This window comes from Plectropomus leopardus, chromosome 3 (assembly GCF_008729295.1).
Source record: "Plectropomus leopardus isolate mb chromosome 3, YSFRI_Pleo_2.0, whole genome shotgun sequence".
Classification (NCBI taxonomy): Eukaryota; Metazoa; Chordata; class Actinopteri; order Perciformes; family Serranidae; genus Plectropomus; species Plectropomus leopardus.
Window position 1 is genome coordinate 29,552,842 of NC_056465.1, and position 132,660 is coordinate 29,685,501.

At 38.3% G+C, this 132,660-nt stretch overlaps 7 protein-coding genes across 10 annotated transcripts in view; 5 read left to right on the forward strand and 2 right to left on the reverse strand.

The window, feature by feature from the left end:
* The window catches only part of scamp4 (secretory carrier membrane protein 4), an 8,711-nt gene extending 4,913 nt beyond the window's left edge, over positions 1 to 3,798 (reverse strand). Inside the window, exons 1-4 of the mRNA XM_042484027.1 lie at positions 3,717 to 3,798; positions 2,200 to 2,226; positions 1,863 to 1,991; positions 1,555 to 1,711 (exon numbers count right to left, since the gene is read on the reverse strand). Of these exons, the coding sequence (XP_042339961.1) occupies positions 1,555 to 1,711; positions 1,863 to 1,991; positions 2,200 to 2,206 (293 nt within the window). The 5' untranslated portion in view covers positions 2,207 to 2,226; positions 3,717 to 3,798. The remainder of the gene's footprint in view (positions 1 to 1,554; positions 1,712 to 1,862; positions 1,992 to 2,199; positions 2,227 to 3,716) is intronic.
* Positions 3,799 to 5,629: 1,831 nt separating this feature from the next.
* chaf1a (chromatin assembly factor 1, subunit A (p150)) lies at positions 5,630 to 18,224 on the forward strand. Its single transcript, XM_042484221.1, is given in 17 exon segments — positions 5,630 to 5,893; positions 7,266 to 7,313; positions 8,762 to 8,934; positions 8,937 to 9,376; positions 10,320 to 10,382; positions 10,524 to 10,753; positions 10,890 to 10,971; positions 11,072 to 11,140; positions 11,366 to 11,583; positions 12,966 to 13,134; positions 13,418 to 13,498; positions 14,239 to 14,337; positions 14,448 to 14,697; positions 15,504 to 15,669; positions 15,951 to 16,272; positions 16,439 to 16,523; positions 17,349 to 18,224. Coding segments are annotated over 15 exon segments (2,541 nt in total). The 5' UTR covers positions 5,630 to 5,893; positions 7,266 to 7,313; positions 8,762 to 8,780; the 3' UTR covers positions 17,462 to 18,224.
* Positions 18,225 to 22,856: 4,632 nt separating this feature from the next.
* On the reverse strand, positions 22,857 to 31,412 carry ubxn6 (UBX domain protein 6). The gene is made up of 11 exons (XM_042483679.1): positions 31,259 to 31,412; positions 29,733 to 29,890; positions 28,839 to 28,903; positions 28,598 to 28,726; positions 28,387 to 28,484; positions 28,205 to 28,280; positions 28,028 to 28,112; positions 27,669 to 27,888; positions 25,517 to 25,647; positions 25,274 to 25,422; positions 22,857 to 23,845 (listed from the first exon to the last, which is right to left on the reverse strand). Exons 1-11 carry the CDS (start codon positions 31,339 to 31,341, stop codon positions 23,720 to 23,722), a joined length of 1,320 nt encoding a protein of 439 aa, XP_042339613.1. The 5' UTR covers positions 31,342 to 31,412; the 3' UTR covers positions 22,857 to 23,719.
* A 1,617-nt stretch (positions 31,413 to 33,029) lies between these two features.
* Positions 33,030 to 52,511, forward strand: uap1 (UDP-N-acetylglucosamine pyrophosphorylase 1). The gene is given in 12 exon segments (XM_042483864.1): positions 33,030 to 33,117; positions 34,932 to 35,246; positions 38,034 to 38,238; positions 39,452 to 39,524; positions 39,527 to 39,629; positions 40,735 to 40,907; positions 45,951 to 46,144; positions 46,690 to 46,830; positions 48,748 to 48,936; positions 49,204 to 49,245; positions 51,656 to 51,722; positions 51,815 to 52,511. Coding segments are annotated over 11 exon segments (1,563 nt in total). The 5' UTR covers positions 33,030 to 33,117; positions 34,932 to 34,963; the 3' UTR covers positions 51,908 to 52,511.
* A 1,969-nt stretch (positions 52,512 to 54,480) lies between these two features.
* ddr2a (discoidin domain receptor tyrosine kinase 2a) lies at positions 54,481 to 106,121 on the forward strand. 3 transcript variants are annotated; one of them, XM_042482525.1, is made up of 18 exons: positions 54,481 to 54,520; positions 56,801 to 56,963; positions 76,055 to 76,163; positions 90,667 to 90,769; positions 91,311 to 91,542; positions 92,659 to 92,806; positions 94,715 to 94,817; positions 96,173 to 96,356; positions 96,445 to 96,685; positions 96,917 to 96,982; positions 99,392 to 99,528; positions 99,624 to 99,834; positions 99,932 to 100,164; positions 101,157 to 101,284; positions 101,429 to 101,626; positions 101,710 to 101,944; positions 102,926 to 103,075; positions 103,151 to 106,121. In XM_042482525.1, exons 3-18 carry the CDS (start codon positions 76,082 to 76,084, stop codon positions 103,280 to 103,282), a joined length of 2,583 nt encoding a protein of 860 aa, XP_042338459.1. In that variant the 5' UTR covers positions 54,481 to 54,520; positions 56,801 to 56,963; positions 76,055 to 76,081; the 3' UTR covers positions 103,283 to 106,121. The 3 variants fall into 3 exon arrangements, with proteins under 3 accessions (XP_042338459.1, XP_042338466.1, XP_042338471.1); XM_042482532.1 differs by having other exon boundaries at positions 99,675 to 99,834; XM_042482537.1 differs by lacking the exons at positions 54,481 to 54,520; positions 56,801 to 56,963; positions 76,055 to 76,163 and adding an exon at positions 78,311 to 78,363.
* A 278-nt stretch (positions 106,122 to 106,399) lies between these two features.
* On the forward strand, positions 106,400 to 114,454 carry hsd17b7 (hydroxysteroid (17-beta) dehydrogenase 7). The gene is made up of 9 exons (XM_042483548.1): positions 106,400 to 106,513; positions 107,629 to 107,835; positions 107,934 to 108,026; positions 109,848 to 109,962; positions 110,753 to 110,947; positions 111,060 to 111,173; positions 111,260 to 111,316; positions 111,394 to 111,492; positions 113,645 to 114,454. Exons 1-9 carry the CDS (start codon positions 106,479 to 106,481, stop codon positions 113,774 to 113,776), a joined length of 1,047 nt encoding a protein of 348 aa, XP_042339482.1. The 5' UTR covers positions 106,400 to 106,478; the 3' UTR covers positions 113,777 to 114,454.
* Positions 114,455 to 117,967: 3,513 nt separating this feature from the next.
* On the forward strand, positions 117,968 to 127,532 carry serbp1a (SERPINE1 mRNA binding protein 1a). 2 transcript variants are annotated; one of them, XM_042482551.1, is made up of 9 exons: positions 117,968 to 118,331; positions 120,191 to 120,374; positions 121,535 to 121,675; positions 121,813 to 121,884; positions 123,951 to 124,025; positions 124,237 to 124,405; positions 125,154 to 125,195; positions 125,316 to 125,522; positions 126,154 to 127,532. In XM_042482551.1, exons 1-9 carry the CDS (start codon positions 118,076 to 118,078, stop codon positions 126,208 to 126,210), a joined length of 1,203 nt encoding a protein of 400 aa, XP_042338485.1. In that variant the 5' UTR covers positions 117,968 to 118,075; the 3' UTR covers positions 126,211 to 127,532. The 2 variants fall into 2 exon arrangements, with proteins under 2 accessions (XP_042338485.1, XP_042338491.1); XM_042482557.1 differs by having other exon boundaries at positions 121,816 to 121,884.
* The last annotated feature ends 5,128 nt before the right edge of the window (positions 127,533 to 132,660 follow it).

The following is a 132,660-nucleotide window of genomic DNA, read 5'->3' on the forward strand; positions in this document are numbered from 1 at the left end:
TTCCAGCAGGTAAATGTAAAGTGGGAATAAAATGTACTTCCCGTTTCATGGTGAAACATGGAAATCTGACGCCTCACCAAGGCCACACCATTAATTAAAAATGCAAGATTTTATCAGCTTTGGCCTTTTTTTTAATGGATAGGACAGCTTGTGAAAGGAGGCGAGAGGGGGGATGACATAGCCTCTGTACATGGGGCACCCACTCTACCAAATAAGCTACTTCATGCCCTAAATAGCAAACATTCTGACAGGATCTGATGTTTGTGCAAGGTTTTGTGGATTTTGGTCCATATCTAGCCCCTCAAAAAACTATTTTTTTTTCATAAACGATGATAATTCCTCACTGTTCCGAGCTTGGACCATGATATAAGTGAAAATATTAACATAGCATGAACCCAGAAAGGCCGCAAGTTTTTACCAAAACTTCTGCAGCCCCCAGTAGTGACGGTGCTTTCAGTACCTAACGGTGCAGACTGAAACACTGTAAAGGATCCCCCTCTTTTAGATCACAGGTTTGTGATGCTTCCCGACAGCTCACAATCAGATACAAACACATTCTCTCTCCGGTCGGCAGGAAAAAATATTCAAGACTTTTGCAAAACAAATTCCAGACTTTTTAACAGCTCGAAAGGCCTTTTTGAAGAAACTAAATTCAATGATATCTAAGACTTTTCAAGACCTGCAGATTACCTTGACAATGTAAAAAAAAACTGAGTTAAAATGTTGGGTGAATAATAATTATCTGACAGAAATTCATGCTCATGACGTTACAGATCGCAAAAATGTTTAATTTTAAACAAGCAAAGCTCACAGTTATTTCATAACAGATCTTATGACTGGAGCCGTCTGCAGCGTCATTAATGGTGATGTTCTTTTCAAAGACACAGCTAATGCATTAAATAGAGCGTTCACATCAATCACTGAAGGATTTTCCCAGGCTGTCGCTGAAACCACACTACCTTTAATGAACTTCTGAGTAATTTCTTATCAGTGTCATCTACCACCTACTCTTATGATCTTTCCTCTCACTCACCCATGACAGCAAGAGTCCCTACTGAAACTACACCTACACCCTACATTTTCATAGAAGAATGAATTATTGGTTTTGGCGGAGGTCTGCGCTGTCCGTGTAACCTTCTAGTTGCTAATGAACATTTTTGAAAATGCAAAACCTCAATCCTGTTGTTATATTTCTGTTGTGTTTGGGGTTCTGCCTGGATGTATGTGTGTGTGTATTTCTACACCTGACGACTCATACTTGTGTGTCTGATGTTATATTTTTACATGAAAACTATACTATCCTTCATCTTCATCCTGCATGTTTTTTGTACTTATTTATTAATACAGTTTATTTTGCACAGTTATCTTGCTATTTTGCTATCCCTTTGCTGCTGCAATGTTGGAAATTTCCCCACTGTGGGACTAATAAAGGATTATCTTATCTTATCTTATCTTATCTTACAGAGGCTCTTCTGGTGATGTGAACTCTTAATAAACTTCAGTGCGCGTTCAGAAATGATTCTGTTTCATGATATTAACCAAATGGTGACTAACCTGAAGGCTTTGTAGAGCGGTCTGAACCAGCAGGTGTAACTGCACGGGCTGAAGAGGATGAGCCAGAGCAGGGAAAAGCCAAAGTTTTGCGCACTTCCACCCCCAGCCCACCAAGCAATACATGAAATCACATTGAAGCACAGCGTGCCTGAATACACTGCAGGGGAGAAAGGACAGTAAAGACATGGACAGATGTAAAAAGGAGAACTGTAGTGAATGATTTTGCAACATGACTGCAGAGGAGAGAATGCGTACTCTTCAAATGAAAAATGACTAACACAGTGAAAGGAAATGTGTGAAAAACGTACTCATCCACAGTGTGTAGACTCTGCGCACGAGCTGCTGGTGCGGCGCAGGGATTTCCTCCTCAATATTTTGGTAAAAGCACGGCTTTATTCTCATGAACTGAGGCAGGGGAGGAAAGTTATTTACACGCTCTGAAACAAAAAACAAAGTGTTGTCCTGATATAACCATCTTACTATTTTATATTCCAGTTATGTCACAACATGCCTGATTACAAGGCAGAGGAGAGAGGAATGTGGAAGAATAGAGAAAGGAATGTGACTTTACAGAAGATAGACCCCATATAGATAGATAGATAGATGGATAGATAGATAGATAGATCAAAGTTTTAAGTTATATACCTCCCATTTTGAAATCCCAATTCTTCCCTGGAAAATAAGAATAAACAGAAATACAAATAAGCACTTGACCTTCATTCTTCGATCCCATTTCATTCAGAAAGCCTCTTTTCAAAAAACAATTTTCCTGTCATATTACAAGAACGTGCATAATGTAATGCTGTGTATTTCCTGTTTTTTTGTTGTTGTTTTTTTTAAAAAATATTGTATCTTTTGTATATTTGTACCTAAACAACTGTCTGTTTTATGTAGTACACGATGGGCCTTTATCTGTGTCCTAATTAGAGTAATTTGGGAAATTTGACACACTTTTTGGTAGTTTATCAAGAAATCCAGCTAAAATTTTGAACACTACCTATGTGTTTCTTTTAGACCTTGTTATGTATGTCTGCTATATTTCTATACAGAAAATATGTTGCCAAGTTTAATATTTCAACACATCAGCAACTGGTAAACTAAGACAGCTAATAAGGTAACATGCAACGGTCATGTTTGTTTTTAAAATGGTCAAATCAATTTATCAGCTCAGTCACTGATTCCTTAAATAATTAATGTAACATAACTCTTCATTTTGCTTTCTGTTTCTTTGGTGCCAAAAGTGACAAAAAATATTTTAAAATATCTTTAATATGATAGGGTAGCACACAATAGCACAAGTCATAATTTTATAGCACCTCGAACCCTAAAAATATCATTACCCTTCAGAAAACTATCCCATTTGAGCTGATTTTTTTGTCCCATTTTACCTGAATACATTACTAATTAGTAATGGGAAGCTAAGTGTATTGTTGAAATATTTTTATTATAAATAATTAACAAATCAAACAGTTAATTAAAGCAACGCCCTTAACCCCTTTTTGCTATTATACTCTTTATATTGTAGCTGCAGTGCTTGCTAAAATGAGGAAATTGACATAGCACATGGCTTGCAAGTTCTGGGGCCAGTTATTTTTTTAATCTTTGCAAATTCTCGTTATGTCAGATCAATCAAGAAACACTGCAATAACATATTAGAGCCCAATATGTATTTCTACCATGCAACCTGATGTCCCACATTACCTGACTTGACCCTTTATGTATATAATACTCCTTACTGCTTTTTTTATTCCCCTTATTGTTGTTTTTTTAAGTGCTTGATGGCTAAAAAACCTAGCTAACAATCATCACAATTTACAAGTTACTGACACCAGTTAAAGTGACGTTAAACCGGTCAAACTTTAGTCAAACAGTTAGCTTAATTAGTTGTAACACAAAAACGTGAAAATCTCTAGTTTTGTCTTTTAACCATACTTTGGTTAATTTATCATTTGTTTACTTAACGTGTGATAGTATACAGTTAGATAGCAGCTACAGCGACAGCTAAGTAACATTACAGAAGCAGAGGGGAGCTAAGTGTCTCTTCATCTACCGTCATCGTTTCTGTTTCATTTTGTTGAGTAGCTCACGGTTAACACGGAGAAATAAATGCTGTTGCAGCTAACAAGACAGCGTAAAGAGTAATATAGATTTGTCAGTATTACCGGGATAGCGTTTATCTCCTCACGTTTCCGTCGACAACTGCAGGGGTCCAGAAATCACTCGGGATGCGCTTATTCGACCCCATCGGACTCACTGCGGCTGCGCGACACTGTGGCGTATGTAGTTCTGAACTGTTTGAACTCAACGCGCTCGGTTGCCCGAAGAACTACAAGTCCCAGGGTTCCTGTGAGCGGTAAACGTTGAACGCGTGATTCCAACATGACGCCCGTTTGGTGGATCCCACCCATGTAAATCAAATACAGACGGTCTGTAAACAGTTTAGGGCAGGGTAATTATCATATTGGAGCAGAGCAGTTATTGATCAACATCTTACTTTATCACTGACACCAAGTAAACTGTGAGTGGTGAAAGTGAGTAACTACACTTTCAATTGTAGTCAGTTAACTTTATTGGTCAAGTTAGGGTCTGAAGGCTTATGGGGGGGGGGGGGGGGGGGGGGGGCAACATTACCAATGTACTACACACATAAGATGAGAAAATAAAAAAATATCTGAATGAGATTTACCAAAAAAACAAAGTTAACAAATGGAAACTTACTGGAAACTTTAAAAAAAAAAATCTTGACCTTCCCCAAAGCTGCAAATATTTTTCCTTGAGCCACCCAAAAGTGACTGAGAAAATGCACGACCCTCCATCCACCATATCTGAACATGCATTTATTTTTTTTTGTATATTCACACCAAATGTAGGTATTGGAAGCAATGCAATGGGCTGCTATCGGTGCAGGACTGAGAGTTACCACTAAAACAACCTGCTAATTTCTTAAGCAAAATGCAGATTCTCCCTACAAATCACATAATTACACAAGCTGTGTGTGCAATATTACAGTGCAGTTTTAAAGTTTCTGGCCATGATAAACAGTGTAATTTTGGAGATTTTCTAAAGAAAACACACCTTTCAAACTCATTGGCTGGATTTGGGGTTGAGAATGTAATTAAATAAATACAAAAATACAACTATTTAACCTTTCCTGTCCATCCCCTGAGCCGATAAAAACACAAATCCCTCCTTCGTGATTTAAAAAATATTATTTAATATGCCTCCTCGTTTTGCAACACTCCCTCCCCCACATAAATAACAGTCCCTAAGTGTTGTACAGATACATGGAATAGTGAACTTCCACAGACATAGACACAACAGCAAAATACTATGACAACAAAGCTTAACAAGGTAAACAAAAAATGATTGCTATGTACAGATTTAAATGTATACATAAACATATCTATCTTTGGAGTGCAGAGGTTGCTGGAATAAATACGGAATTATTTGTTACATGTAACAGCAAGTAAATGGAAACATCTAGGAGCTAAAATGAAATGTGTAAAAGCAGCCTGATCCACACACGTGTTGGGGAAATCATGTGATACGCGGAATTCATGATAGGTACTGTTTAATATAAACAGTCGCCCGGGGAGCGCCATCCTCCTTATAGGATTTATTTCCGACTCCTTTCTTTCATTTTATTGCCCCACAACATGGCAACCCTGACTTCTGAGAGTCAAACTCCGCGGCCAATCACAAATCTCGACACATCAGACCCTGTGAGGTAAACGTGTCACCTTTCGATTTCTAGCACAGGGTGTCCCGAACAACACGGACGCTATGTTGACTAAAACAAAAATTAAACAGATTCAGACTACTGAATGAAATGAGCTCACACTTTCTGTTTTTCTGTGGAATAATTCAAGTGTAACGCCACATTTTAAACTGTACCAGCGTTTTTAAAAACGCTCCAAAACGCTTTTTTTTAAACGAAACGGGTCACAAACGTGCAACGCCGTTATACAAAACAAGCGCCTCCATCGGTGACGGTAACTCGGCTTTGACCAATCAGCGACAGTTATTGACGCAAGTGACACACTTCCCGCCAATTCCGACTGGGGGAGCGCGAGGCAGGCAGCGGGGAGTATGTGGGAGCTGCTGGAGGAGAAAGCGTTATGTTTTATGTGAAATAAATTAGAAATACATGTCGTTTAAATAGCATAATACTATTTGGTTTGTTATCGGGGTCGATTCTTGGGTGTTTTCGTCAAGTGCACGGCTGTTTAACCGGACAGTATCGCAAGCGAGAGGAGCCCCGGCTTAGTAGTTGGGATGTTGGCGGCGGAAAACCCATCAGTGGACGGCCATTTGGCAGCATCGACTCCCCGCAGAAGAGGTAACGGTTAAAGACATTTCTAGCAACCAACATATGGTTTTATCAATTTGTTCAAACGTTTATTACTATTATGTGGACGCAATAAAGTTACGACTACAATTTCGCGTCCATAAAAGGATGACAAAGATAAATATGTCGGCTGCTTGACGTTTAGTTAACGCTACCAACCAGTCTTTACTAACGGTTATCAACATCAGTTAATATTAGCTAGTGTCATTGTTAGGAAGTGGACGTTTACTGATAATTATCAATATTTACGTGAATATTTCTAACACTACAGCTAGCTATGTACTGCTATCTTGCTAATGTTATCGTGTTACCTAACGAGAACTCGGTAACTTTCGCGTCAAAAGAGACACAATAACATCACGCTAAAGTTAGTCAGACCTCTAACTAAACGTGTTTTAGTCGCAGGACTGTAACTTTACCCACTTTAGCTTGGTAAACTAGTGGCAAACTTTGCTACACGGCTTGCTGTGTTGCTTAGCTATGCGGTAGCACTTTCCGAGGTGCCTAGCAGAGGCTAGTCTGTCAGGTTAGCAGACAGGCTAGTCTCATTAGCATCTGTGAGTTGGTTAACCTTTAAGTAAAAGTTGTTAAGGGTGGTGAATCACCCGAGCTGCTTCGTTGCATCGGTCGATTTACACACCCACGTTTTTCGCGGCTTAAGACACATATAAGGAGTTTCTGAAGGGGTGAAGTTTTCAGCTTTGTTGTCGGGCATGCATCCGTTGCCTGACAGGCGAATGAAGAGGCTGCTCTGCGGACACAGAGGGGCCTGCAGGCTGCTGCAGCACAGACTAATAATACGCCGGTTGGCGGGAGAGCAAACCAAACACAACCATTACACTCATTGTCACAGTGTTACGTTAGCACATCGACTTTGTAAACTAATGCAATGCATGTAATGCAACACTTTAAATACAATACTTTCCCGACATTTGTACTAGTCGATAAACTTTAACGGTGTGATCAGGATTTTGGAGAGCCGGAGTACAGAAACTACGTTGGCATGTGGTGATTACAGTCGTAAAATAATGTGAGGCTGCTGAAAGCGGAGACTGAACAATAAAACGGTGGCTGAATGGAGTTCTTAATGCGTTAAATGTTTGATCCCGGCCAAGGTAGATCTTAATTCAAGGATATTAATTAAAACGAGTTTTATACTAAGGCTTTATATTTGTCATGGTTGTCAACATCAGTTAGTGTTGTTTTTTCATGTTCTGCCAAAAAACCTAACAGATGTTCAAAGTTTCATTGTTGTCAAAGCTCGTTTTTGATGTGACCAGACAATGGATCATTATTCCAAGAAATAAATATTTTGAAGTGTGAAGTATTATTTCTGATGTGCCTGTGTTTTCCATTCTTTCAGGCATGGATTGTAAGTCAAGTAACAATGCCAACAAGAAACTTATCCAAGGTAAATATGTTTAATATATGACACAATTTCAGTATTTCATGTGTGATTTATATATTTATTTGTTTAGTAATAAGAAACAATAAACTTTTTGTGTAGCACTTAATGAGCAAATGCACAAAGGGCTGTCTAAAAACCAAAAGCAATAATAATGAAACATATGCATATACATACACTTACATATACTCATAAAGACATACATATATGTATACACACGCACACACCAGTGCATACACACGCACAAAGTAACTGAATTAGAAGAAATAATAATAAGAGAAATAAAAAAGTGTAATAATGTAAGTCTATTAATTATTAGGAGAAGCCTTACTATAAGATAAAGTTTTCAGATGTGATTTAAAAGCATGAACAGAGTCAGCGGATCTGTTGCTCAGTGGGAGGTTGTTCCACAGCCGAGGAGCCAGTACTGCAAAATTTATTATTTTATTTTTTCAGGGACCTTGCACCCTAATAAAGATTGCTGTAAATGTGCTAGTGTTAGCCAGACTAATTTTCAGCTTTTGACCTGGGCCAAGTGTTTAGATAGCCACTAAAACAGAAGGACATCAGGGCATGCAAACAATTAAAAACATGACTGAAAACATTATTATATAAAATAAATGACAATTTGCCTCAGAAGGCTTTGCAGCATACAACATCCCTCTGTCCCCCACAGTGATTAAGGAACCCCCACCCATGAAATAAATAAATAAATAGGTAAAAAAGGGTTGAAATCTCAGGAGGAGGAGGAGAGAGAAAGGGAGAGATCCACAGAAACAATAATAATAACAACATTCAATCAACCCATTTAGTATCACAATTTAAAACAATAGATTTTAAAAACATTTTATCTTGAATACTAATCTAAAATTAAAAGAATTTCATCAAGTTTTCTGTCTTCACATGAATTCACGGATGCTAAGAGGTAGGCCTACTTTTTATATATATATATATATATATATATATATATATATATATAAAGAAGGCACATATTTTTTAAAATTAACCTTTAAAATCAAGAAGAAGACCCCTGGTTAAGTTTTGCTGACCCATAGGATTCCCAAGTTAGGAACCAGTGCCATACACTGATTTACATTTTATGTATTGCTTCTTTTTACTTGATTATTCCCAATTTGCATATTTTTATGATCATGTTCTCTTTTGGTACTATAATCAGTATTTTGTAATTAGTTGCACAAGCTCAGATGATGGAACAATCAACCCTGCTTAAAATGTATGTGGTTATAATTTCCCTCTGCAGATATGAGACCTAAATTTGCTACATCTCTTAAATCTATGTTGTCTCTCTATTTAGTCTATGAGGATATTGATGATTATAAATATTAATTTAACTTTTTATTTTTTTGTTGTTGCTCTCAGACTCTATTTTGATGAACAACACAAACGGCAATTAAAGTGACATTTTTATTTATTTTTTTAAACTCTGCCTGCAGCTCGTCTCCATTCAAGCGCATGAACCCTGAACCTAAAGAGAACCAGCCTCCTAAACGCCCCTGTACACATGCCTGCCCCAAACCAGGAGTTCAAGACGGGGACAATGAAAACGAGAATGAGTCCTCCGCTCTTCCCATACACAGCGGACCACCACTGGTTAATGGTCGCGGGCCCTTGATGGCTTCCTGAGCCGTAGGCGCCCAGCACCTTCAGATGAGAACATGGTTATAGATCTAACTGAGGACAGCGCTTTGTCTCCTGTAAAATCCCTCCTTTCACCTGCAAAAGACAAGCATCAGGGAAAAGACAAAACTGCATCTTCTGGAAAATCCAGCAACGTTGATCACATTCCTAAAACACACACGTCAGACTGCACAGTGGACAGCGAAGATAAAGAAGATGGTAATCAGACAGCGTCGACTTCGCAGCTTGACACAACGCAGGATTCGGAAAGTGAGCGAGAGGAGCAGGATGAGTCAGGAAACGTTTCCAGTTTAGGAAACAGGTCCATGCTGTCAGCTTCATCTGTCAGCCCTGAATCTGACAGCTCACCAGAGAAGTCTAAGACTGATGATCCTACACCCACGAGTACCCCTACTACTAGAAAATCTTCAGTATGTATCTATCTAACTTTTTTTTTATTGAATCCCTCTATGTCTAGTATTAACTGATGCAAAATCCCACAATATGCATTTATCAGTATTCCTTCAGTTCATTTGGTAGTGTAGCTGCATACATCAGACCAAAAAGCAAATAGTTTATCAGAAAGTACAGCAGTGAAATACCAAATGTAGTGATGTTCCTAACAACTAATTTTTCTGACATTTAAATGAAAAAAGAAACAGAACAACATAAACTGTCAAAATTAAGATAAAAAATATTCTGAAAATTGTTGTGTGTATTATGAGAGCCATTTAAAACATCATGTTTTTTGGCCTACCAAATTACGTTTTAAATGTGTGGTACTGAAACATGTCTGATGAACAGCATTTTCATTTGATTTAATTCAATTCTGCTCAAAATAATAATTTTTATAAGTTTAAGCGTTTTGTTTTGTCTGCTGGCGACTACGTAGCTACGCTTAATCGACTAATCTTGCACATCCTAAATTCAAGCAATAATTGTTGGTGGTTCAGTGTTTAAAATAATTTTCATTAGCATCTGCTTTCTTCTTGTATTATTGGAAGAAAGCATGTTTTAATATTTACGTATAAGAAATGCATTACGACTTACCAGTAATTCATGATGTAGATTATTTTTTACGGGTCTTACCACATTAGAAATTGACAATACTGACAAGTCAAATATCTGTTAATATTAATTCAGATACCTCTATTAATATTGTAACAGCCTTTTGAGGACATCTGAGTGCTTTCAGATAGTGGATGTATTGACACACAAGAAGATTTTAGAAACATCTACAGTACGGTGGTTCAAGGTTTTAAATATAGTGCAATATCAATTTTACTGCAGTAATTTGTAAACTATGAAGTAGGGCTTGGTGAAATGGAGAAAATTAGAAAATCTCAATATTTAATTTTTCCCCTTTCTTCCTAGGAGCCAAAGACGACGCCCAAGATACCGTCGGATCAGAAAACCATCAAAAGACGCTCACTAAAGGTGGGACTTTTGATGTATACAGTCAAGTGGGGTTTGAATTCTGTGTCTAATGCCTGAGTTGTCTGTTTAATAACATGGCTTCAGAAACAACCTACAATTGTTATGCGTTATTTTAATGTCACTGAACTTTTGCATTTGTAGAACGAACAAGAGGAGAGGCTGCGGCTGCGGCAGGAGAAAGAACGCCAGAGGGAAGAAGCTAAAGCAGCGAAAGAGAAGAAGAGAGAAGAGGCTCGTAGGCTAAAGGATGAGCGAGAACGGGAAAAACGAGAGAAAAAAGAAAAAGATAAACGGGAGAAAAAGGAGAAGGAGGAGAGGGAAAAAGCAGAGAGGTTAAAAGCAAAAGAGGAACTACGGAAATCAAAGCAAGAGTGAGTAATGCAAGGTTCCTTTAAAGTTAAGACTCGTGTATTTTACAGGTTCTCATTTGTGCAAGTCAGTGTTGGTTAAAAATGCAATCACACTGATTTTTGTGTGCTTCGTTTTTTTGCTTTACACTTCCTTCAGGGCAAAGCTTGAAGAAAAACGGAAGAAGGAAGAGGAGAAGCAAATGAAGGAAGAAGAAAAACGGTTGAAAGAAGAGAAGGATGTAAGTTTATGTAATTAAGTGTTATTTTGAGATAGACAGTACAATGTTTTGTGTTCAAGATTTGTAATGGATCAGTTAACCAATGTGTATGTTTTCACAGCGCCTCAAAGCTGAGAAAGCAGAAATTACACGTTTTCTGCAGAAACCCAAGGTTCAACAGGCTCCAAAGGTAAGCAGGTATCACACTTACTTACACAAAATAACTTTATTAATCGGGTGTATTTAGCATATCACTACAGTGCTTACTGCAGCACTAAGTTGCCTAAAAAACCCAGTGATCATCTTGAAATCTTTAGCACATAATCAAAATTAGCTTCAAGGACGTAGTGTTTTGTTTGAGTTGCAACACATGCTGTAAATAAATTTAAATATGACTCAAACTTTGCCATTTCAGACACTTGCAGCCGCGTGTGGGAAGTTTGCTCCTTTTGAGATTAAAGAACACATGGCTCTGGCGCCACTCTGCCGGGTCCAGTGTGAGGACTCTGTTCTGGAGGAACTGGACCGATGTTTGAGGAACCCTGCTGATAACCTGAATGGACTGAAAGACTGGATCGGACAGCAACCGCGCAGCTCAGGACCCACCAAACCCAGACAGACAGACCCTCTCAGGTAAGACTGAAAATAGTGATCATCCTAATTTGTGCACTCCGTTGTCCCCATGATCACCCCATGTCCACCGACCTCTATATTTATCGCCAAAAACTAGGATTGTTTTTTGTTTTTTTTTTTGTTTTGCTAGACTCAATAAATATGTCAGCACTAAGCGGTACAGTGTGCGGGAGTTTCTCTCTTTGTTCTTTAGATTGCTCCGTCCTCCGACGCACCTGTCACACATTCAAGTGTGCAAAGGTTTTCTTCAACAGTCTAAGGATAAAAAATGCTATATGGTGGGATTATAATGATGAGGATCTTACCAGTATAAGATGAATGAAATCACCATTGAAATGATGGGTTAACAGATGGTTTGCTGCACCCATCCAATTTTTTCTCCCATGACTGCGACACCCGCTTTTTGTGTATTGGCTAATATCTAGGTCTCTGTGAGGAACTAATAAACATCATTCTGCTACGTGTAAGGTATTGTGATGCAGTTACAAATATGCAAAGTTTTAGTATTGTAGATTAACTTTTTTGAAATTGTTTGTAAGCGAGGCAAATTCATTTAAATAGCACGTTTTATCAACCGCGCAATTCAGAAAACGTTCTGTTTTTGTGTGTGTGTCCCTTTGTATCAGTCTGTGTCCCCTCGTGGATCCATTAACGCAGTGCAAGATAACTCTTAATGAGTTTTTTTTCCCTCTGCACCAGTTTGTGGAGTTTGAGTTGTGGGATAGATCACTGATCAGAAGAGCAGAGCAGATTGATAAATTAGAGAAGCAGCTGCTACAGAGAAGTGACTGCAGACTTTTAAGACACGGTGCAACAAACGGTTAAAATTGACTTAATTCACTGTTCCTAGCATTCTGCTTCTCCATTTGTGCCCAAAATACAGTCTGCGCTCCTACAGAGTGGAGCCGTGAATAACCTAATGGTATACATTTTGCACTTGTCATTTTCCCCCTTTTTTTAATTCATATGTTTTTCACAGCTGTTTTTGTTGTGTTTTTTACCTGCTCGAAATAAAGACATCAGTCAGTTGATCAACATATATTCTGTCAGCGCTCCTAATGAACGGTCTTTCTGGACATATTCTACATATTCACCAAATTAACTTTCTATAGCAACCAGCTGGTTTCCATACTATCACTTTGCTGAAGGGATATCTTTGTCATCTTCAGTTTTTTATGCCATGGTTCCCACATTGTTTTAGTGATCTCAGCCAGAACAGACAGTGCTGTTTTTTGATCAAGTTATTTAGTGTTTTTTGTACTTCAGATACTGCATCATGTGTGCCTACATATAGATTTTGAAAAACAAATACACTTAAATAAAACGTAACTGTGGCTTTATGGTTCTAACATTCTTTCTCTCTGTGTGTAATGTTTTTTCAGCGACTGTATAACAGTAGAGGGGCCTAAACCAGATGGTGTACCAGATCGTAAACGTTATGGACCCATGAAGCTGCTGCAGTTTCATGAGAACTACCGTCCAGCGTACTGGGGAACCTGGAGTAAGAAGAGTTCACACATCTCGCCCCGCTGCCCCTTAAAACTAGACAAGGTAAAACTTTTTGGCAAAAAGATCAAACTTTTTAGTTTAGACTCTACAAGTCAGAGATCCTAACTGCACTAAACATGACTGACTTTTCTAGTCATAGATAAAAATAATAATTATTTTGGTGTATATTTAAATGTAATGCAGTACAGAAGAAAACTGAGAACCCAAACTTATTTAGCCATGCTTCTGAATTGCTTTTCACATTTTAGCTTTTATTCAGTATTTTGACTTTATCCAAGAATTGTTTGTGTACCTGTGACACTAATCGTGTTTTCTGTCACCACAGGATTTGTTGGACTATGAGGTGGACAGTGATGAAGAATGGGAGGAAGAGGAACCAGGAGAATCCCTGTCACACAGTGAAGGGGTGAGTTTATTGGAGGGTGAAAAAGCATGCACATTTACACATCTACATCATTGTCCAGTATTATAGTTTAATACACATGTAATACTGTCTCGCTGTTCCCTGGCAAATAGTATACTATCAGCACTATAACCAACCAAAGCACACATTTTTTGATTTACCAGCTCTCAGGTACTATTAGTTTCCATTTATGTCAATACATCACAAAAATCGGCTTGTAAGGCCTTGAAACAGGCAGAGTAGTTGTGAGCAGTGACTTTTTCTTCAGATGTGTTTTGTTGAGTTTTCCAGAAGAGAGACAAAAAAGGTAACATTTTAAATTGTAAAGCAAAATGAAATGAAAATTAAGAAATTGACTTTGGCAAGTAAATTTCCAATCCACTGCCTGATGGGGCAAGTGAAAAAAAAAACCAAAACCTTAATGTTGAACCTGAAAAGCTTCCAATAAATGGTTTTTTTTTTTGTTTGTTTTGTTTTGTTTTGTTTTTTTTGAGATGAAATGGTACCTTAAAATACTTTTACTGGAATACTAGCATACCTTTGTATCTCACCAAATGAAAATATCTGAATAATTTAAGCATTGAGTAGGGTAGAATTGGATTTTTTGCATGAAACAGCATAGAAAGAAATATGCTTTTGTTTATTATGCAGGCAATAAAGCACACACTGTTATAAAAAAATCACCTCAAGAAGATGATGGTAACATTTATTTAAAACAACTTTGACCCGTTGATCATTTTCAGGAAGATGAGGAGGAAGGAGGTGAAGATGACGATGATGATGACGGCTTCTTTGTTCCTCACGGCTACCTTTCAGATGATGAGGGAGCTCCAGAGGAAGAGGTATGAAGGGAGCTGCAATATCAGTTGTTTTTTTGCAAATTTAGTTCTTGTTTCAAAAATATTTTCTGTTGAGATATCGAGTCACCAATAACACACATGCAACCTTCCAGGAGGGCGGCGATCCAGAGAAGCAGAAACTACGTCAGCGAGTGAAGGCGAAGGAGTGGGATGAGCTGATGTCCAACAAGAAGAAGATGAAGGTGCTGGATCCGGTGGTGAGGGGCTGCGTCTGGGAGGGAGAAGGACCTGCGATGACACTCTTCCAGCCTTATGAGATGTGTCTGGTCGAGCCTTTACCCAAGGCAGACAGCAGCCCGAGCCCAGACGAGCTCTCAGAGAAGCGTCAGAGAGAAGCACAGTGTAAGAGTGTGACGTGATTCACTTAATCATCTTACATCCACAGTTCTCGGTAAATTACTGCGAGAACTTTTCAGGCATCACTTGTGTTGGATTTACACTACACTACATTCAGGAACATTTCCATCATGCGCTTTTTCACACGTGGCGATGCTGGAATAGATGGAGCAAGGGTCGGTCCAGCAGGTGGCACTAATGCAGCATTTATTGATGCCAACCGCCATAAAATTCTAAAGAAACTTGATAGTTATAAAATCACCTGTGAAAGTATTGGCCTTGATGCTTAATCAAAAACAAATTGCAAATAAAATATGTCAAATGTGGAGTCCAGCGGCTGGTTTTCACACGCTCTTACTGAGAGCGTCTTTCGTCAGATGGACATAAGTCTTTATGTGCTTGTCCCTGCAATGTTACGGCTTCATTCAACACAGCCATACCAGCCTTTTCCCTGAAGTGTTACCAGGTCTTTAGGTGGGAAATTTGCAGAAAAGATCGCATGGAAGATTATTTCCTGCTCCCATGCATATGATCTGTGGCCTAAAAATAAAATCTCTGATTTCTTAGGGGCAAGTTCAGCAAAATACTTATGGCTTGGTAGCACGTACCAGGGGTTGATAGTTTTCAGCATGTGGATAAACTCAGGCTTTTCCTCCATATAAATGTATAAATGGGCACCGTATCTTTAGTGATATGCAGCATGACTATATCAGTAACAGCTTTTTTCACCGTGTCGCTTTCATTCCATACAGGACACAATGGAAAGTGATTCCACTATCACACAATAAAAAAAAATCTCTTTTCTCCCACAGTACTCGGTCAGCTGCTGCCTCTGTTGCATGGCAACATCAACAGCTGCAAAGTGATCATCAATGAATTTCTGGAGTTTTGTCGTCAGCAGACCTCTTCCTCCTCCTCGTCATCGCCACCTCCTGAACTGTCCAGCCCTCAGAGCCCCGCAGAAAATATCCCCACCAGGTGAAACAACAGTATTTGCTGATAACATGTGAACTACAAAAATATACAATAAAGATATCGAAGTAGTTGTCTTAGCTAAAAGTAAAACAATATTCACTATACTGGGAAATACATTTCTGTAGTACTGTTTACACAATAATAACGAATACAATGAAAGACGTAAAACAAGTCTGAATGTAAAGTGTATTATCCAAAAATTTCTTTCACTGTACATGTTATTTAGAAATAAATTCTCTAGTTTTACGTCAGTTAAAATGGCATTTTCCCCTCCCTCTTATCAGAATACAGTTAAGGCGCCTCATCAAGAGCAATGCTGTTTATGAGAAGCGCTCCACCTACAGACGCTGCTGCTGGTACGTGCACACAGACGTCCTGTCCCGCTTTGCGCAGGAGGCTCTTCCTGTGCCGTGCCAGTGGACCTACCTCACTACAGGAGCTCGAGAAGAGTCCCGTGAAGAACCCCAGGCAGCCACCGGCTCTCAGGGAAACTCTCCCACTACACCACAAACCTCCTCCACCACGTCTTCGTCCTCCAACAAAAGAAAGAGCACAGGCAGCATGTCAATCACAAAGTTCATGAAGAGGTGTACTGACCCCGGGCAGGTAGAGAATTTTAATCACCATGCAGACTTTGCTGCAACATTTAGTTCTTTGTGCTCCCTTTTTCGTATATCTTTCAAAAGATGATCATCTCATGGAAACGCGCTATTCACCTGCTGATTGTAGCATGTCACAGTCTCAAATGGTCTTTCATCACTGCATTTTCCAGACGGAAGCAATGGAGGCCGACGGTTTTCAAGCTGACACCGAGGATGACGACGAGGATGACTGTGTCCTCATCTCCACACAGACTGGTGAGTTACACAGGAAAAATAAAAAGATGTCTGTCAACTTTTAATGTTTACTCTGAGATTCAGACCATTTAAAAAAATATTAAGATACCAGAGATTCTGAGCACGTGTAGTGAGATTATTTTCCTTTGGATATATTACCAATTCAAATAATGGTAGCTGATAAATTCTGTATTTTTTACAAGTGTAATGCTTATGTATTTAACATCTTTCTGGTGCAGAATTGAAATGTGACTCATACATGGATGGATGGCGAGGTGGAGCGGCTGCTCAGTGTAACCTCACAGTAGCGGTACTCCACTGTTGTCATTTGTGATGCACACTCATGACACAAATTAACAGTGTGCATGCACAATTTGAGGAGATGCAGTCAAAGTTTTCCAAATTCACAGTTTTGAAAAACCTTCACGGGTGTTTTTTTTTTTTTTTTTTAATTATTTTAAATCTTAGTTATTGTGACCTAAAACTCTTCTTACATGTCAATGACAGGCCAGAATACAGAGGAAAATATTGATTTTCAAAAATATCTCTGTACTTGTAAACAGGGCCTAAGTTTAGCTCTGGGAAACATGTTATAGTCATTAGAAGAGAGGATTGATACCAAATTCATGTCTTTGTCAGGAGGCAGTTATCCTTACTTGGAAACAGCTAGCCTGGCTTTATGCAAGATCAGGCAGACTCCAATGAAGAAACACATTTTGTAAAGTGTGTTTTAGGCATCTGTCTCGTTGAGTAACACCTGCAAATTCTTGATAGTATCCAGTTTTACATGCATTTGTATGTTGTTTTTCATGATCTAAATGAGACCTTTTAAATGTTTCTCTTTAGCTCCAACCAGCAAGAACTCCTCCAGCGAGGGAGACTGTCTGATGGAAGTCACTCCCTCCGACACAGCTGCTCTCCCCGTGGCCAGCGCTGCTCCTACACTCGCCACTGCCTGAGGACAGGAGAGGCCGGCTCCTCTAACCAAGCTACCCCGCTTCCCTCATAAATGTCTCCCTCCTGGTTATAAACTGCATCTGGGACAGAATCAAGTCTTCAAGCAAGATGAGGCAGCACACAGGTACAAGCAGGTGGCTTCTGCTCATAATTATGAGTTTGTTTTCACTTTTTTTTTTTTTTAAGGAGTCAGGAGTCATCTGGTCTGTGAAATGTGCATAAAATCAGGAGTGTCTGACTTGATTTTGGGGGGGCAGTTTTGTCCAATGCTCATTAACTGTGTGTCTGATTGATTTTTGCATTGACGTTTCAGTCAGACAGGGTTGGCACGGGCCTCTTTAAAGTCTCTCTGGCACTGCTTTAGCTACAGCAGATTGGGTTGAACAGAGAGAGGAAAAGCAGAACAGATATGTCCAATTTTTGTGAGAAGAAGCTTCCAAAACATCAAAAACAGCATTATTTACAGTTTTTGAAATATTGACTTCATGATGTTATTGGACATCTTCTAGTCTGTGTGTGTGTGTGTGTGTGTATATATATAGTTTACCAGAAATAAGGGTTGGGAAATGAGAGGCTGAAAGTCCATCTGTCATTTCCCTTCAATTCAATGGGGTGCATTTATTCTGCAATTTCTAACTCTGACAGCTCACTGGAGTAGTTGCTAGATCTGTACTTGTACAGTTAGGTCCAATGTCACAGTGTTTTATAAATATGTATTTTCTGTATTTTTTCAAGAATACTTGAACAAGATAAATTCATTAAACATGAATAAAAGTACTGCACTTTTATACTCCATTCATTCCTTGACACTTATTCAAGGTGCCTGATAGTAGCGTGACGCTGACAGCGTTGCTATTCTGACAGCTTTTGTTTCTTATCAGAAACTGTGTTGAGACTAGAACATTTAAGAGTACTGGAGATGCTGTAGAGCCCGACACTCGGGCCAAACTGCCTGCATTAGCAACACCTGTGTTGCCGAATATCTAGTTTTTCTACTTCCGCACACGTTAACAGGCTGGAACATTACACACAGCCTGCACGAGCAGCTCAGCTGCTAACCTAAAGATTCAGAGCCACGCCTGTTTTGTCCATGTGACACAGTTGTCAATATCTTTAGAATATGTCACAGACATGAACATTTTTTAAACTATTTTTAAATCAACACATCTTGTTTTGGTTTTAACTTGAAAGCCCTGTGGACTAAATCCATTCATTTGTTAATGAAAGGATTTTATTGTGAAATATTTAATCAAAGGCCAATTCAGTCTTGGTACAAAGAGTGAGCAGGCAGCAGCATCACTTTATGTGCAAACACCACGCGTTAAAGGGCAGCAGTTCAATGGCTGTCAAACACAAGAAGACACGGGCATGAACCTGCTCAACTGTGATACACACTGGGGATGTAATGGGACTTTTTTTGCTTATTTTTACACCAACAAATGACTTGAAACATAAACATTAAGCCCTTGAAGTCAATAGTAGAGGCATCTCCGTCAGCAGTTACAAGTTGAACACTAAATGGAGGGAAATGTGCTTTGTTTTTTCCCGGCATGAACTGCTCAGATGCCTACAGATCTTGAGTCTTGGTGCAAATCTTGATTGGATTGATTTGAGTATGACTGGGTGCTCCAGGACAGTAAAATAACTTCAAATCTCACTAAAGTTATAGTTCATCTAGAGATTGCAAAAGGTTTTCCTCCAGTATTTCTGTATTAAGCGGCAGTGTCTTTTGGCAGCTACACAGAAGCATATACATAGTGAACCTGCTGCTACCGGCATTCATTGTCGGAGATGTTGTGTTTCTGCTGATATGTAGAGTAATAACAAACAGCGTTAAGCTTAAAAAAGCTAAAATTTGGTCCAGTCAGACTGTAGAACCATCTACCACTCCAGAGGAAGTGGAAACTAAATGTTACATCATCAGCTGTGGTCTTTTCACCTAAACTGGCTATTTGTTTTCACATTGACTGTTTTTTTTTTTTAATTCACTGGTAAACAAGTCACTCTTGATTCACTAACTCAGAACAAAAAAGTAACTTCCTTTTAAAATGCACTATGTATTAACCACTTTGTAATTTACATTTGTTTTATGTTTGAGGTTGAATACAAAAAAAGCCACCCACTACTCAAATAATTTAGGTTATGAGACATGCACTGACACAAGCACTGCTTCATCTGCAGGTGGAAAGGTCTTTGATTTCATTAAAGCATTATTTTTAAATACTTCCACATATCCAACACTAGAAATACAAAACATTTCTGACTTGATGGAGCCTTTTTATAGTTAAGTCAGCATTGTAATGGTTCGGAGTATTTCGTATGTTGGTAGTAAAGTAGTTTCTCTTCAGGCACAGACTGAAGTTAAACACTGACGTGCTTCATAATTCTGTTTATTAAACAAAAGTAATGATGCAGTGCAAGCGATCTTGATTACAGGCAGGTTAAAAAGCAACAGAACACAACTCAGACTGACCGATCACGAACTGCTCACTAACGTTAATGTTACAAAGCTGATCAAACATCTACATCCTTCCATTGGACACCTGTGGGCTACTGGTGGACAGAAATGTTGCTTGTGGCCAAGTTGGCCTCACAGACTCTGAGACTGTCAATCAAATTTTGCATTTGACAAAAAAACTATAACCCAGCTGTTATCATGTGTTGCGTTTTTGGTGTGCAACTAATACTAGTGCAGGTTTAAAGTAGTGACCATTATTTCTAAGAAAGAAATGACAACTTTAAAATGGATAGTTTTTTTTTTTAAATTGGGGTTGCAGGTGACACGTAGCCATAGTCAGTGTATTACGTACAGTGGGTTGCACTGATCACATCCCCAGATTGGAGAAGCAGACAGGACTACCAACACTGAAGTTGAGCAGTTCACTGCTGTGGACAGGAACAGCAGCAGCACATCTTTTAGGAACCTAAAAAATCAATATCAGTTTAAGTGTACACTATATTTAAACTATTTTCACTGCTTTATCTTGCTGTGGGACAGCAATTTCCAGCTGGGGACTGAAGTGGACATATCCTGCCCTCTTCAAAGCCACCAGACTCCTCAGACAAAAAACATAATTTTACCTTGCAGAACATGGGAGTTTCTGAAAATATTTAAATGCAGGGTACACTTTAAATCAGGGTTCCTACACGCAAGCAGTTATTTAGACTTTTGAAAAATGCCACTGAAGGGAATTTAAAATAAATTTTACAAATACCAATCTTGATTTTACAAAAATCCACACCAGTTACTTAGGGTTAAGTACAATTTTACCGAAATACTCATTGTAACATAAAAAATGACTTTTTGGGTAACAGTATTGTGAGAGGCATTTAATAAGTTATTAGTTTTTAAAGCTAACAATTATTAAGATATTTTACTCTGCAATGTCAGAAAAAAATAAAATCCCACTTCTCATGTCTTAGCATTTTAAGATTTAAGATTTAGGACATTTTAATACCAGTTGAGGCCTTGTTTTTAGGGTAATGAATTCAATGCCTTTTAAGACTTTTTACGGATCCTCTTTTTTTAGTGGCTACATTATGTTTTGCTGCTGCTCCGTCCACAGCAGCACGTTGCTCAGCTTCAACAGTCTGCTTCTCCATACTCGGGACAACTAATAGGGAATACACTGACTATGGATAAGTACCTCATATAACCCAGCATAAAAAAATCCAAAGTATCTCTTTAAGATCTGTTTCCGTCACGTGTTTGTGTACAACTCACTTGGGATGTATTAGACAAAAGCAATTAGAGGTAGGTTGTTGTCATCTTAACCAACCACAAGCAGGAGAAACTATAATAAGTAGTTACAGATCTACCTGGTATGGATTCATAAACAGCAAAACCACTACCAAAATAAATTTAACCTAATGACATGTTACAAGGGAAAGGGTCGCTCTAAAACATTTAACAATTTTTTGGGTAAATTAAACATCTTTGATTTCTTGTTGCATTCAGTGGGCTGGTAGATGCTATATAAATTCCATTTTCATGTAATCCCATTGTGTTTGAAAAATAGACCCTTTTATACCTCAAGGAAAAGTGTTTGATACAAACAAATACAAGACTGAGAAATGAATCAAAACCACCGTTATCGAGACAACACGAGTCCATGCTGCCGGTTTTAACTAAAGAAATGTAATCCATGCCTGCCTGCATGCCAGAGGAGCGAGCTGGTTACATGAAGCTTCTGCAGTGAGCCGCTGCAGTTAAACCATTTATCACTTCAGGAGTCGATAGTCTTATGTTTGAGTTTTGTTTTTTTTTTACATTTAGGACACTCTTCAGTGTTTTATAAAGTTTTAAATAATCCTAAAAAGTGCTTTAAACTTGAAATACAGTACAATATTTTGGTATAAGAATAACCATCACATTGTCAGCACATGGCTAACTCTTTTATAACGGAATAAATTATCTGTAAATTACCTCAATTTTAAAGGTCCAGTGTGCAGGATTCAGGGAATATATTTGCAGAAATGGAGTATAAGTATGTTTTTCTTTTAGTGTATAATCACCTGAAAATAAGAATTGTTGTGTTTTCTTAACCTCAGAATTAGCCGTTTATATCTACATAGGGAGTGGCTCCTCCTCTACATAGTCCGCCGTGTTTCTGGGTTACAGTAGCCCGGAACAGACAAACCAAACACCGACTCTAAATACGGTCATTTGCAATCTCGTGTCGGCCACCATAGTTAAAAGCCACTCTCTGAAAACATACATTTCTAACTTAAAACTGGATGATGGTGGATGATGATCTTTCTATCCGGTCAGAGCTGCACAGATCATATTGATGGATGCTGCTGCAAATGAATGAATGAAATTGCAGACCCAGCAGAAAGAAACTGTTAAGTTCCACTTTCACTACACGTGATGCTCTGCTGCTCCATCTGTGCCCAGAGTGTGCTCTGCACTCTGACAACGTGAAGCAATGAATAGCTATACGATATATATATATATACCATCAGCGCTTTTAATGAACAGTCTAGCTCCAAAAATAGAAAATGTATCTGTGGCGGCAGATGCTTGAATCGTGGCGAGCAGCCACAAATCCGTGGGAAACCCTGAATTACCGGGTCTGTTTGTTTTGGAGAGAAAAAAAAACCTATGCTGATAATTTTGCTCCCGCTAAAAACCTCCGTGTCTTAATCTTACATTTCAGAGAAAAGGTGAGCACACACTAACAGGTGCTGGGGTAGCGGCGCATCTGCTACAAGCTGAACAGCAACAGAGAAACACTGATTTATTACGATAAACTGCTTTATTCCATGTTTTTGCCAATTTCAATCAACCTCCTTAATGAACGCTGAGGGAATTTTAACTGGGAGAAATTTCAGCTGATTGCAATCTGCAGTCCTCCCCCCTAAATCCCCCTAAATCATACACACTGGACCTTTAAGTTAAATTATCCAGAAAAACATGTTTGATTTATAATTTGGGTTTGTGCTCATACAAATACAAATAAATTACATTTGAGTTTTAATTAGAAGTCAGTTGTAAAACAAAGAGTGTAACGCCAGCAGAGGACAAACATGCAAGCCAGACTCATATCACACCAAATCAGACGGGACAAACATGAGTCGACGGACAAAACACTGTTCAAACTTGAGCAACGCCAAACAAAACTAAAAGCCTTTCAAGTCAAAGCCGTTGCTCAGACACCCAGCAGCTTTAAAATGAAAGAAGCTCTGTGCTGACAAACCAAAACACAAGTCAACAACAGAATCTGACCAGAGTTACTCAGCTCCTCTGCTCCTGATTTCCCTCCACACGACTGTACAGCCACACTGCTAATCCAACTGTTGTGCAAGCATGATGGACTGTTTACTTCAAACAAGGAGAGGAAGTGTCGACACAGTTAAAACGAGGTCTCTGAACATGCCACGTAAAGTTTACCTGACTGTTGGATAGATAGAGCACGGAGGACTGCCGCCACAGCCTGTTTACTACACAGCATGTAAATTCAGTATGCAACAAAAAACACGTGTCCCTTGATTTCTCCTTTAATCTGTTAGTAGTGTTTCCTTCAATGTGCCGCTGAGACAGTCTGCAGGGGGGGCGTTAACCCCACGTGGAGAGCAAAGGGGATGCTCTGCAAAACAAGCGCCTCAGGGTGAAGTTGCCCCTAGTCTATCACGGCTACTGACTGAAGTTAGCATTTGTAAAAATAAACTAATCACTAGTCATTTTTGAGGGGCACTTCCACCCCAGCAGTGTCAGAGCGGGGGAGGTAGCAGGGACAGTTCAGGGACAGTGCGTCTGCTCAGCTCAGGGTCCGAATGGTTTTCAGCAGCTCCGGTTTGAGGAGTGTGGGGCTCTTTCCACCTGCGGCTGCAATATCCGCCTGCACAGCTGCGTCCCAGGCAAATGTGAGCAGAGCTGCGGGGACCTAAAAGCACACAGACAGAATTATTTTGGATTTTCTAAAAGACCAAATCTTGGTTGATATCGGTCAATTCATTGATTGTACTGTAAAACAGTGTGCAGCACAAGTTACCAAAGCCAACAGTAATTCAAAATACAATATAACAGAAAGGAGAAAACAACAGATGTGTTTACTACATAAACTATGTATTAGGTATTAAATGAATTTGGATTATTGCAGAAAATAAGTTCTGTGGTAAATATAAGTTTATGATATCTCCAACTATTGTTCAGCAAGACTATTTTCACAACAGAACGCCACTTTTCATGATGTTTGAAGCATAAATACAAGAGTAAAAAGATGACATTAGGCAATAAACAAACTCCTGTAAAAAAATTTGGTGCTACTTCACATGTGTAGGTTTTTAAAAACAGGTGTTCTTTGGATTTAAGGACAAAAATGACCCAAAAAAAAGGGAGAGGTTAGACTTTAAATTTCTTTAAGTCCAAACCAAAATGTTCTTAGGTACACTGTTAAAAAGACTAATAAATGGGCTTGACGCCTACATGTTTCAACATGTTAAACCAAAAAATTCAAAAGCATACATGTTTCGACTTATTGACAAAAAAACTAAAAGTCTAACCTCTCCCTCCTTTTTTTGGTTATTAATAAACTACAATATGATCACATGACTTCAACGTTGCCGTGTTTGTCATGATGTGGTCTTGTTAGCAACTATCTTTTTTAAGACACATAAAAGCTTCAAATTTTGCAATTGGGCTGTTCGCTGATGTATTTAATGTTTTAGAACAAAATGTAAAAGTCTCTTTAGCTTGTGATACCACAGACCTTATTTCAGGCATCTAACCGAAAACCTATTTACTTCGAGACGAGGGAACCAAAAGTGCTAAATACTCATTTCCTGGTTTTAGGGCTCATTCTGCACCTCTCTCTATTTTCTGACTTCTCTAACCTGCCTGTGATAACCAGCCTTTGTCTATTTTCTCTATTAAATGTGTATTTCCTTTAAAAAAAAAGGCTTAAAATACACTTTTAATTTTTCTAATAAGACTCCGTCTCCTAAAACAGCTGTGCACTGTAGTTTTTGCCAAACATTGCTCAAACAGTTGTGGGACTATTTTCAGCAGTGGATGAACACGCCTTTGATGCTGTCATGTGTATTTACAGCAGGAGGATGGTGTGTCAGACTGACTTAAAATAAACTACAGTGTGTGTTTTCATGGTAAAGGAGGAATGTGTGACTGAGTGTAATAATGTGGCTCATCTATGTCACTTGTTAGTAGAATCAATTAGATTTTTTTTATGGTAGAAAGATAAAAAAAAAATGTCCCCAGCCTCACCATTAAAGGATTATTACGTGACTAAATCTCTAATCTAGACGCTCTACTTTATGTGTGCCAGTTTGCTGACATGATTGTGGTCTAAACTCACCAAGTTACACTCTGCAAGAGCGATTTCCTCCGACTCTTTTAGTTTCTGACTTCCGGGAGCGATGAGCTCAAAGGGCTGCCAGCCGTCCACCAAGGACTCCCGAACAAACGCAAACAGCACAGGCAGCCGGTCCCACGCATAGAAGGTCCCTGCAATCACACATCACCTTTACTCACTCGCCTCCATTTCTGTCACGGCTTTTTGGATTTTTCGGAATTGACTTTAAAAAAAGGAGGCTCTTACCTTGTAGTAGGTTCCCATCAGGCAGTCTGATCCGGAGCAGGGTGTAGTTGTATTTCCTTCTCTCTCTCTGCTCCTCTCTCTCCCTCATGGCTTTAGTGCGCAGCATGGCGTTTTTCTCCACCAGCTCACTCCTTAAAAACACACAGTTCAATGTGATCCTTTATTCCAGACTCAGGGACCATATAAAAAAAAGACAGAGCATCACATAAATGAGAGAAATACACAAATGCAGTATAAAAATAAATAACAAAATATATTAATGTCTTAAAAAGACAACTATACCAGTGTCTCCACAGCTGGGACTGCTAATGTGTGGTGCTATACCTGTCGAATAGAGCTAATATTATTTAAATCTCAGAGTCATTAAGCTGAAAGATAAATCTATGAGATTCCTTATGAAGACACAAACGTGCAGGTTGTCTAACGTGATGATGGACAAACAGCATCACGCCACAGTTTGGGGAGGTGTGCATGATGCACTATTTGGCATTTTCGTGGTGAGAGGCACACCCAGGGAGCGCAGGAGGAAACAGGGTGGGACTGAGCGGATCCATCACCGCACATTACTGATGGGCGTGTTTGAGAATGTTAGCGGGCGGCCAGTTACATCTGCTCTTATCTTCTGTTCATTTTCCTCATCGCAGCCACAGACAATCCCATACTGCACTGATACTCAGTTTACGCCCTACGGCCCAAATCCAACCCACAGCAGGGTGCTGGGTGGCAAGGCAGCTGATTTGTACAGCACATATCATACAACAGGGCAATTCAAAGTGCTTTACAGAGCAGTAAAATATAAAAACACAACTAAGGATACAGATTTACTATAAAAGAGTAAAGATATATATGTATATATTTTTTAAATACAATAAAAATCCCCATTAAAAATAGCAAAAGTGCAGAGAAGATGTGCAAAGATAAAAAGATTATTTAAAATCCAGTTTAAAAATAAGTTTGCAGTCATTAGTGGGTGGAGGCTGCAGTGTAAAACAGGAACGTTGACTCAAACGCAGTCAGAGTCGGGGTTTGGAGGTTGTTCCAGGTCTGTGCTGCATGATAACAAAACGCTGCTTCACCATGTTTTGTTCTGACTCTTGAGACGGCCAGTAGGCCAGCACCAGATGTTCTGAGGGTTTTAGGACGTTCGTATGGTCCAAAGACTACTTTCTAATTCACAATAAATATACATTTATTCCCAATAGGATCTTCTTTGTAATTTGAGTAAGAATATGGTGTCAGAGTGCATAAAAAAGCATCAAAATAGAGCTTGTTTATAAAAAAAAGGTCACACAAATTTTTGCATAAGTATGCATATCCAGACGATGAAAAACTAGATGTAGGACAATACAAGAGACGAAAAGAACAGTTCACACTAGACTATGTCCCATCAATATAATAATAACAATATAATTAATTTATCACTTAAGTGACTTTTCGAGCTACACGTTCTTCATCAGACGAAGTCTAGTGTGCGGACTCTTTTCATCTTTTGTCCAAAAAAAGAAAAAAGTCCTGCATGTCCTCATATCCTAGAAACACCCCTGCAGATACCTGACCTGTGCAGGGCTGCTGCGACTGGCCATCTGTCATTATGAAAAAAACTTGGCCCTTGGGCAAGCATGTCTGGTATCCGTGCTCCACTGCATGCATCTATGAGAACACACTGCTTCATTCACCCCCCCGATGGGAAGCTGTGCAGAGACGAGCTATAATCAACCAGCTTGAGGTGCAGACTTTTAAATTGTTGTTTTGCAAAAGCCCAACAATGTTTGTGCAAGATTTAATCAAGCACAATGACTCAGGGTTTCAAAATCGCACGGTGAAAAAGACTGTTACTCAAAAAAGAAGAAGCAGAGGAGAGAAATAAGATATTGATCTTTACTTTTCAGGCGTCACTATGACTATAATAAAAAATGCAGTTTTCTGTGAAATTAAATGTGTTCAACATAAAGACATTTTGTGTTTATGTGGAGAGGATGCACCTCCACAAAGCAGTGATGCAGCAAACAGTTTCAACATCTTAATTAATATTGTTTAAATGTGAGATTTTTGCAAAGCATCAAATCTGCATCTGTTTTGGGGGATCAATTTATAATTGTAGCTTCTATAACTTCGCCCCGTTACTGCTCCCCCATTACCCAGGAGCCTGTACCTCTGCTGCTGCTCCCTCTTGAGCTCCTCCGCTGTCAGGTTGTAGAACTCTGGCGGCAGCTCGAAGCGTTGGGCGTTGGGAGATGACCTGAATGCTTGAGGCTGTCTGTCCAGCTGAGCTCTGACGGGCTCGCCTCTCTGGAGACGATCCCTGCGCTCCTTCATCAGCTCCAGGGCGTCGGGACTGTGCTCTAATAACACCAGGAACTCCTCTTCCTCCTCTGATCCCCAGAAAAGGCACACATCAGAATATGTAATAACCGATCGTTTGTGAGAAATTCTGTTTGCCAGGTCGACTTTTTAAATATGTTGACTGTTGATAAGGAGACTTGTTTATCCAAAGCGTCAGAATCAATTCACCTTGACCCTCGACAGGAAGCATGATGCTTGTGAAGCCCAGGGCCTCCAGGAACTCTCTACTGCCCTCCACACAACCGACTTTCTCCTGAAACAAACCAAAAGAGAGAATTATATTTTAAAAAAGGAAAAAATAACCTTTTGAGGTCCACAGTGCTGAAACGCCAGTCTCAAACTCACCTGGTAAACCTTGTTGCTGAGTTTAATCTTCCTGTATTTCTCCTCTGTGGGATTCTTAAATATATTGTCAATATACCTGTTGAGAAAATAATAGGAAACAGGTAGTTAATGAAGATATTTTACTCTGTGACGAAATCAAAGTCAAACTCAGCGTGACGATCAAACGTTGCCAAGTGTCTTACTTGCTGATGATGTCCACAGCGGCCTTCACTTTCTCTCTGTCTTTGTTAAATGTGTGAATCATCATAACTGAGGCCTCGACTGGATCCTCCTCGAACCGCTGACACGGAAAACAGCACGTTTTATCAACAATACTCAGTCAAATTCGGATTCAATTATGTTGCGAACGCTTATTTGAGCTAAAACAGTGAGTGACAATGTCTGCAGACGTACCATTAAAATGGCCTCTTTAATGTGTACTTCCCTCTTACTCTTAGTTAAAGTGGCTCCAGTTAGCGGACAGGTGAAATACACACCTGACACTGAGAGACAGGCGGCATCTTTCACTGGCAATTTGGCTCCCTGGAAGGAATTGTCATTCACCAATATCGTCAGACTAAAAATTCATCACTGTGAGCCGAGTATGATCTTAATGGTGTCATTTTAGAAAGCTTGATTTAACCATCATACGTACCTCAGCTGTATCTGCCTTTTGTTTTTCAGCCAGTGCAGCCGCCTCTGCCTCCAGCTCTCTTTTAACTACAAGCAAACACAGAAAATTGTGCAATTATATGTCTTTTATAGTGGCCAGTAACCAACAGCTCATAAGCAATAGGAAGCTAAATTGTTATTCTTTAATCAAAATCTCTAAAGAACAAAAACAGAAGTTTTGCTCTTCATTTAACCATTACACATATCCAATTTTTAAATATTATGGGTACAACAGCCACATTCGCATCCATGGACTTTATGGTTTGGAGATCTCAAACAAAAATCAAATACCACAAAAGCAAGACTAGCAGCCAGGCGAAAACCACTTTAAATGCAAGCAGTGAAGTGAAAAAAAACAAAACAAAAAACTCTTATATGTTATAAAAGCACTAATTTAAACCTCAGACCATCGACGCAAGGCAAGTTTATTTACATTGCACATTTCAGCAACAACGCAATTCCAAAGTCCTTTATATGAAACATCGAAAGCATCGAGACAAAATACAAAAGAAACACTTCATTAACAAGCACCAGTGATGCATCTATATGCTTTTTTAACCAAAGCTAATAACATTATTAATATCTATCAGTCTATCTGTATGTCTGTCATTTAAGAATTTATCTCTTCAATAGAAGAGCTCAAATTAGTGGACAAATAGTATTAGTGATAATAGTACTGGCTTGACACTAATATATCTTTATTGAATTTACAGTCCGATGGCATTAGTCAGCCCATAAATTGGGTTGGATCAGAGCTCCACAACCACAAGCCTCTTAAAGCCTGTCAACATCACTCAGAGCATACATTTCCCAGCATGCACACATGCAAAGGGGGGCGGTGGAATTCAGCTCATTTTGAGTGTGTCGTTTGTCTCACCCTGGTTCCTGATGGCGTCCTGAGAGGTGTGGACCTTCGGCCGCTGATGCTGCTCAATCCTGGCCAGGGCTGCTGCTCCAGCCCTCTGAGATCCTTCACTGGGAGCATGGCGATTATGCTTGGCACTGGAGCTGCTCTGCACCACTTCAGGTTTGGTACTATGAGGACAGAAAAGCAAAGTGAAGACACATGTTGTGGCCCTGGTCCCATGTTGGGCCCCAAATCCCTGTTCCTAAACATTCACAAATGTTGAGTAAACACTTAGTATGTGAGACCTTTCCATACTTTGCTTTTTCACTGTTTACTTATTATAATGCCCAGTGTTTTTTTACTCTTTACTTCATTTATTGCTGTTTTTTTAATTGTATACTTTTTATAATGTGCTAAGGTTGTTTTTTTTTACTCTTTACTTATTTTATTGCTCTTTTTTTCTTTACAGTTAACTTATTTGTGGATTTTTTTGTGTTCACTTATTAGACTGATCTGCTTTTTTGTTTGTTGTTACCGATGTGTACTTGTTATACTGCTGTGTGGGTTTTTTTAACCAATGCCTCCTGTTTACACCAACCCCTGGGCTGCTGTAATGACTCAAATGTCCCTGCTGTATGACTTATTTAGGATTATTTCATCTGTTCCTGTTTCCCAGCTCTATATTTCCTAAATATAACACATACAAATACTGAACATCAGCCTTCCTAATGCTTTAAAAGAATCACAAATATTGCATATTGTCTGTAGTTATAAACTAACGTTGTTAGAGACTGGTAAGAGCTAGCCTCACAGTTCAAAATTCAAAAGCATGAAGGGAAACAGACGTTTCAAATGCATTTTGAATGGTAAAAATCCGTTAAACTGCTGTGGAGATATCACCGTCTACTGACAACTGTCGTGCATTTCTGCACGCAAATTTGTGTCCGTTGGACTCGAGGAGATACATAATGAGGTTTTCAGCTGTAAATGAGTGTTTTGACTCAAAGAAATGCACATTAAACATTTAACTTATGTATGAAAAACCATCGCTGAGAACATTAAAACCATCTGAGATGTCTTGGTGTGTCACATTAGGAGGATATCGAGTTAGGGAACACAGATATGCTGCAGCGTGGTTAGCTGCATTTCTAAACAACAATGTCCAAAAGTAGGTGAAACAGGTAATCTATTTCTAGTCAGCAGTCTGCTTGGTAGCTAATACAAGTAAAAGTAACTCTACGTTACTAATACTATTGGCTAAATAAGATTTGTTTGGGATTAACTGTTAGCTACACTGAAATTAGACGGGCGCCTCCCCTCATGTTATATAATCCAGCTGCTAACGGTAGAAATCAGTTAGCCCAATAAACACCACCTAAAATACAGTGAAAATCATTAATCGGCATTGTTCTGTTAGTTTTATAATATGCTGATATTGTCCCAAAAATCAGTACTGATCAGCAGCGAGTTATCTGCTAACTAATTTTTCAAACAGCTAGCTGTGCTGCTAGCTGTCGCGCTGTAAGCAGCTGTTAAAAGTAAAGTTTGTTATTTGCCTGGCATCGTCTGTTAGTTTCTTCCCAGGTCCCGCAGATTTAAACTTCATGTCCTTTTTGATGTCTTCGAAAAACTTCTTCATCTCCGTTAGCTGTGACAGAGAAATCCGATCGCAGAAACACAGATGGATGAAGCAGCTAGCTGGAGTTTAGCAGGGAGGAGGACCAAAACAAAAAGTGTCAGCTGACAGAAAACTGCTTCCTCCTCATAAGCGGCCGTGTCGCCCCCGCGTGGCTCAGCTGCTATGCTATGATGCATGTAATGTTTTATTTTATCAATATAAATCAATGTGTGACCATGGAGTTAGTATTGCCAGTACTACTAGAAGTGGTAGTATAACCAGTACTAGCATTATTTCCACACATATTTACCATTACAGTACTCTTAAAACGTCTCAAAAATGGTTTTTAAAAAAATCCTAATGATTATCATACAGAATATATAATGGACTAATATTAATTATATGGTATTAACAACTGTGAATATTCATCCTTATTTTATCCGATTAAAAATGCCAATTTATTGTGATAGCATCCCTGCTTTTACCATGAAAGGGCAATTCAACTGTTTAGTAAAGCATGTTTTAGACAGTAAAAAAATCATTTTTATTAATTATTTCACCATATATATGGTAATAACATTAAATGTATAATTTAACATGAATGAATGATCAGAAGCCCATTTAAATTTGAGCAAATATTCAATTTTAATTTCATTTGCTTACCTTCACTACTTTTACCATAACAAGCCAAATCAACCTTTGGTAGAGCATGTTTTATATATTATTATTATTATTATTATTATTATTATTACACTAGTGTACAATACACTAATTATTATTATTATTATTATTATTATTTGACAATTATTAGATTTTGTTGGTATACAATTACATAAATCTGTTCAGTAATGTGTGTGGACAGTTAGTTTAATTTATGAGGCACACAAAAATTACAAAATGCATACAGATACACAGAAAGAAAAAAAACAAACAAAAATACATAAATAAATAAATTGAAAAATCTTTCTTTCTTGAATACAAGAAAATTACAAAATGCATACAGATACATAGAAAGAAAGAACAAACAAAATACATAAATAAATAAATCAAACTACATAAAATGAAAATACATAAACTAAAAAGGAAACAAACAAAAAGTAATAACATTTACATGTCATAATACCAGGTTACATCATATTATAATCATTAAATAACTTAAATGTTTTAATAGCCTTTATTATCTAAACCTTAGCTAACAGGGTGCTATATTACTGAATGTCATTCATTAAGTGCAGGAAAGTGGGTTTAGTTTCCAACCATTTTTTATGACTATAAAATTTTCCAAAAATAATAAAAAGTTGTATGATATACTATTTATTCCAATCTTTTTGCCTATAGTATAGCATTACATCAAATATTTGTATTTCAACATTTATATTAAGTTTCTTTCTTTTTTTTAAACTGGAAAACATCAATCCAAAACACTCTTGTGTATATACATTTTTTTTTTTTTTAAAAAAAGCCCTGAAAAATCACATTTATTATCAGTATTTAGCCTGAATCTTTTAACACAAGCTTCATTGGATACATTCTATGTCAAATATTTCTTTTTTTATTTTAAATTTATATTTATCATTTATTTTTTATATATAGTCTATCGTTACATCTCAAAAAATATTTCCTTAAACTAGCGCTTGAAGGCAGCACTCCTGCCGCTCCGCCGTCCCGCCGCGTGTGCCACGTCAAACGTGACGTAGCAGGAGGTGTAGTCCGGGTGGGAGGCGACCTGACCAGTACAAGAAACCCCACAGCGGCTGGCATTTATGGTTTTTAACCCGAAAGGAGCACTTGTGAGAGGTAAGAGTTTGATATTTCAGTCATGCAGTCTCTTTATGTCTTTATCGAGCCGTGCTAACTGTTAGCTCCGCGGTTAGCCGGTTAGCTGCTAGCCTGTGCTCCGGTGCTGCTGTCAGTCGCGTGCTGCTCCTGCTGAAAGACAACCTATCAACAAAATTATTGATAATATGTGATTTGCATTGCCAACACATTAATTTGGGAATAGCACGGCACAGTAACGGGAGTGTATTTCATTACAACACGCTGCTATTTAATGATACTTGCAGTGAGTGAAGAGGTATAGCCTCTGTGTTGGTTTAAAAAAAGCTTTAAGTTCTGGTCACAGACTCCTGTAAGCAAAGTTTAAAGGCACGATAAATACTTTTAAATCAGAATTTTACCATGATAGTGTCAAATAGTTTTTAATCAATGCACTGGCTAATGTTGCTGTAGCCCTCAGCATCCCATTCAACTACTATAAGTAGGTGTCGATTGATATTGGTTTTTCAAGGGCCGATATCCGATATTTCTGATATGCATTTCAATAGAAATAAAAATCAAAATCTTTATGACAATAATTAGAAATTGCAATATAACAGAACTTTGTTGAAATGCCTTTAGCATATGTTTAATTAAACCTGAAACGTCCAACATATACAGCAAGTTCTCAGCAACTTTTTTTTAAAAAGTCAAGCAAAAATTTAAATAAAGATGATTAAATAAAAAAATCTTTTGAGGTTTTACAAAGAAAAAGTTCCTCCCATGCTGACACTTTGTTTGCTGTTTTTGATAAATTAATTTGATCAGCAGTCATTAAGATAAAACCCTGATACAAATGTCAACTATCAGCTCCAATTATCGGCCAGGCTTAGCTACAGATTTCCCTACAGGAGAGATGTGATGATTTCCTGGTCCAGCAGGCTGCTCATTATGGGTGTGGATTCAAGCAAACAAACTAATTAAATATTACAGTCGTCACTGAAATCAAGGCTTCCCTTATAGTTTCAGTACAAGATGTAAATGTCATGCTGGGTGGTGCATTATGTTGTCACTGGTTGTGCTGGTTTTACCAGCAGTTTCCAGGTTTGTAGAAATACTGAGGTCATGAGTCCACTTTTCCCCAGAAGAACCCCACCCACCTGCAAAAGATTTGAGTAGCTGTCGAACAAAACAAAATGTTATCTCTTCTAAAGTAACTTTATCTCTTGTATGTAATAGTATAAAATTTTTTCAATGTGTTCATCTCACTTCAGTCATTATTGCAGCAAATTCTATCAAGTGGACTGAAAAAGCAATTGATTATATTGTTGTAGTAGGCTACTAAAAGTTAAATTTGTACTTGTAATATTAATAATCTACATGAATTTAAAAAAATGGATACTTGGCATCCGTGTATTGCCACGCAAAAATATCTCAATGCTATGCTTTATCAATTTTTTTCCCCTCCCACCCCTAATACAGCAAAAAAGTAGAAATGCAACAAAAATTTTCTTGACGTTTATTTATTTTTTTTAAATTTTATGTTTTTATTCATTAATTTATTTTCTAAACTAACATCATAAAGTATTACCTTTTTTGGCTTTGAATATGAAAGGGCTTTATCTCAGTGACCATCTTTAGGGGTAAATTCTTTGAATTTTATATATATATATAATATATATATATATATATATATATATATATATATATATATATATATATATAAAATAAAATCCCAGCTCCTTATAAAATGTAGTATTCCGGTTATCAACAAAATTCCAAAAAAACCAAACAGTTTTTAAAAATATTTAAATGTAGGAAAACTAACCACTCTTTTTTTTCCATCTGTGCTTCAGTGTGGCAGAGTTAATCAAAAGCCCGGATCATCATGGACCCAAACGCCAGCGGACTCGCCCAGAGGTTGGCTGAAGCCGGCCAGTCTCATCTCCTGCAGTTTTGGAATAAGCTGAGCCCCGAGGAGCAGGCCGACCTGACCCGCGACCTGCAGGGGATGGACTTTCAGGAGATCAATGGATTCTTCCAGAAGGCCATGGAGATGTCCAGCAGCAGCAAACACGAGAAGATGGACGCCCGCATGGAGCCGGTGCCGCGGGAGGTGCTGGGGAGCGTGACGAGGGACAGGGAGAGTCTCAAAGACTGGGAGCTGGAAGGTGAGCTCCATTAAAAACCATTTCTACACCCAAAAAGTGTACCGCTTCTGTCTGAGCCCTACGTTTTACACTTTTATTTGACCAGTGTGCTACACGCTATCAAGGAAACTAAAAAGTTAAAACGTTTCCTTGTATGCTATAAGGAAACTAAGAGGATATTTCTGACATCATTCTCCGTGGATTTATTACGATGTCATACAGTATGTGTGAGCATGTGAGCAATTACCAGTTGGTGGACTTCCCTAGTTACTGCAGGAACAATAACTCAAGAAACACTGACGCCCTGGCAGCTTTGTTGTTAAGCAACTTTTCAAAGTAATGACCCAGAGGTGAGGCAGAGAAAGTATTTCCTGGTGTCAGACTGAGAAGTCTAAATGGATTTAAAAAATCACATGGCAGCCCAGCAGTGGTGGATGAAGTACCTGAAAGCCATAATTGAGAAAAAGTACAGATACCTTATCAGAAAGTGACTTTGGTAGAAGTTAGAGTGACCTATAAGAATATTACTCCAGTAAAAGTCTTAAAGGATCTACTATTTACTGTACTTTAGTATCAAAAGTAATTATATGATATTAAATGTACAAAAGTATTGAAAGTAAGATTATGACTTTTTTTTTCTATGTCCACATTAAAAAAAAGCTCTTTTTGGTTTTTTTTTTTACAAATTAGTTTTTAGTTTCATTTAGGATCCCCATTAGCTACAGCTTAGCTGTCACTATTCTTTGTGAGGTCTAGTACTTATTCATAACATTTCAATGCATAAATACCTTACACAATCAGTAACAGTAAAAACAAAACAAAACAAAAAAAAATAAAATAATAATAATAATAATAATAATAATTTACAATTTCAATAATAAACAGTAAATAATTATAAAAAAAGATATTCCTAATAAAAGGATTTAAAGAACAAAATCCATTTTTTTTCTTCCTCCCTTCCATCCATATTTTGTATTACTGAAGCAACTAAGATCCTTAGGGGAAATATATTGGAGTAAAATTATACATTTTTTTAAGGATATATAGTGAAGTAAAAGTGAAAGTTGACAGAAATACAAAAACTCAAGTAAAGTACAGATACTCTAAAATACTTAGGTACTGCAGAGAAGTGAAGTGCCTCAGTATTTTTTTTTTGGATGATTGACTTCCAACACAAAATCAACATTTTTAATAAATCTTTCCTTAAAAGCTCATGAAGAAGTCCACACTGAGCAGCATCAGAAACTGCCTCCTTGCTCGCTGTGTGGTTGTACAAACTCACAAACTGTTCCCAGTCTCCTGACTGGATTGAAATGTGAGTGTGTTGTTCATTTTGTTTTGCGCAATCCCCCTTGCAGTGGGGGTCTCCAGTATTTAGAGAGTCTGCTGAGTATTGTCCTGAGGGAGGATGACAGTGGAGGCAGGCGGCAGAGAACATCTGGTCTTGATTTGTGCCTGACGTAAATAGAGTTGCTGTTTGACCCTCATTCATGAGGTCATTCTGATCTGTCTGTACCAAATCTGTGTGCAGGGCGTTTTGTGCGTTTTGTGTGTGTGTGTGTGTGTGTAGTCAAAGTCTAGCAGGCCCGCCCAGTCCGCTGGTATAAACTTTGTCTTTTGGCAGAAAGAGTGTTGCGTATCAAGTCACGTAGCAGCAGTTTATGTAAGATAACTAAGTGTTGTAAACCAGTGGACCACAATAAAGGCAATCAGAGACTCAGGTTGGGTTATTAGATTCCAGATTAGGAATTTATTATGTCGCCAAAGTCCTGTAGGAGTAGTCATAAAATGTTTGGCGATTACTCCGTAAATTATTAGTTTAAGCTTGGATTAATTTGTTTTTTTTTATTTATCCAAGATGTCCTTACAAGGATAATGCATTATTGCCATCATTGGAGATTAGATATTTGATATTTTATTAAGATTTTGTATACATTTATGAACACATGAGGCTAGATGTGTTTCACTATCTTAAATGCACTTAATAGCACTTGGGGTGTAAAAGTACATTAATCTGGACACACTTAGACTTTATACTTTTGGAGCTGGACTTTAGGAGGAATATACATTAACTGCATCTCACTCTCGGAGCACAGAGCACACTCTGGGCACAGAGGGAGCAGCAGAATGTCAGGCGTGGTGAAAGTGAAACTTAATTCTGCTGGGTCTAAAAGTTCAAGCAGCTGCTCTTCTCATCCATCAATCACATCAAATCAGCTCTCAACAGATCAATAAATGAATTGTCCATGCTGTGAGTCTCAAACTTCTGCTGAGGAAAAAAAGACCTCATGGAGAGCTCCGCCTGTGCTGCGTTGATGGAGCCACAAAAACCTCAGAATTTACAGAGGGGACACAGAATGATACATAGGGACACAGACACATAAAAAATGGGTATTGAACGAAGTACCCTATTGGTATGGGTATAACTTAAAGGGTTCTGGTATTATAATTTTTTACGCGATGCCCAGTCATAATGCCTTTACTATGAAATTGCACATCTGTGTAACCATTTCTGTCCAAGCGCACCTCCTTCCTAAACATCGAAACAGTGCTAGCGTCTTGTTGTCGGGCACACAGTGGCAAGCAGCCATGAAAAAGACAATGAGGGTATTTATTGATATCGTCTCCAATCAATTGCAGTCCCTTAAATTGAATTTTACTAAAAATGGCATTTTTTTTCATATAAGCAAACATTTTATTATTATTATTTGTTTCTTGAAGAAACTTGTTAGTCACACTCCTAAATAGCTCCCATGTTCTCACTATTGTTTGTGAAAACTCAAACTGTCGTGCTCTGTGCTCCTTCAGGTCTGCGCTGCATCTCTCAGAGTAAAGTGGCGGTCCTGCTGCTGGCTGGGGGCCAGGGAACCAGACTGGGGGTCTCTTACCCCAAAGGCATGTACGACGTGGGGCTGCCGTCCCACAAAACCCTCTTTCAGATCCAGGCCGAGCGCATATTGAAGCTGCAACAGCTGGCTGAGCAGAAGCACAAAACCAACTGCTGTATTCCCTGGTAAGACATCATGTTGGGCTCTGGGAGCTTATTTAGGAAGAGATGACTGAGGCATTTAGGTTGGTGCGCCTGTCAGCTGAATTACTGCTTTATTTGAAGAAAAACTTCTCTCTTTCTGTAATGAGAGCTAAAACCATTTTGTCCTAGTTGTGTTTGCATGATGATTTACTGGGTCAAAGGAAAGTCAGTGAAGGAAGTTATATTACTGGAAAAGGATTAGCTCCCTGTGGAGCAGATCAAAGGACAGTTTGAAAGATGGAGATAACAGGAGGGCAGTCGAGTGCACAAAGTCTACATAACGCTGCAGTTAGGGCTTTAACAGCCTCTGAAGGTTAGGTCAGAAATGGAGCGATGACATAATCCTCAGCAGGCCTGATTCTGTAAGGAAGCTGTTACATTTTAATTGTCCGACATAAACTTTATTTTCCTGTGGGTTGGGGTTGACGTCAGTCTTATTTTTGTGAACAAGCACTGAGGAAAACGTGGAGAATTTGCATTTATTTGGAAGGATTTTTCCTCAACCCGTGTCCTTTCTTCCATCAGCTACATTTTTCAAACTTGTAGAAATGATTTAAAATAGAGGAAAGTTTTAGATTTTTTTTGCTTGACAAAAGGTTTTGGCATTGTATTCTTATAATCAAATAATTTTTAATTTTGATTTTTTTGTAAAGAGAAAAAAGCCAAACATTTATTGGTTTCACGACTCTTAATTGTGAGAATTTGATTCTTTCTTTTGTCATATATGATAATAAACTCAGTGGTTTGGACTTTTGGACTTATGGTTGGATTAAAAAAAAAAAACAAACTGTGTGAAATTGCTCGGAAATCACACAGGGAATGTTTCCCAATTTTTTCACCATTTAATTTGCAAAACAAATAATAATAATGATTATTATTATTGATAAGTTATTTTTATTTTTTTTTTTTACATAAATCCAGTCTTTTTTGTTGGCATGTTTTATAGCAGAAAATTTAACACTGCTTTGGAAAATAGGCTTAAACTTTTTTGTGCTTGAACAAGTTTCATTTCCTAAACAGCTGCGGTTTAAATTCAGACCGTAACACAAAAAACATACCGCAGGCTCTGTCAGGTCAGCAGTGGCTCACAGAGGAGCCACACTGTGACTCAGCTTCAATCAGTCATGAGCGATTGCTGAAAATCAAAAATTATTGTTAGTTCCCGTCTCTTAAGTTTCCCCTGTGCTGCCTTCAGGTACATCATGACCAGCGGCCGGACGATGGAGTCCACCAAGGACTACTTCTCACGACATAAACTATTTCGGCTTGGAACCAGAACAACATCATCTTCTTTCAGCAGGGCATGCTGCCAGCCATGGACTACAACGGCAAGATCATCCTGGAGAGCAAAGCAAAGCTCTCCATGGCCCCTGGTAAGCCCACTCAGGATTCCCGCAGATCCTTAAAAAGTCTTTAAAAGGCATTGAATCTTAAAATAAGGCCGTAAATGGTATTAAATGTCTTAAGAAATGCTAAGACATGGGAGGTAGGATGTTACAAATCTTTTTTTCTGATGTTGCATTGCAAAATCTCAAAATAAAAGGTAACTTTATTTGATTTGAACTTTATTTATTTCGTATATGTTAAAAAAATGTAATGAAATACAACAAGGATATAATATAGTTATACACAAAACATACAAAAAAAAGGAGTGGGATTAAATCCCACCCCTTCTCCATTAGTTATTGAAAATTAAAATACTTCGCTTCCATTTTATACAAAAAAGAAATTTCAATATTCTGTGCAACATATTTACATTGTTATTTAGAAAAGGGGAAAAAAAGTGCAGAAAATAGAGAGATAATAATAATAATAATAATACTAATAATAATAATATTAATAATAATAACAAGTAGTAGTAGTAGTACTTCAAACCAGTGCAACAGCATACCATAATCCCTGTAAACACCTGGTGACTGTCAACCCACCATTTTGCCCACTTAAAATAAAAAGTGTCGATGAAAACAGTAATTTTCATTTTATGTCGCAATAAATATTTGGGTAATATTCTCCCAAAGAGTTCACAAAGGCATGCACATCCAGACAACAAAATACTAGTTGCTGGACAAGAGATAATACAAGAAAAGTAAATACAAACTCTTCACACTAGATTTTGCTCCCATAAATATTTAATTCAATCATCACCGTGGTTAAGTGTCGCGCTTTGTACCTGCTGTCTGTCTGAAGAGCATGTAGCATTAAACGTCACCTCGTTGATTATTGAATTAAATATTTATGGGAGCATAATCTAGTGTGCAGACTATTTTTGTCATTTCATTTTCATTTTCTTCAGTTTGGTCATTGTAAAATTGGTCTTAAATTTCATTCTGTGTGGCATTAAAAACAATCTTTAAAAGTCTTAAATTAAGCGTGTTAAACTGTAGGGACCCTGCTTTTGGCTCCATTCACAGTGTTCTGTGTTATTATTTGCAAAGTGGGGTTTGTTTATGTTTCAGTGCCTCTGTGTCTGTGTTTCAGATGGTAACGGGGGTCTTTACAGAGCTCTGGGAAACCAGGGCATCATGGACGACATGGAGCGGAGGGGGATTGAATTCGTCCATGTGTACTGTGTGGACAACATCCTGGTCAAAGTGGCCGACCCCTCCTTCATTGGTTTCTGCGTGAAGAAGGGAGCGGACTGTGGAGCTAAGGTTGGTCACTCCTCTTTCTGTTTTTCTTGTCTCCTTTGATTCAGTTTGTCTGCAGCACTTTTGAAGGGTTTCAGATATATCTTAAGATGAGTTTTAGTACTAATTATGTATTAAAGTGAATCATCAGAGATTGCGTTTTGATGTTTTCTAATTTAAAGGTATTAATTAGGGCTGCAACTAACAAGTATTTTCACTGATTATTTCCTCATATTTTATTGAAAAAAATGATTAGAGATACATGCCCTGTGTAATTTCTTAGAGCACAAAGTGACATCTTGAAACTGTGTTTTTTTTTTTTTATCTAACTAACAATCCAAAAATCCAAAGCTAATGAGGTTCTTTTGAGTTGTTTTTTTTTTGTTTTTTTTCCCCTTTGTGATATTTTTTCTTCTACTAATTCTTGAGTTATGATGTTTAAGTTAACTATGGTGATACATAAACACAGGTTATTGATTTACTTGTTTTGTTTTAAAAGTGAAAAAAAAAAGTTTTAGGGGAAAAAATATAAGAAAATAGTGAAAAATGCCCTGTTTCATTTCTTAAAGCCCAAGGTGTTGCTTCAAATGTTGTTTTATCTGACAGAGTCCAAATATCCAAAGCTATTCAGTGTAAGAGTTAAGTATGACAAATAGAGCATCACATTCTTACATTTAAGAAGCGTTAAACCAACAAATATTGGTTTTAAATGACTCAAACAATTATGCAACTATCAAAATAGTGGCCTATTAATTTTCTGTCAGTCGATTAATTGAGTAATTGCAGCTCTAATCCCTTTGTGTTACTTTTAACATTTATTTTTGTAATAATAATGGTCTTTGGATTTTTTCTCCTCTGCATAAAAAAGTCTTTGTTTAATCAAATGTGACATTTTAAGAGACAGAAGATTAGCAGCAGTTTCCGCAGGAGCACGTTAAGCTCATAAATTCCTGTCATAAAGCTTGATGCAGTGATCCCTCATTATTGTGCATCTGCAGCACTGATAAGCTCAGTTACCTTTTATCAGACCAGGAAGTAATGATCATTTTTTAAGTATTCATGCACACAATCATTATAACCTGTCAAAGAGGGTAAAGAAACGTCCACATTAGTCATAGAAACATTGTTGTGTGTCATGAACAAACGATGTCAGCAGTCAAACCATACAGGCTGAATGTGATCCAGTTTGATCAGTCGGTCTCGTTTTAAATTCCTGGAGCTCCGAGTTTGTAGAGTGTCTGTCTTGTATTAAAAGGTGTGGCTCTTTTTTGGGTTTTAGAATAGTTTTATCCCCTTGAAACCTGGAGCAATATCACTTTTCTTGTGCTGCTTTCAGACACCTTTCACAATTATTTAAACCTTTAAACTCTGAGAAAATGGGTTGAAATCTGTCAAAAACATGGTACAATGGCAAAAAACAACTTGGTAAGAAAATGTTTGCAAGAAAGTAGATTTAGGAAAATACTTTAAAATCAGTAAGTGAAAAATGTCCAGGAAAAAAGAAAAAACTATATTTTAATTATCATATTTGCATATTTAAGTACTTTATAGAATTATTACAATTTTTAAAGCAATTCCAAGTTTTGTTTGCCTTTATTTTTAAAAACTTACTTTGTCTTTTTTTCTGGTTCTGTTTTATTTGTTTGTTTTACTAATTTTCTGGTAATTTCTTTTTACTTTTTGCTAATTTCTCTCAAATTTTGGGGTGATTTCTTTGGTTGAAAAGAAAGAAAGAAATGAAGCCGTTCTGCTCAGGTTTCAGAGGGCTGACTGACGCGCCCTCAACAACTGCACCTTCCTCAGCTCACCACCAGGTGGCGATGCAGCACGCTTCGTGTCCTCCTGAGGTCTTCAGCAATAAGTTCATGAGAGCTTTCTAGGAAACTTGAGGTTTGAGCCCAGAATTCAGTCTTCATCGTGGTCTCAGATAACACGAGTGTGATTTAGTGATGCCACTTTTTCCGAAACAGTTTCTCTGCGTGTGCTTTCATTTTGGGAAGAAAAAAGGGCCTTTCAGGGCACAACGGTTGAACTGGAAGCTTTTTTTTTCAGCTTGTGGATAAACCATTTTCATGACTAGTTCTAGCTTTTCTCCTCTTTTGTTTCATCATCTGCTTGTTTTTGTTTTGCTACTAGTAACATTTACATGATTTAAATAGTTGCGATGCTCCTCACAGAACAGGTTCAGACGTTTGAGACAAGTTTAGGGAGAAGTTCCACTTGAAAAGCTTGTTTAACCAGTTTTTCTTTTGCTGTTTCACTTTACTCTCTTACTAATTTCTCTCTCTCTCTCTCTCTCTATATATATATATATATATATATATATCATGCTGATGCTCATTTGGCCCTGTTAGATTCCTTAAAAAACAACAATTTATAAAAGCTAGGGAGCCAGACAGTGACTAATTTTAAACTAGATCATCAAAACGGTGTAACTGTAGACAGCGGTGAGTTGAATACTGAATCAAGTATAAAAGGACAATTACTAACCCTTAAAAAATTACTCAGTTAAAAGTAAAAAAAAAAATGTACCAGACTGAAAAATTACTCAATTGTATGTTACTTTCTGGTGGGTCAGTGCAAAATGAAAAAGTTTAGTGTTCTTTCTTTTTTGTGTATTATTAGTATGCAAAGTAACTTTTAAGTGAAAAATAATGATAAAAACTTTTTTTTAATAAATTAAAAACCCAAACCCTTTTTAATGAAGACTGGTGGATTTTAAAGCCCAGCAGACGGCTGGCTTCAAGATAAGTTAATGTTACTATCATAACATCAATGAAACATGACAAATTAACATACTGACAGCTCACGTTAGCCAGATAATTACATTTTCACTCACCGTTTGTGCAGTTTGGGTTCAGTGTGTTTGCGGAGACCAGAGGACGACTTTGTCAAAGCAAAGATTTTGGTGTTCCTGAGAAAGAAGAGCGAGCAGTTTATTAGATTTTAGTATAAAATTGTGGTCAGGTACTGTCCTTGGAAGCCGCCTCTTATATCATCACATTGTGGTCAAACGTCACATTAATTTTTTTTATAAGCACATTTAAAACAACAAATGTTAACCAAAAGTGCTTTACAAGGAGATAAAATAAAATAGAGGCATTACAAATAAAAACACAAGAAATGAACAAATAAAAACCACCATAAATAGGAGAAAGTAAGTAAAGTCAATAAAAGCATTCAATATGACAAAATTGACAAAATTCTAACACAAAGATAGCATTGCACAGACAATAAAACAAAAATAAAATAAAACAAAATAAAGGTAGAGTCATGCAGTGTGGTCTGACATGTCATCGTAGTGATGGTTAAAAGGCGAAAGAAAAGAGATGGGTCTTAAGACGGGTTTTAAGTGTCTCAGTGGACGGGGGAGGTCTGATTGTTTGATTGTCAGGTGGTGGGATGCCCAGTTGCTCACCCCATGTACAAAGGCTATGTCCTTGCAGCAGCAACCACAGGTTCGATTCCGACCCTTTGCTGCACGTCATCTCTTCTCTCTCCCCCTTTCACTTTAAAAGCTGCCCTATTAAAAGCCAAAAAAGACAAAAAAAAAAAACTTGAAAAAGACAGGTTGTGCATTTTTTCTTTCTCTTAGCTTCTAGCGATCTAAAAGTGACAAGAACCTGAATTTGAGGGAAATTTCTCATCAAAATTAAGAAAAAAATGTATTCAATAACACAAAAACAAGAACTAAGTGAAGCTTGAAGTAACTAATTGGCCGGTTGATATCAGATGGGTTGTAGGTAAAAGTTGTTTACACAGTTGTTGCCTCGGTTGCCAACAATAGGAGATCCAAACATTAATAAACAATAAACCAGAAAGAGAGCAGACAATAAGCTTTTGTTGGCTGATGCTTTATGTGTGGTCCAACAGGATATGATCTCAGAGTTATTCATGCATTTATGACTAACCACTGCTGCCCAGTCATTCCTAATTAAATTTAGAAAAAATATTTCATCCCATAGCAACTTAATAAAATACATCAAGAACATGCTTTCTTGTATTCTCGGGTTGTTTCATCACAGTTTTGCTTTCCCTTCCTCTTCAAAATCACATGTAAATGAAATCATGTTTTAGATCCTGTTCTTTTTGCCTCCTCAGACCGACTGTGTCCACAGTCAAATAATTTTTACCAGACTTCCAGCGGAATAGATTTAAATATTTCACAGCGTGGACCTAAAGGTTGCCCAGATCCCGCTCCTGTTTGACATTACGAGATGAAGCATCAGATCAGAGCAGAGTCCCACCCTCCCATCATAAATTACTAAGCTCCACTACAGTTCATGTGGCTTCACCACCGCCACCACTCCTACCCCTCACTCCACCCCGCTCACCAACCCCTCATCAGGACTCCACTCTGTTATTAGTGACCAACAGATGGGGAGAGGGTTTTTTTCAATCAGTGCAGACTTTAACTTACTGGCTCTATAAAGTACAAATACCCCAAAAAAGGCTTTAGTTTTTGAGATACATCTGCCCGAGTTAGAACAAAGTTTTTTTCATAACTGTAAAAAGACTAGTTTTTGAGATGAATGCTTGTATAGAATTATTTTACTACAAACTTAGTTTATTTGGTTCATGTTTGGATCCTCAGAAAAACTGAAAATAGTGAAAATGTATGCTTCTCCAAAAGTGACATCGTCTGCCGTATCACGTGTACCTCTGGAAATAATGATCAAATTTGGACTAAATGATCACAGACAATTATTATATATAATACAGCAATTGTTTCATCGATACCTTTGTTCATCTTTGAAGTTTATACATGTTAAAATACAGGATTTACAGGTGGAAAAAAATTAAATTGAGGAAATTAAAAATTGGAAAGGTATATGCATAACACAAAAGTTAAAGCTAATACAGAAGATGATACAAAAGGAGAACGCCAGACAGGGAATGATATTATATTGAGTTTTTTTTGTGTGTTTTTTTTTTTTTTTTTTGCTAATTTCTATCATTTTACACAGTTAAAGATGACTGACATTTGAATTTAATGTGTTAATAGTTCAGTCGTTAAGCTTTTGGTATGCAAGTTGCAAAAAACTCTTCTTGTGTTCTTGTTTTCAGGTCGTTGAGAAAACCAATCCGACGGAGGCAGTGGGTGTGGTCTGCAAGGTGGATGGGCTTTATCAGGTGGTGGAGTACAGCGAGATCACCCTGGCAACTGCTGAGAAGCGCAGCGCTGACGGCCGACTGATGTTCAACGCAGGAAACGTGGCCAATCACTTCTTCAGCTTCTCCTTCCTCAAAGACGTAGTGCAGTAAGACCAATGCACCCCAAACTTACAGCACTGTGCAAAAGTTTAAGGCCACTTTAAACTTTGTTATTTCAGCGAGATTATAATGATCATACATATCTATTTCTCAGTAGTCTCTTTATTAAAATACAACCAGAATATACAGGAAATATGTATTTAGTATGAAAACGGAATTTTTTTTTTAAGTATTTACACCAGGCTGCATTCAAGATGTGTCCAAAACTCAATATCAATTGTTTTAGCTACCTTTTGTTATGGTTGTACGATCCCATGTTTCACACTAAATATTTACTTCAGTCTGAGGAAGTTTATTTTTTTGTTTTTTGATGCATTGTACATGTTCTCTTTATTATTTGTATCTTAATAAAGAGAAATAAATGTATATATATCCTCATTACAACTTTGCTAAAACAACAAATCTTTAGTGGCCTGAGACTTTTGCACAGTACTGTATGAACACTTTTTGTGGGCTTTCATGCAGTAGCTCCACTGTATTATAAAGTAAATGTGCTGCAGTGAACCAGCTTTTTTCTCTGTTTATACATCAGGAAGTACGAGCCAAAGCTGCAGCACCACGTGGCCCAGAAGAAGATCCCATATGTGAATGCGGAGGGTCAGCTAATCAAACCAGACAAACCAAATGGGATTAAAATGGAAAAGTTTGTCTTTGACATCTTCCAGTTCGCCAAGTGAGTTGCAGTGCATTTTTTCCACAGTGGGCACAGAGTGTGTGACAGCAGACAGCCTCTCGCCTCAAACGAAAAGGCCTTAAAGCACTGAAGAGTACAATGAATATCTTATGCTTCTTGTGAGAGGTGGCTGGATTGCATATGTTCTTCTGGCAGGCCTCGGGGCTCTGGGTTTGACTGGTCCTTGATCTGTCCTTCCATGCATGAACCAACCCCCTTTTTCCATCCCCGATCCCTATCCACCAGCCCCAGTCCTGTCATTGCTCCAAGGTCTGGTCCAGCGCTCCGAGGCTGCCAAGCTCCCTGCAGGAGGACGGAGGTTTATGAGCTGTTCGCTCATTCCACCTCCTCCAGTGTTGCATGACATCAGCTTTGAGTCACGTCACTACTAATAGAACTATACATCTAATGAAAGGATTCCTGTAATGATTGACTGATGGAAAAACACTGCAGACACGAACGGCTTCCTTCGAGGTTTATTCGTTGGATTTCAAAGTAAAAGGGATGAGAGATGGTTTTCTGTGTCGCTGAGGAGATGGATTACAGTTGTGCCCAAACTGGCAGTCTAGCAGTTTTAGCAGAATCCAGATGGGCTGACTCACTTTGCAACCAGATTTTAAAAAAGTCTTTTTTTTAAATCTCTCTCAGTAGTTTGGCCGAGGAACTAGTGTGTTGTTGATGCGATATATTATGTACGGTTGCTGTTCACCTGCCAAGTGTTATAAAGTCAATAATGATTTGATTTTCTTCTATGTCATGCATCAGTTTTGCACTTGTCCTGATTATGTGATTAGTTTGGATCATCACAGGTTTGTGAGGTGATTTTTGGCACACACTCGATCACATGTGGCACACTGGCTCAAAGAGACGTTCTTTTTTTTGCTTATGCAGTTATTACAAAAGCGTCTTTCATAGGAATGAATGGCATGCCGTGTTGAAATGCTGTATACAGATTTCTTAATACATTAATTAATGTGAAATTACTGATTAATTTCCTGCACATAAACTAATCATTTCAGCCTTAACTTTTTGTTTTTATGTAACTGTTATTTAACCAGGAAGCCCCTTGAGATGGAAACACAGCAGCTACAGTTTGAGGAGGAACAAAACACAACAGCAGGAAATACAGTCATCAAACACACAAAGAAGAGACTAAAATCAGGGCTGCGTTCAGCCCCGACAAGATGTAGCAAAACATTTATTAAAACAGAAATGTTGGTGTGTTAAACACTGTTGTGTTATGCACGCGCACTGCCTTTTAATGTGGTGGTGTTTAATTTAGTTCAGTTCAAAGTGGCTTTATTGGCATCATTCCCAAAGTGAATTTGGTTTATATACACATACCTGCTGATTGGTTTCACCCAACAAATGAGAGAAACTGGACCTCAAAGCCAGTCGCACACTGTTTCAAGGAAACATGTCGTTGAAGCAAAATGCTGCATATTGTTTTCAGGTTTCAAAGGTTTCAATTTTCAAAGGGAACTAGATTTTTAAGAGAGAGCAAAGTAGGAGAAGGCTTTTCTTTCCCAGATTATTGAGCGGCAAGTCAGCGGCTAGACGGCTATCATGTGACAATGACTTTAGAGATTAGCCAAGGTGAGCGGTGCACCTAAGAGGAGTCTTGGCTCAGATATTCAGTGGCTAGACCCGTGTTATATCAAAATGTGTTCCCCTGTCAAACAGGGTTTCCCTACACTTTAATATATAGTTTTTCATGTACGAGGAAACGCACATCGATGGGGAAACAGTCTTTGACACAACGCCAGATCTCCACAAATACTGACTGATGCCCTGATGTCTGTTTCCCCTCTAAATTATTTGTCTTTGTCAGACCGATAGTTGCTAGATTGGAGGAGCATTGTTCACCCTTTGCTGTGCTTGCCTGCACACTGATGTGCTGCTGTGTGTCTCCAACAGGACGTTTGTTGTGTACGAGGTGCTGCGGGAGGACGAGTTCTCCCCGCTGAAGAATGCAGACAGTCAGGACGCAAAGGACACACCCACCACGGCCAGACACGCCCTCATGTCCCTCCACCACCGCTGGGTGCTCAACGCTGGGGGCCACTTTATCGACGAGAACGGCAGACATGTGCCCGCCATACCCAGGTGACCACAGCCAGCCAGTTAAAACAAATCGTGCATGTTACTGCACACACACACACACACACACACACACACATACACATCATGTTTGGCATGAACAGAGAAACGGGTTCTTTGTGCTCCCTCTCCACAGTTTGTGTACAGACTATATGCATTGGCTTTTTTTGTTTGTTTTTTTGTTTGTATTATATTCTTTTAGCCTCACACTCTCACTTCCCCTCCTCTCTCATGCTTGGTCTTGCTCCTGTGTGTCCCGTGCAATGTTTCCAGAGACGGAGCAGCAGGCAGTGTCACAGATGATGGCAACAGAAAGTAATTATTATCCCCCTGCAGTCCTGAGTGCATGGTGATGGGGTTTTGGCTTTCTTTCCTGCTCGCTCAGACGTGTTAACACTGTATAACATTTCTTCTGATCCCCTTTCCTTCATTATTACTGAAAATAGGAGTATGTGTGGGTGCATGCCAGGCGGCAGCCATTTCTTCGTCTCTTTACAGCCAGTTGTGATGAAGGAAATGACAGCGAGGATCAGTTTAGACGACTGAAAACACAGCGCTCTTAGCGTCCTGGTCAGATGATGTACAGTCATAATGGCCTGCTGACAGATCATTTTCCCCTCAGATGGTTGCTACTAATATAAATAATGTATTGCATGCTGGGTACTGGTCTCTCTTTCTGGCAAACAGTGACAAATCTGCAGTAGATGATGAACCTGTTGATTTGTGTGTAAAAAAAAAGGTTCCGACAAAGCCAGCCGTTCTCTGCCTTCTAGTCAGCCTTTGAGTTTAAATCCACCTGCTTTTTTTTCCGAGATGTAATAATACGGCCCTGTCTGCACATATACAGGTATTTTTGCAAGCGGAAATTTTCCTCTAAGTTTTGGCCTCGTGTCCACATGCAAACAAAGTTTTGGTCACTAAAACTGAGATTTCTTCGAATGCTTCTAAGGTGCAGATTTTGTAAATCTCTAGTTAGTTTATCTGTGTGAATGTAGAAATTTGAGTGTTTGGGAAATGATGACGTTATCTTACGTCATGCATGCCCGTTGTTCCAACAACAACAACAACAACAACAACAAACAACAAACAACAACAACGTTTTGTTTGCGCTGCTAGTTCTAATGACTACTTTTCACCAAAACTCGTGCACTTTTTGCCCAGGGCTATCATTAGCCCGAGACTAAGAGTTACCGACGGCTAACTTAGCCCCTTGTCATACACATAATGTTTACCCAGGGCTAACTGAAGCCCAGGTCTATATTATTCACACTGCATTTCTACTAGCCGGGGTTAAACGACTATAATATCATGTAACTCATTTTTAACGATCTAAATTCTGTTATTCACTAAATCCCATTTCACACCAGCAACTTTAAGCTCATAAAAGATAGAAACTTCATGGGATAACACTGACCCTGCTCCAGAGCAGGGCCAGCAAGCCGTAGGCTAAAATCGGGAAAAAAATAGACAGAAGAGACACAAAATGAAAACAAAGGAGTTAAAAAAAAAAAAAAAAAAACACAAAGAAATGCAAGGCACAAAATCACCACAAGGACAAGGAGACACAAAAGGACCACAAGGGAACACAAAAGGACATCAACAACAGGCAAAATAACAAAAGGAGACACAAAATGACTACAAACACATGCCAATCAACCACAAATGCATATAAAATGACTATAATGAGACTGATAATGACCACAGGGAGACTCAAAATGACATCAAAAACAGACAAAATGACCACAAGGAGACACAAAATTACTACAAAAATGGGAGAAACTAACACAAAGAGACACAACCAACTACAAAAAGCCACAAAGAGACACAAAATGACCATGAGGAAAACAAAATGACCACACAAATGGAAAAAAAACCCAAGAGACACAAAACGACTATAAAGAGACACAGAACGACCAAAAAGGCACAAAATAACCCCCATAAGATTCAAAATGACCTCGCAGAGACACCAACACCTACAAAAAAGAAACAAAACAACCAGAGGAGTCACAAAATGACTACAGAGACACAAATGTTTAAAAAAGACAAAATTAGCTCACAGACACAAAACTTTGTTCTGCGTTCTTGTGTGGACAGAGACATTTTGTAAAGCGAAGGTCATTTGGACAGAATTATTTTGTAAAACAGGAGGAAAATATCCGTTTTTAAGAATATCCATATACATGTAAACGGGCCTAAATGAGCATGTGCTTCAATAACATTCATGGCGCCCATGAATGTTATTCTGGCTCTTACTTAAAGGGCTTTTTCCTCAATCATTCAGCTTTCCCTCCAATCTAATGATGCGGCTGTGTGGACAGCTGCTCAGAAAACACCTGATGTGTGATCACTGATTGTTGTCTGTAATGATTATCCAGAAATAAATAAGACGAGTGATGGCAATGTGGTGGCAAATTCCTCCCGTTTTCTGTACATTTCAGAAGCGCCGGGAGGAGATAAAACCACATTACCTGCCACTCATCTGTTTTCCTCTAGAGGAAGTCTGTTACGGGTCAGAGGGCTAATCAGAGGTCACGTTTGGGAATGATGAAGCTCTAATTCTCTGCCTTTTGAACTCTAATCACAAGCCGCAGTAGAAGAACAGCTGTGTCAAGGACGCACAGCTGCTTCTCTCAGTCCCTCTGCCTTTTCATGAGACAATCGGCCATTCTGTTTAACTTTTTTCTTCTCCTCATCCTCCTTGAATTTGCTCGTTTTTCCGACGCAGCCTGAAGGACGGAACAGACCTGCCAATCAAATGTGAGATCTCCCCACTGGTGTCCTACGGGGGAGAGGTAAGGAGGCGAAATGGAAACTCCAGATGTTGTTGCTCCTGCTGGCGAGCTGAAATAATCAATGTCCTGTCGGTGTTGTTTACTGCTTTAAGGGCCTCGAAGAGCTGGTGAAGGGACGAGAGTTTCATCCAAACCTGATGATCGACGAGAATGGCGTCCACGAGCTGGTGAAGAACGGAGTTTAGACAACAAAGGTAGAGAGAGAGACAGACAGAGAGAGACAACCCAAAGACCAACCTCCCTTTGTCTCTCAACATTAGCGGGGAGAAACTGTGATGTCATCGCTGTGCAATAACAATTGTCTGCGTGCATGTGTTCATGAAAGAGGCCGCCCTCTCCAAAATGAATGAACGAGCCGGATGAAGTGTCATCGTTTACTTTTCTTTGCCTCGTATGTTGAAGTCTTACTCAGTTCATGTTTGTTTTGAAGAGCACTTGGACACGGCATGAAGGCCGAAATCCTTGTCACACTGACCAGATGAAGCAGTCTTCAGGTGCATCTATTTATTTTGCTTATGAGACTTATTTTTATATGTACTGGTAGACGCTCTATAGGTGGGAATTGCCATCTACTCGTTTTGGCTGGTGATTTTTAAAAGACATTTGACTGAGATGAATCAGTCAGAAAGATGTTTCTTACTAGCATGTAATCAAGGTACATGGTACGGGCTGTGGGGGGTATTTATAATATCTGCTTCTTTCTGCTTGTAATCATTGAAGAATAGATATTCAGCTTTAAGATGATTTATATCACCTTTATTAAAAAAAAAATCCTAATTGGAAAACCTACTGAATGTGTTGTCTTTGTGTGCGAGCATACAGGCTAAACTGTGCCTAATAGTGAGTGTGCAGGAAAAGTTGTCCATTAAGACATTTGCCTTTAGAAATAAGGGACTGTTTGTTAAAGGGAGGCACATCAAATAATTTTGTAAGCACTGTGGAGGGACTTATGTTTTTTATTTTGGCTTAGGGACGGGGCACGCAACTTCAAATGGTTGGATTTTGTTGTTATTTTACCGCTAATTTTTAAAGAAGACACATTATTAGAATCTTTTAGCACTTTTCTAGGTCATTTCCTTGTTTTTCTGTTTTTAATTTTCTTTATAAAAAATCATTTTCAGGTCATTTTCTTGTGTTCAACTAATTTCTGCTAATTTTTTGGGATATTTCTTTCATTGCACATTGCCTTCTTCTCATGTTTTTCAAGGAAATCAAGTCAATTTGCTCAGGTTTCAAATTATAAAAAAATCTTCAGAATTATACAATTTATCACAGCTAGAAACTGTACAAACAGACATTATTCTTGAATTTTCAAATTTCAGTCAGTTCTTGAATGCATCATGTGCAACAAATACTTCAATCAGAAAAATAAAATGAAATCTAAGCTTAAAAAAGTGATATTTCAGCAAAATCACTTTACATGTCTCATTTAAAATTTGGCCAATAAAAGTTTGCACTAACCAGCATTCACAATAAGAGAGAAGAAATAAGTTTTATTTTCAACTCCAGGATTGCAGGATTTTAGGCTTTAGTCTTCAAATTTTAACCTCCAAACATCAACTAGAAAGTGTGTTGGGTTTTTTTTTTTTTTTTTTTAAATCTAGCAGCTAATTTATATAGAGGGACGGTCTTGCATTTTGAACTCACACCCCAGCCACTCACTCTACTCTGATAAATAAAGAACAGCCCCTAAGCATTACACGTTTTCTGACAAATCATCTGAACAATATGTGACTGTGTGAGTTTCACTTGCCTGTGTGTGCTTGGTGTGTTTTTTGCATTATAGTTGCTGGTGTCTTGAATCAGAGTTTCCAGCACATGGTTTATGTTTAAGATGGGCCAGAGCATGCAACACTGCTGCTGCAGCTACTCAGGAAATATTCTTTGTGGCTCCTTTCTGACTCATTTTCTTTCTCAGTCTCTTGCTCCATGACTGCATTATGATATGAAACAACAACAGCATGGACACTTCGACACAAAAACACCCACTTTGAGATTTGTGTCCCAGTCTGCATATGGTTCTTTGCACAGATTATATGTTTTAGTAGTGTGTTAGTTTTAGTAGTCGCTTTCTATTGGTGTTTGTGTGCGCTATTTTTCTTCTTCTTTAATGAGTTCATCATCTGAAAAACATACAGATATACAGACAAACAAAAGTCATAAAATGAGAAGAGAAAGACTTAAACAAACTTAATAATAATCATGTAATTTACATTTTATAATGTTAGGATTTTTATTATATGCATCATATTATAATTGTTTTACTTAAATGTCTTCATAGATTTTTGTTCTTTATGTTAGATAATATGGTGGAAGATGTAGGCCTAAAATACACAACTTATTTTCAGTCTTATCTTGACTGAAATATAGTGTTACATCAAACATAATTATTGCAACATTTAGCCTATCTTAAGGTTTTGGTTTTTTTTTTCAGTCCAAACAAAAAATCACATTTATAATCAATATGCAGCTTCAATCACTCAAACACACACTTCAATTCTTTGTTATATCTTGAAAGATATCTCCTTAACTTTAGTGGTGAGGTTGCGTATAATTTCTCCTGTGTACCCATGGATGTATTAGAGTGAAATCGCAGGTGCCCCATGGATGCGTTAAAGGGAAGTCGTGTACCAGGTGTGTAGGAGACAACAGTGACCGGCGAGAAAACGCGAACGGCTATATTTAAAGCCAGTGTTTGATTTGTCCATTTTGGGCTACTGTAGAAACTACATAGAAACATATGAAAGAGGCGGGAAGAGGACCTGCTTCATATGTAAATATTTACGGCTCTTTCCAAGGTAACTAAAACACCTGTGTACTAATGTACTATGCAAATTCAGCTGCAGTTATCTGTTCAGTGTCTACCGTCATATTAGCGCTTCTGTGAGGCGACTTTGACACAACAGTGCTGTCAGCTAAATGCTAACGCTAGCATAGCAACATGCTCACAGTGTCAATGCTAATATGATTTAATTTATTGATCTAAAAATAAGGCATTAATTGGCAGTAAAATGTCTAAAACCAATCTTTCAAATGACTTAGAAATGCTTAGACAGTGGATCATTTTTCTGATTTTGCATTGCTAATGCTCAAAATAGTAGTTAATTTAAAAAAACAAACAAAAACATAATGCCTCTTGCATTAATATTACCAAAGAGTCATGTTTTATCTTATAACAAGTGTTTGAAAAATAACTTAAAGTTACTCCTAACCTTAATTGGTTGTGTTTTTTATTCTGTGAATATTGACTATTGTAAATTTGTTCCTAAATTGCAGTTTAAGTGACATCAAATGAGTCCTAAAAAGTCTTGAATCCCACTTGCCTGAAGTTGTAGGAACCCTGAGAATACAAACAATACAAACAAACAAGGTGCATTTCAAGTAATAATAACCTCAGCCTTAGGTTGAGCTAACAGATATAAAACCCAGATACAAAAGAATAGAAACATAACAGAAATAAAATGTAAACCATTAAAATACAACTTAAAAGCCAGGGCTATCTCCAATCTATTTTAACATATTTAGTAACGAAACCAACTTAAGATCTTTCATCTTTAACAAGTTTCAGTGATTCACTCATAGATTATAAAGTGCAGTTTTTGGAGTTATTGCAGGCAGACTGAATCAGATAAAAATGTATAATGTGATAATGGCGTCCTGAGGGGAACGTGCAGTATGTGTGCACCAAGTTAAATGGCAATCGCTCCAATGATGGGCAAGAAATATTTCACTCATAACCACAAATGTTAACCTCAGACGCTAGTGGAGAAGTCAAGGGATAACTGAAGTAAGGAGCCGTCATCCTCTGGTGAGCAGGAATGTCTGCACAAAATTTCAGGGTAATCCATCTAATAGTTGTTGAGATACTTCAGTCTGGATGAAAGACGGGGACTAACACAGTCATTGGCATCCCCAGAGGCCAACCTTGCATGCCTAAAATTCTGCAGCTAAATAAAAGTAGAAAATAAAATCCATAAAAATATTTATTTTTAAATTTCCTCCACCCTTTAGAGTACTGCAAGATAGGCTTCCTCATCAGGACACTCCATAGGTATGGAGGCTGAATAATGACGTAAGCATCCATAATTAAAGAAATGTTTAAAGATTTAGACAACATCTATAATCTATAAACATTTAGATGTTTATAGATTTACAAAAATGTAGAAAAATAGATAAATACTTTTTAGATATTTATTTATTCACAGTTTAATTGTCAACTTTTAGTTATGCTTTAACCCATTTATTTCTATTTTTGTTAAATAATTCATTATTCACTTATTCTTCTATTTAAATATTTATACATTTATTCTGTATTTATTCATACATTTATTTATCATCTTTTTAAACGTATTTATTTATACATTTAATTATGTATCCACTGATACTTAAGTCATTTTTCTTTGTCCATAACAGGCAACTTTTGCATTAGATAAGAAGATTGCTTGAATGAAACCACCACATTTCCGAATAACGGTTAAAATTCTTTAGTGCGGTTAAATGATTCAGACCACATCAAAAGTGAAACACACACTTTATGACATCAGTAGAGAACAACCTCTCTCTGACACCTGACTCACACTTTTCACAGATCTGGTTTGACTATTAAGGTTGTGACTAACTGCAGTTTGTTGGGGCCACTGAGTTTAATTTAAAAAAAAAAAAAAAAGAAAAAGCTGCCTCTTAGCTATTTCGACCACAGTCAAAGGCCAATATTTTACGATAATCAAATCTACAATAAGACAATGTTAAAGCCATGCATTCACAATATTTAAACCAAAGAAATGCACCCAACACAGAAGCAACAAACACATTCTATAAATCTGTTGTTAAATGACGAAGTAACGCAGCCTTGAATCGCTTCAGCCTCTAGCTGTCAAAAGAAAGACTCTTTTCAGGAGGAAGAACGCTCTCCGATTGAGCGTTGGATTCTGCCTTAATTGAAACCTTATGTGTGGCATGAGGAATTCTGGGACTTTGGCTCGATCCCAAGAATCCACAGAATGTGAAGGTTTTTTTGCTGCCTCCCCCTCTCTCTCTTTTTCTCCCTCTCCTCTCCCTCTCCTTTTTCCTATGTGCAGAGGTGTCTTACATCAGCCCAGTGAGCCCTGGTGAAGGCGACTGAGAGTGAGCGAGCGTGAGAGAGAAGGGCTCGGAGTGTAACGTCCAGCCGCCTTGACTCTCGCTGGAATAATCTGAAACCATCTCTGAACAAATGGTCTGAAAGGAGAAGACGTCTTAGAAGTAAGTCATCCTTTTCTTTTACACTTTTCGACACAACTTTTTCCTGTTTTATATCATCGTTTAGACTCCAGACTTCAAAACTGTCCACCTTTCTATGATCCTGTGAAAGTATCTTAAAAGTTTCCTTAAAGTATTTCATACTTGGAGCCTCGGCTGCATGTTTGAACTCCATGTACCTTTTGTGTGAAGTAGCTGCTGTTTGCATGGCAGACTAGAGGAGTGGACAGCAGAGCAGAGCGATGCCAGATTCAAACTTCTCTCTGCTCTGATGCAGATCCAGCTGTTTCCAGCTCAAGTCATTTTAAGTTGTTTTCTCTGCTGTGTTTGGACGCTCGTCCTTCGTCTGATTTGACTTCAAATAATGATCAGGGTTCAAGAGAAGAATCTGAATGAATCTTCTCTTTATAAATGTCATCCTTTTTTTCATTTTGCATAAAAAATTGCACCTTCTTCAATAAGTTCAAACGACAGACATGTTGGAGATTTAACGATTTAAGCGTCTGGAGGTTGGTGTTTTTACTGCATCGCTCAAACGTCTCCCTATTGTTCAGAGCGCCACAAGCTCTTCTTTTTACGAGCAACAGAAGAAGTGTAACTAATGTGAAAATGATGTGAAACTCATTTGAATGTCTTGCATCAAGCTCACACACATTTTTGTTTGCTTTATTGTGGCGGGGTGGTCAGGAGTATGTTTTGGAAAAGTTAAACAACTGACTCATTTATGGTTTACTGCGGTCAGCTGATGAAATGTCGAATGCTCAAGTTGCAGCTTTGAAAAAGATTCCCATGCCCGCGGTACATGTCCTGTCTATGGAGGTGGTGTGTGTGTGTGTGTGTGTGTGTGTGTGTGTGTGTGTGTGTGTGTTATGTAGGTGTTATGTAGGTGGTATGTAGGTGTCCTCCTGTGGCATGTGGGCGATAGATGTTCTACACACAGGTCTTTTCTCTACCTTGTTGAAGTTATTTGGTGACTCGACTTGACAGCGTAGAGTTAAGAATCTGTATGAGCTCACGGCTCTGACATTTCAGCAGTCAGCGACGGACTCAGGAAAGATGGCTCAGATCAACGGAGTTATTGTTACAGAGAGGTGAAGGTGAGCCTGAGGTCAGGTGACTGTGTGTGTGTGTGTGTGTGTGTGTGTGTGTGTGTGTGTGCGTGCATGCGTGTGCGTGTGCGTGCATGTTTGTGAGTGTATGTGACCAAAGTAAGTGGGCAGGGTTTGTATCTGGACACATGACTGCTCTTTATTTTTGTCTATGCTGTTGTCTGCCTTACTGCACATAATAGTTGTTGCTGACCCCAATATCTTTATAAAATGACTAAAACTCATTTTCACACTAATTTTCACATTAATTGTAAGTCCTTTGGGCATTGAAAATCCTGAAAAGTAATTGTTTCCAGCTGCTCCAACATGACTATTTACTCCTCTTCTTCATTCTAATCAAATACGTAGAAACTGCAGTAACACTTGTAGTATTTAGAACAAATTAGTAAAAGACAAGTTGCTCTAAATGCTTGTACCAGTCATCCTCCTTCTCCGTGCATCTTTGGAAGAAGGTGAAGTTGCTCCAGAAACTCTCACCCTTATTTTAATGAGATACAAAGTTGGTTTTTTTTGCACTGTTGATCCAAAAAACTCTGCAGGCATGGCTTTGAGTGCAACTTGTAATGGGACATTTGAAACTATTTAGCATATTTTTTAGGCAAAATATTTAATCAAGTAAAGGCATATAAAAGTATACATACTGTATTATAATTGTTGCTGACTTGCAGGCTGAGTTTTTTATATGTTCAGACTACATGAAACTGCTAATAAGTGTTTTAGAGCTGTCATTTAAAGAGAAAGAAAAGGAATTATTCATTCATAATTAATTATTCACAAAATGATGATTCTACCTCAATTACCCATCCAGTGTTATGCTAAATTTCTAAATACAATTCTTTTTATATCAAATTCCTGATGAATTGAAGTTATGGGGGATTGGATTCAACAACAAAATTATATCAAAACCCTCATTTACAAACTGTCACACAACTCATGCAGTATAATCTAAGTCTTGTTTATCCAGTCTTGTGCTCAGTACTTTACAATATGTTTATTTTCCCTAAAACCTTACTATTTAAAACATTCTGCATAAGCAGTGTAGGCGCACCACTCGTCCATGCCTGACACTGTTTATGTGGATGTTTTAAATAGTAAAATTTTAGGGAAAATGCATGTATTTAACAAAAAATACTGAGCATAAGACTAGATAAACAAAACTTCGATCATACTGCACGAGCTGTGTGAGAGTTTATAAATGTTTTGATACAGTTAAGCTGTTGTCAAACGTGGCACGCTTTTACTCCAATTCATCATGAATGCACACCTTTTTTGGATTATACTTTCATCATAGACACATGCAAATGTTTTCTTCCTGAATTCAACATGACACAGGGTGAGTAACTGGTACACAATTGATCATCTGGGTGTGAAATATTCTTTCAAAATGCTTAAACACCCCAAACCATTTTTAGTATGGTTTGAACAAGGCACGAAACGTAATTTTCCTTCTTTACAATATTGTAGTATTGTCTCTAGCTATGTAAAACATCAGTAGTAAACCACTGTCATTTGTTTAGAAATGTCCATTATTCATGTTCAGTATCCACAGTTGGTTAAGCAGAATGCAGCACAGAGCCATGAGAAATTATGATTTAAACTCTTAATTACTCTTGTTCAGATGCTATCAGCTCTACTCTCTTCACCCAAGTGCAGATTTTTTCTCTGTGCAGCACCAAATTTTAGGGAACAAAGAAGTAATGGAAGCCCAAGGACACAAAGCAAGCTGAGGAAAACAAAAAAGTGAAATTTCAAAAGTTGACCACAAATTAAGTTTGGGAATGCACTGATCACAACGGACTGCCGATTTATGACAGTACAAGAGCATTCGGGCGTGGATTTTTCCTTTAATTTCTTTTTGTTGCTCTTTTGACATGAAAAATAAATAGGAAACTATCTTTAACGGCGTAAATAAGCTTTTTGTCAAAGCCGAATGGAGGAGTTATTGCTCAAGACAGGGAAATATATGAAAATGCCTGTGGTTGATGTTAGACGGGAGTGGATAATGTACTCACAGTTGGTGTTTTTTATTTGTCCAGACAGATGGAAAACAGAGCAGGAGACAACGTTTGAGGGGGATTTGATCAAACGCCACCACTCCATTATCCGGCTGTAATTTGATATCTGATGCACACACACACATATAGTATAGGCTAATTAGCTAAAACACACTTTTTAAGGCACAGATAGTTAGAGAGAGGATAGAATAACCACATTAGGCGTGTGTTATCACTGCATCTTTCTGACATGTCATTTCAATTAGCAGCCCGTCCCTCCAGAGTTCGGAGGCTGACTGACATCCTCACATACAGACCCTAATCACACACCACAGCAAAGGCTGTAATTTCAACCCCACATTCAAAACACTGCGCTGGAGACACCCGCTGCTTACTTAGCTTAGCTGTAACTCGACGCAGACGTCGTTTGATTGGAAGTGTTTTCAATCAATGCCCCTGGCAAGAGGAAACCAGCTGTGCACTCGCGAGCTGACGTGCATGCTGTAATTTGGTATAAATAGCGGCATTTCAGGGAACATCATCCTTTAAATACCACGCTGTTGACTTTGCATCCCGCACGTGCTTGAACTTCGACCCTGCCCAAACCAGCACCCCACTCATCACCTACTTTTTGAGGGGGATTAGGTTACTCGTAGCCTAAAGCAGGCTGCGTTTATCCCTCTTATTTCTGAGCTCAAATTGCTTGTTTGGCTCCGACTTGAGGTCTGCGCCGAGATATGACAAAAATGACATTTCCTCTGAGATATTTTCTGCTGTGGAATAATTAATGAAGTTTATATGAAGTTGCTGCTTTGATCCAGACTACAGAGAGAAGGCTGCTCAAATCGCCAAAAACCAAATAATTGTAGAGGAGCCTGAACATGGATGCACGTACACATCAACAATGCCTAAGTCCTCCTCTGTGTTTGCACATGTGGCCTCAGTCATTCCTCATTCTCTCGCTACTTTTTACAAGATGCAGTCTCTTTTTGTTTGTCTGTTTGTCCGTCCACCTCGCAGTCTCTCACTTCCCCCTGTCTTCACTAATTACAGGCTGTCAGGGAAGATCTGAGGTAATATTTCAACATCAAAGGGACCTTGTGACGTGCTGCAGGCTGCCGCTGTGTACAAATGACAGCCTGGGCAGTGAATGAGTTGTCACTGCTGACGTATCAGGCTGTACGCACAACATCGGCCTTTTTATAGAACTCTTACTATCTGTACTGTTGCTTTTTATTTGGATGTTTATGGAGGGAAATTATATGTTAGCAGTGGTAGAAAATGTATATCAAACCAAGAACTGTACTTGAGTACAATTTTTAGATATTTTCACTACATTTTAAAGGGAAAAAAGGGCTATTGTACTTTGCCCACTTTTCCACATCTGTGGCGCAGGAATTAAAGTGGTTGTCTAAGAAGTGTGGTCGTCCGAGAACAGTCTACAGGTTGGAGTGTCCTTAGAAAAGATACTGAACCACAAATTGCTCCCAGTGGTTGTACCATCAGTGTGTGTGTGTGTGGATCTTTATCTGATGAGCAGGTGGCACCTTGTATGGTAGCCTCGTCCACCAGTACATGAATATCTGGGCAAATGGTGCTTGTGTTGAAAGTGCTTTTAGGGGTCGCTTAGACTAGACTAGCACTATATAACTGCAGTCAATTTACCATTTATCTGACATTTGCTTCTCAGATTGAGATTTCACATTAAAAGCACATGATAAGCTTAGAAAATACACTTTTCATACTTTTTAAAGATAAAGATGAAAACAATTTTATTTATCCCAAAAGGGCAATTCTGTTTACAGTCGACAAATCGCACAAAACAGTAAAGACAGTATAAAACACATACTTTTTGGCTTGTGACCTTCAACAAAACAAGTGCGAATTTGCAATAGCTGTGACCATGTGTGTGCATGATCCCATGCGTTGTCCCTTTTTGCCATCCGGCATGAACAGTTAATCATTCGTCCTTCCATAAGCCACTCCCATCAGCAACAAAGCAACCTATTGAGCATGTCGCAGCAGTGTCCATCAGGGGCCCATTTTTGTCACGTTTCAGATGTCTGTAGGTTTTGTTAGCTTTTCCACCAAAAAGCATTTCCCCAGAAACTTTTAGCAATCTGAGGGCATCTGCTGCGTTTAAGTGGTTCCCCATATGACATACTGTTAGCAAGCTAAGATTCTTGCAATTCGATTGATACAGACCATTTGAAGATACAAATACCACAGCAGGGACAAAAAATGCCTCTGTTAGTCGACCAAAAAACAAAAACTAAACCTATAACTCAACCATGAAACCTTATCACAATCCACTTATCGATAATATTCCAACAAAAATGGTCCTGATACATTGGTAAACGTCCAGTCGCACTAAATACAGTAAAAATATTCAGTCCAATCCAATCGCATTTTTACATCCATAAATATCCTCCAGCTGCTGTTGCATCAATTCAAATGTTCGAATTTCTCCATTAACTGTCCATAAAATCTCCAGACTGCAAAAATGAGGCTTCTTATATCCAATGAAATTTCCAACCAGGATGATGTGTTTTTGGCAGTATTGTTTTTCTTCCCTACTTACGACCCTGTTAATTCATATTTTGACCCCTTTAAGGGAGCCTGACCCTTAGTTTGAGAACTGCGGGACTAAAATACTCTAGAGTATATAAATTAGTTTAAACCAGCATTACAGCACCCAGCTACAACAGTAAAATATTACTCACATTAAACACATTTGGTTGATAATGCTTTTACACCTCACAATAGAGCGGAACGGAATAGAACAGAAGATCCTTCACTTCGTTTAAAATGTGGTGAATGCACATTATAATGGGGTGCTGGTATTTGTTAAGTAATTACATGCATAGTTTTAAGAGTACAGGTGTACTATTCTCTGTTGAAATTGAAGAAATCGCTTCTCGTCTTAGCTGAATGCACAAAGGCTCCTGATTGAAGCAGCGTGCAGGGGATGGACCTCTGCTTTAACGGTGGAAATGGAAAAAAAAAAGAGCTTCTTGGCGTTCACTGGTGTTTTTCCAATCTGACAGTGTAGCTGTAAAGTTCAGGGCCTGGATATTCAATCAAAATGGATTTCCAGTCAGAGATTTTTAGGCTACTCTCCTTACATAATAAACACAACCCTTGTCATTGCATGATATTCACAATGAACAGTTATTAGTCTTTTTTGAAATATTTCGTAGATTTTGCAGGTAGATAAAATATTTGGTGGACTATGGAGGTCGACAGTCTCTCCTACAGTTTCTCACTTTCTTTCTCCCTTGCGGCCACTTAAGCATCAGCTGGCAGCTTTTATGAGCGCATGCACACAAGTGTGAATAGTTCATGCCCTCAGGCGACTAACAGGTCTCTAATGGCACATGAGAGAGGAGCTGCAGCAGGTTTTTTCCGGCTATATACTATTGAACATCAACAAAAGCAGATGCAGTGTTAAAGACAAATGTCAAAACTGTGCTTCATTTTAAGATTCAGCAGATGGATTTGAATAACTGCAGTCCAGCCTGTGAAGCAGTAGATGACCTTAACTTCTCTGCTTTTGGTTTCATGTTACTGTAAAACTATTGCTTACGCAGCAGGTTCTTATTTTCAACCCGTTTATCGTGGAGCAGGACTCAAAATCTGCCTTGTGTAACATTACATGTGCATATGTGGTGTAAGATATCCTACAATTAAGAATGCAGTGTGGAACATTTCTCCCCAGGTGTCACATCTAACCCAGACAATAGCTGATTGTTTTCTGTGCAGTTTTCTTTTCCACTCAAGAAAATTTAATTGCACGTATCTGTGTGTATATGTATGTGTGTGCGTAGGCCTGCATGCACGTCCGTACGTCTCATTCTCGGATTTTACTGCAGTGTGTTTACATGGTTCCACCTGGGTCTGATTGGGAAATGTGATTCGGATTTCATGCATTCCCATAAAAATAAAATATCTGTGATGCTGTGTTACAGCCTTCAGGGAGAAACAGGAGGATATAATAGAAAGCACATGTGGATGGTTACGGTGCGCAGCATACGGGCACACTGTATAGCAATCAGGCCCAGCACCAACAGTGCACATAAACACACCCTTTTACATACCGTATATGCAGTTTATAGCTATGAAACACAGGCATAATGTCTGGATTTAGGGAATAGATCTGACCTGAGAAAAGCTGGTCGTGATATTTGTGCAAGCAAAACTTGCTCTGTCTTTGGCAGGTCATATAAGAATGTTTGCCATCAATCATTGTTTATTTAACATGGACGGTACTTTTTCGGGAAGACTCAAACTTCCTCATCTGTAACTGACCAGAAGATGTTGTGGTTATAGGGTACAGGTCTTTACCGCCAGGCCCTCGAATGCCCCATGCAATAAATTTATGGCACCGGATAGATAGAGTTAGGTAGAGACGATAGCGAACTTTTTAAATGCATGTGTCCCTTTGTATCATTTTGTGTCCCCTCTCTAATCTGATTTTTGCGGATTGCAGCGCAGACAGAGTTCCTTTTTTTCTTCTTCAGCAGTTTGTGACTTATAGGGTGGATAATCAGTCTGTCGATCCATGCAGAAGTGATCAGATCGCTGGATGAGAGGAGCTGCTGCTGCTGCTGCTAGTGAATGCAAACTTTGAGAACCAGCTGAATGAATGGTTAAGTTTCATTTCACTGCACCTGATGTTCTGCTGCTCCATCTGTGCCCAGAGTCACTCTGCGCTCCAAGAGTATGGTGCAATGGATAGTTGACTGATATTTATATATTTCAACAGCACTTCTAATAAATGGTCCAGCTTCAAAAGTAGAAAATCTATTTGTGGTGGCAGATGTTTTAATCGTGGCAGGCAGCCACAAGTAAATGAATGTGTGGGAAACCCTGATGCAGATACATTTACCACATTCCTGTTTATGTTCAGTTAATTGATTTTACAAGTACTGTACTGATGTCTACCACAAATTTACAATTTTATTTTCTGCTTTATTCTTGTATAGCACCTTTTTAGATTCACTTTATCACTTGAAGAATTTTCTTTCTTTTTTTTTTTTTTTTTTACATATTTAATGAGCATTGTTGGAGGGTGCCTGAGATCTAAGATTTTCAATACCAACAACTGCTTCTCTGTAATTGTTGTGCACAGAATTGTCATTAAGAATTTGAAACTTTTTACGAGCATGTTAACATCCTGAAGTTAGCATTCAGCTTCAAATCATTGTTGTGCTTAAGTACAGCCTCACAGAGCTGCTAGCATGTCTGTGGACTCTTTTAGTCTTGTAGAGTTGAAAAAACATAAATTGGCTTTACGACTACAATGATGGACTGCAGACTGTTCACAATCAATGCAGTGTAGCCAGAAAAATACACTGGAGTGATTATAATTTACATTCATCAAGTCGATGTTGTGGGTAGATGACAAAGCTAAAACTCATCAAACAGTATTTTAATATAACATGTTTAACATAAGATGTTTAACTTGAAATTAACTTGTCACATTGTTTTTAAAATTATGTGAAACTATTGTAATTACATTTCACATCTGATGTACAATTTAACAGAAACTACGACCTGTGCGTGAGCACTGTGATTATGGATGAGGAGATGTGATCCTCTTTGTAGCGTCTGACCTCTCAGACAGACTTTGGTTGATGGTTGATGAGGCATTAAGTTTTTTGGACCCTCTTGAGCCTCAGTTGGTTGCTCCCTCCTCTCCCGAGGCTCATGTAAATCCCCAAAGTGTTGACACATCTCTGTGTGTTTGTGTGTGTATGTGATACAGACAGAGGCAGGGAACAGAGCCAGGTTAACCTGCGTGTTGACTTTGCAGGCTTTCCCAGGGTGCAGGAACCTGGTGGTACACCAATGTTACTCCGTGTGCTGGGCTCGACCCTCCAAAGAAAATCTGATTTATTTATGTAAACAAGAAAGCCTGGGAAAACAAAATAAAACAGCCAGAGGATATGGCAGTGAGCTCTTACTGAATGCATGAGAGTGTTTCTGGGTTGTAAGTCAAGAAGAGGTGGACGTTTGCGAGATTTGCAGTTGCAAAAATAGTTTATGATCTTTCCTGTCAAGTATACAAATTTGGAAACTTCTTGGTGAATCTCCAGTGCATGAAATTTGTCCCTTTGTTCAAAAATGTTGGTACAGTACACTGCAGAACTCGTTAGTTTCTGAGGGGAGTATCTGGCCTTCACCACTTCCTGAACTAGCCAAGAGGGAGCTGATATTAACGGGCACGCACTTTTTTCCCACCAGAAGAAGAAATTCCAGTGAATAGTCTATTCATGAACTTTGTGCTCCAAGTTGACACAATAAACTCTGCTTTCTGCTTGTCAAAATTTGTGTTTGTAATAACTTGTCTAAATTCAAACAAAGATCCAGTCAGAGTTTGTTCTGTCCCGTCTGAAAAGTGCTGTGATTGAGCACTTCAGCATATCTGTGATAACATCTACGGACAGATATTAGTCTAGGTGAGTAACTGACATGCTGGATATCATGTTTAATGTAAAACGATATGCCATAACTCCCACTGGTACAGTAGATACAGTAATTTGCTGCCACATTCAGTAACATTTACCACATATGGTTTTGTTTTCACATGGGATCCTCTGGGAGAAAGTAACAGCACTGTAAAGGCAGTCATGCTATAACATGCTGTTAGTTATTAAAAGATTTTGAGATATAGAAAAGTAGGTCCAATTGTTTTTAAAATGTGTTTTGCCTCTAAAGATTGGCTTCATGTTTATTTTTAAAATGTACACACACATATGCATCCCATTTAAGCTTATGATGTGTTTCTGTTTACCAAGAAGTGATTACTAATGGAGCCTCAGTGAGGGTGAGGCCCAGAGTGGTCAAAGTTCACTGGGCACAGGAGATATGTGTGTACATTTACAGCCCAGTTTCCAGAATAAGATGTTGGCATGGTACGTTTCTGCAAACCACAGAGTGTCACATTTGTTTTCTACATATGACTCAAGTCAGATAGCATGTATATGATATATATATTGATATATTTATTATTGATATTGATTTATTATTATTATTATTATTATTTTATTATTATTATTATTATTATTATTATTATTATTATTTATTATTGTTATTATTATTATTGTTATTACTGTTATTACTGTTATTATTATTAATTTTTTTGTATTTTTATTTTTATATTTTTAGTTTGGGAAATATTCAGCCTTTATTGCAACAGCTGAAGTTTGGGATATATATTCAGTCATATTTATAGTGAAAAAGTGGGTGTTTTTTAAACCATAGTTTGGGACACATCCAGCTATGTTGGTAGGTGGGACATTTCTAGCTATGTTTTTTTTGCAACAAAAGAGTTTTGCTTTTTACCAACTGGTGCTACATTTCCAGCCCTGTTTGTACTGACCAAACTGGGTATTTAAATGTCACAACATAAAATAAACAGTTGAAGCTTGAAGAAATGTTAAGTTTCAATATATCAGCTACATATGAAACATACAAATGTAACATACCTGTGGTATGCAATAACATACAATACCAACATTTATCCTGGTGGCTGGGTTGACATTTTACGCTTCAATATTATATAGTGTTGTATGAAATACATAGAAATACATGATCTGGGTCTTTGACCTTTGGTAGCACATTTTATAACGTGTCAATAGTTTATAGTGACACATTATGCAGATATATTTCTAAAGTCAGAATGAGGGGGCTCTCTAAAGACGCTTTGCTCAGGGGCCTCTACACACCACATCATGGCTAAAATTTCATATTAACGGAGGGACAAAATGTCTATTTTTATGTCCCTCAGTGAAATATGTAGGGCTTTATGAGGCCAACTTTCCTTTATGAGTTACTGCCCAGACATTTAGAACATATAGTCTGGAGGTACAGCACAGTGAAGTTAGGACCTAACAGCGCTCTGTTACGTCTGTTACGTCTAACAAACTGGTGAAGTAATATTTTTTATTTTCTTCTTTTTTTTATTCTCTCTGTGTCATGTTATCTTCTTACTTTGCGCTATAGAAGTTTGGATCTGCTTTTTCAGAGCAATGTGTAACACTTTGATTTGTGTTTAATGAGAAAATGCTCCCTCGGACCTTTGAAATGTGTCAAACATGCTTCTCTACTGTAAAGGAGCTTGTTTTGATTGCTTTGTACACCTTGAGCTCAAGTTTATTTGCGTTCCTTTTCTGAAAGCTTTTCGAAGTGTCGGTGGACCTGACTTTGGTTTATTTCTATAAGTGTGACCCCGGAGTGAGCTGTGATGTGGTGACTTTTGTGAAGGTTAGCTGCATGAAAGATATGACATCCGAGTCAGTTTAGATTTTTTTCATGTCAGGATAAATTTAGATCTTAAATGAAATGGCTCTGTGAGGCTGTGCTGAAGTACTGCATACTACAAACCCAATCATGCACTGCACACTGCCTACTAAATTAACGATTAAGTTTGCCATTGCTAGCAGACTGTTCACACTGAAGTATACTCAATGCGTCTGCATCACATGGCTATATCTACAATGTTACCGCAACGAGCTACCATTTAATGACAACTGTTTATCACAAATGCAAATCAACATTACCTCTTATATGTCATTTAAATTTTCTTGTATTAATTTATGGCACATTATAATGATTAAATATTTTAGTGTTGATTGTCATTTTTATCACATTTTATACGTAAGCTCTCATGTTTTTCCTATTAACTGTATATTAAAGTCACTCGCCATCTTTCGTATAATATTTTATCCAGTGGTTAATTATTCTGCCATTGCGCAGCCTGAAGACATGCAGCGCATTTTAGGGCGGTTGACTATGTTCAAAAAATGTCACAATGTCACATACAGAGAAATTCTCGCGAATCAAATATACATCTAGTTAATTCTTGCATAGCCTACACAAAAATCGACATACCATAAGATATGTGGTCAGAATGCCCTATATACTCAGTTTTATTATACTTGGTAATAATAGTATCTTAGTGTGTGGTTGTGAAGACAGCCAATGCTGATGTTAAGTATTAGATTAACTGTTTACTATGTTCACTATCTTAATTTTGCATTTTAGCATCCTTACATTTGCTTATTACAGGGTCCTCACAGTCATGGAAAACCTGGAAAAAGCCATGCAGTTTCACAATCACATTTTCCAGGCCTGAAAAAGTCATGGAATTAGTGAAAATCGTCGTAAGCTTTGGAAGAGTCATGGAACTTTGTTGTGTGTGATGAAATTGTTACACATTAAACAAGATGCCAATAACAGATGCACAAACTCAATTATTAAATTCAAATAAATAATAAATAAATACATCTCACATGTCAGCCAGCTGAGATTAAGCCTGTGGATAAGTAGGGCAAAAAAATATATATATTATACGTCCTTGAAAAGCCATGGAAAAGTTTTGAATTTTTGTCCAAGAAAATGTGTGAGAACCCTGTTATTAGTACTAAGGACAAAATCCTCAGGGCCCAGACTAAAAACAAGTGAGAGGGTAACCTTAAATACACAATCACATCAGACCATGGGTGTCTTTTTGTGTTTTGCAAAATGAGGTGCATAAATACAACTATTTAAAGGGGGATATAAATTAGGTAATACAATATTAGTCTCACTAAAAACAGGAGATTTCTTTAGCGCTCTGGACCTCACTTTGAGAAAAAACCCACTCCTCCTGACAATGGCATGACTGGGATGGGGTTTATGGACATGCATCTGCGTCGAATACATGCCTCCACCAGTCCACCTCCTAACCAAAACCCAGACACACATTGTAGTTCTCCATCATCTCGTCCCCTCCGTTTCCCACTGCAGCCTCCTCCAGTTTATGTTGGACTGGTTGCACCAGTTTGTTAGTTAGCAAAGTGTGAGCTCAACACTTGTCTAAAAGTAGGTGGACCCAGTTTACCTGGGCGCCATGGTTACTACATAGAGCAGACTTTACCTCAGACCAGCAATATCCAAACCAAACTTTGCCTGTTAATGTCTGCTGGTCGTTGCTGAATGAATTGTTTAATTAGCAGTAAAATGCCAGACATACTGTGCATGAGAGGATTTATTTTTCCAGTAAAAAACTGGAGCATTACGTCAGCGTCACTGGCCCATAGCATGTGCTTCTGTATGCTAAATAACGAGGGCCCAGAAGTCAAACCCACTGTGTATCTATCTGCTCTGCTCTTACATACAGGTGGGATATTCTGCTCTATGTGACCTAGATCTCCTGTCTTTTTCCTGCTCTGTCTCTCAGGAGCTGAGAGAACAAATTCACTACTGAAGGGTTTGTGCAGCTGGTCCTCATTGTGGTCCTCTGTCTCCAATCTCCACATTTCTCTTTTTTATCCTAACTGTATGTGTTTTCATGTCAGAAAAATACTACAAGCTGTAGCTGTGGAAATGAATCTTAAAAAGCAGTGTCCACTCTTTAAATATAAAGTTGCACGTACTTGACGTAATGAAGTTTATTGTGAAATAAGACAACTTACGTGTGGAAAAACTAAAGTTTGTGCATAATGAATAAAATGCTATTGACACTTTTTGAAATTTATACATAGTAAGGTCAGATTTAAACCATCAGATGATCTGACAATGCTTTCATACGATTATTACATGTTTTTCCCTTGAAAAGCTTTAAATATGTCTTTGAAAGTGAAAAGGAAAAAATCCCGGAGTTGCCACTTTTTGAAGCCGAGATAGGGCATGAATAAATTTTTCCTGCTGTGTTCCTGTAAGACGAGATCGGAGAGAAGTTTCCAGAACTGTGAACCTGTGCCTGTTACTCTGCTGCACTTCTGACTGATCTGATGTTACTATAACAGACACCAGTGGTCGAATAACAGCTGCTCACCTCATACAGGTACAGAGAACAAGGCTGGATCCAGAAGAGCAGATACCAATACAACCGATACATTTTCACATTTTAACCCACTGTGCACTCAACTTAGCATGTACTCAAAGTATTCAAATATTAAGAGCGGCTTGGATTTGGTATTTACAGCCTAATACTTTTCAAAGACCACCATCACATTTAAAATTGATAAAAGCGTTTTTTCCTACCATGTCAATGCAGTATTAAAATCAACATTGCGAGACCCCAATTTTACTTGGAATAGGTAAAATATCACAGTTAATAATTAGAAATCTTATTTTTTGGCAGATTTGTTTGTAGCACAGCAGCTAAATCAAAACAAACAAAACAAGAATAGAAAGACAGCCTATAATGACAAACATTTAACACATGCGCCCGTATATACAAATGTCAGGAGCTCTTAATAAATGGAGAGAAATTATCCCAGACTTCGGAAAATTTCCCTTTTCTATTACTCAGCTTATGTTTGCTTTGTGTTTGTCTTTGTTACCTTAGTTTGTTAAAGCTGATGTTGGAGCAAAACCGTGTAACCCTAAAAAAAAAACCCACATGAGAAACACGGAAAACATGGAAGATGAGAGAAGACCATGTTCTTTTTTTAAACATGTATTTTTAGTATGGGCGCCAGTTTAGTCCATCTCAGACTCATCCTGTTTGGCTCAGCTGTATGTCATCAGACTTGGTGGTTCAAAAGGTTTGAACTCTGCAAAGCTTGAATTAACATTCATCATCTTCTACTATCATTTGTGAAGTTCAGCTCTTCTACGTTAACATGTAAATGTGTTAACAAAAGCATGATAATGAGTTATGCTGATATTAGTCTTAAAGTGCAGTATTTGTACTCGGGGAACCATGTGTGTGTGTATGCTATATTTTCTGAAAATCCAATAGTTTGGGATATATTCCTCTGTAGACCAAAAATTGACCCACATCCCCAGTTTTAGCATGCTTTGGAAAACCGTGAGCATTAATGTCAAATGTATGTGATTTGCAGTAAATGGGCTAAAACATGCAAACACACCATTATGGTCCTTTGAGAGTCTCCAAACGTACCAGAGGTCAGTTCTCCTCCCCGAAGCAGCACAAGCAGCCTTTACATAAAAGTTCTCCAGCACATGGTAAACACATTTTTTGACTTCCAAATGCACACAAGCCATCAGGTGTTTGTGTTTCATTAGCTATGAAAAGCTGAGAGGAGTTAAGCTTAGCGAAGGCGTCTTAGAGGGAAGTGACTGTAATCTGAAGCCGGAGGAAATGGAAGTTAGAAAAGCAATGAGATTATGTGTTAAGGCACAATGAAAGAGGCAAGTCAGACCTTAATTAGTGTCACAAAATTCAGTGGGTGGACCGTCAACGCTGGTCGCACGAGATAAGTTTGAGGTCATTTTTTACTACAGGACTGCTTTAAAAGTCCACTTTTGCTTTTAATTCAAGAGACTGGGGAAAAAAACATCAGCGCTTTACAAGTAATTTTTCATATTTTCCAATTCAAGGTGAGGATATCATTCTTCAATATCAAGTATTTTCAAACCTGCTGGACAAAAATAGAGTAAATGTTGGATTGAGCTCAAAATCAACAGGTCTGGGTTTGTTTCCCATCGCAGCATTTGTGAACCTGCACTTGATATACTGTATGTCAGAGGCTGATATGGACGGAGGTTTGGAGCGTTAGCAGACAAAGTAACTGCTGGTGGAGACCCCCTGTGGAGCATAAATCACGATAAAGCAGCATAGAGATGATATTTTAGGAATAAAGTCGTAGATTGAACATTATGTGAATGGAGGCCTGTGCTATAGTCTAATTTTGTCCCATTGACCAGACTGGAGCTCTGCAGCTCTGTGTGGCGTACTGCTGATCCTTCTGTTATTTCAACAGGGAAACGTCAGAAAAATGTTGTCTTTGGCTGATGTCGAAGACCAGGAAATGTCTGATACACACACACACAGAGATGTATGAAAATTCCCACAGCGCTCTGGCAGTTTTGTTTTGTGTCATGTGTAATTGGGTTTAGATAACCCTGCTTTATTGATGGTCTTTTAGTATTTACATTGGAGTTAAAGCACAAAGCCTGTCGCCTGCACTAAAATAAAAATACAAGATCATTAGATAGGGGCTAAAAAAACACAAGTATTGGAAAACTTATAGGGTGGCTCTATGATATATTTGGGGTTTTGCTTTCTAGTACTGTTTCTGATGTATTCAAATATGAAAATTCAAATTGCTTCGAAGCATGTTTGTTTTAGCCTCAAAATGCTATAATCCCAGGCCCTTCTAAAAACATTTTCCCACTTGATGTAGATTTCTGCACGATTATTGCTACATAAAAACCCATGTACTGGTGTTGACACCATGTTAGTTCTGTTATAAAGTCACACAATTATACAAACAAACTAAAAAATTCAGTTTTTGATAAACCAGCAACTCCCCTGTGCTGTAAAAAATAGTGTTTCTGTCAATGGAGTCTGGTGGCTTTGAGGAGACCATAGATAACGGCTTCAGTTCCCTGTCCGAAATCACAGTCTGACAGCGGGCAAAGGTAAAATAACATTAACACAGGGTACACTAAGCTGATGTTGATTATTTTTTTTAAGGTGGTCCTGTTTTTAGGAGGTTAAAATACATTTTGCTGCTGCTCCCATCCACAGCCACCAGACTCCTTTGACAGAAACATTCATTTTAGTATGCAGAAGACAAGGAGTCACTAGTTACCACTGCTGCTGATCAGTTAGTTAATTTTTCATTGTTGTGTGACTTTCGGCGTCAATTTAACATGGCGTCCACAGCAGTAAGTTGTTTAGCTTCTGTGACCAAGTAGTCCAGTCTGCTTCTCCAAACTGGGAATGTGCCAAACACCATCTAACTGTATGTGATACAATAACTTTGGATCTATTAATGATGTTATACAGTACAAATGTGGTTTTACATTGAATCTCAGTGTGTCTTCACCTGGTTAGTTAAAGGTTTGATAGCATCAAGTTCCACCTCAAAGCTCAAATCTTCCAAGTTAACCCTTTTCTCACTTTCAGTCAATAAATACCTTAATTGCCATTGCACAGCTGGACAAAGAAATTAGGTGTCTCCAGTGGTACACATAGCAAACAGAAACTTAACACACAAGAGGACACATTTAACTCTTTAACAGTCACACTAAGAGATGCATTTGCAAAAAAATGTATATTATAGACCATAGAATAGGTTAAGAAAATGTATCAATTTATAAGATTTTTTTTCCATGTATAATACATTGTAAAAAGTCATTGACATTGATATAGATACAAATAAAAATGAATATACTGTAGCAAAAAATCTGCCAAATATACAGTGAAAAAAAAAGTCATTGTTATCATCTATAAACATCTGAAAAAAATGAAATTGGATTTTGCCAAGCTTTTAGAAAAGCAGTTTGATCATAAAAAATGTCACCTGTGTGGTTACAATGCCCGTTAAAGGGTTAAGACTGTTCAATGGGCCACTTCACAAGGACTGCGACCAAAGAAAATACTGGAGCACACCAGGGCTTTGGGTGCAGTCCTTGTGAAGTGGCCCACTGAATTGTTTGCTGTAATGCGTCCATTCTTTGAGCACAGACTCAAGATATATTGCACATATACAGGATATTCCACATAGTTTTTATTGAACATATCTTATAGCGTGGTCATTTCAAAGTTTAATTCTTTGATCCATACACTGTTAGAGAGTGGCGTGTGTGGGGGGATCAGCACTGTAAGCTACATCACCGCTTTTTTTGGTAAGGGTTGAGTTTCCATTTGAAAACCACGGAAAAGAATGCACATAGACCCGCCCTTTAACTGAAAAATTAACACTTAATTTCTCGATTTTCCCTCTACTAACATCAAAGTGTCTCATTTACTGCGCAGTTTTGTTACATAAGACGTGATTAATAACATTGTGCGAACAATAAAACTCGGTTACATAACAGAGACTTTAAGAAGCAGTAAAAGTGCCCCAGCTGGTTTCTCCGAAGAGTTAACTCAGCCGTGATCAGATAACCACACCAAGCTGTTTAAAGGAAGCAAAGTATGTGGAAGATTTTGCTAATGTTGGTGAAAACTGAACACATCCCTGTCCCATTGTGAAAATTAAAATGACAAAGTTATATGTTCACTTAGCATGAGTGTATGTGTGTCCTTGTTTGTCTTTTTTTCTTTTAAATCTACATTTGTGAAGTCACATCATAAATGAAATGCAGACAGAAACGAGCTGAAACTGGTTGTTTTGCTCTGCTAAGAGCTGCTAAGTGGTCAGTTGGAGGCGGCTTGTTGGCGCTGTGTCTGTCCGGCTGAAGTCATGTCTGTGACTCAGAGTCTCAGCGTCTCTGTCTCCCCTTCCTCCTTCATTCATTCATTCATCATTTGTTCCTACAATTAGTGTGTAATATGTGAAATTATTTTTAAAAAGCTTCATTTTAATTGCATATGAACTGTGACTTTTCTGTCTTGTGTGGTTGATTTTGAAATATCACCACTGTTAGAATTTAACAGGCCTTCTCTCACAGAGTGATAAAGCACAAAATAAATGGAAATTCCAGTTTGGTGGGAATTATTGTGTTTTTTATTGAGTGGAATAAAAACATGCTTCCAATTAAACTCCCATTTTCTGCTTGTATATGCAAACAAATGTTTGGTTCCCATGAATACAGAGGAGGGAATATAAAATACAATTTGTTCCTCATGTGACTGAGCTATTGTCCACTGCCTTGTGGTTGAATTAAGATAAGATAAGATAATAAGATAAGATAAGATAATCCTTTATTAGTCCCTTACAATGTTACAGCAGCTATGAGGTATGAACAAGTATAAGCAGCGAAGGAACAATACAGTAGTAAAAAATAATTACAAATATTAAAATATTAAAATGTTAGATAATAAAAAAAACAAGGTGCAAAAAAGAGTAACGTAAATAAAATAAAATTGCAATGTCCCAACAAAAATGGTCTCAGAAAAAAAAAAAAAAAAATAAATGGAAATTCCAGTTTGGTGGGAATTATTATATATAGAAAAATGTACACTAATTGCACATGGAGATAATTGACATGTGAAGAATTGCACGTTTTTGAATAACTAAATTATATATCAAACAATTTTTTGCATATTTTTGTAACCTGCTGTGTCCGTCTTGTCTTTCAGATTGGAAGCCTGTCTCTGTGTTTGGGGATGAAGCACCTGCGGGACGTTCACTTCCTCCTGCTCATCCTCCTCTACCTGTTAGGAGCCGTCACATCCCAGGTCAACCCAGGTCTGTGCCGCCTCACTGAAGCCAAACTGCATTTTTCTGAGCTGTGATTTAGGTGTCTATATTACACTATGGATTTTTAGGGCCAGACATAAGGGGGGAAATGAGAGGAGGAAGATTTTTTTTTGTTGTTGCATGAGGTGAAACAAAGGTTCATGTGTGCTGGTTGGATCACTATTATTAAGAAGAAACAGCAGGATAAAGACGGATAACTTTCATCATATTTACAACAAAACCTCCCTGTTCCCTGGTCACATGTCACTGAACTAACCAAGCAAGCAGAAGCTAGGAGGACGCAGACTGAGTTAGATTCAGCAGATTATTGAAACTGTTTTACAGCTACTGATGATAGCATTTAAATGTGTAAATAATTAACAGTTAACTTAAATTACCATTAATGCAATATATGAAGTACCTTAAGTTCTGAAACTGTTAAAAAAGTTGAAATGTCCATAACAGGGTTACAAATACATCATTAGTGCCAGGCATATATATGAAAAAAGAAGAATTCAAGATTTGATTTTTTCACTTTTTGTATCGCAAGAATAAAGTCAAAATGTCAAGAATAAAACTGAAATAGCGTTTCAAAGAATGTAATTGAAATTTTGAAAATAAATGTCGTCAAACCTAACTTCAAACTTCAAGAATGAATGAAACAACGAGCAATAGCACAAACGGCTGCTTCTACAAATGTCTCGTTTAGGTGAATTTGTGATATTTTGCTTCAGAATCAGTTTTAGTAACAACAAAATAATTTTCTATTTCTTTGAGTGCATAAACACCACGTGTAAGTATTACACTTTGTAGAGACTGTGTTGAATATTGCATCCTCTCAGAAGGAAATATCACACAAACTTGGATGAGGTGGCCCCATTCTTGTAAACTTAAATAGCCAGCGATGAACAGATGCACGGGTGTCGATGGTTACACCTGTATGGAGTACACAGAGGACGTACTGTTTGTAGTCTGTCACAAGACTCAATTTGGTAGACCAGACGAGTTGACTTTATCTCAACATTTTGATCTTAAAATAACAAAAAACAAACCTTCCTTCTGGCAGCGTCTGTGCACCAGGATGAGAACAGTCATGCTGCAGATATTCAGCTGTTTACACATATCCCAGCAGCACATTATCACGGACCCCACTGCGTGCTGTGATTGGCTATTCATCACATTGGTATGTTAAGGTTAGGATTAGGGGAAAAAAAGGTCATGGTTAGTGCTAGTACTAGCCGATCTCTGATATTCTCTCTTAGAGTTAATTAGAAAATTCACAAGAAAAACTCAGAAACGTGCCAGAAAGTCAGGCGACATAAGAGTGACACAGTCTGTGGGCGTATTAAGACGTGGTCGCAGCAGACTTTCATACAAGAGACTGCAGTTTACTTCCTGTGTGAGTCAATGTTGGTTTAATATTTTTAGACTTGCTGGATGTTTTTAGGATGTTTAAATCTGCTGAATGTACACTGACTGTATACTAAACCCCGTGCACAGCCATGCCTCTCTACTGGGTGCAGGGTAACACATGAATCACTTAAACTTCCAGCGTTCACCAGGATGCTCAGGTTGACACTTATTTTATTAACAGCTTACGTTAGATACAAAAGAAGGAGTGAACTGTGCGTTTTGCATATTGCTTCATTGGATTCGTTCTGTTCAAAATCCCCATCAACTCTTTCATTTTAATCATCTTGTGCTCATTAGCAGAGGATGAGACAGGTGCACTTTAAAAAAATATATTAACTATAATGTTACCATGCAGAATTAATTTTAATATAAATATACATTTTATGAGTAAAAAATACAATTAATGTAAGGATACAATTAACAGCATTCCATACTATACATACAAAATTCATGAATACTCATATATAACAAAAAAACAAATAGAAAAAAATTATATAGCATATCGACAAAATAAATGTTAAAATATTAATGAAATAAGTCTCAACCTGAGCATCCTGGTGTGCACACACAAGAATAGACACCTGGAGTATAAATAACCACGCTGGCCATGTACACCCTGGGTGCATTTTTGGCTACGAACACTTGGACACTTTTATCCTGCTGTTTCTTCTTAATAATAGTGATCCAACCAGCACACATGAACCTTTGTTTCACCTCATGCAACAACAAAAAAAAATCTTCCTCCTGCTCATCCTCCTCTACCTGTTAGGAGCCGTCACATCCCAGGTCAACCCAGGTCTGTGCCGCCTCACTGAAGCCAAACTGCATTTTTCTGAGCTGTGATTTAGGTGTCTATATTACACGATGGATTTTTAGGGCCAGACATAAGGGGGGAAATGAGAGGAGGAAGATTTTTTTTGTTGTTGCATGAGGTGAAACAAAGGTTCATGTGTGCTGGTTGGATCACTATTATTAAGAAGAAAAAGCAGGATAAAGACAAATAACTTTCATCATCTTTACAACAAAACTGCCCTGTTCCTGGTCACATGTCACTGAACTAACCAAGCAGAAGCTAGGAGGACGCAGACTGAGTTAGATTCAGCAGATTATTGAAACTGTTTTACAGCTACTGATGATAGCATTTAAATGTGTAAATAATTAACAGTTAACTTAAATTACCATTAATGCAATATATGAAGTACCTTAAGTTCTGAAACTGTTAAAAAAGTTGAAATGTCCATAACAGGGTTAAAAATACATCATTAGTGCCAGGCATATATATGAAAAAAGAAGAATTCAAGATTTGATTTTTTCACTTTTTGTATCGCAAGAATAAAGTCAAAATGTCAAGAATAAAACTGAAATAGCGTTTCAAAGAATGTAATTGAAATTTTGAAAATAAATGTCGTCAAACCTAACTTCAAACTTCAAGAATGAATGAAACAACGAGCAATAGCACAAATGGCTGCTTCTACAAATGTCTCGTTTAGGTGAATTTGTGATATTTTGCTTCAGAATCAGTTTTAGTAACAACAAAATTATTTTCTATTTCTTTGAGTGCATAAACACCACGTGTAAGTATTGACACTTTGTAGAGACTGTGTCGAATATTGCATCCTCTCAGAAGGAAATATCACACAAACTTGGATGAGGTGGCCCCATTCTTGTAAACTTAAATAGCCAGCGATGAACAGATGCACGGGTGTCGATGGTTACACCTGTATGCAGTACACAGAGGACGTACTGTTTGTAGTCTGTCACAAGACTCAATTTGGTAGACCAGACGAGTTGACTTTATCTCAACATTTTGATCTTAAAATAACAAAAAACAAACCTTCCTTCTGGCAGCGTCTGTGCACCAGGATGAGAACAGTCATGCTGCAGATATTCAGCTGTTTACACATATCCCAGCAGCACATTATCACGGACCCCACTGCGTGCTGTGATTGGCTATTCATCACATTGGTATGTTAAGGTTAGGATTAGGGGAAAAAAAGGTCATGGTTAGTGCTAGTAGTAGCCGATCTCTGATATTCTCTTAGAGTTAATTAGAAAATTCACAAGAAAAACTCAGAAACGTGCCAGAAAGTCAGGCGACATAAGAGTGACACAGTCTGTGGGCATATTAAGACGTGGTCGCAGCAGACTTTCATACAAGAGACTGCAGTTTACTTCCTGTGTGAGTCAATGTTGGTTTAATATTTTTAGACTTGCTGGATGTTTTTAGGATGTTTAAATCTGCTGAATGTACACTGACTGTATACTAAACCCCGTGCACAGCCATGCCTCTCTACTGGGTGCAGGGTAACACATGAATCACTTAAACTTCCAGCGTTCACCAGGATGCTCAGGTTGACACTTATTTTATTAACAGCTTACGTTAGATACAAAAGAAGGAGTGAACTGTGCGTTTTGCATATTGCTTCATTGGATTCGTTCTGTTCAAAATCCCCATCAACTCTTTCATTTTAATCATCTTGTGCTCATTAGCAGAGGATGAGACAGGTGCACTTTAAAAAAATATTAATTATAATGTTACCATGCAGAATTAATTTTAATATAAGTATACATTTTATGAGTAAAAAATACAATTAATGTAAGGATACAATTAACAGCATTTCCATACTATACATATATACATGAATACTCATATATAACAAAAACAAGTAGAAAATTATATAGCATATAGACAAAATAAATGTTAAAATATTAATGAAATAAGTCTCAACCTGAGCATCCTGGTGTGCACACACAAGAATAGACACCTGGAGTATAAATAACCACGCTGGCCATGTACACCCTGGGTGCATTTTTGGCTATGGACACTTGGACACTTTTTCCTTACCCCTGGCACGAATACTAAAAGTATGACTTTATTGTCTAAATTCATTTTATTCTCATGATACAAAAATTTAACAAAATCTTCCTCCTCTCATTTTTTTCATTGATGCTCTGTCCTAATACTGTTCGGCAGTATTCATGTCTCCGACTGAGATGAGATCACATTTGGGAGTTTGTGAACGCTGTAAAACGAGTTTTGTGAGTTTTGGGTAGTGTTCGTGGGGTTTGGTGCTCGAGTCGAGTCCAGACTGCGACTGATTCCGATTTTGGATAAGTGCTGCTTTGTGGGAGCCATGTGGTCCCCTCTCTCTGGTTTGGCCTCTTTGATCCCAGCATGCACGCCTTTCTCCAGCTCTCCCTCCGCTGTACGGGTGGTTTTTGTGATGTCAATGAAAAGACCAATAATTTTTTAACTAGAAAATGGAGTAGCAACATTTCGTGGGCAGAGACAAAGTCGAATAGGAACCAAAGAGAGGTTTGGGGTTATTGTTGAAATAGTAGAAATACTGCAGATATTTGCCAGTAAAAACTCTGATCTGGCTCCTGTTTATGACTTCAGTCTCTGAGCTTCTGTCATCACGCTGAGTTTTCTCTATTGTTGAAAGGATAATGAACGTCATGCGCTCACATCTAAACAGTCATTAATGCTGGTTTTTGTCAGAAAGGTTCAACACAGAGTTTACAGGTCACACTGACCTCACTCTGCCAACCAGTGTTTAAAAAGAACGAAATAACAGTGGAAAAAACGCCCCATCACTTCCACATCCTCCTGCCTCACTCCACCCCACTTCCACTTTCAGAATAAAACTTTCGACATTATTTTCCACACTCTTACACAACTGTAAATCCAATTTCTTTTTGTGACTGTAAGAATAAAAACAAACATGAGGTCGTGCTGACAGGCCGCTGCTGAATCAAAAGTACAAACATTACATTTTTCAAGAGAAAAACAAACAAAAAGTTATGTTCAACAGCAGTTCTTTTCTAAAGCAGAAACTTTAAAACATTTCCATTTTCACAGAGCGAGCTGCACAAGCATGCACAAATACTGTGGCAAGCCCTTTGAACATTTAATAGTCAGAAGTGGTAACAGGAATTATAGATAACCAGGATTGCTTTTATACTAGTTAGAATTTCAAGCCAAAAATGTATTTTTATTCGAAGCAATTCCAATTTATTTATCTACAATTCATTTTTCATGAGTCAGAATCTTAATGCTTGGTGTCCACAGTTAATTTGTTACATGTGGATATGCTCATTGTAGCTCAGTTACAACTAATCAGCTTTTACCACTGACGTCTATTCAAACCAATAACAAGTATATATAATACAGTTTTGATGTTTTACAATTCCAAGTTGACATATCCACAACATAATGTATGTATACAAAAAATGGGTGGGGCCAAATCAGAGGTTATTATAAAAACCTGAAATATATATGTGCTGATCAGATGCTGCTATAATTAATATTTATTAGAAAATGATTTACAGAATCATCTCAGAATTGAGCTTCAGGTAATTTTTTTATCACAAGAGTAATTGACTGAACACAGCTCCCAAAATGAGGATTTTCCTTCATCACGATAACGGATATGTACATATTTTACTGTGTTGATACTTGTACTTGTAAAAAGCACATTATCCGTATTGGATACTTGTTTCGTGCAAGAAGTCGACTCAACACTAACATAACAACCTGACATTTTGACACGTTGAAATGTCATGAAAAATAAATTACTATTAGTTACCCCTGTTCATTAAATGTTAAACATGTTTGCTATACAAATACACACACACTCAAAACCTGGCTTTCCCTATTTGTCCTTCATGTGCCAGAGTTAACAAAATAAAAGAGAGAGCGGAAAGTTTTATCAGGAGTCTTAAAAAGCGAAGAAAGAAATAGAGAGTGAGCGAGATAGAGATCACAGAGTGTTTATAGAAAGAGATTTAAGTAGTGTGTGCATGCTGTGGTTACTTTCATGTCTCCTTACACACACACATATATATAGATATATATATATTTATATTAATGGTTACATTTCTGACCTATTTAACCAGATGTGAGTGGAACATAAGGATGCTTAAAAACATTTCCTACAGAATCATTCAGCTCCAAAACTTACTCCAAATATTTTATGAGGCATCTTCTCAACTACACTTAATTAAGCATTTGAGTTTTTGACCCTTGTGGGAGTGACTTTCTGTGCTTGTCTCTCATCTTACTGTGTTTTTGTGAGTGTGTGTGCATGTGTGTTTGTGTGCCTGCTCTGCTCGCATGCATATACCCGCATGCACACGCATACTGTGGATCGAGCTATCCCACTGGAGTCTGTGGCTAATGCATACCAGACATTCTGACAGCAGGAAAGTCCATTGAAATAGGCTCTGTCTTTCTCCCCGGCACTTGTGTGTATATGTGTGTGTGGTGTGTTTCCCAGTATCTGACCACTCATAAGTCATGGAAAGGACTGTTTGTGCATCTGATCAAAGTTCAACAAGTTCACCGTTAACGACAAAGTTTTGCATCTGTCATCTGACCCGAGGGATTTCTTCACTCAAAAACCACCCAGGATTATTATTTTTTGAAAAATCACCTTTAGTGTCACTTAAAGCTTAAATCTCAACCTGCTCTAATATATGGAAGCAGGATATATCCACCCGTAATTCTGCCTAATGCTTTAGTTCTGCTGCATTGAGAAGAGATTCATTTTTCCACAGTCTGGAAATATTCATGGCTGAATTTAGTAGAGCCGAGATGTTGAGTGATGCCAACTTTCCCCTGTTTAAAATTCCCAAGCAATGGAGTTATACCATCCCTGTCTTTCCCATTTTACTCGTGAGTGGGCGAACTTTATTTCACTGTGGAGGGGGGAGGAGGTGTGGACATGAGCACAGGCCTGTGCAGAGCAGCCAAATATCGAGCAGGACTGTGATTGTGTGGGCTTCTTCCTGCGAGGATGTTTAGAGTAAACCTTGTATGAATGAATGAGAGAAGAAATCTTCCTCTGGTGTTAAAGCTTTTTATACTTGTGCTACTACGGTGCTATGTTTTAACACATCACGGGTAAACATTGTAGAGACACACAGCTGCATGGCTCTGCATTAACTGTGCTTTGCGTCAAGATGCCTCCTGTCATTTCCATCTGTTAGTAACCAAAAGCAAAATGCCTAAAAGCAGCTGTGTGGTGAGATGCACTACCAGAAGGGTACAAAAAAACAGAACTTATTTTTCTACAAACTTTTTGCACACTTATTTGCACTTTTTTTTTCTTTTTTATTGCTCTTTTTAATCTTTTTGTCTTTTTTTGTGTTTGTTCTCTGTACACACTGTACATATCTTCATTATTATTAGTATTTATTTTATTCTTCCATTTTATTCTATGCTAAGTGCTTTCCTTTGTATTTAAATTTGCATTACTTTTAACAAATATTTTATTCAGCTGCTGCTCTCTTATGTTGCTGCTGGAACAAAACTATTTCCCTCAGTGGATTAATAACTTCTGGGATGACAAAAGTGGATACAGGCGATAAAATGTGAAGCATCAAATGTGTGGGATCCTGACACTCAAAAATAAGTTACAGTAGCTAATTTTGAGTTTGAAGCTAACTGGGATATGCATGGCCTGGTTTTTAATTTTTGTAAGATTAGATGATGATGTCACCTGGTGATTCGATCAATTTCTAAAGATGATCAGGACAAAGAGAAGAAACACAGAGACAAACTGACAATATTGAATTTGTCACCTTACCTTTGCCCTCCAGTCGACATCGGGTGCTAAAATAATCCTTAGACATGCTAAAATGTAATGTTTTTGGTAGCTACTAGGGGTCGACACATTATCGGTCTGGCCAAATATTGGGTCCAATATTTGGCATTTTGCTGATTATCTGTATCAGCGTCTATTTTAATAATTGCCTTGATTTGCTTTTTAAAACCTCAGGGAGCTACTTTTATTTATTCATTTTTTATTAAAATTTTCTCATGACTTAATAAAAAAAGCTGCTGGGGACTTTCTGTATATGACGTTTCAGTTTTGATTAAATATTTGTTAAAGGCATTTAAGCAAAGTTTTATGTTGGAATTTGTTATATTCCAAACTCAAAACACTCACAGAAAGATTTTCATTTTTATTGTAAATGCATATCAGTTCCAGACATAAGTTATCAGTCTCATTAACTACCAATGATCGTTATCGGTATTGATCGTTAAAAACCAAAATAGGTCAACCGCTAGTAGCTACAGGCACTTTGTTAAGTTGCATATCATAAGTTTTCATGCGTGATGTTTTGCTCTCTCTGTGTTTTAATGACACCTAGCTGTTTTATAAGCGGCTTTTTAAGCACCAAAAGTGGGTGTTTTTCATGACCTGTTTTTCCAAAACGGATAGTGCCAAAAAGAGGTTGTTTTCTAACTAAGACATTGTTGCGTTTCTTACTGCAACAGAGAGCAATTATTTTTTTAAAGACATAGCTGCTTTTCTATCAGGGATTGTGACCCCTAAACCAGATATTTTAAGCCAAAACATGATCTTTTCCAAACCATAACCAAGTCATTTTTGTGCCTCAACATAGCCACATGTGCACCACAGGGTTGTTGAAATGTAAACTTTTAATGGGTTTGCTACATAATAACATATAGATATTATTACAGAAACATACAGTGCTAACATATTTTCTGGCGATTGGGTTGGCTAAAATTCACTTAAAAGCTCCACAGAGCTGATTAAAGCCACAGCTGTTTGGTAATTATGTTAGTTTATCATCACCAGTGACCACTTTCATAATAATAATAATCATAATGATTACTGCAGCTTTAAAGCAACTAAATCAAGAGGATCTTGAGCTCCTGTTATTTCCTCTGGTGACCACAGCATAGATAATACATGTAATAAAGTAGACAGTAAATTTATGAGCAACCGGATCAAAACCGCCCTCGATGGACAAGTATCATGAAGCAGATGTGAACATCAACTTGCATGACTACTTGTGCGTGTGTGCGTGTGTGTGTGGATGTATTCGGAGCCAGCGGTTGGACTGCAAACACTGCAGAACAAACCTGCCTTTCAGTAGTCAGGGTGCGGTAAAAATCAAGAGGTGAGAGAGAGAGAGGGTTTGGTCCATTACTCCTTCATCTCTCTCTCTCTCGTCTTTCTTCCACCACACAAGGCCAGTATTTTTCCACCTTTTTTCTGAGTTGATATTTTTAGATACTGTGGCCAAACGTTGAGCCTGATGGGTGGTGGTGGTGGTGTGTGTGTGTGTGAGTAGGGGGGTAAATCTGTGTGTGTGTCCAAATGAACACACTCTCCTGCCCCCATAGCTCACCCCAAGGGTCACCTCTGAGTGGGTTGGGTAGATAAATAAACACAGCAAAAACCAACATTTGGAAGAGCGGTCACACATCCGGCACGATATACACTGAAGCCCGTCTCTCCGACTCTCTTTAGGATGTGGTCAAAGACTCTGATAATGACTCCTATTTTCACCAATTATGTCTCATTTTCTGTGTTTTCCCCAACGAGTGATGTTGCACTGTCTGTGTGTATCACTGTATCTTTCTGGCTAGACTTCATAGAAAAATGGCAGAACTTATGACCCCACCTCATACCACACCACATAAACAGTCATCACAGCATTTCCACTAAGAGTACTTTTTGTCTTTTTATACAATGTGTCATCCCAGTGTGTGTGACAATACACTGCGGTCATCTTGTTCTTTGTCTTGACAGTGATGCCAATTTAGCAATTTTGTTGATAGATTTAGCAACTTTTCAGACTTCCCTGGCAACCCTTTATGTCCCATCAAGAACCTAGCTACAAATTTAGCTACTTATTAAATTTACTTGGAAACTTTAGCAACTTTTAGAAAGAGACTTAAATACTATAATGCACACCTTTATTCCAAAAACCTAAAACACATAAGTTTTAAGAATGTGCAGTTTTACTGATAAATAAGAAAATAAGACAAAAATACACCGTTTTTGCACTTTTAGCTGTAATTGTTCAATATTCATGTATCTCTAGGATTTGATACCTTTTTGTTATTATGTTAGATAGCTAACGCACAAGAAGCCACTAAATGGCCAACTACATTAATTAATTATTAAATTAATTCATCCATTCTGTTATATTTTTGGGTTAAATTATTTGGACATCCCACTTGTGATTACAGGACTCAATTTTACAGACACCTCTCGTGTGGATCAAGAAAAGAAAAGCAACACAAACTAAAACTAAAACAAAATCCCAGTTGAGCTGCTACATGAGAAATTGCCAAATATCTAAAGACTATCCTGGTGAGGAGTCTTTGTCTTTTCTCCCAGGCTTTCCCCAGATAACTAGCTAATTTATGTATCAGAACTGAACAGCAATCTCCGTCTTTGTGCATCTTCCATATTTTCAAATTGATATCGATTTCTATCTTGCAAAACAAAGCATTGCACAGTTTACAAAAAAAGGACAGTGGAAAAAACAAAGTGAATCTCTCGACAGCACGTTGGACAGATCCATTATAGACATGTTTGCGTAGTTTTGTTAGGTAATTGTGTACGACTTAATTCGCCTTACCATATTACCATTTTCAGTTTTTAATAATCGTAAAAGTATGCAGTTTTTGTTCAGCCTGTATAGCATTAGACCAATGTCCGTTGTCCTTGGCAAACACAGATTCTTTAAACAAACCGATATTGAGCTTTTCATTATTTTTAAAAAAGCCTCACTAAATTCAGCTTTGCAAAACACTGTGCACATATTTTTATACTAAGAACCAGTAATTTCAACCACAACTGTTCATGTGTGGTTTTACTATCCAACAAGAAAAAAACCCGAATAAAACAAACCTACGATGTATTTTGTTTAAAAATAAAGAAATAAATCATAAAAAATAAATCTAAACTAACAAATTTTGAATCATATTTTTAGTTGGGATTGCAAGTCAAGTAAATTAGTTGAGGAACGTCATTGCGTATTCGTAATGACGTCATCGCATAGTGATTTCACAACTTCATTTTGCAATTTTTAGCAACAAATTGGCATGCCTGTAGCCACTTCCTTTGAAAATTAGTTTAAAAATCTGCGTCTCATTGTCTGTTTACACTCTTTAAACTTGTGATACTCTTCTGGCTCTTCAAGATCATCAACCAGCCCAAACCCCATACCCTCCTGACCAGGCTGCACCAAAGACTGATACAACATGACGCCAGTGATTATCTTTCCATTTTGAAACACTAATGTTTCTCGTTATCTCATAATGCCCTGATTCGATTTGAAATCATTTATTGGGTCTTTGCTGTTTCTCTTGAAGCAGGGCCTGACAATTTGTGTTTTACTACAGCGATCATACGTGCAGTTTGAGCCCAGCACCTATCATTAAAATGGTTTCGTAATGATGCAGCCGAGTATACCGCTAATGCGCTGGGAATATGAGAAGAGTTTTTTCTGTTGATGTGGTCTGCTTTTAGCCAAGCCAATCTGGTGCAAGGAGAGAAACAGGAGTGAAGGGGTGTTAACATTTGGGAATAAATGTTGAGAGCTGCAGCGAAGAGGGCAGCGTGGAACAAAGGTTAGAGAGGACAAGATGAAAGGAGGACGAGGAGGCGAATGCAGACATCTGGGAGAGTTTTTGTTTGTGCCTCCTTCAAGCTGTCACTGTGTCACTGCCAAGACGAAAAGCCTGCGTGCGTGCGTGTGGTTGCATCTACGGCTGGTTTTGTGCACACAGACATGTGAGCGGCGTATCAGGTCATCGGTCCCAAACCTTCGGGGGATTTTCACATCTTGACTTTTAAGCAAATATTTGGAGGAGATCAAGAAGAGAGGGAAAAGAAGGAAAGAAAGAGAGGGACAGAGAAGGCCTTGAACCTCGAGCTCTGCTGTTGCTGGCATCTTCTCAAAGGTTTTTCTGTGAGACAAGGGGCCAGGCGAACGGGGTCACTTTAACTTCCGTCTCCAGCTCCACTGAAAGCCCCACACTATCACATATGCAGAAATCAAGTTTCTCCAAAGGCTCTTTCATCCATAAATGAGGCTAACTAGTGGTCATATCCTGTCAGTTGGAGTTATCAATGTTAGGCCAAAACACCACCCTGTAGATAACGCAGGATGGAAAAGCGCCCTTTCATTTTAGCTCCTGGAAACACCCAGAAATCAGTATATCCATTCAGAGCCTCGTAAAAGTTAATAGATACCATGTTGGCTGTGTCACGCTCAGTTAGCCACTAGCCAGCTGAGTCTTAACGAGATGATTTTCTAACTTAACTTTTATCACCTTTTGCCGATGAAGGGGGACAGAGGAAAAGAGAGAGAGGGGAGAGACCACACAGGAGGACAGAGGAGACATGAGGGGGCGGACGGGCATGCAGGAAACAGAGGGCATATTGCTTTTATTGACCGCACAGTGGGGGCGTGATGGGCTGAAACCTGCCAGCTCCACCACACACACGCACACACACACACACACACAAACACAGAAACCAACTCCTGTGCATGTGCTCGATACCAGCACTGTTTGGACTGGCAGAGACACTGAATGGATCCAGCTTATTATTTCAATAAAGCAACCACAATTTGAGTGTGTAGTCGTTTGAATGTGCGTGTGTGTGTGTGTGTGTGTGTGTGTGTGTGTGTGTGTGTGTAGTTCTCTCACATCACCACACCCCTCCTCTTCATCCAGAACTATCCATCACATTTTTCAGGTTTCTTGACAGAAGCAGGGGATTTAGTAGTCCTGTCTTAGAAATGTCTGCGAGCGTCTGGTGAATGTTTGAGCACGGTTTCGGGTTTTCAACACCGACCAGCGCTGTGGTTGGTCTGAGAGGAGTGAGGGGAGCTGCGTGTTTCAGAGTGTGATAATCCAGGTCGCCTTAAATACCAGCGGTGGAGAGAATATCCTGCTTAAATAGAGGCATTGTTAGAGACTTGAGTAAATAGAATTAAGAGTACTTTACTCACGTAAATGTAAAAAAAAAGGAGCAATGATGAGATAAAATTAAATTATTGGATAAGTAATGGAGCACTGTGGGATCTAAACAGTAAATATTTATATATTTAAAGTATAACTCTCACCTTTGTGTTGCTTGTCGTTCTTGTCGGCAGCTTCTCGTTGTGGTGCGCTGAGTTTTAATTGGCTCATTACTGCACATTCATTCTTTCTATTGGACAGCAGGGGGCAACTCCAATTTTTGCAAAGTCAGAAGTATTTTTAGGATATGTTTTCATACACAATAAATATAGATAATATGCTTCTAATGCTAGAACTGGGAGACAAAATTGGACATTACAAATTTACAAATTCTCTCTTTTATGTGACAATATTGTAAGAATGACTATTGGTACTTCAAAGATAAGGAAAAAACACAATTTATTCTATATTATGACATAACAATATACAATATTTACGACGATATAGTCTCATATCTCAATACGATATAATGTCTTTATATTTCCCAGCCCTGGACTCAGTTTCTCACTTGATTTTTTTACCTCAGTAAACATTTTCTTAGCAAGTTTACAGTCTCAATAACTTTTCAATTTTTGCTGTTAATTTTGTATTGAAGAGTCAGATCTATCCTCTCGTCCAAATACACTCACTTCTGGCTTGGAGAAACCATATTTCACAAGCAACAAGTGACGTCACCGTGGCTACGTTTACTTCTTTTGTACAGTCTGCTCTATGTTGCTAACGTGTAAGCGGCACTTAGCTGTTGTTGGCCATTTTGGAGCCGATTACTTCATTTACTGTTGGGTGGCTTCATTTATTTAATGATGCATCATGTTTAATATGCCCACTGAATTTTTTAAAAATATGAATATAAAAAATTACTAAAACTGTAAAGTTTACAACAACTTCTACAAAGTGTTATCAAGTGTAGCAGAGAAAAAATATTCCCATCTGAAATGTAGCGCAGTATAAATACATAAATGTACATACTAGTTACCATGCACTACTTCCAAACTATTTATCTAAAATTCAGTGATTCAAACAAAACTGGTAGCCTCTCCTCTCCGTTTCTTCACGAACACTTATTCTCACAGGTTTTTTGCAAAGACAAAGAGAGAAATATAATGAAATATCATATGTCCTGAATGTTTTATGGCCTTGCCTTTTCAAAACTACTCAATCAAAGATGGCCTTTCAGTGAGCTAAATAACAATTACTTCTATTACTATTTCAGGTTGTACTCAAAAATGACATGTTTACATACTCATCTGTTTATTTATTTATCCTGATCTTTTAATACAACATGTTTTTGTGTTTCAGGTGTGTGTCGGTATCCTCTGGGCATGTCAGGAGGGCAGATACAGGACGAGGACATCTCTGCCTCCAGCCAGTGGTCCGAATCCACCGCTGCTAGATATGGCAGGTAGGTCTCTCACACATGCATAGACACACATACACACAGGCGTGCTTCATATGTTTACCCTGATAATGAGTGTGTGTGTGTGTGTGTGGGCAGCTTATCCTTCAAGGTGCCTGTTTATTTGCAGTAAGCCACAAACTAGGGTATCAGTTCAACGTACAGCCACATGATTAAGGAGGCATTTGTGTAAATGTGTGCAGAATTTGGGTGGCCTTCAGTAAGTATCACGATAATGATGTAATGCACTTTCCCCATCCATCCGAGGCTATGTTTTCAGTCTCCCCCTCGCTGCTGCCAGCCCCTCGCCCAAAATTAACACTTTAAGATGAATTTACGACGCAGGCTTCCATTGAGATGTTTTTATAACAGGCTGTAAGAAGTGAAATCCTCCACCGCACTCACTTTAACTTTCCTCTCACCTTTTCCTCTCCATCCTGTCCTAATTTTTCTTCTCCCTTGCTCTTTTCCTGTCTGAATTCAAATATGAGCATCCACCCGCCTTTCACCTTCACCCTCCTTTTCTCTATCTGTGTGTCTCTTCCAGGTTGGACTTTGAGGAGGGCGATGGCGCTTGGTGTCCAGAGATAACAGTAGAGCCAGACAGCCTGAAGGAGTTCCTTCAGATTGACCTGCGCTCACTCCACTTTATCACCCTTGTGGGCACCCAGGGTCGCCACGCGGGAGGCATCGGTAATGAGTTTGCCCAGATGTACAAGATTAAATACAGCCGCGATGGAAGTCGTTGGATCTCGTGGAGAAACAGGCAGGGCAAGCAGGTATGCCAAATTATCATTCAATACTTTACAGTGTCTGAGGTGAAACCCTGGTTTACCTAGCTTGGTGCCCTTTTATGATCAATTTGACCTTCTGATAAAGAAACCCAGTGTACTGACACACATCATGTCTTTTAGGTTCATTTTTTTATGGTCTATAATTGTTTTTGCCTGGTATCACTGTGTTTATAGTCGTAATAGAGATAGTATTTGACTGATTCATTAGAACATTATCTGCAAATGGTACAAGGTTTGTCTCTGGGAGTGCCCTGGACTGGGTTTCCTCCCATTGGATGTCTAAAGACTTCTTACAGTTAAACACAGATACATTGAAAGTTCTGGTAATAGTTGCCCAGAGCATAAGGGCCCTTTCCTCAACTATATGCTCAAATTTAATAAATCTTTGCATTATTTTCGATCAGGCTACGCATATAGATGACCCTGTTAAATCATTGATCTATACTTGTTTTTTACAACTAAGAAATATTCCAGTCTGTTGTGTCATGACCTGAGCTTGAAACAATTATTAATGATTTTGTCTTCCCCCTCTGCACTGCTGTAATTCCCTTATTACTTGTCTTGGCAAGTCATCGCTGAATCATCTCTCAGTTGTGCAAAACACTGTTGTCGTGCTATTAACCAGATCTAGCAGGACAACACACATCATGCCCATTTTACCTTCTTCACATTGGCCTCCCATTAGGTTTAGCATTCATTTTAAGGTACTCGATCCCACATAAGGAGCCCTTCATGGTCGGGCACCTGAGTTCATCTGTGATCTTGTACTTTCCTCCTTTATCGTCAGTAGGTCTTCTGACTAATGCAGTCTGGCTGTCCCGTGCTCTAAACTGAAAACAAAAGGTCTCCAGCCTCCATAGAAACCTTTAAAAACAACTGAAGACCCTTTTTTTTTTTCAAAATAGCCTCCTTTAAGATGTCTAATGCTTGTTCCTTGGTGTGTTTGTTTTGTCATAATGGTCTTTTCTTTTACTTTTATTTTGACATTTTATAGTTGTATTGTTTTTGTTGATTGTATGTTCTTATGGTTTGTGAATTTTATTTATGTGAAAGCTGGTATCCAAAATAAATGTATTATATTGTTATTTTCATTACTTGCAGGTGATTGAAGGAAACAGGAACGCCTATGACATTGTGCTCAAGGACCTCGAGCCACCTATCATTGCTCGCTTCGTCCGCTTCATGCCCGTCACAGACCACTCCATGAACGTCTGCATGAGAGTGGAGCTCTACGGCTGTGAATGGCTGGGTAAGAGAGGTGGCTGAGGTGGAAGTGAAAGTGAAAAGAGAGGATATGTAAGGGCTATTGAGCGAGAAGGTGGGGAGATGACAGCTGAGCTGAGGCTCCAGTTCTTATCTTTGAGCCCATAAAGATAGAAATGATCAGCTGACTGTGTCACTTTTAAACAAGCAGGACTCTGTTGTCGACGCTGATGTACACTGCTGTAATCATATCACTGACTAAGTATTGAATAACCACTTAAACCAGATGTTTCTTAGTATGACCCCTAAATCTAAGCACTTTGTTGATAAAAATCACGGTTTTTGTGTGTGTTTATTTGGCACCTGTTAGTTGTCTTTTCCAGCTCTGGAGCGGTACTTAGACAACCTTTTACTTTTGTTTCGTTTCCTTTTATTCTTTCACTTTGACCTCAAAGTTCCCATGCTCAAAATCCCAAAGTTCTTAAATTGAAGTTTAAATCTGACAAACTTGTTAGGTTCTTTTGATCTTTGTGTCCTCGTGCTCATCTAAATCACAAATATATATGTGCCAGGCACCAAGTATACCTCCTTAAATTTAAAGCTGGTAAGTTGTTTTGTCAAAAGTTAGCATACTAAGGTTAGATTTAAGTTCAATTATTTGAGCTTAATTGTTTAGGACAGTCTGTAAATATGATGCTGCATTCATGTAGTGTCAAAATAATCAAAAAAATTAGTTCTCAGCTGGGAAAATGCACATGAACACCCCCTTAAGTCGGAATGACAACTTAAAAACTTAACTTTGATCTCATATACACAGAAACATGGTGGATAAAAGTAAACGGTTGGTTGATGTTAACAAACTTTAAAAAAAAAAAAAAATTTATGTATTGCATAGTCATTTTTTGCTCGTAGGTAATTTGTAATTTATTAAATTAGATGTAACCAAACCGTTTTTTATCAGCATAAACAAGCAAGTCAAGCAAGCAGTTGTTGACTTACAAGCAAGTCAACAAACAAGTCAGACTAAGCAATATTATAATAACTTTGTTCTTAGTTGTCACACAAATACCGGTCATCTGTGTGTGGTTTAAAAGCTCTGTGCAATAAAATAGAAAACATCTTTGTAGCCTCCACACTTTAATCTAATCTTAACATAACATACAGTAGATAAAGATAATCAGTGCACAGTACAAATCTATTTACAACTTTGATTCACTTGCATTAGTCCATACAATCTCTGTCAGTCATCTTCATCAAAATAGAAGAAATGATTTCCAACATGGAAAACAGGACCAATCTGAGGAGCACATAAATGCAGCAACTTATTCAGGTGTCTAAAAAATGCACGAAACAGCACAATTTGAAATGTTTTTCTGGTGAAATTTTGAGATCCAATCAAAGTAGAAGAAGAAAAAGCAGCTTTAAGCAGTTTTAAGGGTTCATAGTACCACTGGTGCATAGCCCGATAAAGGGTGCAGCTAAAAGTGCAGTTTCCCTTATGTTGTTTATTTCCTGTGCTTTCCCTTTTCTGTTTATAAGAATATCTAAGACAACTTGATTTTGAAGTGTTAAAAAAAGAAAGAAAAGCAGCAAGTTCACATTATTTGATACCTGAAACTTTGTCACCATAAACCTTTTTTTCCAACATACTGCATTTTCTCTATCAGCTTGCTCCAGCACTTCATTTAAATAATCTAATATCACACATGTACTTTTCTGTATACATAATGGAAATTTCTACCCATGTTTTGTGCAGAATTTGGATTATGTTTTGATTAACTCAGCTTATTGGGTAGCTGTTGTCATCTTAAACATCTCAACTACAATTGTGAAACAAACCTCTGGGGTTTGGAGAAATGTGTCTCAGCACAATATGAAGCTGGAACGATGGACTCGTAGAAATTGTTGCAGGATTATTTACTCTAAAAAATGAATACCTGTCTGTGCCTTACAGATGGTCTGGTGTCGTACAACGCTCCAGCAGGAGAACAGATGAGCTTACCTTCTTACCCTGCTTATCTCAACGACTCTGTCTACGATGGAGCTGTCATCCACAGGTGTGTGTCTCTGTGTCTGTGTTTGTTTTATTATTCCCTCCTCCTTCCTTTTTCCACACACCGCTACAATGCTTGATCATGGCTCTCATCCTTCGTCAGTGCTTTTTCCCCCTCACCTTGTTGTTGCCCCGTCACCATGGTGAGAGCAAAGAGACAGGCGGTGGTGAGTGGGTCATGGTGGTTTACTTAGTTAGGCAATACCTCATAGGAATTACTGAGTCAACTTACAGAGTTTAGGACCCGGAATGAACCAATCAGTCTCTTGTTGACAATAGTGTTTGGATGGTGAATAATGTCCTCCATGACACAGAAAGGCTTCCTTCTCTCTGAGGGGGCGACAGTGCGGAGGGAAAAAGAAAATGGCCTTTATGACAAATCACAGCCAACGGCAGAAGTGAGGAATTGGTTTACAATGCTGCCACCTAGTGTCAAATAGTTGCTCTGTAAAACTCCTTTTAATATCCACAGTGATGAAAACACTTGAACGCATCATGGTTAGGAAATCTAAGAGGTGAAACAAGGACGCTCTTAGAGCCCTGCCAGTTTGCGCACAAGAATTGTAGAGGCACTAATGATGTTTTAAACATAACGACACGCATTATTTTAAAACATCTGGAAAATCCTACTGCTTATGTTGGACTTTTGTTTATGGATTTTAGCTCTGCATTTAAGACTGTACTCCAGGGATACTCAACTTGCTTTGCTTCGGGGCAACTTTTGAAAAACGAAAAGGAGGCCAGGGGCCAGTTACAGCGGCCCCAAATATATTTTTAGGATTTAGGGATGTTTCTAAAATTTTAGGACATTAGGGGCACTGTTCAGACCTCTGTCAGGGGTGAGGGTATAATAAGGTTTCTAGGATTTTAGAGCATTTCTATGATTTTAGGACCTTTTGAGGACATTTCTTGGATTCTGGATAAGTTTAGTATTACTGCTATACTCCATCAGATCCTGTTTAGTAAGACAGAACACACTGAAGTGAACCCCTACATAAATAGATGATACTTTTTGTTTCTCACAGGTTTGCAGCAGCAGTTAAAAATTAACTCAACTCTCTGACATTTAAGTAAAAAAATACGGTGGCTCCCAATGAGCTCTCCACTTTTTTTCACTCTGTAAAAAAAAGACCAGAGGAATGTCCTAAATCCTAGAAATGTCCCAAAATTTTAGAAACATGTATGGGGCTGCTGCAGTTGTGGGCCTCAAGCAAAACAAGTTTATTATCTCAATAAAGGCTTATCTTATCTTATCTTATCTTATCTTATCTTATCTTATCTTAATGGAGTGCGTACTTTGAAGAGGAAGGATGTTCCTCTGGGTTTGGTGCCTCTCTTTTACGCTTCTTTGTTTCGCAGTATGACAGAGGGTTTGGGCCAGCTGACAGATGGAGTGTGCGGCCTGGATGATTTCACACACAGTCATGTCTACAATGTGTGGCCCGGGTACGACTACGTGGGTTGGACAAATGAGAGCTTCCCCAGTGGATACGTAGAAATCATGTTTGAATTTGACCGCATTCGCAACTTCACCACCATGAAGGTGAGGCTCCCTACAACAAGCTCATTCTTTCTTTCGACGTCTCTCATCAGCATTAAAAGTCTCCCCATGTCCCTTAATGTGCGTCCAGGTCCACTGCAACAACATGTACTCACGGCACGTCAAGGCCTTTCGCCAGGTGGTGTGTTACTTCCGCTCTGAAGCGGACTGGGAGGCCATACCGCTCTCCTTCATCCCCGTGGAGGACGAGAAGAATCCCAGCGCCCGCTTCGTCACTGTCAACCTGGCCAATCACATGGCCAGTGCCATCAAGTGCCAGTTCTACTTTGCTGATGCCTGGATGTTGTTCAGCGAGATCACCTTCCAGTCAGGTAGAGACTGAAGTGTGTGTGGGAGCAATAAAATAAGATCTCTGGTAGTTTTTCTAGTTTTAGCCTTTAAGATTTATATACTTATGCAAATATTCGGAAACTAGGTGCAGAAAAACGACATTATTTTGTGCTAAAGTTGAGGTGCTGTTAAGTTCATTTATTTTTGACCTACATGAAACTATTACTTAAAGTCTTTTAAATTTCTGATCAGCTTGCCCTCTGGTTTTTCAGATACAGCCATGTACAACACAACACTGGCTCCACCCAAGACAGGACTGCCACCAAACACACAACCAGGTCAGTGATCATTTCACATCAGTGAAGGACACAGACTGTCTGAGGAGCAACAAAAAATTTAAAAGGGCACCAGCGCGAAGAAAGGTTTCAAGTTTTGTCTACCATTGAGGCATCCAAGAGGGGACTTTTGCTTTTTTCCCCCCTGAATATAGATATAGATGCACCATGGGTGCATCGCAGTGTTAATTTTGTTGACGAAAACTATGACGAGAATTATTCGTAAACAACCTTTTTTCTAAGACCAAAATGAAACAAAATGATCTCTAAATGATTTTTTTATACAACCTGTAACCTTGATTCTAATCTCTGTGACCTGTATTAACCTAATTGGATTAGTTAAAATAGAAAAAAACATCTTGACTAAAATGTCATGAAATTTTGTCAACTGAAACCTTTTGAGTTTTTTTTGACAAAAACTAGACCAAAACCAGAATAAATGACTAAAATGTGACTAAAACAAATAAGCAATCTAAAATTGCTGCCAAATTAACACTGGTGCATCGTCTCCCCTGCTGTCAGTGTATCGGCAGAGTAAGATAAGGTAAAGATAAAATCAGATAAGGCAGAATCATATTTGTCCCAAGGGAAATTGCTTCACAGCAGTTTGCAATACAAAGTTGGAAGAGTGCAGATACAAACAGTGCAAAGTACAAAAAGAAATAGTAATAGTAACAAAATAAGTAGTAGCAAAATATGAAAACTAGAGAACAGAAAGGTTCAAACAATGTGCAGTCACAGATATGAAACAGTTCATTTCAGATTGTTATTGTCTCATTTAAGACAGCATAAAAACATAAACGCAAAAGAACACAATAAGAGAAGACAGTTTAAGACGTTAAAAGTGCTGGGACCATACACACACAGCACAGGCTACAATAAAAGGTTCATAACCGTAAGAAAAGGAATAAGATAAAGTATTCAGCTGGGAACTATGAGGCTGTTTATCAGAATTGGAGCATTTATTGTACAGAGAACAAACCTAAATTCTTTAATTTCTTGAAGAGTATAAACTCTAAACTTTTTTTCTGAACTCAGTGTTTATGGGTATTTAGTTGTGTTGTTGATAGATTCACGTTCAAATTTTGACGTTTTAGTGCAAAGTATTGGAATCTCCCATAATGTGTCATAAATATGAGTAGTGACTGCCCTCTTATGGTTGAAACCAAGTATTGAATTTCAAGGGTAGTGACACTTCTGCCAAAACTCTGAGGTTAAGTTACTCTAAAGAACGGACTGTCACATTTAGGTCCGCATGAAGTCCACGAATCAGAAAGAAGGTCAGGACTGATTCTGTGATGAATTAGTAAAATAACACCATCAAGATCCTGTCAACATTAAACACATAAGACCTACATAGAAAAAAGTTTTTTACTTTCCCCTTTACAATGATCTGAGAATGTGGAGGAGATGGTTGGCTTCCTTTATAAAATCTGGTCTGTGTGCTCAAACTGTCGTGTTTGTGGTGCAGGAGTCTGAACAATGCCGCGTTTCTTCTCCAAATCAACAAAATAGAAAGCAATCAAGAGAAAGTAAAACGAAAAGGCAAAGAGGGAGAAAGTCTTTATTTATCTATTATTCACATTTTCCTGATAGTTGCCGTGATAGAAGTTTCTCAGAGTTTCTCTTAACTTGTCACATCTTGAAAAGTGCAGGTAGAACTAATAACATATAGTTAATTGGCTCTCTTCCATTTAGGTGTGTCAGGTTTTGTGGTTTGGCACAAATGAAGCCATCGTTAACTTTATGAGTTACGCCAGTCGAGACAAAGGTTATTCTGCTTTTACAGCACATTTCACAGAAATCCTTTATAGATGTGAAAATCCAAATTATCACTGAATTCACTTATTTGTTTTGGCAAATATTTAAATACACAGACTGATTGAACTGAGAACGTTGCAGGCTTCATCTTCAAAAGGTGTCTCTTTATGTTCCTTCCCAAGAAGGTTTAAAAGGGGAGAAGTCACGGCGTCATATCATTAGGGTAAAACACGTGCACAGTAAAACCTGGTGTGCACTTTCCAAAAGTTTCATTAGCTGGTGCACTATCATAGAACATGGGGATGATTGCTTCATTTCACCGAGGCAGTCGGCCTTTGGTCGAAATAAATTTGGAAAGAAGTGTGAGAATTATAATTCTGCAATTATTGAAAAAAACCTTAATAAAGGACCAAAAACAGATTATGTCAATATGAAAACATTGTGCCACCATCCATTATAGCATAACCCAAAAGTTCTGTCAGACCCAGGGCACCCAAGGAGGCTAAAAATACACCATCCCTTCATTTTTTGGTGCCGTCTGCTGGAACCCTCCAGCATTGCAGGTCCAGTTACATGTGTCACACCCCCTCGCTCCAATGGGCTCAAAGAGCGCGTCCCAGCCTTGATTTGATTGCCTTGTTCTCTTAACAGAGGATGACCCCACCCACAAAGTTGATGACAGCAACACCCGAATTCTGATCGGCTGTTTAGTGGCCATCATCTTCATCCTCGTGGTCATCATTGTCATCATCCTGTGGAGGCAGGTGTGGCAGAAGATGCTGGAGAAGGTGAGCTCATCACCGCCATGAATACATTTTGTGCATTCCTTCTTTCGGGAGGTGGTCAGATCTGTTCCTTCACCCCCCAACGTCCTTTATTCTAGGCCTCTCGCCGGATGCTGGACGATGAACTAACTGCTAGTTTGTCAATACAGAGTGAGACGTTCGCCTACAACCACAACCAGTCGAGCACAATCAGCGAGCAGGAGTCTAACTCCACCTATGAGCGTATCTTCCCTCTCGGCCCAGACTACCAGGAGCCGTCACGCATCATATGCAAGCTGCCGGAGTTTGCTCAGACTTCAGAGGAGTCTGGTAGGTGGACACGCACGTCTCCCGACATATACACATCCATGGTCAATCTCTTATCTCATCGAGGTTCTGAGTTAAAGTTTCCCGTCTTGTTTTCCAGCCTCTTCCAGCACAGCAGCGTCCAAATCCACCACATCTACCGCAGTGCAAGATGGCGCCCCTCACTACGCAGAGGCCGACATTGTTAACCTGCAAGGCGTGACCGGAGGCAACACGTACGCCATCCCTGCACTAACCATGGACCTGCTGTCAGGGAAGGATGTTGCAGTGGAGGAATTTCCTCGAAAGCTGCTCACATTTAAAGAGAAGCTGGGAGAGGGACAGTTTGGAGAGGTGTGTGCTCTTTTACATTCGTTTACAGATTTTATTACACTTTCAGATGATCTTCAAGGTCCAGTGTCCAGGATTTACGGGGATATATTGGTAGAAATTAGATATAATATAACAAGAATGCTTTATTTTGTGTATAACCCAGGCTTCCCACCGTCATGAAAAACCTGGAAAAGTCATAGATTTTTATAATCACATTTTCCAGGCCTGGAAAGGTCATGGAAAAATAAAAATATTGGAAGTTTTGGAGAAGTAATGGAATTTTGTAGTTTTTTTTCTGAAATTGTTACAGTAATATTCCATAGAAAACCTTTCACGTGATGTAACATAATGGCAAATTAATTTTCTGATGCTGTCGATGTATTGCAGCTCTAGTATGCGTTGATGTGTGGCAACGTTTTTGTTTACCCTCGTGTAAGTTTCGACATTTTCTCCAGCATACCATCTCTCCCTTCATGTATGCAGGCTAGTTGAAATTTTGTGAGTTTTAATCACGTATGTTTGAAAAATGTTAGGCAAATGGTGAAAAAAAACAAAAAGTATTATGGATAAGTTTTGAAATGTTGTTGACTGAAATGGCACTGCCATTCTTCAACAGTAGCACAAACAGACAAACCAGACTCTGTCTTTAGACAGGGCCATTAACATTTTCGCATTGGCCGCTGTAGCTAGCAGCCAGTCCGCGACAAGCTGAACTGCGTTGGCTAAACACTGATTTGTAACGTGAAACTGCTTTATTCTGGGTTTTTACTGGCTTTATTTTCTTTGGTTCATTTGTTTTGGAGAGGAAGAGTCCTCTGTGGATAATTTGGCTCCCAGTTAAAACCTCCTGAACAATCAACAGTGAAGAAATTCTAACTGGGAGTTTACACTTGATGAAGTTTCTGCTGGTTGCAGTCTGCAGTCTTCACCACTAGATGCCGCTAAATCCTACATGCTGGACCTTTAAAGCACAAGCTAAAAAATGTTTTAAATGTTCCTCCTCTTCCTCATAGGTGCACCTGTGTGAGGCAGAGGGAATGCAGGAGTTCATGAATAAAGAGTTTTTATTCGACATCCCCGAGGACGTGCCAGTTTTAGTGGCCGTGAAGATGCTCCGTTCAGATGCCAACAAAAATGCAAGGTATCGACTCGAGACGCCTGAGTGATCTCCACCAAATACCTCATTTTTACCCTGATAATAAATCCTGAAATGAAAATGTCAAGTTTATGTAATTCTGATTTCTCTCTGTGTGAAGTAAGTCACCCACTTTTTCTGTTTTGGCAGAAATGACTTCCTGAAAGAGATAAAGATCATGTCACGTTTGAAGGATCCCAACATCATTCGCCTGCTCGCTGTGTGCATCTACAGCGACCCGCTCTGTATGATCACAGAGTACATGGAGAACGGAGATCTCAACCAGTTTCTGTCCCGCCACGAACCCGAGGGACAACTCGCTCTGCTCAGCAACGCACCTACTGTCAGGTGAGTGGTGGTGAACAAAGTTTTCTTTCTTTCTGTGTGTTTTTCTGTTTTTCTTTTCCTTACACGTGCATTTTTCTCCCCAGCTTCAATAATCTGTGTTATATGGCGGCTCAGATAGCGTCGGGGATGAAGTACCTCTCCTCTCTAAACTTTGTTCATCGAGACTTGGCCACGCGGAACTGCCTGGTGGGAAAAAACTACACGATAAAGATAGCAGACTTTGGCATGAGCAGAAACCTGTACAGCGGTGACTACTACCGCATCCAAGGCAGAGCGGTACTGCCGATCCGCTGGATGTCATGGGAGAGCATCCTGCTGGTAAGAATCAATACTTAAAGGTATACTCTGTAGGATTTTCCTAAAAAAAGCAAACCATGTATAGACTCAAACCAAAGTGACTTCTCTTAATTATCACTTATAAGTCCATAGAAATGTGTGGCAGTGTATTTATCTTTTTGGAGCAAACGTTCACTTGGATTCAAGGATGAGCCTGTTAGAATTTGTGCCAAAGGTCACTGTGATTTTGCATCTGTGTCATTCTTGTGAATAGGATTTCTGCAGTCATGAAGTCTGGCCTGGGGGCCAATTGTGGCCCTCAGACTGATTTTAAATGGCCCTCAGCTTGTCTCTCAAAATATACTATACTATTACTACTATGTTTAACAAAATATTGATTCATCAAGCAAGATCACTTTGCAAATTTTTCATTCATTTCATGATGGCAGGACAGTCATACAGTTTGTAGACATGCACTAAAAAGGAACTAAATTAAATATTAAAGAGAAACAGTTGCTTTTGTGTCATTTGTGTGTTATATTTTTTAAATAATCTATTAGTGGCAAGAGGCATTCTTTCATTTTTGCATGATCTTATCTGGCTCCCACTCAAAAGAGTTTGAACACCCCTGCCCTGCGGAAATTTCTTCGAATTTGGCACAAATGTCTACTTTGATTTACGGATGGCTTAAGGAAGTGATTAAATTTAGTGGAACAAAGGTCACTGTGACCCCACATCCCTCCCAGTCTTGTGAAGGGAACATCTCACGGACAATTTATTCAAATCTGGCATTTTGGTGTCAAATGTCCAGGTCATTGTGACCTCACACAATGTTTTTGGGCATAACTCAAGAATTATTCAGCAAATTATTAACAATTATTATTAACAAACACATATATATACTATGTATAGTATACCTTAATGAAAATATTTGATTTTTATTCTAGATAAAAACGTCCTTTATTTCATGTTTTCTTGACAAGCCGATTATATGAATGTTTACACCATTTTTTTGTTGTGCAGGGTAAGTTCACCACAGCAAGCGATGTGTGGGCGTTCGGGGTGACCCTGTGGGAGATTTTAAACTTCTGCAAGGAACAACCCTACTCTCAGCTCACCGACGAGCAGGTGATAGAAAACACAGGGGAGTTTTTCAGGGACCAGAAAAGACAGGTGAGTGTCGTTTCAATCGTGTACAAATAAAAACCAGTGAATCCGGGGCCTAACTTCATCCTCCCTGTCGTGCAGATCTACCTGCCTCAGCCTGTGCTGTGTCCAGACTCGCTCTACAAGATCATGCTAAGCTGCTGGAGGAGGAACACGAAGGAGCGGCCCTCCTTCCTGGAAATACACCGAGGCCTCCTGGAAATACAGCTTTAAGCCGGGCGGATGTTCGGGACAGTGGTTCCCACACTGCTCATCTCTGGAGGAAACGGTGCAAAGACAGAGGAGACCATGATTCAGACACAATCCAGGTTTAAGCTATCTTGTTTCAAACAGGGTGAGAGCCACCTGTGGGCTCCAAGCTACAATTTGGGAAACACTGTTTCATGGACTTAAACTCTACAAAGAGACTACCGGAGACTTTTGTTGTGTGTCAGTTTAATTGGCACAATCATGTTGACTATGATGTTTTATAGACATACAGGTATTGTTAGAAAAATATATTATGTTTTGTAATACACCAACCCCTAAACACACAGAAACGTGACTAAGGTTTGGGTGACTAAGCCAAAAATTAAATGTAGCAAGTGACAATCGGCACTTTTAAAAATATATTTTAATTTCTTTTTTTTTTAATATGAGTTTAAATTTCCCATGTGTTCAAATTTCTTGTGTTTTCTTTTGGAAGACTGCTTGAATGTAGAGGGGGAAAGTGCAGCCAGCCATCACTGTTACTTTATATTTCAAGTATTTCAACAGTATTTTCAAACTCCACTCATTTAAAAATAACCAGGAAACATCAAATGACTCGGTCTTTTTTCATCTCCCTGCAGTTCTCCTTCTGTGATTTGAACATGACGTGTATATGACTGTGTATTTTCAATAGATAAGTCTAAATCTCAAATAGCAATATTTTGTATTAATATTTATATGTTCATATGTGTTTGTTTTGTTGATATCTTTGTGGATTAATATTCTTTTTAAGTTGTTTGTATCATATTTAATGTGATTCAGTAACTTTCCCACTCGTGTTTTCAGATCTAAACACCAAACAGAACGGCTTCAGAGGATTTTTATTTCTTTGTTTCCCCACTGCAAACTGTTAATGTCTTGAATTGATCACAAACTGAAATTACTTTTTGAAAATTGATCGAATGTTGCAAAATGCTTATCAATAATGCAGGCTGTGTTTTGCTATGTTGGTTCAACAGTATGTGTTTACAGTCGGCATTATATGGAAGATGTTGCTGAATGTGTTGTAGGGTTAATGCATAAGATGCTCATGTTTTGCCTCAGTTGACAAAGAAAGTGTGTTGCCTTTTGAATGAGAAATGTGGAGGAAATTGAATTATTCAGCCTTAATTATGTTTTTGACTAGAACAGTATGACTGCTTCAGATTAGTTTACATTAGGGACTTTTTTTCCATGTCTTTTTTCTTATCTTTACACAGAGCTACACACACACACACACACACACACACACACACACACACACACACTCACACTCACACACAGCCAGCATTAGCAAAATGTGCATATAGTGATATATCTCCCAAATAATCCTTAACATACACAAATTTGGCAGCAGCTGCCAGAATATCAGTAACTTAGCTCAGTGGTCATTATTAGCTTTTTAAAATTTACACTTTAACTATTGAAAGATAAAAGTTGAAAACAAAATCTTTGAGTTTTTTTGAATTGGTTTAACACTATTGTCATGCATACAGTACACAGATTTTTTTTTTTTTTTTTACAGCATCACTTTATTTTAAATGTTTGTTGGTTTTTGGGGGGGTTTTTTGGGACGAAAACGTATGTGTGGCGGTAGCTGCAGCTCCGTGAACGCAGTACAGGCAGTCCACAGGGTGAATAATTGATCTGCTGATCTGATCAGAGAGAGAGAGAGTTAGAGGAGCAGCTGTTGCATAAGCAAGTAAATGCAAACTTTTAGACCCAGCGCAATTAATGGTTAACTGTTAACTGCATCTTTGCCTGGTGCCCTGCTGTTCTGTCTGTGCCCAGAGTACGCTTTGCGTGTGGTGCAATGAATAACCGAAAAAGGACATATGTATATTCCAATAGCGCTCTTATCGAATGTTGCAGCACCAAAAATATAAAAAATAATATGTGGTGGCATATGTTTTAATCGTGGTGGGCTGCGACAAATAAATAAATGTTTGAGGAAACCTTGTCCTATTTTAGACTTGAATTCGGTAACATATACTGACGGAAGTAACTGTTGCATATGATTTGTAGGAGGACCATCAGAAAATTTCAAAATCCAATAATAATTTCTGTTTTTACAGGTACTGGCTGTAATAAATAGTATAATTTTGGGCGATATAAAAAATAAAAATAAAAAATAAATAAATAAAACATGCCCTCCAAACCTAGCAGCAGGTTTTGGGCTTCAAATGGCATTTTAAATAAATCCAAAATACAACTATTTAAAGTTGTCCCCCATTACAAAAGAAATTTAAAAAACATAAATCTCCTCCAAGTGCTTAAAAATCATTTTTGCACCATTCCCTCCCCTGTCATAGATAACAGACATTCCCTCAGCTCATGAAAATTAACACATCTAATGACTCATCTACAGGCTTTAGCATTCAGGTGTTAGTTTGGTCTTTTTTCATGTATGCTGGAGTCTTTCCTCTTCTTTTCAAGCATATTTCTGTATATATAATTCTAATTGCCTGACCTTCATACTGCATACCACTGTTTTCAGCCGTTTCAGCTGTATTTGCAGGCTTGACCCTCTTATCTGAGGTTTTTGTCCCACTTACCTCGTTCATAAAAGACTTTCATCTCTTATCTCTCTGTGTTTTGCAATCTAGGCCAAAAAATAAAAATGTACAAGTTAGTTAAAATTGATATTAATTTTGGAGACACGTTTGTGAAGCATGTGTTGATTCCCAATGGATAGAGAAAACTTTTTTTAATGTTCCTCTCTGTGTTACAAATGAATTGGGGGCTGATGTATAGCTGTAAAAAAAAATGTAATGGCACCCTGATATGATTGGTTTTATTACATATTTGTACTCAACTGTTTGTTTTTTAGTGAGATTTTTTTTATATATAAACAACTATTGTTCATTGAAATATAAATAAAATGTAAACAGGGAACTCTACCTCTCTGTGAGCTCGTGCATTATTCATAATATTTGAATATTTAATAGCGTGTGGGCGGGTCCTGAAGCTGAGCCGACTGGATTCAGGCTCTCATTGGCTGAGAGCTGCCACGGCGTCCAATCACAACATAGAGGGGCGGGGTGAAGGCATGCTTCCACGTGACGTCACTGGAAACCTCTCCACGAGCCCGGACACGGAACTGGTAGCTTTTAACAAACATTTGACAGGATTTATTCTTTTTTCCCTGTTTTCTGTTTGTTTTCAGTTTGGACCAGGAGAGATGAATAAGGTGGTTTTGGTGACGGGAGCAAACAGGTAAAAACTTTATTTATTATTTTTTATTTTTTATTACAAACGTTCAGACACGTGAGATTTTAATCAAAGATCTTTAAAGTAGCCTAATTTGTATTGCATAATAATATCTGTAATTTTGAAATGCAACTGGAAAATGTGTTTTTTGAGGGTTTGTTTTTAAGCTTTACACAATGTATGTGTAGAACAATGTCTACAAGGATGTTTTTTGATCAAGATTATTATCTTTGCAAAGTTTTACATTCATAAAGGTAACTTTTCTAAATCAAAACCTAATACAGCTTTGTATTAAGACAATAACCTCTTCAAAAAACAAGAAAGCAAATCAAAACCATGAAACTGTACTCCTAGTTTTAGTTGAAACTTACCTTTATATTTTTAAAAAAAATTTATTTCTTTAATTATTTCTTTTATTTCTTTAATTTTTATTTCTTTAATTAATTTTGTTAACTGATTTAAAACATTTTTTTCTAAAGCAAATATTGTACTTGATAACTATTCTTGATAACTTTAACTACTTTAAAGATTAAGATTATGAATACAAAATTACATATTATTAAAGATTAAGCGGTATATCTACAGCGAATTGCGTTTGTAACTCTCAGTGACCAGCAGCATCAGAGAATGAGATTAAAACAAGGTAATACATAAAAGATAAAAATAACATAATCATTCTAATGCTCAACAAGTTAAATGTTTATGATATTTTTTGAGAAACATTTACAATGCTGTTCATACATGGAGATACAGTACATGTATATAGATTTATTTTGGTCAATAATGGAATTAAAGTAGCCAATGTAGATGGTTTCATCTTATAAAAATATAATAATAAACTTATTCATAAAGAACTTTGAAAACATAGCTACGAAGAGCTTTACATAGTTGAGTCTAGACTTAAAACAATTAGGCAAATAAAATCATGCAATTTTATGAAATACAAAAGAAAAAAACAGAACCTCAGCAGTAAACATAAATCGCACTAGTGAAGCAGATAAGCAAAGTTGGCAACTAACTGCCATAAAGATTTCGCTGATGCAAATAAAATCAATCAGTTAGAATACGAAGATCATGATTCTTGGCCATAATGACAGATATAACTGTTTATTTCCCTGCAGTGGCATTGGCCTGGCGCTGTGTGAGCGTCTCCTGTCCCAGGACTCAGAGGGTCTCCAGCTGTGTCTGGCCTGCAGGAACATGCGGCGGGCTCAGGCCGCTCGCTCCGCCCTCCTCGCCTCTCATCCCACGGCCCAGGTGGCCCTGCTGCAGGTGGATACCAGCAGCATCTCGTCTGTCCTCACTGCTGCACAGGAGGTCAAACTCAGGTGGGAGATTCACATGCTCAAATACTTATTAATACAGACGAGGTTATGTTGTAGAAACTGTACTTTATTACAGAGGTGACTTTGTTTGTCTGTTGCAGGTATAACCGGCTGGACTACCTCTATCTGAACGCAGGCATCATGCCAAACCCACAGTTTGATGTAAAAGCCTTTTTTAAAGGCCTCTTCTCCAGGTACTTTGTTGATTTTACATGCAGAATCTCTTGCAGGAGTAAACCAGGCAAACTGACAGATTTTGCAATGACAACTATAAACCCCCCCATGCCCAGGTCCCGCTGCCTGCCCGAGCAGGGCGTGACGGCTACCCTGAAAAACTGCTGCGACTATGTATGTGCTGTGTTCACACTGACCAAGCATTGTTGCTGCGGTGCTGCTGCAGAGCTGACTGCTGTATTTCCACAATTAAAAGCTGGTAATCCACAAATTAATGAAGCTGTGCAAACCACTGCACTATCAACAAAATGATCATGACAATATTTGACATTGAAAGCCTTGTGTTAACACATGAAGGAACTGTAACGTTATTATGTAGTTTTAATTTTAAAATTGAAACCGGAAAGGTTAAATTTAAAGAAATATTCACATTTTTTTATGTCTTTGACAGAATTAGACATAGAAACTGTAGTGAAAGGTAGTGTGGTTGCTCTGACCCGTTAACATTCACACATTCGCTGCTCACGCAGGCAGTGTGACCTGGGCGTTAAAACCTCCCACACTGCTGCTTCCCAAAAAGAAAACTCTAAGTGGGGCCACTTCCAGCTCCTATATAACCCTGATGGGCTTCTGTGCCTGGCCCCACCAAAGTCCAGGACCGGCTCTGATATCTTGTGATATGTGTTTCAGTAACAGCTGGTAACGCCTGCACACTTATTTCATGCCAAAGGAGTTTATTGAAGACAACCAATGAAGGAAAAAAGATTATACTCCAGTAAAGGAATAAAATTTCAATGAGATCCCTTATTCCTTTATAGGAGTATAACCTTTTTTCCTTTATTGGAATTTGATCTTTTAGGGATGTATTGGAGATTACTTCCTGGGTGATGCAGACTAATGATGTATTTAAATATTTAGTATTTTGATTAAAAAAAAATCTAGATGTAGTGTTTTATCAAATGAGACATGATGTTTTGTAATATGGCCTTGATATCACTGTTTTTCTTTCCTTATTTACTTTTTCTACGTATTTTATATGTAATTTATTTAATTGTTAAATGTCAGTTGTTTTACCAGCCATAGTGGTCCAGACGGTTAACCACACCTGCCACCACAGAACTCGACAGCCTATTGCTTCATATTATGTATAAATAAAGGTGCGTTTTAATCTTTTCAGACATTTTTATTAACCTTTATTTAAACAGGGAAGGCCATTGAGAGCAAGCTCTCTTTAACAAGGACGCCCTGATTATATTTTTAAAAAAACAACAAAAACACATTTCCAAATACATTGATAAAACATGAAAACTGAGGTAGACATAAAGTGCACATTAAAAAAAGATATACATTAGGCACATGTTTTTTTTTACACATACTCTAGAACAACAGCACATATGACAACATCAGTCAGACAAAACGCATACATTCACTACGCTGTGTGTCAGTTAACAGGGTTTTAAATTGATTGAAATGGATGTTATTAATGTGTCTAATTTTAGGATCTTATGAGGATTGTTCCATTTATGAGGGGCATAATATTTAAAAGCCAGTTTTCTTATTTCAGTGCTGATTTTGATCTGACAAAGATCCAAGTTGGATTAACGTTGTCTTAAATAAACTTGTGCTGCAGGCATTAAGTGTGTGGGTGTTATTTTTCCTCCTCATGTGTGCTTTTTATTGACAGCCTTGCATCTGTGTGATTTGTGTGTAACTGCCCTCTTTGGGTTTTCTCATACTTTGACATGTCCAGCCTATATACAGTATCGTTTTTAACATTTTAAAAAATGCATTTCCCCTGCTGCCTTTTAAGATCTCAGATTTCTATATCCTCTTCATTGCAGCCGTATCATCACCATGTTTGCCACCGGTGAGGGGATTCTGACGCAGAGGGACTGTGTCACCTCTGACGGCCTGCAAGAAGTGTTTGCAACCAACCTCTTCGGTCACTTCCTGCTAGTGAGTGAGCTGTGAACTAGTGAGCTGAAATATCTCAGAGTATACTTTAACTGACACGCACATTTCATACAAAACCATGTTTTTCAGTTTTCTGCAGGGAGAAGAATTTGTGACAGCTTTTTACCCTTGCCAGAATAAATAGGCTATGGGGTGATACAGGATCTGTCTGTCACTTAGCAACCTCATTAAAAATTAACAGTGCGTACTGTTGATAAGGTCACTGCAGACGGGATTCTGCTTACTGCGTTTGCAGATGAGTCTGAGGTGTATTCAGCTGTCATCACAGAGAAACTGTCTGAGTTCCTGTTCAGACTTTAAATTTAAATCCATCTTTGCTGTTACATTTGCACGCAGTTTAGAAGAGAAAACATCAAAAGTGACAAGAGAGTCTTTTTGAAACAATCAGTACAGTTTGGTAGGATTTAACTTTGCTGTTCAGTTTAAGGAATCTTAAAAGACAAGAAAGAAATGGCATTATTATAACAAACAGACCAGAAAAGAAAGACAAACGTTTCATTTCTCTATGGGGTCTTTTCCATGATGTTGTCAGATACTAATTCTAACTATCTGAGTCTGTCGGTGGCAAAAATAAACACTTTTAATGGACGTTCATTAAAGGTGCACAATGCCCCGAGTGGTTACATTGCAGCGATCTCTCTCAATACTGGCCCTGTTTAGTCAATTGATTTTCATGTTGCAAAATGCCAAAATTTCCCTTAAATTACTTGTTAAGATGTTTTTTTTTTAATGAATAATGCAATGTTGTGTGTTCTCCTGCGTTACGGCTCAGATCAGGGAACTGGAGCCAGTTCTATGTCAGGCAGGCAGGACGTCCCAGCTGATCTGGACCTCCTCCAGTAACGCTCACCGCTCGGCTTTTAACCTCGAAGACATGCAGCACCAGAGAGGCAATCAACCTTATAGCTCCTCTAAATACGCCTCCGACTTGCTCAGCCTGGCGCTCAACACACACTACAACAAGCAGGTCGGTTCTCACACACACCTTAAATGCTGTGTATCACCCAGAGCGCCAAGATTAACTTCATTCACATCCTATGATGCTGATAATGGTGATCGTCTTTTATTATACTCTCCAGGGTTTGTACTCATCTGTCATTTGTCCTGGTTTTGTGATGACCAATCTGACCTACGGTATCCTGCCCTCCTTCCCAGACTTCTTCTGGACGCTGCTTATGCCTCTCTTTTGGCTTGTGAGCACAAATTATTAACACACAAACACACTTACAGCTGTAATTATTGACTCAGATCTGTAAGTATCTTTCTTTTGTGGTCACAGATCAGAATGTTCACCAACACTTTCACCCTGACACCTTATAATGGAGCTGAAGCCCTGGTGGGTAAAACATGTTTCAATGTTTCAATACACACGTTTAGTAAAAATTCACTCATGAATGCCACTTTTTCTTGCAGTTCTGGCTCTCTAAGCAAAAGCCTGAATCGCTGGACCCTCAAGCCAAGTACCACAGCTTAACAAATGGGCTGGGCAACAACTACACACAGCCATGCAAGGTACGGAGGGGAATACTGTCCATTTAAATTTAATTTAGTTTGGAAAACTGTGTGAGGTTTAGGGGGATTTAGAGGCATCTTGTGGTTAGGATTGAAGATTGTTTGCTCATCTTTTTTTTCTGATAACTTTAAATCCAGATGTTCAGGAGGTTTTTACCAGGGGCCGAATCATCAGCAGGGGGTCTCTTCTTCTCAAAGTCAAACAAACACAGTGATTTAAATTGGCAAAAACACTCAATAAAGCAGTTTCACATTAAAAGACATCAGCATTTTTCCAACGATGTAGACACAGAGGGGCTGCTAAGTATGGTGGCTGATGTAAAAACTCAAATGTCCCGATGTAGAGCCAGTGTTTGGTTCATCCATTCCCAGATGGCCACCAGCATCATTAGATGTTAGTATTTGGTGGAATTTAGGTGGTTTTATTTATTTAAAAATTTCAGATATTATGTTTTATTTATTTGTTTCCCCATTAACCACTACCAGGGCAGCAACTACTCTTACTTGGGTCCATACAATTTAACTTCATATTATGAAATAAAGCAAGAATAAAATTTAAAATCCAATGCAAAAAGGAACAAAAAACAACAAGGAAGAAGGAAAACTACAAACAAAAGAGAAACAAAAGGATAAATTAATAACAATAAAAATACTTGTGATGTTGGGTGATCAGAATTTAATGTTAGGACAACATGTAATGCCAGCGTCAATGACTGATGAATAATGACACTGAATAATGACTATTTTGTTGGTTTCAGGTTGAGTTGTTAAGTAACCAAAATCCAGTGTGATTCAAATGTCTTACGCCAACGTCATCTTGACGTAGAATAACAACATTTAGTCAGAAGGTACGAAGAAAAGAACTCAACGTCTGCCTTACAAAAAAATGTTAACGTTCCCACAACGTGAAATTCTAACAGTGTTAGACTTAAAATATTGTAAACCTGATTTTATTTTATTTTTTTAAATTATTTTTTGGCTTTTGCCTTAAGAGAGAGAGGGGATAACATGCAGCAAAGGGCCACAGGATTGCGTCAAACCCACATTCACTGCAGGACGGACATGGCCTTCTGTTCATGGGGCGCCTGGTTGACCAGGTGAGCTACAGAGCGCCCAAGTCAACTTGACTTGAAATCCAATCATAGGGTTGCAAATCGTAAGCACATTCGATTATTGGTAAAATAAATTTGATTAGTTATTTGAAACAAAAAATATATACATTTCGCTTCTTTCAAACAACACCAAATGTGTTTTTTTCTTCAGTCAAACTGACATGTTCTTTGACAGCGTTTCACAGCCTATGGACTGACTGATCACATTTCCCATGTTTGATGAAATTCTTAACAACTAATTAATTGATCGTTGATTGATTATTATCCCTAATTCCCACCGAATAATTAAAGTCAGTCTGACGTAAGACTCCAACGTTTTGTAACGTCATACCGGCTTCCAGTGTGAGCTGTCTTCTGGGCTTCTGTAGAAATATTTTGATGCAACATTGCAGTCTCATTCGAAGGTAACGAAATCACAACAATTCTTATTTTCAGGTGATTATACACTAAAGAAAACATATTATGTCTCATTTCTGACAATATCCCAGCTAGCAGGGAACTTTCCCACAACATTGGCTGACATTACCTACATGTTGCAATAATGTTTTGAAGAAAACATTTTAATCTGATAGTCAAAGAACCTTTTAAGGATGTTTATTGTTTTCAAATAATGACCCTGTAAGGTTAAATGCTGAGTAAGACGTAATGTTATAATTGCAGCATTCGGAGGATGTTTTGGTGATGTTGAGAGGTGACAGATCCTAGGATGTTCTTTTTATAAGACGTTCCCACAATGTTACATGAAAACAGAGGAGGAACATTTTCAAAGCAACATTCAGAAAATGTCATCGAGGCCTGAGATTACACACCTCTTAAAACTTAATGTGATATGTTAAGAATTTTTTGATATTTATAGTGTTACCCTTATTTTAAGAAAACTAAAGGAAAACTGGGAACCGCTGAAAACATTACTAAAACATTACATGGTTGCATTGTACCATTCTCAGAGCGTTTTTTGAACCAACAATTGCTAGTTGGGATATTCCTCTAAATCCTACACACTGGACCTTTAAATGGTTCATGTTTTTGTGTCTTTGCAGATGGATATTGATTTGGAAACATCAGAAGCTTTGTATGAGAGATTACTGCAGCTAGAAAGCGAAGTAAGAAAGAAACGGAAGGAAAAACTAAAAGAAGCTCACAGGAGTCCTGCAGGACCCGGATCATCTTGATGCAAATGACACAAATCTTGGATGGAGAGTATTTTATTCCAGACTGGCTGGTCACCTGGGAGCAGCCTGCACACTGGCTGTCAGACCTCACAAAAATAACTGTGACACAGCAACATAGGAGCCTGAATCCACAGCACAAATAAACAAGTTACTTTATGAGCAAGAAATACAATGTCTGTTATAGGACAAGGAACCACAATTGTGTATGTTGTGATGTTTTGGGAAAGTCTGCAATAAAACTGAGCATTGCTTGTTCTTATCCACTTCTATTCAGTCCAGTCAGTGCGTAAAATGTCATATTATAAGAGAGGATTGATAGAAACAAGCAGACATGGCAGCTAGAACTTCTCAACCTGTGCGCCTAAGGAGGGACTGTGTCCAATTTGGTTGTTAATCCCGTGATCCTCGCGGCAAAAAGCAGTGCAGTCTGACAGCAGACTGTCAGTATCATCCCAAAAGTTTACGTAAGTGGTCTGTGTGAGCCCTTCTGCGGAGTACGGCGGCAGATGCGCACACCTGAAATTCCGCTCCGGAGCGCAAACCCAGCAGACGTCCCCGTGTTCCGCTGCCTGGCTCCCGCACCCCTCCTCCTCCTCCTCCGCTCCGCTCAGTTTCGGGTTGCAAAAAGCCCAAACCATGCCGCAGAAATATACGAAGAACGTGCCCATCACCATGACCATGAGCGCGTAGGACTCTATCATGGCTTTGGTGACTGGGGAGGTCATCTTCGGCCGAGTTCCCAAAAGTGCGTTCAGGAGGGAGCGTCGGTCCGGCTGGCATCATGCGGTGGGCTGAACCACTTCAGTGCCAGTTAGTCCAGTCACGTGAGATAGAGACAAGCAGAAGACAAATGATTGTTTTTGCGTCCACATAAATTTAGTCCAGCGATTATTTTGACAGAAAAACAAACAAACTGCAGCTGGAATGAACTAATTTTATGTGACACTAAACTAGACAAAAATTATATAATTTGACAGATAATTAAACCCCTTAATTAAACTTACTTAATATTTAAGGATAGATCTTAATTCCAGTGAAATCAAACAAGTAGGCTTGTAAAGATGTGTGAGGGTTTGCTTCATAGGAGGAAAAAGAAAAAAAAAACATGGCCAGATTATGAGACAATAGGACCCTGGGCATGGACATGCAAAAGGCCCCACCACCCCTCCAACACAGCAGCAAAGTTCAGTGTCAGACTTTATAGTTATTCAGCCACTTTTTGTCATTGTTAAGCATCATTGTGTGGTTTTGTGTTCAGTTTGTGTCTCTTTGACTTTGTTTTGGTCTTTTTATTTTTTTGTCAGTGGTAGTTGTGTTCATTTTTTTGGTCATTTTATATGTCTTTGTATGTGTTTTGTGTCTCTTTGTTGTCATCTTAAGATTTTTGGAATTTTCTGTGCATCAGTCTGTTTCTCTTAATGGTTGTTTTCCCCTTTTCAAAGTTATTGTGAGTCTCTTTGTGTCTCTTTGCAGCTGTTTTGCATTTCTTAGAAGTTTTAGTGTCTCTTTATAGTCATTTTGTATATATTTTTTGGTATTTGGAGTCTCTTCTTGGTCGGTATGTGTCTCTTTGAGTGAGATTTTGCAGGTGAAGGCCAAGGGCTCCTGACACTTTGGGCCCCTGGGTCTATGTCAACCCATTCAGTAATCCAGCCATGACAAAAGCCGTCATATTTGCATTATTTGATCATTGATTTTATATTGTATTCTATATAAGCTATGCAGAATTTAATTGCTTTCAGATGTTCATTGTTGAGCCAAAACTAGTAATGTAGGCTATTATTATTAGATATTACATTATTCACTTGATAAGGCAGGAGGAACCGCTGATTGGTTCAGTATAATGCTGGGAACAAATAAGTAAACCTTCAAATTCCTTCTAGACAGTCAACTTCTCCCTGCAGCTTAATAAAAACATTTTGGACTTTAAGTTGAGACCATTCTGGACAGAATAAACCTAAACTGAACATATTTATCTGATACTGCGAAGAACCTTTTTTTTTAAAATCCTGTTTGTGTTTGGTTGACTTCATTGTGTGGACATACTGTACCTAAGAGTGTAAATAAGTAAACTGTAAAAATAATCTTTGTCCTGAGACTTTTAAACAGACCTTAAATTCAAATGTCCATTTGTCTTCTAACCAAACTGTTGGGCCTTGTTTTTCTGAAGACACCATGTTTTTTCCCTGTTGTGTGTAGAACCACATTTATATGGATCAGGTTTTATACTGCAGTGCATGGTGCTAAATATCTAAAAACACACATGAAATATCATGACTCAGTGTGAATACTTGTTAGTCAGATGTCACTGAAAACTCAGAATCAGGTTTATTGCCAAGTAATAACAAGGCATTTGCCTAATGTTTGAAGCATATAAAGTTATGAGGAGAATATGAAAATAAAGGCAAGGTATTGAAAAGTCAAAAACAAAAATTGCAAGAGAAATACGAGAAAGATAGCCCACTATTAAAATACTTCAACAATAATATGTACAACATAACTGTTTTAGAGGGAGAGAGCTGCAGGTTTGTACAGGATGTGCAGAGATATTGATCAGAGGATGTACAAAAACTTAACTTAATGATGAGCTGTGGTGGAATTTAACATTTACTCAAGTATTGTATTGAGTACTAATTTGTGGTACATTTACATTAGTATTTAAATATCATGGCACTTTATATTTCTACTACACCTCAGAGGGAATAATTTTGATATTAAGATTTTTTGCACATGAGCCAAAAATATATAAGTGCAGCTGAAATTAATAAGAAAATGAATTGGCAAATATTTTGCTAATTGTTTATGTTATGTTGTATATGTTATTTACATATAAATTGATTTTATAGCTTCTGCTTTAAGAACTATCACTTTAATATCCTAGTTAAATAAATGTTCCTGACAGACTTCTAAGTAACAATTTAAATGCAAGATTTCTACCAGTGACAGAGTACTTTTACAGGAGTAGTTTTACTGAAGTAAAGGATTTAAATACTTGTAGTACTAATAGTCTGAGATGTGTGTTACTGTTACGCTTAGAAACAGATGTCTATTGTTAGTGTTGGTAAGAATACTTTTGTAATATAGCAGGTTACAGATTTGTTACTACCCTGTTAAAAATGTAACTTAATTAAAACTATTTTAATCAAAGTAATGCAACTTATTACATTTGGTTACCTTTTTATTATTTTCAAACAAATGTGTTTTAAACAATGCAATAATGCAGACAAATGTATAATATGCTATGCCAAAAGATGGCATTCCTGCATTTTTTTTTTTAAAAAAACAAACTTTTATTTAAGATAATATATGATGGTATGGTGACAGAGCTCAGGCCATTAAGGCACTTTGCAAAATACACAAATAAACAAATAAAAGTCCTTTAATAAAGCAAGATGTGTAAGTAATAATGTAAAGATGTGTAAGGTTGTAAAATTATGACTTTTTTCATGTTTAAATGTAGCAAAGTATGCAACAATAACGTTTTTGTTCTCTTTTATATCATAGTGATATAAAAAATAATGAACCCTATACAGGTCAATATTTCAGTTTTTATCTCTCATTTGGTTTTGTAAATATGTTTTATTGATTTTTAAAACTCTTTATCCTACAAAAAAAGGCCATATAAGACCTAAAAAATACATATTTACATGTAACCTTCTTGTAATCACCAACAATGTGATACGTTTAATAAACATATTTCTTTTTAGTAACTGTAATTGATAACAGTTATTTTGTAACTTAATTATATGTAACTTATTACTCCCCAACACTGTCTTTTTTGTTATTAATTACTACATAACATGTTCAGCTTATCTCAGCTCATCTCCCTGTTCAGTTGTTACACATCAGATGCAAACAGATGCACCTGCCACCTCCATTACAAGTTAATAAAGGTTTTATGTGCAAATAAAACAGCAGCGATGGAACAGTTGAGCCCGATTTAATTTAAAACCGACAAACTGTTGTAGTTAAAAGTTATAAACTATCATTTTTTTAATCTGAGGAATCAAAACAAGAGTGTATGAGAGCACCCATGCTTGTCTTTACAGGAGCTAGCAAGGGTAGCATTACTAGAAAGACTGGAATTATGGGTAGTGTAGTCTCTTATTGAGCTATTCCTTAACATCTCTCCCTGAAAAAAACTACACGCCCCACCCGCGCCAACATCAAGGTCCCGGATGTCTATCGCGCCGGAAGAGAAGAAGGTCCTTTTCCCAGCCATCTTGTGGCTTCATCTAGCGAAGTGTTCGCACCAAGCCTCGTAGAATCGGAGGAAAATCCTGCTGAAGGGGCGCCATCATGCCCGGACAATTGCAAGAAGGTTTTGGCTGTGCCATAACCAATCGGTTCGACCAGTTATTTGACGATGAGTCGGATCCGTTTGAGCTGCTGAAGCAAGCCGAAGTGAAGAAGAAGGAGGCTGCTGCTCCCGGTGCCGCCAAGACGGCAGCGCAGGCTGCCAAGCAGCCGAAAAAAGAGTCCCAAAAAGACAGAAAGGCCCCACTGACTGACAAGAAGGAGGAGACCCAGGCACCGGTGCCACTCAAGAAAGATGGTGAGATCAATTTAACGCTTTTTACGTCTGAATTAGTCAAGCAGCAGGTGAAATATTTAGGCTAACAGTTGCTTGCTTGCTAGCTGGTTCATAAGCCCCCGTGACATGAGGTCCGCATGGCTGCTTTTGTGCTGCTGCTGGCTGTCATTTTCTGGAAAGGTGACATTTATTCAAAAGTGTTAACGCACTGGGACTCAACCGATTCAGTGTGTAACAGTTTGCAACTTGTTTTGGCCTGTCCCCCACCCCCATCGGCCTGGTTGAACAGGCTGAACCCGAAAGCCCGCTAGGTCCAAATACAGAAAATGGCCTTAAGGAGTTTTAATGCTAATAATCCCAAAAAGTTGTAACTGTCAGGAAGCCCACTTGTTGCATATTTTACCCAGAACTGTCCGGAAGTACATCGTTTAAACTGATTTTTAAAACGATTTTTAACATTACACGAGTGGTTTTGTTAATGGATCCGCGTGAGATTATAACCTGTTAATGTGTGAAAAGGAGTAAACACGTTTTGGGACGGTGGTGGATTTGCAGGTGTATTTGTCAAACATTTGGAGCAGCTCTGCTCTCATGGTGATACACCTCGTGGTTGAAGTGTGGGGCGTGTTAAAGCACAGCCTCCAAACTGCCACTTCCCATTGGCGCAAAATACATGCTCAGTACATGTGATCGACCGGCCTCAGATCACTCATTTCCTATTTATGCTGAACCAGATAAAATCACTTTTGATTGTCATAATACAAAATGTATCGCGTATACTCAAAAAAATAACTCGAAGTGTATATTTTGGAGTTGCAGTATGTCTTTATTTACCTCGGTTTAATAAGTAATATTGCAGAATTGAAGCAGTTAGTTGGCCATTATCATGCAACTCTGCCAAGCGTGCTCATATCTGTTTGCTTGAGAGAAGATGAGACAGGTGCGCCGACTGGTGCACCCAGCTGCTGCCCTGTAGTGTGTCTATTTTGGTAGCTGACATGGGTGGGACTTGTTGTGTCATACTGGGCCAGCAGCAGTCTATCATGTATGTGCCGTGCAGTGTTAAAAATGATGTGGACGTAATTTCCAATGTCAGTGATCAGGTGATTTAACCCTCTAAAACCTGGGAAAATTGGTTTGATTTCTTTGAAAAATATGTAAAGAAAGCAATGAACCACTTGAGAAGAAATAATATAAAAATTAAAAAAAATAAAATAAAAAATCTTAAAATAAGCAAAAAAAAAACCTCCCACCAGCAACCAAAAAATGGGAAAGTAAATAACAAAAACAAGGAAATTACATTAAAAAAAGGGTTTAAAATTATAATTCCTTAAAATAATTTTAAATATAATTTTGATGATTTTTAATAAACTTCATCTTAAGAAAAAAATTCTCTAGCTTTTTAGCTTTTTCTAAATCAATCATTTCTTGGGCATTGCAGGGCATTTTCTTTTCAAAATGCTCAGTGTGTTTTCCAAAGACATCAAAGCAATTATCTCAATGTTCAAAGGTTTAAGTACTTGGGAAAAGTGTTGTCAATCCAAGTTTCGAAGGGTTAACGGATCACAACACTTTTCAGTCAGACTAGAAATCTTTCGTAATGTAAAATTAGTCACCTCTGCTAAGTTTTGTTGATAGTTTTTTGTGCACTCACTGTTGTAGTAATGGCATTATGCTGCAGACAGAATATAGTTGCACAGTTTTTTAAGTGCATCATTCAAGCTGCTTTAGTTCTTTAATTCTTCACTTTAATTGGAATCATTTGCTCCATTTAAACGGAACAATCGCCTCCTCTTCTTTCTCTCGTCTGGGGCTCCGCAGTGGGTCCCGATCTGTCACTGCTATTGGTCCTCTAATCCTCCTGTTGTGGTCAATCCTAGGTGCCGGCATGAGGAGAATGGGCCGCAAGCCGGAGGGCGATGGCTCCAGACCCCAGGGCGGCCAGGGAGAGGGGCGCCCCCCTACAGACAGACGGCCCATGGACAGGCGGCCACCGCGGCGCTTTGAGAGGCCTGCTGGTGACGCTGGCGAGAAGCCCGAGGGAGGCGAATTCTCTGTGGAAAAGTGAGTACATATTCAAATCAAAATATTTTCTTTTCTTCTTTTTTTTTTTTTTTAAATAGCAACAGTGTGTGAAAATAGGAAAAAAAATAAAAATAAGGCCTTATTTGGTATTAAAATGTCTTAAATCACTTGTACAAAAGTCTTACAAATGCTAAAACATGTGAGTTTGATTTTCTGAATCTTTTTCCTCAGAAGTTCTTTCGAAATCTTATATTTGGTGACATCCGTTTTTTTAAATGAATTTATTATTATTTAAAATAAACAATTTCCTCTCGTATTAATGTCACCAGATGAGGATAATTGAACCAACTTGTCTCATATTTTGTGCCTGGTTGGGATGCTCAGAGTAAAGGATTCTGTCTCCTCTCTAGCTTCACTGTACTCTGGACAACAAGGAGAAGTGCAAAATCAACCAAATTTGTTTTTTTAAACCAAGATTTCTCAGCATTGTTCAATCCACTACAAGTCAATGCATATGAGGTTTAATGTATTTTATGCAAAACATTTTTCAAACTCAGCACAATAGGAATTGAGGCAGAGTAAGAAACACAAAATTGCAAAGAAAGCTTTCTCACAATGGCCAGATATTTTCCAGCTCTGCTCTATACGTCTCTGTCATGACATGAAATAAACTTTTGGGCAAAGTTTTCCCAAACCTGAAGTGATGTTGGTTCTTAAATTTCAGTCCAAGTGGTGTGGAATCAGTCTTAAATCTAACTTCAGCTATGGAAACCTTTTTACATGGCGATTTCTCGCTCCGAATGGGGCAACATCAGTAATCATTGGGGGTGGGGCACAAACAGCAACTGTTGAAGGCGCTGGTGACAATGATAACACTTTGAAGAGTTTTGCCCAAACTACTTTAGGCGCACACACCTCTTTATCCTTATCACTTTACTTCTGCAAAGTTGCTACAGAAAGTGAAATATTCTAATGGAGATTCTGACCAACTTCAAACATCAGTCACCTCAGGCTAAACTAAATGTAGATTTAATTTAACTAATCTGAATTAACTAAATAAATGTTCTAATTTTCAGACAGCCATTGTCATTCTTTGGTATTCTTGCTCTTCACAAAAAAACCTTTGCAAATCAAAATAGATGACCTACTCTAGAGTAGTGTTTGAAGAGGATTTGACCATGTGGTTTGTCCTTCTGTAGACCCGTTGGTGACAGGCCGATGAGAGGACGGGGCGGCGGCAGAGGCGGCCGTGGAGGAAGAGGCCGTGGCATGGGTCGCAACGATGGCTTTGACTCCCGAGGAAAACGTGAATTTGACAGACACAGTGGCAGTGACAAATCGTAAGTATTTTTCCACATCTTACGTGGCGTTGAAATAAATGACATATGAATTTACACCAGGTCTGTCGGGCACTTTGCTGTGTTGTTTTCATGCAGTAATTGTGTCACGATCCTGGCTAAAGCTTATGTTCTTTCAGTAGTCTGAAAGGTGAGGAGAAGCGTGGTGGAAGTGGATCTCACAACTGGGGCACCGTCAAGGATGAACTAAAGTAAGTTCTTACACATGCAACATAACATGAACTTTGCATTTTGCATGCGTATATATATTCCCTTTATGTATGAAAATAGATGCATTCATTTCAAACGCAAGTGCATGAACGCAGAGTCTGAACAGAGATTTCCGCCTTTATTCCTACCTAACGTTTAGCATAAATGTGCCCTTACAGAACACTTTGATAGTGTTTTAAATATTTCTCTTTTGGAGATGCATAGTTTGGAGGATTAAGTTGGGGATCAATTAATAAATCAACAATTAATTTAGATTATTGGTAACACTTTCTATGAAGTCCACATCTATGATGCATTATGACAGCATTCAAAGTGACGGCCTTCAAACCTTCAATATTTGAAGCCATGATCCTCTCCTCTGCTGATCGATACCAAACACTCGTGAGAAAACCAAATAATTCCTTGGCAGACCGTAACTGAATAAAACAGTATTAATCACATTTAACAAACATAATGAATATGTGTAAAAATAAGTGAGCGTAGCACTACAGTGTAAAAACACTCTGATACAATTAAAGGTTACTCAAAATCCTATTTGAGTAAAGGTATACAAGTACTAGCATCAAAATATAACAAAGTATGATAGTACTTTAATATGACCAAAGGTCTATAAAACAAAGCCTATAATTAGAAAATCACAATTTGCATTAATACAGAACAACCTAGCATATGCAAACACGGGTGTTTATAGGAGGGATAATCGAGGTACAGATAAAGGAGATGCACATCGAAATGCACGTCTGTATTAAGAGTCTCCCTTCAGTGTGTGGCATGCTGCTGGCAGAGGGTTACGAAAGGTCATAACCCTCCACAGACACACACAGACACACGCACGCACAGGCACAGCTTGTGTTTGTGAGTTTGGCCTCTAAATCGGCTTGTAAGCAAAGATCTGTAGGTATGAGATCACCGCACAACATTTCAAAGTACATTTTACTTTGAATACGAAAATCAGTTGTGTGGTCCTCTCTTACAGTCTGCAGATGTGCGGGTATGTCACGCGTTGGTTGCGTAAATTGTCCGTTTCTGAAATATCTGCCCAGAATTGTACGTTCAACAGGGCAGTCAGACCCCGAAGGTCATCTAAGGGATCTCCAAGAGAAGTTTCCATTTCGTTTAGGCATCTTTTTATCAGGAATCCTCATCATACACTACAGTAGTATAGGCGAGTCTTGGCATACTTGAGTATTCAGATTTTGTCAGTATTGATTCTGCACATTGATTCCAAATCGCATCGTTTCCTGGTTTAGAGTCGTGTCAAAGTATTTGAGTAAGAGAATAAATCAAAATACACTCACTTATTACTTTATGAGGTACTAAAATGATTGCAAAGGTCCTGCAATATTTCCTTCCTTCATTCGGGTTATAATACATTTTTGTTGAACCTGTTTTAGAGAGGTGTTGATACTGTGATACTGTTACTAATTATGAGTTGAAAGTCATAGATATAAATGGGGTGGGCTAAATTTTTGATGTTAAAATAACCTTTCACATGAAAAACTTGTTTTAATAAATAACTGCCTCCATAGTCTTTTTGCTCATACAGAATAGTTTTCTCTCCAGTATCTATTTTATATTTCTGTGAAAACATCAACACATTTCTCCTTTAAACATTAATTATTCAGGTTTAACGTTACAGTTTACCTGTGCTCAGTACTAATTGTAAGGGAAGAGAGCATGAATGCATCATAATGTATTTCAGTGCAGCAGCAGATGGCTCCGGCCGCCGACTTTACTGCGTCTTTTTGTCCTGGGGAAGATGTCTGTCCTGAACACGTTTTCTCTGTTGTGAGCCCGACTTTTTAGGAAAGAGCAGAATGGAAAAACATCAGCCAATGCCATCGGTGAATGTCACATTATTTGCCGAAAGGCCTGTGGCTGATTAATGGGTGCATCCCAAATATTTGCGCTGTCATAAATACAGCGTTTTTAACACAGCAGTAAAACTACTAATATTACGTCGTATACCAAGTTGCCGTGCATGGAAATGGCAACAAGACGCTTGGTTCTTAATACCAAACCTTATGAGCTTTGCTTTTCACCGTAGCGAGCTCGACCAATCAAACGTCACTGAAGAGAACCCTGAAGGAGAAGAGCACCCACCTGCTGACTCTGAGAACAAGTAAGTTGTTTTTTGTCTTAACGAATAATCGTGAAGAGATTTTGCTGTAATTAATAAAAGATTCATGACTTAGAATTTGTGTAGTAAAGTCACTAGTGTTTCACCAAACTGGATTTATATGAAACATTAATGTTGTGACACTGTGTGTGTGTGTGTGTGTGTGTGTGTGTGTGTGTGTGTGTGTGTGTGTGTGTGTGTGTGTGTGTTGAAGGGAGAATGAGGTTGAGGAAGTAAAGGAGGAAGGCCCCAAGGAGATGACTCTGGATGAATGGAAGGCCATGCAGGACAAGGAGCGGGCGAAGGTGGAGTTCAACATCCGTAAGGCCAATGAGGGAGCTGATTGGAACAAAGGATTTGTGCTGCACAAGTCCAAGGCAGAAGTGAGTTAAACCATGGCTTCGTATTTTACCATAAAATTCAGAGACTAGTTTGATAGACTTGATCTTGTAGACATTTAAAAATAAATGTACAAATAGGCACAAAACAGTAACACCTACAACCTGTTCCTGTTACCAAGGAAAATCCACTTCTGAGTTTTCGGTTAGTAAACTGCTTTTTGTTCACACAGATCAGGCCAAGTGTTGCATCAGTTTCCTGTGAATAACTGTGAGGTGGTCATGCTTACCACAAGAGTCACTCCCTGAATTAGCTGCTAAATGAGCGCTTGAAGGTCCCAAATAGCTTCAGGTCACATGCTCACTCCCACCACAGGACTGTGGGAGTGTTGTAGCTTCCTGACATCAGCGTCAATTAATTCGATTTTTGTTTGTTACAATATACTTAAGATGTCATGCGGAGAAAATCTCTTGAGAAATTACCAAAATTTCAGCAGTTGAAAGCAAAAGTAACATCAGTAGTCATGTATGAATAGTTTTTGTTTGCATCTGCATGTGTGGAAAACATTTGTCTCCTTCATTTTTTTGTTTTGCGCCTTTATTCAACACGTAGAACAATTCAGACTGAAACTGTTCCGTCTGCAAATGTTGACTGCTCTTACTCAGGCCAGACACAAGCTGATGGCATTTATACATGAGCTCAGACCCACACTGAGTCAGTAAGCTTTTATGATTGTTAGCAGTACTGTGTTGTTTTAATTTTTGTATCGTTTTTGCTCATTTTCCAACGCAGGATAAGAAAGATGATGTGATTGACGATGTTGAGGAACACAAGGTAAAATCTCCACTGCTGTCGCGCACTCTTGGAGCTCAAATCATACATATGAACAAAATGCCCAAAGATTTAAATATACAAAAATCAAAACTGGCTTTTTTTTTTAAATTTTAAATTCAGGTTGAGGATGAGCACCACTTCCGGAAGCCAGCCAATGACATCACGTCTCAGCTGGAGATCAATTTCGGAGACCTGGGCCGTCCAGGTCGCGGACGCGGTGGACCACGCGGTGGCCGTGGCGGTCGGGGCCGCGGTGGTGCACCTGGTGCACCTGGTGCTGGCAGGGACGACGCCACTAGGCCGGCACGTGGAGGAAGGACTGAAAAGGTAGATAATGTTTTGGGAACCATAGACGTTGAGTCATGTCTGTAGCACGCAACTACCTGCATTGAAAATATATATATATATGTTTTGTCTCACTGAAACTTCAGTTAAGGCTGCCTAAAGGTAAATAAGAGGTTAGAGTTCGGCCTGTCTGTGAGTTAAACAGTGACACTTGAATTAATTGAAAGTCATAAATAAATAATAAAAATATCAATTCCGGAAATGCCTCAGATGCTGCCCTAAAATGCAGGATCAGGTATCAGTGAGCCTATGCAGCAGTCTGATACCGTCTCATTTATTAATAAACTTAGTCCAGTGGTCGATACCCTGTTTACTGTTCATAGAAAATCTGAAAAATACTTGTCTGTAAACGTAGTTCAGATAGCCTCTGCTTTGTCTTTAGCGTCTTGGCATGGAAATGGGTTTAGAAGTATACAGCTTTATAATTTTTTTAACACAATGGAAATGGATCTGTACTTTCTGTACTGGATCTGGTATCGGGCCATAGAAGTTCAGGTATTTGAAACGTCTCTACATGTTGGGCATATATTCAGATCTTTTTTAATATTCTAACTTTTACTTAATGTTGGTTGTTGTTGATGTTAATCTTGTTTTGTTTTTTTGTTTTTTTCAGTCTTCTGTGTCGGTTCCCAACGTGGACGACCCAGAGGCCTTCCCAGCCTTGGCCTAAGGCCCAGCTGTTGTCTCTCAGGCCTTCAGGAGCCTCCTGAGCACCTCCACTACGAGGTTTGCATGTTCCTGGATCCTTCAGCAAAGTGAAATGATGGAGAAGACTGTCATTAACTATGGCACTCAACATGAGGACTGAGTTTTACCCAATAAAAAACAAAACGAAGATGGAAAAAAAAACAGAAATTAACAAAAAAAAAAAACAAAAAAAGAAAAGGACTTCTTGCTACTCTGGAGCAACTTATTGGTAGAGGTTTTGTACTTGGAAACAAAGTAGCAGGGATGTTTTCATACAGTATTTTTTTCAGAGGTTATGCATTGTCCATTGATAGATTTTTGTAATTGCTGCTTGAAAATATGCATTTCGAAGTGTAAGCATAAGAAGGGTGTCTTTAGCTTGGTGTGAAGCCATTGCTTGCTCGCTTTGAAATAAGCACTGTGGAGCTCGACCCAAGCTCATAAGCTCTGCCGCACCAGGTATTTGTGATGAAGTTACAGCTTCACTCATTGAGATTTATGGAGTTTTTTCTTTAGCACTGGGGTATTGTTTTATATTTTATACAGGAGGTCTATTCTTCTATGATCTTCGACCTGTAAATCTTAACTATTTTCATAAATTCTTTCAGAGACTGTATTTCACATGGTGCAAATAGGCCACACCTCGATCTTTGATCAGGTGTCACTGCCTACATTTGAATGCATTGATGAAATGGCGCCTAAATCTGTATTAAGGTTCTTTTGTACTGAAATGTTCTGAAGGAGGAACATTAGGTCATTTTGGAGGAACACATTGGTGAATTACTTCCTAAATTTGCGTTAATCCTGAGATATTTGTCATGTGGATTAATTTCTAGCCGAAAGTTACTTCAAGTGTTCCGACTTCGGATGTATTTGGGTTGCTATTCACCATTTAATATCTTACTTCCGGCTAATTTCATCTTTGATCACCGGCCATGTGCAAGTCAATTAATGCCTTTGTTTTTACTTTAAAGAGTGATTCGGAGAGGAAGTGTCTTTACACACTTGGCTTTGGTCTTCTTGAAGCCCTCAGACCTCCGACTGTTTACGCACTCCACTCGAGCGACCTTCCACAGATGTAAAGTCAGCCCAGCTTCAGTTTGTTTTTGCAGTCTGTTCTGTGCTGACGTTTTCCTCCACTGTTGACTTGCCCTGTAGCCTCCACAGTGGCACCACTGCATAATTGCTCTGAAAGAAATACAGTCGTTCATTGTGTGGAGCAACTGAAGTGCCCCACAAATGTGTGAATTCTAGCCCTGCTATTAGAGACCTCTGTCGGTAAATAAAGATGGTCGATAAATCTTTTGCATTGTCAATTTTTTTAATTCTACCTGTGCACAGGCAAAATTAATTCATTTACAAATGAGCAGGTTTGCTTTTTGTTTTTTTCTTTGGGCTTTTCTCTTTATTTTACAGTGCAGCTAGAGAGGGACATTGCGCGCATTTCAAAAAGGGCAATATTTCTTCTTAACTGTTTACATGGATAATGGGGGAGCGAAAAGAAAACGCTAACATTGCTGTTACATGCAGGCATGTATACTCTGATTAACATGCCCTAGTGTCATTCATCGTGTAAAAATGTGGAAAAGTGGAACGCTAGAGCTGCTTATGCCATTTTTCTTCTTTGTGCCAAAATAGGATTTTGTCAGTATTTTCCAGTGCTGAAGTACTTGCTGGACCGCATGAACACAGCGTCCATCTTTCATTTCTTTTACCACCTCATCAAAAAAAGGTCAGCATTGCAATATTTGCGCATATCCACAAACCTGTTGATACATGTCTTTCGATATGTTTAAAAGTAGGTGTGGGCTTTCTTTGTGGCATACATCTTTACGCCAGCCTTGCAAACTGATGTGCTGGTCTGTGTTCAGCACATCCATGCCAATGCACAGAGCTGACTGTAAACGGACAAGACGCCTTGTGTTGCAAACTGCAGTAGAAACCTCCATAGACAATGCAGTTTATACAGAAAAAAATACATAGTAAAAACTACCAGCATAGACCACGTCCTAATTAGATTATGCTACATTTGGATGATAGCCTGGTTTGGAAGATCTGAACATAATATGCAGTTTACATGACCTGTATCAAATGCAGTATATTTTAGTAATAATGCTGAATAATATTGTACTACTAGCGTGCATGTAAATGTAGTCACTGGTAAATATTCAAATACTCAGTAAATCCATTGACACTCTTCCAGACAAGTAGGCCGTACAAGAGACCAGGGAATATCACCAAACTGTCAGTGCTGACAAGTGCAGATATGAAATCACTTTATTTGCATTGACATTAAAGATGATGCTGATAACTTTTGTCAAAATAACTCAATAATTCATAATATCTTCAGATGAATACATGAGACATGGTCTGTGAAAAAAACATGTCCCTCTGGATCCTCTTGGTGGGGATTTGTAGAAATCCACCGCAGAGCTCAACCAATCAGAGCCAGGGTTGAGGCTCTACGCAGTGTTGATCACTGCTCACGCACACGCTGCGTACGCACGCTCAACCAAGCTCACTGCCATGAGCGCAGCCTTGAAAGGAGAATCATGATACAATGAAAGCACTCCAAACCGGTGAGTTAGCCTCATTTCTGTTTTATAGCTGAAAAATATTTTTAATTAATGCACTTTAACACTGTAGGTTGTATGTTGTGTTACTGTGATGTTGCTGTGGAGCTAATGTTATCTTGTTTACATGCTAAGGCTGGTTAGCATTTATTTATTGCAGAGTGGCTAAAAATATCTTCCTGAAGTTACCAACATTTTTGTCAATTTGAGTTTATTGCTGATATTTATGTAACCTCTCCTCTTTCCACAGGCCCGACATCACCACTGAGAGAAATACTGGCTTTTGCATCAGGGATCAAATCCTCCAGCACTATTTTTCAACTGATATCTTACTTTACCTTGTATATCAGTCATCTACCAAATAAAACTGAAAAGCATGTCATAAGTGACATTAGTTGTACTTACATACACTTCTCATGTATACCTTTGAGACAATACATGTCTAGTACTGACTGTAAATCTCAAGGCTGCCAATGTAGGTCTTTATATTTTTTAAAATTGGTTTAAAAAGTATTGTGATAATATAATATGGTAATGTGACGTTTGATTTATACAAGCAAAAACATTTATTTTTAGAAAAGTAATATCTAATACATTTTTTAAACAATATGGATATACAAGAGTTGGCCAAAACAACCTATTTACAGTACAGTGCTCAAGTATTTACATGCAACATGGGTAACAGAAGTAGTGTGGGTGAGGATCTGGAAATCGGTGAAGATACCAGATACTTTAGCCTGGTATGGCCACTTGTGAGGGTCGCACACTGCCATGCAACATGACAGGACTGTCCGCTGTCCCTCTTGCATCTGAAGGGTCGGCTACAGACCCCCATGTTAGGCTTAAGGCTCCCTCCGGCAAAGGCCAATGTCCTCGGGTGTCTGGTGCACACGACGACCCTGCTCCCCCCTCCACCCGCCCGTCTGCTCGTAGTATCAGTTGATTTCTTGAGCTGAGCCTAGTGTCACGCTCTCAAAATACCTGTATCAACAGAGACAACATGTCAACGAGCTTTCAAGGCGATAAATGTAAAAGAAAAGCTGCTAATTTACAAGCCTAGCTTCTATCTGGCTGTGGAAGCTAATGTGCTAACTAACATTAGCTAAACAGCAGCGCTAATGCTAACGTAGAAACACTGAAAGTTATGGGCGTCACGCAGACTGTTTATTTATAAATAGACAGCTAATTTAATAACGACCACAGCTCTAGCTACAGTATAGTCAGCAAACAGTTATATTAAAACACGCTATTTCTAGGTTTGTTTGTGTTTCGCTCTCACCGGTGTGTTAGTCATGTCCTCTCTTCGGCTGCATCGGTTGCCATAGTTACGAGTCTACGCGTGCATGACGAGGGAGGAGGAGGGACTTGTAGGCTGTTCCCATCCACATTTTCATAAATAGTCTGTCTTTCGTGAGTATTGCCAACTGGCGCAGTAATGTGCCAGCACGTATTGCTTAACGGGCCTTTTTGTGTCAAATAACTTGTAACGAGTGTTGTCCAAATGTATAAACTAATATGAATATCCATACAAATTTAGTAAGTTATGTAGTGGTGCTGTCACAAAACCAGCAGTTGCAAAGTCTGACGTTAGTGGTTCGATCCCCTGTAAAATCATTTTATACATTATAACAAAATCCATATATAATATCACAGTAAGTGTCTAAACTGTATAAATTTACAGCCAAATGATATATTAATAGAGCAGACAGATTTATCAACCAATTATATGTTGTTTATGCCATAAAATAAGGGTCATATGGCGTTAAAACGCAAAATCCACAATCAGCAGTGATGTCTGTTGAAAAGTCGACTGATATATGAGTCAGGCCGATATTCCTTGATTTCGACAGACGTCACTGCCGATACTGGTTTTACCTGTTTCTGGACCTTTTCACCTGATTTTTCAGCCAAAACTATATTTACTCAAGTTTACATGCTTAATTTGTTCTGCAATATCACAATTGGTGTCTAAACTGTATGAATATACAGTCAAATGATATTTTATGGCATAAATTAAAAAAATTTAAATATCGGCTGATATATCTGTCTGCTTTGCTGATATAAGGTTATATGGTGTTGTAAGTCAAAATTCATATATCTGTCTGCTCTATCGATAATGTGAGTATCCTTCCTGTCTTACAACTCAACTGCCTGTAACTTGAGTGAATTTTCTTCTTGTCTTCTTGTCGTTCCCCCAGCTTCCTGTCTCTTGACTGTACGTCCTGTCCCTCAACCCAACATCATGTATTCGACATCCCCTTTAGCTCTGTGACAGGAGTCACAGAAATTCACCTGTCCCAGGTAAGACTTGAACCACCAACATCAGGCACGTTTTCTTTTTTTCAAAAATACTTTTATTGTCATACTATTTTGTCATACATAAGCATTATTATACAACTTGTGTGGTGATGACAATGTTTTTGTTTTTTTTATGTTAAGAGTGATATTAGATGCAGCACCCAGTGATAGACTTCATTTTCTTAATAGACAAATGACAATAAGCTGACACAAATAATTGCACAGTTTACAGTAGGTTTAAATTACTATACTGACTTCACACAAATCATCTTTCATCTTTGAAAATCTACATTCTGTGTTCCTAGAAATTCATATGTTCTACTACTAAGCATCGGCAGCACCAACATGAAGCATCACAATTTAGTAAGTTCAGTTCATTACTCTGTAAACATATTATAATACACTGACCACTAAAACCATCTTTATTTAAAATAATTTAATAATTTTCCCCTCATTCTATAATTTAGGTTTTCCATTTGATATATTTGTTGAACTGTTTCCCTCCATTTATATATTAAGGAATATGCTTTTTGCAGCCATTTTCTTATCTGTTTCAATGCTGTTATATGCAGAGTCCTTAATAAATATTTACGATAATTATTGCATCTTTTATCCACCGTTTTTCCCAGTAGCATAAATCTACATTCAAATCAATAGCATCATTGAAATAGTATTAACCTCCTCCTGTACATCGTTCCAAAACACTTGTAATGACGGGCAGAACCAAAAACAATAAAACAGTAAAAACAATTCCCTGATTATTGTAAAAAACAGCTATGAAATTGAATTTTGGTGCAAACATTCAAGTTTACCTTCTGAGTGACTTGTTAAAACTTAAGTGTTAATCTGGTGCTCAAAATTTAAATTTGTCCAATACTCTGGGTACAGCCAAATAGCTACAAAACTTTGCTGTTCTTTGTGGTAAGAACTCCAATAAGCTAATTATTAATTTAAAATTGAGCATGCTAACACTAAACTAAGGTGATAATACCTGCGAAACACCAGCATGTCTGCATGCCAATTTTAGCATTTAGCCCAAATCATAATGTGCCAAAGTACAGCCTCACACAGTGGCTTGAAGGGCTGCAACCTCTGTCTGAAAATACTTAAAAATGCAGATAAAGTGTTACAAAAGATTTCTCATGATTATGATCTTCAGAAAAATAATAATGAATCATCTGTCATCATGCAACAATATTAGCTGTGGCCTGCACCATTGGCAAATCTGAGAGAGTATTTGTCTCCTGTTCTAGATGAGCTAAGACTGAGGTAGAGTAACTGTGTTTAAAGGCAGGGCTTATATACAGGATGGTCGACAATGCTAATGTACATAGAGTATGCACTAGGCAAGAGACATTTTGACAAGATACAGCAGAAAAAGCACAGGTGAAAATAAAATGAACAATGGCTAAATTGCTTTGAGCTGGGTACTGGGACATTCCCATGGGTTACTGGGACACATAGTGGAAACAGAGCTGTTGTTAATGTTATAAGTAAGACCTGTGCTTTTCCTGCAAGTCAAAATGTCTGCTGTGAAGATGGGCCTTTCAGCGCCGCCAGTA

Excerpts from the sequence above, each read along its gene's own strand:
- serbp1a (XM_042482551.1), top strand. The coding sequence starts at position 118,076 with ATGCCCGGACAATTGCAAGAAGGTTTTGGCTGTGCCATAACCAATCGG. Across the intron at positions 124,026-124,236 it reads CCTGCTGACTCTGAGAACAA|GGAGAATGAGGTTGAGGAAG; the intron begins GTAAGTTGTTTT and ends TGTGTGTTGAAG. Across the intron at positions 124,406-125,153 it reads TGCACAAGTCCAAGGCAGAA|GATAAGAAAGATGATGTGAT; the intron begins GTGAGTTAAACC and ends TTTCCAACGCAG.
- ubxn6 (XM_042483679.1), bottom strand. The coding sequence starts at position 31,341 with ATGAAGAAGTTTTTCGAAGACATCAAAAAGGACATGAAGTTTAAATCT. Across the intron at positions 28,727-28,838 it reads AAAAGGCAGATACAGCTGAG|GGAGCCAAATTGCCAGTGAA; the intron begins GTACGTATGATG and ends AATTCCTTCCAG. Across the intron at positions 28,113-28,204 it reads TCAGCAACAAGGTTTACCAG|GAGAAAGTCGGTTGTGTGGA; the intron begins GTGAGTTTGAGA and ends GGTTTGTTTCAG.
- ddr2a (XM_042482525.1), top strand. The coding sequence starts at position 76,082 with ATGAAGCACCTGCGGGACGTTCACTTCCTCCTGCTCATCCTCCTCTAC. Across the intron at positions 96,983-99,391 it reads GCCACCAAACACACAACCAG|AGGATGACCCCACCCACAAA; the intron begins GTCAGTGATCAT and ends TTCTCTTAACAG. Across the intron at positions 101,627-101,709 it reads AGCAACGCACCTACTGTCAG|CTTCAATAATCTGTGTTATA; the intron begins GTGAGTGGTGGT and ends TTTTCTCCCCAG.
- hsd17b7 (XM_042483548.1), top strand. The coding sequence starts at position 106,479 with ATGAATAAGGTGGTTTTGGTGACGGGAGCAAACAG. Across the intron at positions 107,836-107,933 it reads GCACAGGAGGTCAAACTCAG|GTATAACCGGCTGGACTACC; the intron begins GTGGGAGATTCA and ends TGTCTGTTGCAG. Across the intron at positions 110,948-111,059 it reads ACACACACTACAACAAGCAG|GGTTTGTACTCATCTGTCAT; the intron begins GTCGGTTCTCAC and ends TATACTCTCCAG.